Genomic DNA, 140,963 nt, shown 5'->3' on the forward strand with positions numbered 1-140,963 from the left:
GGAAATGTTCAGGTTATTTTTAATATACATACTTTGGATTTTGGGAGAAAAAAACTATCAATTTGGATTTCTTTGAATTGAGTTTCAAATTATGCGAAGTACTCAAGCGGAAGATTTTATCGAGGTCCCAGTTAATATCATTTTGAGCTTCGATTAGGTTCTGTCTAGGAAAGCTCAATATGAGCTAAGTATCATCCGCATATGACTGAACATCACACCAGGTTATATATTTTTATATATCTGCTGTATACATTATAAAAAACAGGGGACCCAGAATACTTCTCTGGGGTACACCTGCTATCAAGTTAACATAATCCGAATATCCTCCACCTGATTCAATTTTCTGCTATCTGTTATGAAGGTAAGAACCGATAATAGACAGTGAAAAGTCGAAAAAGCCATAATATCTAAATTTCGCAAGTGCAGCTGCCGTATTGAATCATGACCGGTGAGGAGACCCTCCCTCAAGATGTGCAGTAGATATGTGGAAATCTGTTTACAGTCTGTTAGATTATTCGAGCCGTAAACATACACATTCAGGACCGTATTCAGCTTGTGATGGAGTTTAAAAGTAAATCGCATAAACATATTTTGAAAAGTCAAACTCCTGAAAATACGATACGATTTCTCCCACCAGCCATGACTCAGTTCGGTAGCTCTAGTAGATTATTAGTATCATACCCTTTTGAAAAATCAAAAAGTGTCAAAACGCTGCTCTGATTTTTATCCCAGTTATTCATTAGTTCGTCAACAACGTTTACCAAAGAGTCATATGTACTCAAATTTTTCTGAACACCTAATTGACAAGAAGGTGTTACAGCATAATGGTCTAGAATCAAGAAGTTTCACTAATATAACTTTCACCATAAGAACAAGATATCTTATGAATGCAATTGTTTCTTTTTTCTTCTGTGTTGTTGGATTTTGTATGTGTGGATATAAATCTAACTATATTTTTTATTTTGAGTTTTTTTTTTTGGTCTCCTGAAGTGAATGATTGAGACATATTCTTCGAAACCAATCAATCGTACTTTTGGTCGCAATCCCCATAGCTTATTCCGTAGATCGTAGATTACTCCATTTTCATCTCCATGTCTTTCAGGATGCCCTACTTGATAAACCGTATAATTCGAACAGCATGGTTTTTCTCGTAATCCGTAAAACATATCGAATTGATAGTTCTTTTGTTGTATTTAATGTCAAATGTGAATGTATTGTTGAGAATAGACACACAGTTCTCTACTTTAGTCCTATTCGTCAGTCTGTGGAAAATCTATGACAAATGATTCAACTCTTTCCTTCGCTTCCTTTCCAAATCTTCTCATGTGTTCTCATTATTCGTAAAGGTGGACAATGGGTTTTCCATTGCCATACACTCGTGATGTTTGTATGAACACTTGTAGAAAAGAAAGCAATTCTGTTTAGTGCATATTCATTTATGCGGGCCATCACACGGCTATTTTTCTTGAAGATCTCTCAAACATTCAATTGGTTTTTTCGATATTCCATGTAGGGAAATGTATAGCTGAGATAAATGTTCACATCGACCAGCCTGACTTGTGATATAATCAATTGTCTCAACAATAGGCCCTTCTTTCCATTTCAGATCATAGGGATAACATATATCAGTCATAGGAAATAGAACCACTAGGGTAATAAATATTCTAGTACTAGTCTCAGGGCTAGTACTAGGGTGCCACCAAGATTTAGTCAAAGTCTCGGTAGATAATAACATTATCCTGAGGGGAGTTGAAGGGTACGAGAGGAGTAAAGAATTTTAAGATCCAGTGACACCTACGGCCTGATGACTTCGACAATTGCGTAACTAGCTAAACGTCACGACGAAGAAATATCTGGCGACGACCATGAAAAATCTACGCTTAACAGTAGGATTTCGGACTGGCCACTGTCAACTAAGGAAACACCTCCGTAATATGCAGGATGTGATAACAGGAAGATGAAACTATCAGGTATTTCCTATGCGAGTGTCCTGAGTTATCGTCAATAAGAGAGTGTGTATTCGGCGAGTCTTGGCCTACACCTGCCGATATAAAGGAGATGTCTCCTAGTGACCCGTCAACCTTCCTGGAAACGACAAGCTGGACGATGACCTAGGAGGTCATCGTCCCTTCCTACTCTACAGATACAGATATTCATTGTAACTCTCCTAACTAAATCTAGAATTATTCGGCCTTCTCGATTTTTCCGTATTGTTTCTTAGAAAGAAATGGTAGATAATTTTTAGATCTCCATTTCTCATGGTCTCATCCTTGTTTAATGAAAATATTTGAATCAATATTTTTATTGAAGAACCTCATTTGCCAGGATGTGTAAACTTTGTATAATAATTTTCATATCGAATCATAGTAGATAATAATATATGATTATTGAATCCTCCAATTGAAATGTTCATCTTCATCTATGTAATGAAAATAAAATATCATCTCGATGGTCTTCGTTACATAAACCAGGTAAACTGTCTTATATACGTAGACAGTACCACTAGTTGAAACAAATGGATATATAATGACTTTCATTCTGATAACTAAATGATACCTTGACGTTCTTATAATTATGTGATAAAAACCCTCACACGTTCTGTAATAATTCCCTTCTTCTTCTTCCCCATCCTTTATGGTACACATAACCCCAGGCATGCTTTGACAATATTTGTGTTTCATCTTTTGAGAGGTAAGTTATGTCCTCATTTTTGTAAAATTTTAACCCTGGTATATCCGCAATGGTCTCCGTTTTATCGTACTGCGTAGGAAACCTTAGGAAAATCCTAGGAAATGAGAATATGGTGACATTTTCCTTTCCCAGTGACTCGGTCGGGACGCCCTCTGACATACTACAGATAATTTGGTATCGTCCTTCATTGGTCCCAAAATTGTCATCGGGCCAAGTGCGAGTTATTGTCTCGGTTATAGTCTTTTTGGACTCCTTTCTTATTCAGTTGTCCCATTATGAAAATAAAATTGACCTGTCTTCCTGAATTTTTCATACTATTTTCCAAAAGAAAGATATCAAAGCTAGAAAGTATTCAGATTTTCATACCATAGAATCATTTGTATTTTTGTTCAAATGCAAAATTCGGTCATCAACTTCCACATCGAATAAAATTAGTTGATGATATACGATTAGTGAATTCTTCCAATCGATGTATAATTAAACGTTCATCTTCCCCTACCCTTGTAGACCGCTTTGAACTGCATGTAAAAAAGATAAAATGCCATCTCGATAGTCTCAGTTCCCATAATCCAGGCAAAAATTCCTACATGCATTAACACTCTCGGCAGACAGTATCGCTATTCTCTCACGATTCTCACATAGAGATTGTTTTATAGCCTTCTGAATATTTTCATTCATGTTGAAGGCCAACGTAGAAATGCCTTTCTTCATTCTTCATTTATCTATACGAGCATCGATAGATTGCTTATATCGAGGTCTCTGATGGTATACGATGCTCTGAATGCACAGGTAATGTGGAAATTGTTTCATTAACTTTTTCACGATATCTTAGCATAATTATGAAATTAAATATAGAGATCACTTTTTCCTACAGTCACTTTTATTTATTTACTGGTTGAAACCGCAAACTTTGTACCGCTTTAGATAATAATAAAAATTCTTGTGTTATTAGCTGAGTTATAATAACTTTTTCAATTGCGTTTGTGAAGCACGCAGTCGGGCCATACAGACACGTCCAGTGTTGCCAGGTAAGTTTCATGCAGTAGATTTTACTTCAGAAAACAGTAGATTGGTACAGAAAACAGTTGAAAATATATTTTACAGATACACTACATGTATGGTTATTTCCACTATTCACAGTCATTTAATAATCACTATAGATAATACTCCGAGTCATCAGTACATTCCAACTCTCTAACAGTAGAACAATAGTTTGCAAGCCAAAACAGGTGATCTTCTGATGAACAGTAGACCTGGCAATACTGAACACGGCGCTTCTCTCGTGAGATTCCATCTTCATCTGCAGTGGATTGATTCGCGATATCCGCATTACGAATTCGTTATAAATGAATTGGTAGGATGAAGTAAGATGTTATGAGTTTATTTATTCATTCATCCAACGGACAGTACCCAATAGGCAGTAGTTCAGAAGCGAGTCTACAGAGGAGATGGATGTCAAGTGTACGACTCCAACGGACCTCCCTGTAAATTTAGTTCAGGAGCGAGAGCTGCGGCGTACGCAGAATCTGTCTCAGTTGGGGGAACTAACCCCCCATGAGCAGGTTAGCAAACTTTTTCTGCTCAAGTGGAGTTTCACCAAAACCAGAGGCAAAAAAGCCCTGCACGGCTGAATCTAAGGCATCGTCAGGTGTTGCTGACGTGCAAAAACCCTCATATGGAAAAGTTGTCGTGGGTATCAAGGTGGGAATCTTGCAACTTGACTATCCGACTACCTCATTAATAGAGCATATACTTTGTGCCTGCCCCGCTGAAGACTGATTCAGGTCTTTAGAATTCGGCAGAGCCGTACTTTTACCATCTGACCTGAAAGACCACTCACCATACAAACTAATCGACTTCGTTAAGAAGCTGGGTTTGTTTGGCTGAGTGAGAATAGGTGTGAGCCACAATAAACCCTTGCGAGTTGCGGTGGGGGGTCAAATAGACCCACTCACTTTGGACCTGACCTAACCCAATATGCAAACATGTCATTACAAAGGTGTATATAAATACTCATGGTTGTATTTTCCACACGAGATTTGTTATAACATCAGCGCTATTGAAAACTGCTATATATAACGTTAGTTGGTTTATAGATGCAAACAGACAATTTTTATTATATATATTAGTAGGTATACGACCTCATCTGCATTGCAGCAGTTGAAAAATTTCACGAAGTTGAAAAGGTATATTTTAATTTTCATTTGATTCAATATGAAACTTTTTCAACTTTTGTTCCAGTTTTCTGGCAAATATACTTTATGATACAGTAAATGGATAATTTCGAAAATTATTAGGAAACCAATGCCTGCAAAATATATTAAACATTACAAACTTTGTCATTCCAAATATAGTATACCTACCAAGACTGGCGTAGTCAAATTGAACGTAAAATTTTCGTTGCTAACACTATAGTTTGGATAATAATAGAAAATACAACAAAAACAGTTTGAAACTCAATCTTTCTGAATCTTCAGAAATAAATAGATTGGAGAATCTAAGAAATTTACTGAATGAACAAATAGAATCAAATAACTCCCCGCTACTAAATATATTTTCAAATGTGGAAACTGGAAATTGACTGGTACATAATCTTAGGTAATTTCATTCATTACGGGTATTTTCGAATTTGGTTGTACACTTCCTCTTCTTTTATGTTAATTGAAGCATTGAATAATTATATACATTTTAGTTGGTAAAGACACGTCTGAAGAAACTATTGTGTAGCAAAACACGTGTTACGTTTTTGTGAAACTGTCTCGTAAAAATCTCACAATAAACAGTTTCTTGAAAACGTTGTGGATTTTTATCAAATTTTCCAACCCTAACAATCTTTGCATGAAGCTATTACTGAAAATTAAATAATAAATACATCAGAAAAGTTCAAAACCAAAATAACGGAAACAATAGAGTTGCCCCCAAAATCTCCAGATCTCATGCCACTAGATTGCTTGTTGTGATCTGGGTAGAAAACCAAAAATCTTTCTCCAATTTGTCATATCTCAGACTGGTTTAAAAGTTTTATGGATAGAAATCCTCAACTTTCTCTACATACACCAGAAGCTACATCTTTGAGTAGAGTAACATCGTTCAACAGAACCAACGTTAAATATTTTTTCGACAAACAGCAAGGCTCACTCCAAAGTTATGTTATTTTTCCACAAAAAAATCTTTGAAGATGAGGATATAGATTTTTGGGAAAGAAACTTTTTGGCTTTCTACTACTCCATCTTGATACAAAAAAAGGATGAGGGAATCTTCCAAAGAAAGGAAGAAAATAATCAATTTGAAAATAAGTAAGTCTATACATGGATGTGTAGATCATGCAAAGAAGTAACTTTCAGACATAAACTGAAAGAAAGTTCTCCTGAAACAGCTACTTTCATATAAACATTGAATTACACGAAAGAAAAAAAAATTCTTTCGAAACAAATACTTCTATATTAACACTGAATTATACAGAAGATACTTTTCTCCATTCAGTTTGTATTTCAAACATTCGTTGTGGAATAAAAATCATATATCATTCACATGAGTTCTACTTTAAATGAATGGTAACAAATTGCACTTACATGGAACAGTGTCATCCTCACTGGTATACATCGATGTTTCGCCTTAAGACACTTGCCCCAAGGCTTTTCAGTACCAAATTGGATATAACATTATAGAAAATACACACAATTCATTCATGAATTACGATTTTTAATGTCACGGAATAAGCTTGTTCCGTGACATTGCCTTGGGGCAAGTGTCTTAAGTCGAAACATCGATGTATACCAGTGAGGATGGCACTGTTCCATGTAAGTACAATTTGTTACCATTCATTTCAAGTAGAACTCATGTGAATGATATCTGATTTTTATTCCACAACGAATGTTTGAAATATAAACTGAGTGGAGAAAAGTATCTTCTGTATAATTCAGTGTTCATCTAAAAGTAATTGTTTCGAAAGAATTTTTTTCTTTCGTATAATTCAATGTTTATATGAAAGTAGTTATTTTAGGAGCAATTTCTTTCAGTTTGTGTCTGAAAGTTACTTCTTTGCATGATCTACACATCTATGTATAGAGTTACTCATTTTTAAATTCATTACTACCTTCCTTTCTTTGGAAGATTCCCTCATTCTTTTTTTTGTATCAAGGTGGAGTAGTAGAAAATCAAAAACTTTCTTTCCCAAAAATAATCTCTACCATAACATCGTGCCCAAAAATGTACCTAACAACTAGCTCCAAATTGGGGGTAAGTTGTTACAGTCACCTTTTTTTGTTAAACTGTCCATTGTAAGAAAATTTAATTATTTTAGTAACTTTTCAATCATATTTCAATAACTGAATAGACACATCAACAATCAATAAAAGCAATCAAATATATAAATTATTTGATAGCTTTTGTCATACTGACAATTTTCTGAAAATTGAAAAAATGTGGCCCCCGCTCCTGGCAAATCTTTCATTCTCTACACCATTCATTTCAACCGTGACTGTTGATTTCCATCAACAACATATTCAGTGTGAAAATATAAAGAAAAATTAATTATTTGTGAAATCAATTTTCCATGCTGTATGTATCTGAATTAAATTATTTTTTTTGTTTTTCTTTGTTTGAAGGTTCCTCAAACCTAATATACGCCAAGAATACATAATATTGATGGAATTTGTCATTGCAAACTTTAGCACACTTTGAGAAAGGCAATGTTTTCAGTCAGCTACAAAAAGAGATAAGAAAGGAACAGAGGTTACTGTCCATAGTTTTGAACATGTTTACCTGAATGATAATCTCACCTACAATTCAATAACAAAATAATACAATTGTGACTACCTGCCAGCCTCTTGTCTTTACTGTTTACAAGTTGTATAAATAAGTTATTTCCACTGAATCCCATTCTATTTTATGGCTCTGTCCTTTGACCCATTGTTACCTTTTTGTTATAAGAGGATAATCTAGCTATCCTTAGATATTGATTTAAGTTTGGAATTCACTCAAATGCCCTGTATAAGAAATATTTCAAAGTGTTTGAAATTCTGAGGATATCTTTATGCTACTTCCACCAAACGAATCCTTCTTCGCAAGCAGAGCGTTCAAGAGATCCTTACGAATGGCTCCTGTAATTAAAAATTTCTTTTTTGAATGAGCACGGAATGCCATCTCCGTTCCCAAACCCAAAAAAAACTCAAAATCCAAAGGAAATACAAAGCATACTTCATACCGTTCTCATATTTTCCGTGCACATTTTTACTGGGCAATGGCGGGCAATTCAATCAAGTAGGCCTGACCTTGGGCGTTTCCTGCTGTCCTCATTGGCCGCGGTGATCACTGGAGGAGGCGCCAGGATCCACGTGCACAGGACCACACGTGCAGGTAAGTCAGTATCTCAAAGGACTCTGCGGTGGGTGGTCAGGACGAATGACTCCTCCTCAAGTAATTACTCGGTGAAAATCGGCCGAACTCGACTCCGATTTCCACCCCCTACTCAAACCCTTGGAGAAAAGCAAATACTAAACAGTGAGTCTCAGGTGATATTGTTTATTTTTTGTGACTGTGTCGTGGCACTACGCGTAGCGGGTGGACACTACAAATTATGGAAGTGACTGTGATTATTGTGATGTTACTTTCCGTAGTTTTGGCGACCAATGCCGGGGATGTAACTGCGAGGAGCAAAAACAGAGGGAAGGGATCGATGTGGTGGTACGTCATTGTTTAAATACTGCTAATTATATACCATACTTTGTGTCAACCTGTCGGGATCTTCAAGAAAAAAACGTACTCTTGAACTTCCATCTTCTCTTTTTATCATCAATCTTTTTTATATCTCAAACCTTCTTGCACAAATAATCATTCTGAATATACAAGAAGAGATAGGAAATAGAATCACTCTGAATGTGAAAAAAATCGGGGATATCAGCAAATATCCATAAAATATTTTACTCAAACACAATAATATCTGACAAGTCGTGCAGAAAAAATCTTCTCAGAAATCCTGTCTATATTTATTATATTTTTGTTCAAACTTTTATTTTCACAACATTCATTTTATTCAGCTTTCATCTGATTTGTTTCAATAATTTACTTCATCACCAAAATTCTAACAGATTTTTTTATTGAATTCAAATTTGGACTTTTTTCTTCAAAAATACTTTTTTTTTTACTAAAAAAAGAATATTGAAGGAACTGATTCAATTCTATAAAAAAAATAGAATACTTCGACTGTAACGTCATATACTTGTTCTGTTTATATCTATCGAAATTTTCTTCAATTAAGAAAGTTGTTCATTCTGAATAAAATTTTTTCAATATCACCATTAAAAATATTGACCAACTCTATCACAGTGAGCTGCGTAAAACTAATGAGAGAAATACATCTAAAACTCATACTCATTATCTATTAAAGTGTTGATATTTTTCCCGTACTTGTTTTTACTGATTGCGTTTATTTACATGAAATAATTGTCACCCAGACACTTATTCAATTTCAACATTACATATGTCTCTTTATATCTGTTAGATGATGTAGTTTTATTTATTCAGGTACTATTATAGGAACTGAAACAACTAGACATTTTCTAATAGGTGTTGTTAACCTATTGACTATTTCCAGTTATCTGTTTGATATGTTTAATTTTTGATACTAATTAAATGTTTGTTGTGTAAGCCCTCGTTTGGAATTTTATATTGACAAATGCGATAACCAAAGAAAAAATTCTGATTTTGGTAAATCTGTCTCACGAAATTTTCTATGTTTGAGAAAATTCGATGTTATTTTCAATCATTTCGTGAAATATCGAATATTTTTGTATGAAAATTTTAATATTCAATTATTAATTGATAAATACTTTTAAAAATACTGTCAAAAAACTTGAAACTTTGTTAACATAAAATGACTTGAAGTAGATTTATCAGCTTGGAATACTGACTGAAAAGTTTCATTTACAAGAGATTGATTCAGAAACAAAGAAACAAAAATTTCCTCCTAAAAACCACCTAATTGAATCATCAAGATTCATATATTGGTTATTTCATGAGGGTTTCCTTATGTTTCAAATTGTTTATAACAAAATTGTCATTGAACTGAAGGATATTTTCATTATTACTGGTCTCGTCCTAATTCATTCAGACTCTTTCACTACTCAGATACGTCTCACTCTTGATGATATCACTACATATTATCAAACATAGTTCCCAGCCGTCGTCTGTTTATATATTCAAATACGATAAACTCCAAATCCACCGAAACGAACGATTAAATCTACCATCGAAACCGCTGCCTTATTTCTTTGAGACATAAAACAATCATCTACTACATTTTTTTCTTTCACAAGTGTACATATTCCTATCCTTTAGGGATAACTTATTGAAGGTATCCACTTGAATGTCTACACCATATGATTTGAATCATTATCTGAATCTGAGGAGTTATCACAAAATGAATGCTATCGTGCGACAAAATGATTTCAAGCGGCCTCACAAACCGATGCGACACGTGAAAAGTAAAATTACACGGTTGGTGTAGATAGGTACTTAGATACCTGTATTAACTATTTTTCGGGTTTGTTGTTGTGAACATATTCAAGTCTGAGACAATTTTATAATTGGTTACTATTATTACGGCAGTCATATATGTTCCGCTACACATCAAAGTCTGGTCAGATCGCTAGTTTGTAATAAAACGCGCATATAAGACTGGATTCACCATCAACACTCTTTTGAATCAATAATTTTGAATACCACACGAGTGACGCTTGAACCAAAAAAATGAATTCTTAAATATCTAATCCACTTTGATCTTCCCGATTCCTAGTTTCACTAAATGAAGAATTGAACTAATGATCTTCCAGTTCGTATTTGCATATTTTATCCTATTAACTCCATTATTTATATTGATGGACTTAAAAGTGCGTAGTACGGATAAAATGATTCCTTCAATGGTTTCAGTCATTCAAACTTCCAAGAACGAATAGTTATCAACCAATTACGTTTTGCAGGTAGTTTGAAACAAGTTGACCGTTGTGAAGTCTGAAATAAAACACCATCATGTCATACTTTTAGTCACGACGGAAATACGTTTTTCATGGAAAAATCATACTACCAAACTGTCAACATTTTTTCCATTCATTTATTTTGGTTTTTAGTAGTCTAGGCTATAAAATATTGTTAAATATCCTCATTGGAGAAAGAACTTATGAATATTCACGACATGGTAATAAGACAGTTGTTTATATGGACTCTGAAAGAAATTTTATTACTTTTCCCAATAGTTAAATGATTTTATTGTTGGTTCTGCATTCCAAATATTTCGGCTCGAAACGAGTTTTTTACTGCAAGTACAGACTCATTGTCGATATTCATTTCCAAAATATGGTGACACTATCAGCAGGTTATTTCGATGAAATTTTTAATGGCATATTACTCAACTCCAATTTGCTTTCCACTGGGAAAATATTTTTATACAGGTTAGTGTTGATCATTTTCAAATGCAAATCCATATCGATGAAGAATAAATGTATGAGACAGATTATAGATTATAATGGAACAAAAAGTCTTGAAGCCTCTCAGTACTATAACGTTTCGTACACAACTGATCTATTAAAGTACCGATTGATGTCACTTGATTTCTGACACGGATCAGATGATACGCAGTGAACACCCATTGTCTCAAAGTATGGATCGATTCTGCATTCACATCAGCGGTTGATTCAATTAGTAGTAATAACTTTTCACACTAAACAACTGTTTGGGTCTTGGCTACTACTTGGAAAAATGTTAGTCATATATCTTGAAGGAACTTTACAGAATAAAACTTTACATTCTCAAAGCAAGTGTTTCCGTCACCAATTTCAGTTTTTCCTGTCCAACATCAGAATGTGTTCGGCTCTCTTGGGCGATTGACTAATCCATCTTTCAGATTGTTATTGAACTGGATCTTTGAAAGTCCAGATGTAAGTTCCAGTCATCAGACTTCATTCTATTGTGACCTGGCACCCACATGGATGTTACTCGATTTCATTTGAGAACAGTTTGACTCTCTGTAGAACTACATCTGTCCTACAAAAATACCATCAAATTATCTGAATGAAAAAAGAGCTTAGTCGTTTTCTACAATCTGTAGTATGTGAATATCATATATGATATGCTAACTCAAGCAAACTCAAAAAACACTAATCAATACAGTTTATTGTATGATTTTCACTATGGAAGGGTTTTACAAAATCCGCGACACGTGTTTCGCTTAACAATAACTTCCTCAAGCAAGCAAGTTTATGCTTGAGGAAGCTATTGTATAGCGAAACACGTGTCGCGGTTTTTGTAAAACCCTTTCATAGTGAAAATCATACAATAAACTGTATTGATTAGTTTTTTAATATAGATTTTCATCAAGTATCGGCCAGTTCTATTCAATCAATTTCAAAAAATGATTTTATAAGTCAAAAAATCACTATATTCGATTTTATATAGTCAAATCAACCTTTTGGTTGCTGATTGATTAGGAAATATAATATCTCAATACTTTTCCAGTCGTATTCTAATGAAATCCTTCACCAAAATTTATTTGGCTTACTCTCAGCAAATATTACTGGGATTTTATTCTATCACCAAACTGTTATTTTTAACACCTCGACACGTGATTCGATCACCAAGTGATCATCTTCAAGAGGAATATTAATCTTCCTCAAGATTAATCTTCCTCTTGAATATATTTTTCGATATCTTTTTCTTGGTATATTGAAGGAAATAAAATAATATTATAAAATTAATTCGAAACAAAAGTAGAAGTGATTTTGTTTTTAGAAAGGCATTTTGAAGATTGCCATTTCTGTTTTTTGTTGGAAATATCAAGAAGTGTGGAATTATTGATTGAGTTAGATTCTAGACGCTTGACGGGGATTCAGTTTATGCTATCAAAGAATCAGCAATAAGCAGTACTTTCAACATAAGAATGATATTAGTAAACTAGAGCGCCCATGTTGGAAAAACTGTATTATTAATAATGATTCAATAATATAAGAATCATATCAATAATATGAGAATATTCTGGATATTCGCGAAATGAAGATCTTCGTTCTCATGTCTAGCCATCCTTTCTCAGGTATTTTTATGACTACAGCACTACAGAAAAATCCTTGAGGCGCTCTTAGTGCGGTGCCTATGCGAAAGTTGCGATACAAGTTGGATTTGAATCGCTGAAGTTTAAATTCATGTGGAAAAAGTTCTCAGGAAATTTATTCGACACACAAGCAGTTCTCCAAATGAATGAGTTCTTAAACAGTGGAGTTCGAGATGTACTGAGTTGAACCTCAAAACGACAAGCAGCTACAGTCCGTCATGTATTTCTGATATGTACCGCTTTTGTTGGAATAAAATGTGTCACTTGAACATTTGAACACTTCCCTTAAAAGTATCTGTAAAAGAGAGACAAGTTTCTAACTTTTTTTCGATGTTTCCACTGCTTCGCAGTCATATGACTTTTAATTTTCCGGAAAATAATACATTCATCTTCTCCCATTTGAACAAACTCAAGTCCACTCAATTTTTCTCAAGTACTCAGTTTGCATAAATCTTTTCTTCATTTTATTTTGGACAAAAATAACTTGCAACCTCTGATGCAGAAAATCAGTGATGAAAATGAACCCTATAAAATACAAATATAACAGAACACTGAGTCAGATGCTACAAATGCAATACGCATATATACAGGCGGCTCAAAAACCAAAAGAGGCTTAGGATGTGGAGTGTAGGTACTCCAGATCACTAAGCCTAAGGATTGAGAGGAGAATTGGAAAAAATACCAGCGTGGTCCAAACAGAACTGGCTGGTATCTCAAACGCTACAAAAGAAATAACCAGGAAAAGAATTTCTGGCAAAAACATAACAATTTGCACTGACAGCAGATAAGCCCTATTAGCCTTGAACAGATAACTTGTTACCTCAGGGCTAGTACTAGAGTGCCACCAAGATTTAGCCAAAGCCTCGGTAGATAATAACATTATACTGAGGTGGATTAAAGGGTACGACAGGAGTGAAGATAATCGCATTGCCGACTCTTTAGCCAAAGAAGCGGCTGGAATAAGAATTTTAGGACCCAGTAGCACCTTCAGCCTGATGACTTCGACAATTGCGTAACTAGTCAACTATCACACCTATGCTCAATCTCTAAAGAGATGGGATGAAATCAAAGAACGCGACCATGGAAAGCTGGCGCCGAAGAAATATCTGGAGATGACCAGGAAAAATCTACGCTTAATAGTAGGATTTCTGACTGGCCACTGTCAACTAAGGAAACACCTCCACAATAGAAAGCTAGTAGACACACCTCAATGCAGGATGTGTGAACAGGAAGATAAAACTATCAGGCATGTCCTATGCGAATGTCCGGAGTTATCGTTAATGAGAAAGTGTGTGTTCGGCGAGTCTCCTCTCACACCTGCCGATATAAACGAGATATCTCCCAGAAACCTGTCCACCTTTCTGGAAAGGATAGGATAGACGATGACCTAGAGGAACAACTCCTTGGGAGGATGTACAATGGATCACATGTGGCCTGAGTGCTTTGGGCCTACACTCCCTACTCTACAGAAATGGCTTGTCTCCGGTGCTTCTCTCTCCCTTTGCTGCATTAGCTGGAGCTGAGAACTCTTCTGTATGATCGTATGTTTGTGTCTTCTGAATGGATGTCGTCTAGTGCAAGTGAGTATAGCTTTGTGAAAGTTCTGAGCCATTCCCTGCTCTGTTGAATCAATTTCGCAGTTCTTTCGTCAAAATAATCCTTCATGAATGTTCTCTGGTAAACTTTTTCAGTACTTGAAACTACTTCCAGTTTTTCACAACATTATCGTTGTCAATTTATGGCTTATTAAGGCCTTGAGTGCAGTAGGGCTGATGTCTCTGAAAATATTGGTCCACTCATTTCGTTGAGGCAACAAAAATTAGGTGAACATTTACCAAATGGTGTAATTAGGCGAATTCGAGTACCCTCCCAGTTCTATTGGTTCTCAATTCCGTTCTGCAGTGAATCTTCATCAATTTAGCCAAATTCGTAAAAAACAATCCTCAACGCATCTCTCTATCAAGGACCAATCAAGTTGTTTCCGAAAATAATCCCCAAATCATCGTTCGCAGCCCAATTATTCGGAAACATCTCGAAATCAATCTTTCGAGACGCGACCCGAGCAAGAGATGATATCTGTGAAGTCTCGAATCGTCGCACGTATCTGGTTGACCAAATTTTCTGAAATATTTCATTAAAAGTTCGGTCACATCGCCACAGACTGACAGGAAAGATTTAGAGGAGTGAGTCCATGCCCATGTAAAGGCTGCCTTGGCGCGTATTCATCAAAAGTTGTCAGCTGCAGTCGCGTTTGATGGACGGGATACTTATCGGAGATCATCGGCATTGAAATTCATTAAATTTTTGGGTATGGACCGTTTTTCTCGCATACCGAGACGAGATTGTTCTCCAAACTGCGACAATGTTATTTGAGCCAACAGTTTTGTTCGTCACAATTGTAACGAACAAAACTGTTATATTTTCATTCATTTGTGTGTTATCACTTTCACTCATTCATTTGATTCAAAATTGTTATCATTCTATGTTTGTCATAATCTGTGTTGATGTTAACTATTTATAATTTTAATGTACTACATCCGATTCAGAAGGGCGCGCCAGCATTATCAACCAATGATCGCTATCCACACCGTGCGATAAGTGACCATTGGGTCCGAAAAACATGTGCCCTAAGCAAGCGCAGTGAGCCATGAATAACAGCTGCTTGCATATGTCTGACTAAGATTTCTGCTCAAGTGCGGCAAGCCGGTATGTTCTTGAGAGTATCAGAGAGAGCATCATTTCACCACGGACTCCAATAATCAAAGTAACCGTCTTAACAGACTGGTCTGGATAGAGTTTGTGGAGTGCGAGGGGAAAATCTCGATATTTTATCCGTTTTTCCTTCTCTTTTCGGACGATATTCGTCTCGCCAGAAGCTGAAAGCTCTACAACAAATATCTCTATCCAGTGATGGTCAAGAAGAACTACATTATTGTTATAATCATTGGTATTGTTCGTCAATATAGTTTCATTCTTTCCCATTGAAAAAAAAATAGTCTGTACTGAAATATCCTTTCTGATCTTCTCCTTCACCATTGATAAATGTATGAACTGTGCGGGAAAATTTAGGAAACAAGAAGAGAAAATGATATTAATGAAACTCTTCAAGAAGTCTCCAAATTCTATTCAATAAAACCAATCAACACGTTACCTATAATGAAAGAATACTGTCAATAAATCTAACTCGGTGAACTTTCTTTCACTATCAGCTGAATCAAGCTCAAATTCTCCCAGTTGCATTTCAAAATTAATATCATTACTTTCATATGCTGATTGTTTTTCATTCTTTCACAGATTTGAGACGTTTTAAAAGAAGCGTCCAACTTCATAAATTGATCATTCTGCAACTCATTGCATATACATTTGAAACTGATTTTTATTCAAAGTATATAGAGAATCGTCTTATCAGTGGATATAACAGATTTTATAATATAACCTCTCGTACAATGATCAGAAGAAGTAAGTTGAAAAGATTGTAATTTGTTGTATTTTTCAATGTGAACCTTCTTTTACTCACATCAGTTCAATATTCCGTTGGAGATTAAAGATAAAACTATCATGACGATACCTATTACTACTTATAAATACCTTTCAGAAGTTGAAAGGTAATCAGTTCTCTCACCCTTTCAGCACCGCACATTATGAAAAGTAAAATGTAAATTTACAGTAATATAATCGTTCCGTCAGTACGGAACATAGTAAAATATCATGTGGATTGTGAATGTATGTAATATCTCAACAATTTTGCGTCAATATATAAATAGCAATTGCTGCAATATCTGAATACTGAATTCTACAGTTTGTCTACAACTCTATATTCATCTCCCTTCAAACTGATCTTTAATTTTACATGATTCTTTAGATATTGGTTTTAGGGTTACATTCAATGACAATGAAGAAAATTTTATTCTTACATAACATATTGTAATTTTATAGGACCTCTTCTCATCTCTTTGTGAAATAACAGTGACCTGAGGGGTTATTCTTCATTTTTATGACTTGTATTGTGATGGTGAGAAATCTTCTTGTAATTGTTTGTGAAACAACGGTGCCTCGGAGGGCATCGTTGTAAAATTACAGCTTTTGTGGAAATATAGCCTGTTCTGTAATTCTGTGAAATTACAGCTTGTTCTGTAATTCTACAAAAACTTTAAATTAGCTGGAAATGTTTGTATCTAATATCGTCTGAATTTTTTTTATTTACAGGGAATCACAAGAAATACATACATAATTGAATCACCTATTATAGTAATAGTGAGTAAATCTGTGTAAACTATTTGAAGTTTTTTGTGATTTCACCATGAATTTTTAAGTGCTCACAATTTTTGAACTTTATAGGTTCACTTTCAGTTCTTATCCATTTCTTTTCTCATCAACTTCACTAAATACTTTCAAGTGAGGACTGGAATCATAACGGTATTCTCAATGTTGAAAATATAGGTGAAGAATTTTGAATTTTTAGTCACTACAATATTATCACCTAATGTGCCGTTGGAAGAAAGTAAAAAAAAATCTGTTGGCATTAAATACTTATAATCTTTTATCCAAAAAACTCAAAATTACCACAATGAGTCTGATATCTGATAATAAAATTTTATACAATCTGGAGCGAATAAAAAATGAAAAATCAATTCCAATGTGAACTCAACAAGACTAAACGAACTAAACAAGACTGAATAAACTTAACGAAGAAAAACAGTTCCATCTCATAAAAAAAATACGAAAATTGATTAAGTTCAGTATGTATTAGTTTAATCGATGTCATAACATCTTACATACTACCACTCAAACAACCTGAGCTGAATAAATCACAATTCTCAACACACGTTAATTACTCTCGAACAGGATGAGTAGCATTTTTTTCAGATATAAATCACATATCACTCGAATTGAATTACTTGAGAAAATAATAATAATTCAGTGAGTTAACATCCAATAATAAACTCGTAGAATGCTTCAATCTGAATGTTATTGGTATATTTTGAGAAATCAAGAAAAAACTCAACGATTACCATTGTAACTATCATGAGAATTATATAAACTTAATTCGCTTGCATTATCCTGATGCATTGAATATGTATATGCAGCGTAATCGGAAAAATATTTCCACGAAGAAAACAATGACAAATCACTGTATTCAATGCAAAATGCAGTTGAAGTATCGTTTTCTATAAAATATAGCTATCCAAACAAATTCCAATTTGACAATCTTCTATCACGCAAGAATGCGGAATGGGTTACTTGCCTATTCGCCTATTGAATTCATTGCGCATAAATGAATATTATAACAGCTTTTAGCATGTATTCCAACAATTAGTACTGCAAACAGACTCATTGTATGTAATCCTGTTGAAATTTCACTTTGTTGTGGAGGCTATTTATTGAAGTGAGAAAATAACGGTTGAAATTACGTTTATGTATGAATGTATGCATACGGAGAATAATAAGCATTCAACAGCGAATGGCTATGTATTGAAAAAGTCAATTTAGATTCAGATTGTTTTGTTTTCTTGTGATCCGGAGTATTTATATACGTTGAACGTGAAAGGAAATCTAAGGTTTGTGGAAATGTGTGAGAAATGTGTCGGAGTGTATTGAAAAATGCGTCACTAGAAAGTGTCACTAGAACCCGAAAATGTTTGTGCTGAAATGTTCAGACAAGAAATTAAGTGTCGAAAACTAATTAGAATTTATTGATACGAAAAGGCAGACACTAATTTTTATTGGAAGCTATATAACTGTGGAGGAACCAGACATCATCAATTTGTTGGCTTCAACTTGGATACCAAAAGTCTGCTCCTTAGAAACTGTTATTGTATACACACCTGGTCTTCTGGAGAACACTACTCGAGACCAATTCGCCAGATTAAAGACTCAAACACCTTGGAACATCGATATTATACAGATAGTTCCATAGTAATTATTCGACTAATCAATCGATATACTCGTATGTCAAAAGTATGCAGTGAAATATAACTGCCCATTGCTTTGGGGTTCAACTTGGTACACCTAGAACTACAGTTTTTGGGAACTCTTCCAGTTGGAGAACGGTATCAATCTGGAATAATTTCAGAAATGTTTTTCCAAACGATTTGAAAACAACGGTAGTCGCTAGTCATACATGCATCATTCTCAAAGGGTTTGAATATTTCATTGTTGCTTGTGGAAATTCATAGAAAAACAACTCATCAAATGGCGGAGCTTCCAAGATGATAAAAAAATGTATATAGAAGCTGATACAAGTAACGAACATGTTCTTGATGAAGATACCAAATTATGTTTGAGTATAGAAGAACTCAAAGTCATATGCGATATTTTGTGGTTGGTGGAATATTACCTTCATAGATTTTATTGGATAATGCTTTTGGATGACTGCAAAAACGAATTGTGAGTGGAAGTACTTTGCAAAGTTTTTATTCAACTTGATATGTCATTGTTGATATCAAACCTTCATGAAAAATTGAAGCTAGTGCTGGAGTGAGAAAGTATTATTTCTCAACATGAAACGTCATTATTTTCATCATCGTGGTGTAACTGTGAGCATGGAAATCGCCCAGTTCTCTTGGACCATGGAACTACTCCTACTATGTGGACTAATACTGTTTAAATTGTTGACATTTTAACCATAGTGCTGTTGTTTAAATAAGAGCCAACGGCATTATGATGAAAATGTCGCCATTTTGAACAAAATAGCAACACTGGAAGAAAGAAGCAAAAATTACTTTAAATAATTTGTGAGATATAAAACTGTTTTCTCATTTCGTATTATTGGGTATCATTTTGCGATTTCATGTATAATTATTTGTGTTTTCATTTACAATCAATCATTTGTGTTTTTGAAGAAAATTATTCAATTTGGAATTTCTTCTTTGCTTTCATATACAAGAGGTATAGGTAATCTTTAGGAGAGATAAAATTACAGAAACACACATGTATTTGATTTCCAGTTGTGACTATTTTGAAGTAAAATTATGTAGTTTATCTTGAGTTTTCAAAGGGCTAACACATAAGAAAAGAATGGTGGTGAATTCATAAGTTCGTACTTCCATTGTCTAGAGTAAGTGTTGAGAGATTTTTGATTTACTGAAAAGTGAATAAAATGAAAATGAATGGACTGTATTGAAAACATTAAAGATTATCGAATGGAAAATTCGTAAGAGTTAGCTGAAATAGAAAAAAAAATTAGAACAAATGTATAAGTAATGAATATAAAAAATCAAAAATTGTACCGATGAGAATTTCTAGGGCAAATAGATCATTATGGCCTGAAATGAAAAATGGATTGACAATGAGTGTCAAATGGCAAATATATACAATCAACATAATTGAAATATGAATAAAAAGGAATAATTAAGATGGAAAATGGAAAAAAGGAACTAAATGTCACTCGAAAACAATTGTGGATACTAACAATCGATACATCGTGAAGTAGCTGGTTTTTATTTTTACCTTTTTTTTTACTTTGCATTATTTGTATTGATTATTTCATTTAATTTTCATTTTATTCCAGTTGCTTGGATCATATTCATTGCTTACCTATTTTTGCTCTACATTTTCTGTTTCAACTGTTTCGAATATTTTTGGTCCGAAAATTTCTGAAATTTTCAATAATTTTAACATTTCACTCATTTGATCTTCCATAAATTTGAAGTACATTAACAACTTTTTTGGACAATGAACGTTAAAACTCATTCAGTGAAACTCATTTCGAAAACTTCCCCACGATAAAGTCAACAAATAGTTTTTTCTAAAAAGAATATTGGTGAAAGATCCGAATAATCTTTTTATTTCTTGAATAAAATGATTCACTTTCTAATAACATTTCCAGACCTGAGCTCTACGGGGTTCATTTAAAATCTATCAATATATACAGCATGCCAACTAATTTTTTAACAACCGTCATACAATAGGAAATTGGGGTGAGTTATCTAGAACACGTTGAATAAATGTGTTTTCAGTCACATCATTTGTCTATGGGGTCTGCTTCATTTTTCAGCTGTCTATACCGTTCAGATATGCTACACAAAAAGGGTTGTTAGAGATTTGGGGATGACAGAAGGTTATATTGCTAGTCTAAATATATGTGATATATCGTCATTTCATTATAATCACTGTCAGTCACAGAAGTTCCTATGTAAGTTAATGTTGTTTAATGGATATCATGAACTTTTCCATTCATTGAAATTTTCAATGTTGCATCAACTCGGGAGATTTTTTCAATTTACAAAAACAATCGTTCAAAGGCAGTGAAACCTCTTAAAATAATTGTCATCCAGTAAAAAATTCCACTCTAAAATGTTTTAAATACGACCCTGAACTTGAAAAAATCAGGTAAATATTCGATTTCGGGGATAATAAATAGGTACATAGAACGAAATTACTTTCAACAATGATAATAATATTATATATATCCATATATAACATGGACCAGGTCTACCCAAATTCACGATGCGATAACGTCAGTTATAGGACACTGTCGTATTTGGGTGAAACCACCATTAATATTGCTCGTTTTCTGAAGAAAAAATGCGTAAACGTAACTTACAGAACGAATAAAAGTCCAAGTAAATTCATTGAGAACAATAAAGACAAAACTTCGTTGTCGGATAGACCAGAAGTATATAAGCTGACTTGTAGCTCTTGCCCGAAACTGTATATTGGTCAAACAGGGAGAACATTTTGCCAAAGAATTGAAGCACATAGAAGAAGTTTTGTAAGTAGAAAGACGAATTTCACATTTGCAAACCATTTTTCAGCATAAAGACATGAGTTCAATGATGATTACGACGTGTTACATCTAGAAGAGAAAAGTTTGAAACTCAATCTTCTAGAATGTTTATAAATCAATAGATTCAAGAATTCGGGTAATTTACTGAATAATCAATTAGAATTGAATAACTACCCGCTACTGAATAGTTTTTCAAATGTGCAAACTGGGACATAAGCTCAGGTAATTTAATTCATCACAGACACAGGTAAAACCCAGGCACTTGAAATTTGAGTACTTTGTAGACAAAATATATGAATACGACAAGTTACTGACTAATTGGACTCACCAGTAGTTTATATCACGCAGTAACTTTTCGGTGTGAACATTTCGGTTTGCCCTTTGACTATACTTCAGCAGATTCTCTATTGATTTATCTTTTTTTTTAGATTTTGGAAGGTTAAAAACCCCAAAAAAATAGTATAAGACTTATTGTTCCATAAGTCACTTCTAGTACTTCTTTGAGCAGGCGTCAGCAAAAACAACTGAATATATAGTATTATTTGTAGTTGTTTTATAATCTTTGAACAGTTGCGGTTAACCATAATCGATCGAGAAAATGAGTGGTCTGAGGTTAATACCAAACTCGTCTTCTGCCGAGAATAATTCAAGTAACCACATAAACTCGAAGAATCGTTGTATTAGTCCACGGTAGTGGCTTATTTTTTGTCGGCCCTGGGTGACATACCTTTGGCGGAGGAATTTTGAGATAAGGGGTTAACGTATGGCCAAGACAGCGACTATAGATAACAAAGAATTGTGATCGCCGTTCTCACGCTCTCGACTACTTATTCCTGGTTCGTCATTTTTGGAATTGTGCTTTTTGCAATTAAGATTTAGATAGTGTTAAACCTCTACATTCCATACCATAAAGGTTTCAATTCCGCTCCTCCCGTTTATTCATAGCTTTTTGTTGTTGAAGACAGGATATCGGGAAAATCTTTTTGGTCATTCCTTCCTATACCTACAGGGTGATCAACGGTATAGTGACATTTCTCCAGAATATGAGAGGTGACTTTGGGCTGGTTTGAAAAAGAATATCATAAAAGAGGTTGAATTTGAAAATGAGCCACACAGGAAACATTAGTTTGATTTCTAACGGAGTGTTGACAACGAGATGCTTGTGACTTTCTTCGCGAGATGGAGCTGTTACTAGTCAACAGAGTTTCCGTCAGATGAATATTTCACTTATGTACCCGCTTCAAGAGTCCCGGGCGCACTGCTATATTTATGGGATCTGTCCTGCACTGATGAGGGGTATTACTCCGAAACCGGTCTTGAGGAGATCACTCGATTGATTTCAACTGGATCAACAAAAATCATATGAAAACATTTCCTTTATGGTACCAGATACAATTCAATGCTCATCGGTGTATCAGCCGGGAAAGTAGTTGTTTACCGGCAGGCATTTGCCATATCCTACCAAGTAGTCATTTGCGAGAGATGGATATTTCGGATCCAATTCGAAAAAATGTGGTTTTTTAGTATGTGTTTATCCCCATCTTCGTCATGTATCTGGAAGTACTTAGATATTGGTAAAATATTGGTAAAAAACTTCTGAATATATATAAAAAGAAGCAGCTAGGTCATACCTTGTATGATCCCAACTATGAATCTGGTGTTCATTCATAACATAAATTATATCAATCATACAACTAATATACGGATCATGCCCAAAATTGTATATAGGAAGAATGTCTAGAAATATCAAAACAAGAATTTGAGAACACAAAAAAAATTTTGAAAGAAACAAAACCATGAATACCATGAATACCACCATTTAGAGGGCAATTACAATTTCGATATGAACTATGACATATTATTTTTATGAAAAAATAAATTAAGAAATGTAAATTATCCACTCTTAAATAACCACTTATCCTTATTAGAATCTACCTTTTTCTACAAATTCATCGAAATTGATAAATTATTGTATTGTAACTACTTTCATTGAAATATACATATTAGTTATTAGTGAATAATTGATCGTCCATTTTCAGGTTTTTTATTATCTTTCACAATCTGAAAGAGCTGAAAGCTGAAAGAGCGAACTTTTCAGTTCACCCCTGTGTAATACAGAAATTAGAAGTTTTTTTCCTCAAAAATAAAGTTTTGTTCACCAGTAACTTGTATTCAATAAAGTTTACTATAAAAAAGATATACAGATGCCTTACGTTTCGTAGGCTAAAACCTGCCTCCGTCTTCAGATTTGAAAAAAAAACATTCGAGAAACATGGAAAGGCAAGAGCTGCTGAGCTTGATATTTCTTAGACCTTTGCCCGTGTGTGGCATGTGGTATGAGGGTTTGCTGGCCAAACTTCGATGATATGGTTTGTCGGATCATTTTTGTCTTTGGCTCTCCAGCTTCCTGAAGCAGGAGGTTGCATATCTTAATGAGGATCTAGAGGTGATTTCTAATTGGGAAAGTGAACAGGTTCAATTTAAGGCCACAAAAACCCAAGCATCGGTTTTATCCAAAAAGATAAATGTCTCCATACCGGATATGATAATGTCAGGATAGATAATTCTCTTTTCTGCTTTGATAGGTTTCTTGGGGGTTAAAATGAATACCACTGAGTCGTGTCAGAATCATGTAGTTGGAATTGCAAAAGCTGCTTCTCAAAAGTTTGGGATACTGTTTCGAACCAGAAAACTGTACACACCTCAGCGACTTTTGATGCTTTATAAAGCTCAGATCAGACCTTCTTTGGGGTATTGTTTTCATGTATGGAGCTCCGCCCCGAAACATACCCTGAAGCTGCAGGATTACATCCAGAAAAGAGCCATCCGCCTGATTGGAGACGCGAACATCACTTGCAATCTTGATAGTCTGGAACATCGAAGAAAGGTTGGGGATTTTTCTTTCTTCTATAGATATTTTCACGTGAAGTATTCAAATGACTTGACATATTTGATCCTACCAGCAGCAGTACATATCAGAAATTCGCGACGGGCTGTGGCTGCTCATCGTTTCGAGGTTCAACTTAGTACACCTCGAACTTCACTGTTTGAAAACTCTTTCATTTGGAGAACTACTTTATGATGAATAAACTTCATGAGAACGTTTTTGCAAATGAATTCAATCTCAACCAATTCGAATCCAATGTGAATCGGTACTTTCGCACAGACACCGCTCTTAGAGCGTCTTCAATTTTTTTCTCAGGTTTTCCTTTGGCGGATCTCCTCTTATTTCCTAATTGAATCCTGTCATTTTTCTGAATAGTCCAAGGTACCAGTTGAACTGATGAAGATACTGTGTAGTGAAAAAACAGGTTCTGAAAAAATTTCATATCGAGAATATTGTTCAATTATTATTACGGACAGTACAGAATATTACTGGAGTTTTTTCCCAACACCAAATCGTTATTTTTAACACCTCGACACGTGTTTCGATCACCAAGTGATCATCTTCAAAGAGGAAGATGATCTAGTAATATTCATTACTACACCAAAGGTTCCAAACAGTGCATCATAAATGGAAAGTACACTTGATATTCGTTTGGAGTGGAATAAAAGTGGTAATAAGGGCTGTAAATTCATAAATATAGGTGAACAAAAGGCTTAATTTTATGAACATGTGAGTTCATATCGTTTGTTCTATTTGATACAAACCAACCAATCACAAATATTTGGGAGCCAATTATAAATGTCAGATGATTCATATATATTTCTGTTTGTTGAAATGTTTCAATACAATAAATCATTTAGGAATTTCTCAGAATCTTCCATCCGATCACCAAAACTAAACAAAACGATTACATGAAGTTCCAATGATTTTCATGTCTGCTATAGATATAAAAAAGTTACTTGACACATTCGTTTTTTTCTTTGTTTGAATGAAGATAAAACTGTTTGAAACTCCCTGGCATGCATGGGTGAGAACTATCTGCAAATAGGAGGTTCCAGTTGTTTGACTTTGACAAACAAATGAAACAAACTCAAATAAGAATTTATCTTAAAAATCAATAAAGATTGTTCAAGCATTACGACACACAGACTTAGTGGTGCGAATGTATTTGAAAGCCACTAGGGATTTGGATTGAAGCATTTCTACTACAAGGTGGAATAAATAAAGACCATTTCCTATCAGATAAAATCCTTTTCATATTGTTGGTTACTATTGAATAATTCGAAGCGAGATCTGAATTTAAAAGTCCGTTTTATCGAAAAATTGATTCTTTTTTAACACACTTTTATTAGCTTCACCTTTATGTATGTATGTTTGTATGTTCGTTTGTAACTCTCTTTGCTTGATCTAATAGCGAGCAGATGGCGCTGTTCCTTGATATATCGACAATAATGCTTTATCTATTCGCTGACAGATGACCTCCTTGATATACTTCGATGATAGATAATCCTCATCCGTTTTCACTTGGTTCTTATTTCTTGTAGGGGCATTGCGAAAGCTGGGGAACCCAACAATATATCGCCTATGTCTCCTGGTGTTCTGTACATGGACAACTCTGTCCATAGCACGCTTCGACGAAAGCAGAAGAGGCTTGCTCGAGAGAATCCTGGACTTCTAGCCGCCATTGCTAAAGGTGCAAATATGGCAATACACGAGTGTCAGTACCAGTTCAAAAACTACAGGTGGAACTGCTCTACCAGAAACTTCTTGAGGGGGAAGAATCTGTTTGGGAAGATTGTTGAAAAAGGTGAGTGCAATTTGTATTCAACAAATATGAAATATATGTAAAGTATAGTAGTTGAATACGTAATCTTGTCAAACAAAGTAGGTAATTACAGATTTCAGTGTACAATATACTATGTGGCGATAAACACATTGGTGAGCTCATCAGTGATGATGAAGATATGGTCAATGATCACATAGGAAGTAATCTTTCAAAAGGAAAAATCGTTTACGGAAAATCAGTTGAATAATATAAGAAAATTTCACATACATTCATTCTTAGTCATTCCAGAAATAATTATATCTAACTGACACCACCATATGTGACATATTCCTTGCCTTCAACAGATTGCCAAATATTTGTAGAAGATTTCATTTGATTTGTTTTATTTGTAATTTCATTATGATTTTCAACGAAAATTCTTTAGGGAATCTTTGAAATTCCAATGAAACTTCGTCTACGAACTCAATACAAGTATATGGAGGGTAGAGGTTAGAAGATCCGTTTATTATTCAAATATTGATGTGCCTTTTCCCCTCAAGGATATGATACATATCGCGACTATTTTCATTAACGGGGGAGTGGAGAGTCCATTTTGTACACATTTGTTCGTTAATGTTTTATGTAAATGTCTGCCGTCCGAAGTACGTGCATTACAATCCTATATAAATATTTTGTTTGCTGTGATACAATCAATATCGTACACGAGCTTTCGAATAGTTTCAGGGATTTAAGGTGTAACTTCAAATGAGACACCCTGAAATCCACAGGAAGGATAATGAAAGATTGGCAAATTGCTCAAGATAGCAAACCTATAATCCAATCACCAAGCTAGAAAGCAAATTATCAATGTGACTCTTGAAACAATGTTTGGATGTTATCCAAGTTTGTCCAATGTGTGAGTTGAGTAACACCATTCATACTTACAGATAAACAGAAATAACCTAAACTGAAATTTTTTTTCAATGTATAATACTTTGACCGAAAGGAAACGTATCATTCAAAAAATATCTCTAGACTTCGACTGATTTCATTTATTTAGAATAAATTATCCAGCCAATCAACTCCACACCGAACCGAAAGTGACACCTTCTTTTGTATCGAAAGCGGTCGCTACCTACCAGTATCTCCGAAAACCAGAAACCGATGACTGATCATTGATTAAAGACTCAAATTACCGATCAATTGGGACTAATAGCCTTAGCTTATAGATTACAGATCAGGTAAAAATAACAAATAGCTCCTTTAGTTCAGTAGATCTTTCGATAACAGAGTACCCGAAATATCACTTTACTTTTTTTTATTTCGCCCGATTCCCATATACCTGAATTTGTTTCCTCTAAATCGACTCGATTTTGATTCTGTCGTAGAAATTATTTTAATGAGTCTCTGACAAATTGATTTCTCCGACAGACCAGATTCTGTTATTAATAGGCCATTAACAAAATTAGAATAGCGTGTTTTCCACTACATATTTAAGCCTTTATGGATGGATTGATATTTATTTGAATCGAATTCAGATCTTTCATCCAGTTAACGAATGGTAAAAAACACGATGTGGAGTGCGTGAATAACTAACCAAAGTTTCTGCTCTGAAACTTCTTCACGGAGGTTATAGAAAGAATGATCAAAAAGTCCTGATGTTTAGGAAATGAGAAACGGGACAGGGATCCCAAATGAAAATAGAAACATTTTTTTACAACTACCCTTTCGAAGACTTTCAAAGGATTCTAATCCGTCAGGATATATGAATGAATATGCCAATTTATCTTTAGTCAGAAGCAGCGAATGCACTTATAGTCCCTTTTGTACACACTGCGAAATGGTGGCGACTGAGAAAATAATTCCACGAATGATATGAAACACTATTATAGCTCAATCATTCTGCTTTCACTATTCATTCATTTCTGTCATACACTATGGAATCCAACAGAGGTTGGGAAATGAGTTGTACTTCACCAAACGATATCTGTATCTGTAGAGTAGAGAGGGTGAGTGTAAGTCCATAGCCCTTAGGCCACATGCGACCCATTGAACATCCTCCAGAGGAGTTGTCCTCCTAGGTTTTCGTCCTGTCCTTTCCAGAAAGGTGGACAGGTCAGTAGGAGACAGACCAGATGTAGGCCAAGACTCGCCGAACACACACTCTCTTATTGACGATAACTCCGGACACTCGCATAGGACCTGCCTGACAGTTTCATCTTCCTGTTGACACACCCTGCATAGAGGTGCGTCCATTAGCCCCATATTGAGGAGGTGTTTCCCCAGTGAGACAGTGACCAGTCAGAAATCCTACTGTTGAGCGTAGATTTTTCCTGGTCATCGCCAGATATTTCTTCGGCGCCAGCTTCCCAGGGTCGCCCAGGGTGATCCTTGCAAGGTTGCATCCTTTGATTCCATTCCATCTCTTTAAGGATTGAGCATGGGTGTAACTCTGGTTAGTTCCGCAATTGTCGAAGTCATGAGGCCGTAGATGCCACTGGGTCCTGAAATTCTTAGTTCAGCCGCTTCCTTGGCTGAAGAGTCGGCAAGGCGATTACCTTTACTCCTGCCGTGTCCTTCAATCCACATCAGGCTAATGCTATTATCTACTGAGGCTTTGGCTAAATCTTGTTGACACTCTAGTACTAGCTCTGAGGTTACACATTGTCTGTTGAAGGCTAATAGAGCTTGTCTGCTCTCAGTGCAGATTGTTATGTTTCTGCCAGAAATTCCTTTCCTGGTATTCCTTTTGTGGCGATTGAGATACCAGGAGTGCAAAATAATTTACTGCAAAGGAAACTGTATCAATACTGTGGGATGGTGTTTAATCATCTATACTCTGTCAGTACTTGACATTTTAAAAATTTCAAACTCACAAATGCCGTATATGTACACACCACAGGTGTTAAAACGTAACTGACCACTTCGACACTGTAACAAAGAATTTCCGCCGATTGCAGTCAAATCTGATCGGCCATCGTAAGGAGGCTTGTTTATTCCACCCAATAGATGCAAATGTGCGTGAAGTTCATATTTGGATCACGCATCCATCATTGTTTGTGTTACTCTTTTTGTAGGATGGATATAATTTAGAGAAATCCTTCTGCTGAGGGAGACAAGCAGTCATTCCTGAAACCTCTTTCAGTACTGGTGGTGGAAACAACTTCTCAGCCCTAACGACCAGAGAGGAGAAAAAATTAATCACTTTTCATGGATGTGTATAGAGAATCTACATTGTACATTCATTATTTTGTATCTCTCTTGTATTCGAATATTTCGGTTGAATTAAATAGAACGTCAATTCAAATGACATAGAAAATCAATAGTTACTGAACGTCGGCAGTTTCTTTATACGGCATGAGCGGCATGATATAATTACAAAGTTCAATCTTCACTTTTATGTGAGAGGTTCCATCAACTAGTAAAATTATCAGACCCGGTACATTATTTTTCCATTTAGCTGGGAAAAGTTTGCGATATAAGTGAATATTCACCAATTTTCTGGGTTGAGTTGATATTCGAATATTTTCTTGTAATCTGAACGTAAAAGTTGTGCAACATTCCAAACTATCTTTTGAACAGATGGGAACCCAACTAGTTTCCAAAGAATCAACTATACCGACGAAACAATATATTCCATCTGGAGGGTAATCATATGTCATATCATATGTAATCATAGTCTAATGACATGTTATTTTCCCAGAGCATGGGAATACGCTAATATTATTCCTTTTCCTAAAAATCAGGACCCGATAGAATACGGTGATTTAAGATCTATTAGTATTTTGCCTACCTTCTCTAAAATTATCGAAAGAATAATGGAATCGCAAATTAGAATGTTTATGTCTGAAAACAATATTTTACCCATCAAACAATCTGGATTCAGAAGAGGGTATAGCTGTACAACTGCTCTTACTGATGTAGTTGACAACTTAATTGAGGCTATTAACAAAAGTAAAATGAGTGCGCTCATTCTTTTCGACTATTCAAAAGCCTTCGACTTGATAAATCATGATATGTTGTTATCAATGCTACATTATTTCAGATTCAGTATTTCAGCTCATGCTCTTATGAGATCGTACTTAAGTGATAGACTACAAGTTGTTAAACTTAATAACGAGCTTTCTACACCGCTGGAAGTTATATCAGGTGTTCCTCAAGGAAGTATTTTAGGACCCCTACTGTTCACTGTTTATACCTCAACCTTCGTTGACGTACTCAAATTTTGTAAATTTCATCTCTATACGAACGGACTTGGTAGCTGCCACGGAGTCTATCAATCACGATTTGATTTCCTTGCACAAGGTATCTGTTGATCATGGACTGAAAATCAATCCTAACAAGTCGATGGCTCTACTTCTTGGAAATGAAAATACTTCAGATTTTTTGTCTAATAACGTTATATTCAAAATTGGAGACAAAAAAAACCTATTGAAACTTCTTGTTAAAATTTGGGACTCATAGTTGATACAACACTTCGCTTCAAAGAACACGTTACTAATAAATTGAGAATCGCATACGCTTCTCTAAAGCTAATTTTTCCTCAAAAACACTTTTTATCAAAAGACCTCAAAAAAAAGTTATGTGACACCTTGGTTCTTTCTCATTTTAATTATTGCGATGTTGTTTACAGTCCTTGCCTTAATCAAGTCGAAATTCGTCGTATACAGAAAGTACAGAACTCATGTGTTCGTCTAATTTGTGGTATTACAAAAGTCAGTCGTATATCAATTACTTGATGGGCTCAAATGGCTAAATATGCACAACAGGAGACGTCATCATATAGCTTGCCAGTTTCATAATATATTTAAATCAAAGACTCCACCTTATCTACATGAAAAACTCTCTTATAGAACGGACATCCATAATTTGTATATTCGTAAATAAACCATTCTTACTATACCATCACACCGTAAAGAAATATACAAACAGCTCTTTTCCTACAATATGGCAGTCTGCATAAATAATTTGCATAAACTGGATGGATCATACCTACAACTATCGCCGTTGGTATTCAAATCCAAATTCAAAAACTACCTACTAAGTATTCAGTGAAGTTCTCAAAAATTGCTCTGCTCTCTCTCTCTAACCCTTACCTTCTTATGCTTTCCTTTCCTCTCCTTCTCTTCATTTACTTATCTTTACTCATTTAGTTTCGTTAATGTATCAACAGTAAAACTGTAAATATCTCTTTGGCATTGGTGGAAGAACAGAAAAGGTTTTCAACTGTTATCTTAACCAATAAGGCCAGCCATCAGAATATCATTCAATAGCACCACCACTACTGTATATTCTTCTGTTTTTTCTTTGATGGGTAATGAATGTATTATTATTATTATTATTATATACCTTTCAACCACATAACTAAAACGCATTTTCGTGTTTTCAACCCATATACGATAAATAACTGTGACGAACGAAATAACAAAGGAGAATGGAAAATGGAACATGGATTAGTCCAAAATGTCGATACAAATTTGATGAGATACTTAGGCAGAATGAGTTTCCTGGTAATTGGGAGTGCAGAAAATAATTTTCAAAACAGTTAATTGTTTTTCTATACTTGAACCTCTTTCCTGTTATGATCTGAATTTCACAATGCAGAGCCGAAAAAGTTCGGAAATTATCACCCACCCCCGCCCTGAGCAATTTCATCTGAAGCCATCCATCAAACTATGATGATACCCTCCAACAACATTCACTCAACAACATACTCGTGATTTCAATTTATCTCAGCTAATGCATAAGTGAATATTTGTTTGACAATGCGCATTCGTTAGACCTGCGGAATACAAAGAATAATTGGGTCCACTTCTAATTTACATGCCCACTAAACAGCATAACAAAGAATAGAGTTGTTCAACTGGCTAACATCTGGACATGCATGTCTCTTTTACTTGCACGACCCTTTGACAAATGACAAATATATTAACAGGATGAAAAAACAGTCCATTCACATTATTACCTCGTATATTGGGGTACTTATCACATCAAAGGGTTCGGATTTGTATACGAGAACGGGATAGTGGCGACTTGATAGAAAGAATAATGGTTAGGATATACGAATAGCATATACATTTTATTGGATACAATTTTGAATATAAACTATTTCACAAAACTGTAGAGTTCATATCTATCACTAGTAGGATTATGCAAAGCTTATCCACCAGACCCAAATGGACGGAAAGGAAGATAAGAACTGTGTCAACATTTTAAGAGAAGTTCGTTACTGGATTTTTGATTATAAGGTTACTATTTTTTGTAAATTTAAGACCGCTGTCGTGATTATAAGTTCAATTGTCAATAAGCAAGTTACAGAATGATTTGTTTTCTAGGAACTTGCCGCTTGTATCTCCATATGTGGAATATATAAATGACAAACTACTCTGTTATCTAGAAAAATAGATGAAAACCAAGTCAGTTCATTTTTATAGACCAGACCCATTGGCGAATACTTATAAGAAATACTTCTATATCTGTACCAACGTTGTACCAACGGTGTTTAGTTTTTTGCGTAATTCTTATATTTTTGGATGTGCTGAATTTGGGAATGACTTCCATTTTATCATTAAACGTTACGTTGCCTGACAATGTAGGTATCTATATATCTATATCTATATAGGTATTATCATCTCACAATTAAAGATAAAATACTAAAAATGAATGTATATTTATAATTGCGTAACAAAATTATTTCTTTCATCTGAAATTCATTCAGTAATGAGCACTATACACATTCCTTTCTCCCAGTCCTCGATAGAAATACTTAACAGATTGTATCTGGTCTGGATTCCTGGCCATACTGGCCTGGAAGGAAATGAGGCTGATGTATTCCTTGCAATGGAGGATGCTGCAAGCAGCTTCATTGGACCAGAACCTGTCAATGGCATCGCTTTAGGCTTTGTCGAACATACATTGAACACCTGGATGGAAAGAAGATTCATGGACTTCTGGCAGAATCTTCCAGAATTGGCTCACTACAAGGCGTTTATTCGCCCCTTGACGCTTGTTACCAAAGAGTTGTTGGACTATAGGACTATAGGTCTAACAGGCCTTCTCACAGGTCACTGTCATTTGAATCATCATGTGCAGAATCTAGGACTGTTGGAAGACAGTGTGTATCGCCTCTGTTTGGAAAATGGTGGAACAGCAGAGCAAATACTATGTATCTGCCCCGCTGGGGACCAAATCAGGTTTTCAGAGTTTGGCAGAACTGAACTCTTTCCATCTGACCTGAAAGACCACTCACTATACAACTAATCGGCTTCGCTAAATAGCTGGGTTTATTTGGCCGAGTGTTAATATGTGTGAGCCACAATGAACCCTTGCGGGTTGCAGTGGGGGGTGAAATAGACCCACTCACTTTTGACCTAACCTAACCAAGTGAGACTCATTTTGGTACATTTCCGTTTTGTAGGAAGCAGCTGAAAGGTTTCTCTGAGGCATCCAACAGTAGTCTGTCATCACTGACACGTTTACCTTGCTCTTCACTTGCTCTTGCTCATTCACCTTGCTCTTCGCTCACATATCATAAATTTCCTGGAAAGTAGTCGAGGTGAGAAAGAAGAAAATGCACTTAAAAGACTCATTAGGCAATCTTGAGTTCGAAATGGTTTCAACATTCATTTGACGATTTGTTTGGGAAATTCACCCTTCTTTTTGAGGATCTGTTATAGTTGTGATGAATTGTGGATCAGTCATAAGCCGTCTAATTTCTGGTCCAACGAAAACAAAAACCTTCCTTCAACTCTGCCTCTGAGAGGCCAGCTTCATGTGAAGCGGTGGTAGAAGAACTTCATGACGAGGCACCAAAGTTTAATGCAGAAAGTTTCATTCGCCAACGGTAGGCTACCTCGGAGGCCAACACTTTTTGGTCCAGTGATTTGCTCGGTCTCTACTATCCCACAGACACAAAAAGCAAGGGACTTTGGTAAACACAGATTTTCATCTGAGCAACCTGGCCAAGATTTTTAAATCACCCCACCCTTATTAACCATGGTCCTCATTCTTCAACTTGCAAAGAATCAATTTCACGTTCTCGTAGGCGGTTTCTATGCCTCCAGAAATGGAGGCATAGAAACCGCCAGTTCGGAAAACAATGGAGAAAAATTAATTATATCTATATCTTCAATAATATAATGACTGGTGGATATCTTGAAGTTTTGAACAGATAACTAATTTCTCAACAATGTAAACACTGGATTAGAAATCTAAAGCAAATGGAACTTCAAACGTTCAAGCCAGTCTCTATATACCTACACAGTAGGTTTAATGGACTGACGCCTATCAGAAAACAACTACTCCCCTGGCTAATACCACGAAGGGCGTTGGATTATATCAGACAGGCGTCAGTGCAGGAATTTTCACAGAAAATGTCCTGCATATGCAATTGGCAATACAACTGAAAGAGTCGACCTTCAATTATGGAACGGGCACACTTGCAGACCGGTTTCGGGCTTATTAGCCACTCATCAGTGCAAGATAGTGACCATCATCGACCTAAAGTCAATGATATTCCACAATTGAAAATCGGAATTCTTTCAGAGTATTTCATTCCTCTTCCAAAGTTGGAGCGAACATCAAAAATGTCACTCCATCTAGTGGACGAGGTACTAACCAACTGCACATCCGTAATTTGCCCGATTCCTCTAAATAAGGAATAAAAACTTCCTTATTAGTCAATGGGCTATGCTTGAAGACTGGCAGTAAACAAATCTAAAGCAAATGGAACTTCAAACGTTCAAGCCAGTCTCTATATACCTACACAGTAGGTTTAATGGACTGACGCCTATCAGAAAACAACTACTCCCCTGGCTAATACCACGAAGGGCGTTGGATTATATCAGACAGGCGTCAGTGCAGGAATCTTCACAGAAAATGTCCTGCATATGCAATTGGACATTTTCTGTCCAACGCCCTTCGTGGTATTATCCAGGGGAGTAGTTGTTTTCTGATAGGCGTCAGTCCATTAAACCTACTGGGTAGGTATATAGAGACTGGCTTGAACGTTTGAAGTTCCATTTGCTTTAGATTTGTTTACTGCCAGTCTTCAAGCATAGCCCATTGACTAATAAGAAACTGGATTAGAAATCAAAATGGTATATTTTGTTCAGTCCTCAAAGTTAAAGTAATGAACACAAGTGCAATAACCAACTCTCGAAAAAAAAATCAGCTAAAGATTTCTCTGAACCCAACTCTTCCCTGAAAACAGCGTAATGTTTCATTTATGTCTTCCGGCCAAATATCCAATCAACGGAATAAAGGCTCATATATCGTAAATAAGCAACATACGACATAAAGAAACAATCGAATCGCTTTTATCAACTGCATAAAAACCTTGAAGAATAAAAGATTGAAACAACCGCCTGAAAAAATTACAAATTGAAATGAAGATGGCAATAATATTTAATGATTTATTGTTGTATTGGCAGCGTGATCGGTATTAAAAAATGGATATATGATCAATAGTTGGCATACTTCAACGTGAGACATCGAATGTTGTTTTTCAACATGGCAATAAACAACGAGAATCATAGTAGAGCTGTCATATGCGAGTTAGGAGTCATTATAGGTTTATTATTGCCTTCAGTGAACGATATATGATATGGAGCGTGTGTACAAGCATGCAGTTGGGTTTCTTTGGGTTTTCTTTCGCGTGAGTTTTATTGACTCTTCACGAGTCGCTGAGAGGAATATCGAAGTGCAGTTATGACTAGAAAAAGGTTTTTTCAATACTTTCAACAATCATATAGTTTTGAAATAGATACATTTCTCGTAGTGAAAATTTACATAACATTCAGTAAGGAAGGAATTTGAGAATTTTCTGTACGAGAACGCGAAAGAGTTGAGATACTCTTTGGGAGTTGAATACTATTTGCGAATGACCTGTGAACTTCAATTATTTGAAATTATTCGACAATAATAATGACGGAGCTGCTTGTAACTCGGACTACGAAGTCGTATGTTGCATTGAATTTTCGAAAATTTTATATTAACGTGTATTCTATTCATTTGAATTACCAACAATGAATTCAACCCCAAGTACTTTCAGCATATGGAATTTTTTTTTATCAATTTGTGAAACGTAAGTAACTTTTTGAGTAAGTCATCGGGATTGATTTCGTCACAATACAATATTATGACTGTAATATTACACTGACATTGACAGGTGAAAATTCAATTGAAATTGGTATCATTGGCATATATTATGAAATTAGCTGAATTTCAAAACTTCACAACTCACTTGCATACGGAATAAATAATACTGGTCCTAAAATAGATCATTGTGGAACACCTTCACCAATTTGTATATTCATAAAAGTAATTGTATATTTCTACATTTTCTTCTTGAAAAATAGTCACTTATAGGTTCTTCTTTTTTTATATTTTTCCAAAAAAAAAATAAACGGTGCTCCTGATAGATTGTAAGCCTTCATATATTAATTCAGTTTCTGCAGTAACTTCGTATGATCAATGGAGTCGAATGCTGTGCTCAGGTCATTCGCTGTGTTCCAATGACAAGTCTTTTGATACAAAAAAATCATCAATTGCTTACATGATTGATCTAGTACTACGAAAACCCTATTGATCTTCGGACAAGATTTCTTGTACAAAAAAACCATTAATTGCTTACATGATCGATGTAGTACTACATAAACCCTATTGGTCATTGGAGACTATATTTTTCTCAAGAAGAATCGGATGGTCCTTTGCTGTGTTCAAATGACAATCTTTTTTATAGAATAAAACCATTAATTGGTGACACGATTGATGTAGTACTATAGAAAACCTATTGATCATCGGAGAATCTTTCTTTCTCTAGAAGAATTTGAAGATCATTCGCTGTGTTCCAATGATAAGCTTTTTTATACAATAAAACCATCAGCTGCTTACACGATTGATCTAGTACTACAAAAACCCTATTGATCATCAGAGAGTATATTTTTCTCAAGAAGAATTAGAGGGTCATTCGCTGTGTTCCAATGACAAGATTTCTTGTACAAAAAAAAACATTAATTGCTTACAAGATTAATGTAGTACTGCAGAAACCCTATTGACCATCGGAGAATCTATTTTTTTCAAGGAAGAATTAGAGGGTCATTCGCTGTGTTCCAATGTCAAGATTTCTTGTACAAAAAAACCATTAGTTGCTTACACGATTGATGTAGTTCTACAGAAACCCTATTGATCATCGGAGAGTATATTTTTCTCAAGAATAATTAGAAGGTAATTTGCTGTGTTCCAATGTCAAACTTTTTTATACGAATAAAACCATTAATTGTCTACATGATTGATCGAGTACTACAGTAACCCTATTGATCATCGAAGAGTATATTTTTCCCAAGAAGAATTAGAAGCCCAACAGTATTTGACGAATTCTCATATCGAGAAGAGTACTGTTAGAGTAGGTTTTTATCACCTAAATTTATATAGAATTTTCTACTTCAGAATATAACATTTCTTTTTCAAAAGGACAGATTGGTCAAATCAGTAACTAGTTTCACGGAATTTATTTTATGTAAAAAGGATCCGTATTATTAGCTCCTGGTTTGAATGTTTATTTTTCATGAGGTCAACACTTTGAATTCAATAAATACATAGAAACACTATATTTTGTTTGGGATAGTTTTTGAAAGTATTATTTACAATTACAGGTTTATTAATTATTTTTGAAGAATCAAAAAGCTTTTAGTTTCACCTGACAACACGCCAAATACTCATAGTCCGATTACACTGGATTTCTTCTATAACTTCTCCTGTCCTGAGACCAGAATCCTATCGGCACCTTTAACTCTACCAGTGATACTTTCAACAAAGGTATTGAAATACATCCACGGATGAGGATGAAAAATGCCCAGTTAATAAGGCATTTACAACTGACACTCGATGGTTCGCGTGGGCCTGAACTCTACGGGTGTCCCGCAGTGTATTATTCAGGGTGGCAGGTAGATGTTAGCATACAAAATACATCTTCATTCTCATGATTTAGTGGTCTGCTTGAATCTTATATTGCTATTCGAAGTAATTAAGTGAATACTTGGAGTTCATTCAGTATTTTATTAACCTGAAGTTTTTTATTTATTGGAATGGAAAGTTGTTTTGAAGAGGTTGGTATATTCGTTAGCGAAAATTCTTGAGCAACTTCAGCTTGATGGGTAGAACTGAAACCTCTGATATCAAATACAACTAATGAACACGTTTTCCACACCCGACGCACGTTTCACTACCAAGTTGGCATCATCAAGGCATGACTAAAACTGAAATTTACGACTGAGTTATTACTAAGCTACGCCTAAGCTACTTACGACTTACGACTAAGCTACGACTGAGTCACGACTTAGTCCTCGTAATAGTTATTGTGTTGTTTTGTTATACTCTTATTCATGTTAACGCCTAACGATAAATGCTAATTTAATTTTTTTTATGTCTACTTGTATTTCTTTCATCGAATATACCTTCTTCTACAATTTTGAACCTTCACAAAGTTGATCTGAAGTCAGTTGTCATATACTGATCTCAAAAGTTTCTCGAACATTTCTCATTCTTGTAGTCATTGAGCATATTGAGCGACACTGGTCCACGAAACCGAATATTTGAAGTATGTTTTCTGAAACTCGTTATTTTTATTAGGTTAGTTTGACCAACATCCATTTTTCGCAATCTTCACACTTCATTTTATAAATCTCACTGACAATTCTAGTGTGAGAACCGTGTTCTCTTCAGAGTCACTTTCGGATTGTCTACTGGCTGTAAACTTCTTCAACAAGGTGATAATGATATTATTATTCGAAACTAAAACGTTGTTTGAGAAGTAGTTGCAAATTATATTTCAATTTGAAAAAAGTTTTTATAAATCAGAATTCAGGTACAATGATTCAAAATTGAGACAGTTTGACTTCACGATTTCAAACTTGTACATGAAAGGGTTATAGTATATATGAAGTCAATCCGGACAGTTAAATCAAAAACTAATATACTGGGTATGATTATGTACTAGTTAATACCATATAAAACCTCCCACATGATTATATTATAAAATTATACCACGCCGCCCATGACATACAAAGAAATTGCTGACGTTTGGTAACTATTTAGGTGTTTTGCCATTCGAATTGACTTCATATATACTATTTTCATACTTTATATACGATATAAAATTTCACTCGTCTAATTCAATGTTACTATGGAAGTAGTTGTTTAGGAAGGGCTTTTTCTTCCAGCTTGTTTCTCAAAGTAACTTGTATGCCTGAACTACATATCATTGTAACTGCTTCCTTCACAAGTTTCCTAAATGTTTTGTTCGAAGATAGAGAGTGAAATCTTTTACTTCCATCGATTCAATTCGACAGATCTAGCCCTACTTGGTGCTCCGTGGTTGCTGCCAGATTTTTCAGGAGAACAACAATTGACTCTTTCAAATTCTTCATGGGTCTTTCATATAGACGGCTTTTTTCTAAACATATTGCTGTAAATCAAGAATCAAGGGAATTTGAAAATTGATGCATAAGGATTCCGTTAATATCCTTTTCCAATTTATCCCTTTGAACATTTCTGTTTATCGTGGAGACTCAGACTTCTTCCATTTGTAAGTGAATGCACTTGTTTGGACAAATTTAGTTGTTTTTGGTGATACAAAAAGAGGAAGAGAAAAAAAGGTTTTGGTATGGAACAAAGATGACCCCCAGCTAAATTATCTTCAGTCACGAAGTAGTTCATTATGAAATAACAATCAATGAAACTTCCCAGTGACAACTGATTCTTTATCAGTCGCGTCGATATTAATTGAAAATTATTAGGACTTGGGTTCGAAGTGCCTATTATACACTTAGTTAGGAAAATAATGATCAGATCCGGCTAAATCACTGGCTCTATTGACCGCGTTCATCAAATGGAAGTGCCAGAGGACATTTGCTTCATATATTCCTCTCCGGGCAACGCAACAGAATCGAGTTGAGTATGCAATACTTAATGGTATTGAAAACAGTTATACCGTATTCCGACATCCATCATTGGTCACCATAACTGTACCGTCTGTGTGGTCTCATAGAAGTACAGAGACTCTTCAACTAGTACCGAGCGAGTACAGCACCGATTCTCACGCTCACGCCCACGCCATCCGACCATTCATCACTCAACTGAATAAATGATCCGCATTTCGAACCTGAACCCAATTAATTTTGTAATAATTGTTATCGAAAGATATGAATTATCTACAAGTTTATTAATACGGGATCAAGATCCCGTATAGTGATATACAACAGTGTTTATAACAATACGCAAGCATGTAGCTCGAAGAGCAATACATCATCGTTCTCCGCGGGAAGTCTGGTGATGACGTAATTACCCGGTCTGCCCACAGGGGGCGCATATCATGGGACTGACAATAATTCATAATGTTTGTTGGGATCACACAAAGAGATGTTCAAAAATGTTCAGCGTTTTAACACGTTTGTGAGTAAAAAAACAGATATTAATGGCGTTATTAGGAGTTGTTTTTTGTCGTTATTGCGGTCGGTAATTATGGAACATAAATACTAATTTATTCCGACAAACAACCATAATGTGAATGAATTAGTGAATTTTGGGTGGAATTTTGTTTGGCAATAATATTTGTAGACTCAGAGAACATGTTTTTATTTTTATTCAACACTTTGACTCTGACGGGATACATTTTTTCAAATATTTCGTGAGTAATTTCTTGTAATCAAGTGGAAGTTTAAATATTTCATTACCTTTGTGAGCTGTAAATTAGCAAAACTCTTTTTGTATGACGTATTCCACAATTCTGACTAAGAGGACCAGAAATGACTGTCAGCTTTCGAAATTTTGGGTGTTTTGGGCGTTGGGGTGTCTTTCCTATGCGACAGGTTAGTGAAGGGAAGAGAAGGGAGTCTTCAATTCTCCTGCATTTCCTCAAATTTCATAGGGTTAGTAGTAAGAAACTTTTATCCTTTAGAGTGATTACTTCGAATTATATGAATTGAAAAATGTCAATCTATTTGCAGCAATATTCCAAAAGACCCGAATCTGCGCTTTATCGATCATCAGAGGTTGTTAGCAAAAAAATAAAATATAGATTTGGTAATGCTAGTTAGATGAAGTCGTATGGTACCACAGACATTGAGCAGATGCATGTATAGTCGAAGTAACCGATATAGTAATCTTAAAGGTGTCGACGAAGTCAAAGGTCAAAAAACCAATACAAAGGAATTATGCCGCAACGAATTAGTCCACGTGGACTGAAGATTTGGCGGTTCGTATTGGATAATTTTTACTAACCGAGTTTTGTGATTGGCTGAAGAGTCATAAAATTAAATTTGAAGTCATGTTACGGTGACCAACAGAATGTAGCGATGAGTACCGCGTTGTGTGTGTCATTAAAGGGGAACTGCTGGAAGGTAGGGGGTACTATATCTTTTACTTGAACTATACCTGGTGAACATAGTTTTTTATACGTCAAAGAATCGTATTTTTTTCTAAATGATGCACAGTATCATAACAGAACTTGTTGTTTTGGAGCGACAGGACCAAATTTTCAATTACGTTAACGTAAAATAACCTGAATAATATTCACTTCTTCGAAACACCATTGATGTGGTGGACAGTATCATGAAGACGAATCCAAAATACAGTTCTTTCGGGGTGATATGTTTTGATATCCGGCGTTGTATCATCGATATGACTCATGTCATATCGATGACTTGGGAAGTACATACAAAATGTGGAAGAATTTTTTAATATAGGAAAGACGGTCATATTGAAGTAGGTGAAGAATGATCAATGAAAGGTAACAATATTTGGAAAACTACTGTTGTCTTAAACACATCTAACGTTAAATAATTATACCACAATGACTTTAATTATTCACTGAGGATACACTACAAAAACACACTTTTGTCTATTTTTATAGTGTATCCTCAGTGAACATGAATTTCCACAAAATAAACAAGTCGTCAATCGAAGAAGTGAACTTCAATTATTTACTCATTGCAACAAATAGCATGATATATGATGACGATTAGATTGAGGTTATTAATGAAAATTACAATTGAAAGATAAAAGATAAAAAATAAGAAATTCTAACTCTACATACGGATATTATGACTGTATATGATATTGGAACTTCATAAGAACATATAGGTGAAATGAAGTTAGTGAAACATATGTTTACAATAGGTTTAGTAATGTATGTAAACAGCTTTTTTAAATTATGAACGTACAAAATTCTGAACAGTACTGGTGGTATACTCTGGCAACAATCTACCAACCTGTGTGAAGAACGTCATTATGAAACTGACTTGATAATATAATTCATATTAACGGAAAAACAGATTTTAAACAAATATGAATCTGAATTTGATCACTCTGGTGACTGAAGTTTTTGAGATATTCTAACCTTGAAGTGTAATATCACAGTCTGCATAAGAATTCAGCTACCAATTTTCATGTCAATAATCCTTAAACCCACAACTAGGTGCTCATGAATCTTAAATCTCCCAAACGAACAAACAAATCTCCAAGACATAACTCTCCACCTCACCAATTCACGAACCTCAAACATACAAAACTTGAAACTCACAATACTCTAAACTAACACCATCGAAAAATTGAAAATCCGAAAAACTTCAACAGAAAATGCCTCAACGCATTATCTCCAAACCTACAAGCATCAACATAAAATTTGCACCACGCTTTCTAAACACACACATCAGAAACTCGAACTCACAGTTACAATCAGGTGTTGAGAGTTTTATGAGAAATTAGGATAAATATAAAGGTACACCGTGTTGTAGAAATCCCAACACTTCACTTTCATATACTTGTGATGCACTGTTTAGATCCTTTGGTGTAGTAATGAATATTTCTGGAGTTTTTTCCCAACACGTCTATCAGAAATAACTACTCCACTGGCTAATACTACGAAAGGCGTCGGACTATATTTGACAGGCGTCAGTGCAGAAAATTTCCTGCATATTATGCAATTGGCAAAACAATCGAAATAGTCCACTTTCAATTCTGGAACCGTCAAACTTGCAGACCGGTTTCGGGCTCCTTAGCCACTCGTCAGTGCAAGATAGTGACCATCATCAACTTAAAATCAATGATATTCCATAAATAAAATCGAAATTCCTTCAGAGTATTTCATTCATCGTCGTAAGTTGGAGCGAACATCGAAAATGTCACTCCGTCTAGTGGACGAAGTACTAACCGAAATTTGCCCGATTCCTCTGAATGAGGAAGAAAAACTTTCTTATTAGTCAGTGGGCTATGCTTGAAGACAGGCAGTAAACAAATCTAAAGAAATGAACTTTAAATGTTCAAGCCCGTCTCGGATTTACCTACACAGTAGGTTGAATGGAATGACGCCTATCAGAAAACATCTACTCCACTGATAGGCGTCAGTCCATTCAACCTACTGTGTAGGTATATTCGAGACGGGCTTGAATATTTGAAGTTCATTTCTTTAGATTTGTTTACTGCCTGTCTTCAAGCATAGCCCACTGACTAATAAGAAAACTGATTTTAACCTTCTTCATAATTCAAATATGAGTTGAAATGTTTATATAAGAAGTCGGATGAGTGTTTCCGTATAGCATTTGGAGAGATCTTCGATGTTGGTTGAAAAATGAGTTCAAAATGTGTATTTTTATTGACTTGCTTTCATTCCTATATGAATGGATATTTTCAAGAGATCAACTTCATGTAAAGGAAGACAACGATATCTAATGTATGATATCGGTTCTTTTCGTTCGATGTGAATGTAGAAGCAATAATTTTCAGGTAATATCTCATTGTTCTGTGGTTGAAAAAGTCACCAACAAGATGGATAATCGTTCAAAGTAATCACTACCGACTTGAGTCCTTCCAAATTCGATTCTCACAGGTGTTGTAACTCCTTCAGAATGACGTTTACTGGAATTGCCAGAACTGTTTGCACGTCGATAGCAATGCAATAAACTCGCCATCATCGAAAAGACCGTGACCGATTGGCATTGTTCACTAGGTAGAAGTCGAGCTTCTGTATATGAATACAGGGTAATAAATCTATTATGACGAATGAGAGAAACTATTATTGCGCTGCAATATTTTCAGAATCCGCCTAATAAAACTATTCAGTACGCACAAAGCGTAAAGCAGTTACTAAATTATTGTTCGTCATTAGGAAAGGTGCAAATCAACGCATATTATTGGACAATATGCGAGACTGATTGTGATTTGTGATTCTCAGACATTTGAATAATGTTGTAATGAGTGCTCATTGTCATTTATCATCATTTGAGAACGATGAAATTGTAATTTTAGGCTTGCAAGCTGTTCTTTCTGAAAGTGTAAGAGTAACGGATACTTCGAAAGTTTTTCTTTGGTGCAGTTTCATCAATATAGTTTTGGCATACTTTCTTTCAGCTTTATTCAAAATATTCCAAATCAAAATAGAATATCTTACATTCTAGACAGCTTCTGTATAGAGAGCTGTGAGTATGTAATCAATAAGAGGTACATTTTTACTATTGAAACACTATGATATTCGAAAACTCTGTTTTTGGGGTCATGGCGACAAAACTTCTGCTATTGCTTCACTTGAAAATGTTGCCTTTCAAACTTCGTTTTCTGCTTCTATTTAAACACCTGAGAAATGCGCATCTGGCAATAATTTGCACCGTATATTCGTAGATTGAAAATTCGACGAATTTTCTACATAAGTTGATATCATTTGGCACTCACATTGCCATTGCCAAACAAACTTCAATGTCAAATGACATCTGCCATCTATAAGATTGAAGGAAACCTCAATTCTCATCAAGATATTCGAGTGTTAGGTCTTTTGTCGATCCTGTAGATGGCGTTCATAATCATTTCCTTTTGTACTGATGAGACCTTGATGGTGTTGGATCACAATATCATCTGTTCATATTTATTTCAAACCCAATATGGGGAACTGAAAAGGAGTGGAATAGTTTTATAGGAGATTTTCACATCATAATCTAGTAACGATTTCAGCCAGACGGAATTTAGTGCGAAAGAATTTGAACGATATTTGCCGGAGCCACAATATCTTTTCATGTAAAATGTCCTTTTGAAAATAATCTTGAAATTTTTGTTAGTTCTTTTCACTTCTACAGTTGATGTTTGTATTTCAATTTTCCTGAATTCTCAATAGCAAATACACTCATTTCATATAGAATTATCACATAATATTATTTACTCTAATATTCGTGATGCAGTGCTCGTCCGCACTTTTCACGTTCCACCGCCCGAATAGACGAATTGAGCGTGCTTAATCCACCATACTTCACAGACCTCTCGCCAACAGACTGCCATATTTTAAAGCACGGCCTTCGTCGACTCCAGCGACTCCCGAGTACCCAATTCTTATGTTTTCGAAATTAATCCACTTGTGTTACGTTGGAAAAAGCGCACTGATTAAAATGGCGCTTATTTAGATTAAATTGAATGAATAATATTCACTGAGATATTACAGTTTGAAGTAGACTCATTGAAACGAACAAAGCTTGTGAAACAACCTGATACGAATAATAATCAGTAGAAATTAAAGTCAGATTTTCGATTGGTATCAGATATTATAATTTTTGGATTGGTTAGAGATTGCAAGTTCTCGAAGAATTTTCCTTAGATTTTATCGATACCAGGTCAGATCGTCTTGAGGACGTAGGCATTCATAGTTCGTCAATAGCGAAAGTATGCAAATCATTCTGTGTTCATCAATTCAAACAAACGACTCACAGTAATATAATTAAGGATAATCTGACTATCATTTCCGTCGAATCAGAGTTCGGAGCTTCTTTCAGTGAATCATTATTTATGTACCTGTTGTAAACATAAAGGTTATAATTTTCGGTAATTATTTCACTATAATTACTGATTTTACACCTATTACATCGGTAATTATAGGTTGTGGTTTTCAACAGAGAACCGGTCAAAAACACAAGGCTGTTAGTTTTTGATTATAATACATAAGTTTTTCGATTCAGCACCTGAATACCACTAATATGAACGTCATAGGCGTACCAGAATATTTCAATTCACGTCCATAGCAACGACTTCTTGTTGTTGAATTAAAATCGAATAACTTCGTCCAAAATTATCAAAAATTTAAATAGTAGGCATTGGTATGATTTTCGTCCTCGCTGTCAATGCCCATAGCATTGGTTTTGTCTGCCACGGTAGCAGACGAACGCTTGGAACTAGCCCGGATTTTATTTTCTTTGATCATTATAAAAAAATAATAGGCCAATTTCCCGGCGCATCCGCCAAAAATATTATCTAAAACTTGAGTCAGCCATATTTTTGGTATATTGAAGAACTAACTGCTTTTCAAATAATGCGTTATTGCACGTTATTGCAGCGTCATATTCAGCTAAGGTAGTTGCTGCTTCTTCGTTGCATAATTGATTCTTAAAAGTCTGACTTCATTTTTACAAATAACATGTCGATGAAAATAATTGAAAGTATCCCACGTGTCTCCTATTATCACATTCCATACTTGAATATGAGCAATCAATCTTGATTTCAGTAGGCGTGTTCAGTAATGATCGCATCGTCAAATCTGGAAATTAGAAATTTTCCCCGGAAAAAATTGTTTACTGCTTCATTGTTAAAGCACATTCATGGAAATTGGTTTGAATCATATATAATTGATACTAATACTAATTTGAATGATCTATTTCAGTAATCAATATGTGAATCACATATTGCGTGATATATAGAATTATAAAAATACTATTTTCATCGATTATTCAATTTTCCCGACTGTTGTCTGTGGCAACAATAAAACTTATGGAAATTACGACAAATAACTCTATCTACTATATATACAACGTTATATTATGAAATAATGAGTGGCACTTTTTCGGATTTGACGCATTCAACAATCAAAAGTTTTCAGAAAACCCATAAAAGCATGAAAAATCACTGAGTGAAATTTTTTTGTGAAATTGAGATGAAATGTGGGGATTCATTCAGAATATGACGACTAGAAAGATTGTTGCCCCAAAAAAATCGGAACACTGGAACACTTAGGTAAAAAATATATGTCTGTATGAAATTTTTTTTCCGTTAACCAACTATCGCACTCCTACAAATTTGACAACCTTCAGAAGTTGTGCAAGCCAAGAACTAACGAGGTCTTACCTTTTAACGTGTGATTCCTATAACACGTGTTGGACGATAGCAAGTAAAAATCGAGCGTTCAGCCTGCGGCTTGAACCATCGACTCACACATCGGCCGATTGACTGAGTGAACAAAGCACCCACGTCGAACCGCCCGACTACCTACTGACCGAAATTATGACAAATATTATTATATATGTATTTCAAAGCGGAAATAGGTGTTTTTCCAAGAAATATTTAATAGAAAAAAACAATAACGTCATTCCAAATTACTCTAAGTGAATGATCATTATCACACCAATGAATGGAAAATTATGAAAATTTTCATATTTGACAGTTTTAAAATCCATAATGTTATCAGTATGTTATGGTGATGCCAACAGTGATTACATAGTAGGTACACTTTTTTTTCAAATAATTGTAGTTTGGATTTTACCAATTTACAACACCTCTTCTGAAATTGAATCTGTTACAATTCCAAACCATTTCAATAATGAAAAAGATTTTCCATTCTGAAAAATTTCAAGTGGTTGATTTTTTTCAACCAATGTTTCCTGAATACATTTGATGCGTTATTAAACCTGATATGTATACTATCAACATACAAAAACGTAATATTCACACATAAACCTTTTTTGTCGCCTTCCACTAACTGAATCTAAAATATCTGCGACGTCACGAAAATTTCTGAAAATAATTCAAGGTTACCGTTGATGAATATTTACTTGTAATAAAGGTATTACAAGTAAATATTCAATACAGTTTCATCAGTATTCAATTTTTATCAGAAATTTAATAAATGAACTCCAGATTTCACTGAATCAACGGTAACCTAACTCATATCAAACATGAATAACAAAACAAGGAATGAACTAATGAAAAAAATATGTTGAACGGTTTTATTGAAAAAAAAAGATAACAATGATGTTGATAATTATCTGATCAATACCGTATATTGCTGAGGAGGGAGCTTCTAATTCAGCTTCTCATTCTGTTCAGTTCTTTCAGTGCCTCATTATTACAAGGTTATATGTAATCCGCCATTTTGTAACTGCACCTTTTTTAAAGTGTGCTGCTATTCTACTAATCAAACCCTGTCATTTGATACCTATATTGAGGTAGTTGTGAAAAAATATATAATCCGCCATTTTGTTGCTGCGGTCATCTTGGATTTACAATGATACAGTATTTATTAAATTTCATTGTCGTCAAAACTTAATGTGTGTACCAAAAATCAGATCAATTCCTCTACAGAAAGGGGGTCAAACTTCAACTCCTAAATTTAACCCAAACAAACATACAGAGCAAGCTAAATATTCAAAATTTCTCTCTAAATACAAAATCACAACAGCTGTCAGAAGTAATAATAATTTGGGTAGAACTCTGTTTATGCTAAATCCAAACGAGATGAAAAATTGACGTATATATAGAATAGAGTGTGGCGAATGCTCTGCAGTATATACAAACCAAACCGGTAAAATTTTGACGTTAGTCTCCGTGAACACGTTTGTTTGGACAACAAATCTACAATGCATGAACATCTTCAAGAATCAAAACACAAAATGAGTAAATATAACCTCAAAGTCCTACACATATTTAATAAAGGAAAAAATGAATTTGTTGGAAGCCATGGAAATCAACAAATCAATTGAAAACCAGAAATATATATCCCTAAACGAGCAACTTGATTTATGTAGGTCTTCACTCTTTAATTTGTAAGTTTAACAACCCCTATAATATTCAGTGTTGAATTTTAAAGTTGGCACCGTGATTCGTTCAACTACCTGTCCTATCTCACCTAAAAACTCCCAATACTACCGAGTTTTTCAAATTTCAAATTTTAGTTTTATACTTGATAATATTGTCAAACCCGAACCGGTCCTATGAATAAAATTGACTAGTGGTAATTAGACAAAAGTGTTTTTATTAATTTCATTAAACTAAATAAAACCGTTCAAAAACTCTTATTTGTCGTACCGCGGTTGATAATCGCAGAACAATCTTCTTTTAGTTCCTCCAGGTGGTTCATAAACTACTACAATCTGTAATTCGTCTCGCAAGCAAGTTGATTAGAAGTATACCGGAAAGACTAGGTAGTAATTTATCCCCAGGGAGCCATCCTTTAATACCCGAATGATCGCCGTGTCATGAATGAAACTATATTCACTACGACTTGAACCTAATAATGGGCTACGCCATGCATCATTCTTCGGTTACAATAGCGGAGGCGTGATCCATTTATGTTCCTTTTGGTATTTGTAATGCGTTTTGTTCGACATGTTAAGCTTTGGTACTTTTGATGTATGGTTTACCTTTGATGGATTTTTTTCTGAAACTGACATCCAATACACAAGTGGTCTCATTCGTGAAATTTTGCAAGAGAGAAAGCTGTACTTGAACTAAACTACGGCGGTCATCCGGTTGGAAAAAATGTTGATTTGAAAATCGAATCGACTTTAGAAAGAAATTATCCCCAAAGTAATAAATGATACTTTTATAATACATGAAATTAACTATCAATAACAGGTACGAAACAAATATAAGAGTCCATTTCTTTCGATTTCAAATGATGACTCCTGTAAATTCTACCAAATAATATGGAATGGATATTTTAAGTCAATGGAATCCAAAAAATTAATCAATAAATAATATACAGTGTGTAAAAGCCAAATGGGATAAATTCATTATTTCGGTTACGGTAAATATTCTAACAAAATCCCGAAACATGTGAAATTTGAATTATAAACTGATATACTTCAACGAAAAAATGCTACCCCCACCTTCAACCCCCGTCGAATGATAGGTACAAGCCCCAATTTTTTAAGTTTTCAAGTTTATTGCAGCAATCAAGATAAAATAAATGAAAATTATATGGTTACCGAAATTCTATAAAATACACTCAAAACGTATTGCAATATATCAATCAATCAAAATATGCTTTATTATCAAAGAATAACATCTTGTTGACAAAGCCTGTATAAATAAAATAAATTAAATTATATGAATAACATTTAATTATTTACTTAGTATACATAGTATATGTAGTCACTACTTTATAAAATTGAATTGTTAAAAAGCAATCAGTCACTCATTTAAAATTCAAAATATAACAAACACTAGTATTTATTATTAGTCTATTATATCCGCATAATATTCTTCCAAACTATAATAGGTTCTATCGGAAAGAACTCTTTTTACAGCTTTTCTGAAGCCAGTGTTGGACTGTATATTTTTTATATAATTTGGAAGGTGGTTGTACATCTTGCAGCCGTTATATATAATGGAGTCCTTAACTAGAGTGGAATATGGTAAAGTTAGTATGATATGGTCACTTTGGCGGGTGGCATATCTACTATCTGTAATGAAATTTTGTTTATGTTTATAAATGAGACACACTGTTTCATGTATAAATATACACACTGCCGTGAGAAGGGTATCTTGCTTGAAGTGAACTCTACACGAATCGCGAAATTTTAATTTACAGAGGTATCTCAGGTCTCTTTTTTGTAAAACAAAAACACTTTGAAGAACATTTCCACTGCACACTCCCCAGAATGGGATACCATATCGCAAATGTGACTCTATCAAGGAGTAGTATACTGACTTTGCGATTGTGTAACCTAGTTCGTTTGCAGCAATTTTTACAGCGTAACAACCAGAGGACAATTTTTCATTCAGGTTTTTGACATACCCAAAACATATTTCATGTTGAGGTAACGATAATAAGAAAGTAAGCAAAAACAATAGGAATGTTATTTTTGGATGGTATCCTTTAAAAAGTTGTAAATGATTTCCGTAGCAACATTAGTTTGAAATGCCTTGTTAACTTGTTGACAATAAGTTGACAAGGTTGACAACAGGAAGATCAAACAGTTTGATATTCCTCTTGAAGATGATTACTTGGTGATCGAAACACGTGTCGAGGTTTTGAAATAACGGTTTGGTGTTGTGAAAAAACTTAGTAATATCCATTACTGCATCAAAGGTTCCAAACAGTGCATCACAAGTGTACCTTATAGGCCTTCATTTGCTGAAACAGGCCTCCTAAGTTACCGACGTGGGAATTTTCAGACATTGACAAAAATATATAGACTTTCCCAAAGACAGCAAACGTTTTTAATTTTCAACACTCTTTTCGAAGCGACTTTCAACAACTGGCATCATTGAGAGATAAACTACGCGATCTCTGAGACTAGGCTGAATTCAGTCCTGTTCATCTCCTGATAATGCCAACTTGGTTGGTGAAACGTACGTTAAGAGGAGAGTTATAGTTTTGATGTGTTGTGGCAGTACTTATTATGGACCATATATAATATTTCAAAAAAATGTTTCTCAATAACTTGTCTGAGAGCGATTTCCGTATTGGACTCTCAGTTGTATGCGAAATGAAAACTCTGGCTCCAATAGAAAGAGTTGATGTATTGCAGTCATGAATTATTTTTGTATGGTTTCTCAAATTAACAGTAAGAAGATCAAATCAAACAATGATAACATATTACAATCAAATGATAACTATCTTCGAAAATATTCAGCTTTGTACCTACTTTAAAACTATGATTCGTGTTATTCTGAAAGTTCAGGATTCCGTGAGGTTTTTAAAATCATATACATGTTACCAAATAATACCAGCTAAAAATTCTCTCAGAAACTACAAAGAATGGAATTACATAGAAAGAAGTCAATCTGATATGTCTGGACATGCCAAATAACATTTAGGTATGAGTGCCAGTGCCATTGACTTAAAAAAGTATAATTTGCTCTAGAAATTCAAATGCTTTCTTCATCGGATCAAAAGTAATGAATGTTTTAAACAGACGTTGGGGTTCTTCAAATTGGATTCAAGCTGTTCTGATAATGCAGTTGTCTTATTCATCCTTCGATTTGTTTATGTTTAATCATTTTATGCTCTGTGAGTTCTCATCTCAGTTGGTGGTTTTTATTTCATACTGTTATTCCAATCTTTATTGAAATCTGTTAGTGACAAACATAGGCGTACTAGCTTTCGGCACAACAATGGAAATATTCTCAAAGTTTAGTATTTCGACACCTTCGCTTTTCGTGATCGGAAAACAACCACTAATTATTGAATGACACATCATATTGTATGGAATATTAGTGAGGAGTTCAAATTCAAAATGTATGCAGTGGAATTAATTTGCAACTTTTCTAAAACTGAGTAACATAAAGTTAATTAGATATTATTACATGATCAAAAATGATTTCAATAACTACAATATTTCTTTGTTACATTTCTATCACCAGTGCGGTAAATGTTCAACTGTTTTGGATGAAAATGTGAATTTTGTCAAGTGAACACACATGTCTTCATATGTTTTCTGAGGTTTCTAATGCTTTTTTGCTATCATAGTGAGAACCCGCAAGTTTGTCAAAGTTCCTCCCAACCATCATTTCCCTTATTTATTTTCGATTACTTCCTTTGTATCAGAAATGAACTAAAAAAACTCAATCCAGTGGATAATATGCGTAAGAAGTACATGGCCTTCACCCCTTCGATTGTGACTATCTCGATAAATGAATTATTGCATCATCTTTAATCATACAGCTATTGCCCCTCCAGAAACGACAACCCTCGGAAGTCATAACATGTGCCAGCTGAGAATTAACAAGGTCTTACCTTCTAACATGCGATTCCTAGTACGACCAAATAACACATTCCTTTTCCTCAAAAGCGGTAGTATATTATTACTCAACCGGAGTATGATACTGGTCATTGATGGTTTTATTACATGACTAATGAATATTTCATCATTAGCTTCCTAAAAAACGAACGCCATGATCTTTTCAGCAAATGAAACTGTCCTGGTTTCCTTCAGAGCCAAGTCTTTTCACTATTTGAACTGAAGTGCTGAGTTCGTAATCCATCCATATTTGATCTGTAACAGTGTAACTCACTTGATTCATGAATCTCTAATCGCTGTTTTTACAGTAATAAAATTCATGTTATTTTAATTTTTATTCGACAGAAAAAAAATGCAATGTCTGCTGTCTGAAACTCGCACAGTAGATTATCATTATCCAGTATTTTTTTCGAGTTGTGTTTGATGTTTACTATGTGGCGCGTTCTGCTCGATTAGGGTTTTTCGTGAATATTTTATTGTTCTGAATGATGAAGCATACTTTTCTAGATTTTCTTCGTTATCAATCGAATACAAATACTTCAAATGGAAGTATCGTTTCACCTGAAAAATAGTATGTTTGGTGTTTCAAAAACAAGAGTTCTGCATTTTATACCGACTTGGTATCGCAAGAAAGAGTCTTCTAGAATACGTTCTTTCACCAGTATTAAATTATTGCTATTCAACATCAGAAACTTCTCAATCCACTTTGGTTGATGTTTCTTCTTAATTTTCTTCATCCTAGTTATTGACATCTTCTCAAAGAGGTCAAAGAAATGTGCTTTTGAGAGCATAACGGTTACATTACTTCCTTTTGAAAGTTTTGACAGTTCAAATTAGATTCTCAATAATATGAATTTCCAGTATTTCATACTACTTGGTTATTTGATAAGCTACTGGAACCGATTTCGAGGTATTCCTGCCAACGGCCCCTTGGCATGTATTTTTATCTGGAAGATTTTGAGATTTGGGTCCAACTCCCTCAATCTGGATCCACCAGTATTTCATGATAATAAGCTCGCCCTAATTGTGCAAGTGCGGTACTAGTATCATATAAATTAGCATATGGCAAAGAGGAAAGATGCACTAGTTTCGAAAATTTCATGTTAATATATTTGCTGAATGATTGGATTATAAAGAAATGAAAAGAAATGTATCGATTAGAGCTAAGGTATTTACGAAGTATAGTGAAAAACTAGCTCAAGAAGTCTTTCCACTCTTTTGCCTGGCAACCAGTTTTACTTCTTCCAAAAATATCTTTTCACTCCCTACAAATTGAACCTTGTTGAATAAACTGTTCTTGGTTCCACCTTTTAACAAATATTTTTTTTTTCAGGTTGTCGAGAGACAGCTTTTATATACGCCATCACCTCAGCTGCAGTAACCCACGCGATAGCAAGAGCTTGTAGCGAAGGGTCAATAGACACTTGCAACTGCGAGACGCATTACAAGGGCAGGCCGCAAGTTTTTGCCAACGGAAACACTGCGGCGGCAGTTTCCAACGTTCGGGACTTTGAATGGGGCGGTTGTTCAGACAACATTGGCTTCGGTTTCGATGTGAGCAGGGAGTTCGTGGATACAGGAGAGAGAGGAAAGAACCTCAGGGAGAAGATTAATCTGCATAACAACGAAGCTGGGAGATGGGTGAGTAACAAAATGAGGCATATTCTTTGCAAGATTATACTTGTAAGAATGAAGTTAAGGCAAAAAAAATATGTCGACATTTTTCAAAGGTTTCATGGAGGTGGTTTATGAGATTAAAAAGGATCTGATAATAGATTATACGGTATTCGAGGCTATGAAAGTTTTGAAACCTATTTCTTCTCACCGTTCTTGGCACTCATGGACCTCCACTCACTGGAGTGAAAAATACATATAATTAATCAAATGAGGGATATGCGTTTGAATAAAAATTCAGAAAGGAGTGTATGCAACTCATCAGTTGAACTTTCTGTATACACCAGAAATAATTGAATGTACAAACATTGTATACATTTGTTTAAAATGTATGTATTCGGAATATTTCTGAACATAACATACACAATACACTGCATGTTGAGAATTCAAATGGGTATGAAATTTTTCCAGTTCATTAGCTCTCCATGAGAGCTAGCCTTGTTTGATCAAAATTGATTGAGCATAATACCATGTTCTCATCTCCTTTCAAAAGTATATGGGCTGTTTCAGTATTCGTCTCTATTCGTTGGACTCAGTCATGAACATTTTGGAAGTTGTCCCAAGTTATCATGATTGCACCGTCACTAATCAAAATATGTTCTGTTTATTTTTTTTATATTCCTGTTTTTATATTATTCCAGTGTTCAGGTTTCCTTATTCTCAATAATATTGCAGTCTGACCGATATACACCTGACCATAAGTATACATAACACTGTAAAAATCTCATGTATTCGATCACCCTTGAAGCTCACTTTCCATCAAAAATTGATCCATTCAAAGAATGATATAGTGACGATTATCAAAAAAAGGTTTGTGATGAAAACTGCGTTCCTTGGCCCTACCTTGAACAGAAATGCCCTGAATATTTATCTTCCATGGTTGAGAGCTAGACAGAAAAGGGGATCTGAACTATCGATGACTTTGTCGTAGCAACTTTGTTTTCGTCGACAGTTCTGATGACAAGATATATCAGAGTTTGTGCCGATACTTACCGCGAAGAGATTACTTCTTGCGAGTCTATGCGGCACTCAAATGATGTAGGATTGTTTCATCTATGGGCTGCACATACCCTCCGTAATGCCTGTATTGTCTATTTTTGGAATGGTCCATTGTCTATCCCCAATTTTATTATTATTATATCATGAATAACTGAATAGCTTCCAGTAGTTACTCAAATGAGAGCAAGATGACTGCGCCCCCGTACGAAACTTCTGATCACTATGGACAGGGGGAGTCTGGCCAAATGCCCTCGGCTGAGAAGCACGGCCATATATATTAAAGAAGAAGAAGCTAACCTCTGGGTGTCGGTTTTTCATCTTTCCCTAACACGCTAAAAGACGTATAACGTCAATAATTACTGATAATTTCCCACTTTCATTGATAATATAAGAAATCAGAGATATCAGGTCTCGTAGCAGAGCTACAATTTTTATACGAAATATTCCCTGAATTAATAGAAATGAGACCTATTTAGTTTCCCAGCCACAAGCTCGGGGCTTCGAGCCAATCATAAATTAGTATAATTACTCTGGTATAAACCACTTAAGTAATGAAATACTCGAGCGTGAAAAGATTTACAGAACGGTTACGCTCGCGGAGAAAAATTTATATCCGGATAAGTGAACGTCGTTGAAAAATATGTAAATCGGACTTAATTTCGCATGAAACGTTTAATTCGAACTGTGGACGCTTTCGAACTGATTATTTCTCGTTACGTATTACGGCTCAATCGGGAGCGATTGCTTCATTACCTTCTAATTTGTTTGTATGAATAACGATCCTCGAGATAATTGGGATCAGCACGTCATTGATGTCTTTATTTTGCGTGAAATTGCGCATCGGGAGAACTGTGAGGAAATACTTCAATTGAAATGAAAGGCTGGCATTGGAAATAACGAAACGTAACGTAGAGTATTTCAGACATAACCTAATATAAGTGATAATTATTCATGTTAGTTCATTTTCAATTACATTTCATAAAAATGTATAGATTCAAAAGATTTCGGGAAGTTTCGAATCCAGTATTTTACAAGATGTTTCTTATAGTTATTTTAGACATGATAGTCATAGTCTCTGTCTTAATGTCAGTCTCAAGACAAAGTTTGATGTGTGTATATCTAAAAAAATATTTGTTAAAGGTTTTTTAAATATGATTTTTATTTTATATACAAAAAATTCAGCTGTATGAGTTGATTTTTCATTTTTCTTCAATATAGGACTCAGCGCGGTCTATTTTAAAATCTCTAATGTCGACAGCACGTCGACATTAGAGAGTTTTCTCTGAAGTTTCTCTGAAGTCGTGCCTTTTCGAATTATTATTTTTTGTATAAATCGAAATAGGACATTACCATTCGTTTCTGAACCTTTATAAAGTAGCTCAATAGTATATAATATATTATATTTTGTGTATGCCAGATCTAAGTTAGAGTATGACTCTGTGTTATGGAATCTAGTTCACGACTACAAAAGAATATCAATTGAGAGCATTCAGAGGAAGGAACATATTGTTAACACGATTTGATATGACATCTTTGGAAAATAGGAGAGTTATCCTTGGTATAAAATTCCTGCATAAATTACTCAACAACAATATTGACAGTACGGTTCTTTTACCCGAGATCAATTTCTTATTACCAAGAAGTAAAGGTGAACACAATCTGAAATTCTATTGCGAAGCATCACGCACTAATGTTATGCTACGATCACCATTAAATTTTATGTGTAGTAGTTTCAATAAAATCTGTAAACACTGCGATATTCATTTCGACTCTCCGAACGCCTTGGTATCATGTATTCACAATTACTCTTAATAATACTATGAATAACATTTGTGTCAACATGATTTGTAACTTTTTGTGTTATATACTCAATTTTTCATTCCTCTTTTGAAACTATACTTATATGAATCACACGTTACCGTATTGGGAATCACACGATAAAAGGTAAGACCTCGTTAGTCCTTAGCTCGCACAACTTTCTCAACTTCTGAGAGTTGTCGTTCGTATGGGGGTGACAGCTGAATAACGGAAAAACATATTTTAAAACAGAAGATTTTTTCATGAATATTTTATATATACTTTGTTTCAGCATTTACTTTTATACATTTCCATGTGATGCTTTCACACTGTTCAACAAGTGAAATGAATATTATTATATTATATATTATTATTATCATTATTATTCCTATAATTTCAATATTTATTTCATATATACTCTGTAATAATGGCATTTCCTGTAGCTGAGTACTCCTGTTGGAAACAAATCGCTTTTTTTTTAAATCAGCTGTTGCCCCCTTTCGAACGACAACTCTCAGAAGTCGAAACTTGTGCAAGCTGAGGGTTACAGAGGTCTTACATTTCAACGTGCGATTCCTAGCACGTCGAAAAGTACAATTAAATAATAATTCTTTCATGAATAGTTTGTGTTTGAGAGTAATTCACTTCAATATTGAGAGTCAAAATAGTTATTGGTAGATATTACTGATAGAAAGCGTGGAATTTCTAACGTGCTCAATTCTCATACGCTTTTCATTCGACTCATTCAGTTGAACCATTTTCTCAACATTGATGTGTATTGATTCCTACAAACTACTTGTTCGAAAATCGGTATTTCATGAAGTTACCTCACACATAGCAAAATAAAAGAATTTTGCATCATATATGATCAGTTTTCAGTAGCCTTCTTTTTTATTGTAAAAAAACGAACATTTAACTGGTGCCTGTTTCAAAGAGGATGTATCTGAAAAAAATATTATTAAAATGAGGAGTTTCATGTAGATTGTGTTTAGATTTATTTCGCAACAGTGTTGCAAATCGGAGTCATTCAATGCAGGTGATATTTTTTAAAATAACTTCATACTATACTTTGGGAAATAATCTACATGGAAATGTTTTGAAAAAAAATTAAATTTTACAGTCAACGTGAATCACATGACATTTTTGAGTGATTTTTCTTGTAAATCGAAGTATAGATTGATGCTTAAGTCAAATATCAAATGAAATGTTCATTGAAAGAAATCCAATAATATGCGGACTTTAACTACCGGTCACACTGTATCTAGAAAAATCATGTTGAATAGCATAAAATGTTCTTGATGCATGTTACGTTTCACAAAAATATATGTATTTTCACTTCAGCATCCTGTAGATGGAAAGATACGATTTTCAGGACTTCCAATATAGGTATTTGTATAATATGTAAAAGTATCGACCAGTTATTAAAAAACCACCCTGTACATGACCAGAGTAATTTTCATAACAAAATACTTATTTGCCTTCCATGATTCTCGACTTTAATTGGCATTCCTCATATAAGGGAGCAATTACATCTCTTATCTTCAGAAAACGAGTCATTGAAGACGAATCTTAAGTGCATTTCCACAATTCAGTGTGGAATTGGTATATGTCTCGGGAACAAATCGGCTGGTGCAATCATTTCTCAAAGTGACAGCCTCCGCTTCACGTACCAATATTTATGTTGGCAGTCATGATTGCACGAATTCTGGCCGATATATAGTTTCTTTGAAGTCGATACCACTAATGAGAGAATATATTTTGTTCTATTTATCTTCTTCAATTAATTTTGCCGATAGTGGAGTATTTGTAGGGTGAAATACACCAGACTAACTTTAGCTTTATTGACGCGGATATGACTTGGGAGTCTGATAAAAGGTAACTTATTTTTAAGTGCCTCCGATATAGGCACTTCTCATAATTTGTTATGATATGTTCGTTGGGTACCGAGTGGTTCAAATAAATATTTTTGAAACGGAAAATTACCTACATTGTTCATTTGTAACTACTTGCTCATGCTCTGTGGCGTGTTGATATCCGATTTGACTTTCTATTTTGTTGAAGTATGATATTGAAAGAGTTGCATACAACATGGATGCCTGAAGAACACTGGCATTGGCAACAAAGATATCCGAAAGTGAAACGTCGGTGGCTACATACAAAGGAAGTTTTTCTATGTAGAAGAACGACGAACAAAGACATACGGATAATTCGAAAATGAAAGAGTTTTAGATCTGACGACCCCAAATAATTCATGATGGATTGTTGAGTATAGTTCTAAAGGACTAGCAAATATTTTATCGTGAATGGCATGAGTAAGGTAACTGCTCATTGATCAATGCATATGCCTCGCGAATTTGCTCATTATTGATATCTGGTGATTCAAACAAGTTGGTATTGTGAACATTGAAATTGCCAAATATGCCTACTTGTAGATGTTTTGGCACTGGCACAATTGGTTTGGAAGACTGCTCTATATTCGGTAATTGTTGAAAGTCGATAGACTTAAGCTATGAAACTACTTTGTGTTTTCTTGAATCATATAACTTTTGGTAATTTTGTGTTTCCTTCTGTTTGCAATTCAGATGGGAATCCCAATTCACGTGAATGGAAATCGTGGCCTGTTTATCAAAGAGATTTATTTTTGCACTGATTTTGGTTTTGGAAGTGGTAGAATGGGAAATATATTTGTTTCGTAGATGTTTGAACTCATTATCGATACTTGAGTTGTCTTTGCAGAAATCGATTCGAAAGTTGCTAGTAGTTGCGTTCACAACTGCAGTTTAATCTGCAGTAAGAATGACATAATTGTAAATACCAGAAAAATGCACCATATTCTGGAAATATTGCAGTTTGCGAGATGGTTCATTTTTCTGGAACTGTATTCTTGCTGCCCTCATGAACACTGATGTTTAATATTTTCTTAGAATATCCAATCTATAAGAAATGAGCAGATGAAAATGAAAGTGAGTAGAAGAATAACACAGAATGAGAATCAATATAAAACATTTCAGAGTATAATAGTTTATTGAAACTGAATGAAAGAAAACAATTATGAAGAATCGATAATAACTTACTTCAAGTTGAGTAGCTTATAGTGTAAGTTGTTGAAGAGGTTTGAAGATGTCGATTTCATTACCAATTCGTTGACGGATTAAATTGTCAAATTATGTTCCTGCTTTGATCGTTATCCATGATGATCAATGTTTTCTCGAATTCTCCGATCTATACATTCATTATTAACACGTATTTGAGATGCAATTGACAAAAAACTCCAACGTTATGCATTCCAAAGCACTGTTTCTCATAGTATATTATTGAAAAAATTATACGCATACGGTATCAGAGAAAAGGTTCATGATCTTCTCAAGGAGTTACCTAACAGATCTACAACAAGCGGTGGGTGTAAATAACTGCATAAATGAAATCAGAACCGTCACAATTGGCGTACCACAAGGCACGGTGTTAGGCCCGTGATTGTTTACGTTATACCTGAATAGCCTATTACTTCTGAAGCCAGAAGATACAACAATTATCTATACTGCAGATAATTGGGAAGATTTACAGCATAAGGCAGAGACTGATATTTAGATAATTACAAAATGGCTTCAATACAACAAACTCGCACTGAACATTGATGAAAGTAACTGCATGACATTCACTTCATGTAACCATAATTTGCCTCAACTAGGACATATAAAAATTGATGAAAATATTCAAATAGCAGAAACCGAGTCCATTAAGTATCTTGGCATAACTATGGACAGACATTTATGGTGGGACCTTCATGCTAATTCTATGACAAAAACTTTAGAGGACTGATTGGTAGACTCAGGTATTAAGCGAACTTTGTGGATATTCGTCACTCAATAAGAGTTTATTTTGCAGTAATTCAGTCTCACTTATCTTATGGTATCTTTGGTTGGGAGGTATTCTTGACTGTCACCTAGAAAAAGTTATTATTTTACAAAAATGGGTTTTGAGAATCATCCAGAATAAGAAAATCACCTGTGATGAAATTTTTTCATTGAGCAAAATACTCGACATAAGATAGTTATACTGCCAAAGAATAATTCTCAGTATTCACCGATTATTAATTGAGCTCAAACCTATAGAACATAATCACGCCACTCGGGGTAAAAGCGAAATGGTAGCAAAAATATTGGACAGAGAAGTGTATTGTATCTAGGCCACAAATTATATAACAACTTACCTCCACAATTGAAATTGAAGTAATGGAAATTCATTTAAACATAATTTGACCAAATGGATTCTCAAAACAAATAGGATAATCTTTAGTGACCTAGTGAACAATACAATGTAATTAGTAGTAAAAAACTTATCATTTTCCGATTTTGACACATGTACCGATTGTGAAAATAATACACCTATTATGACTAACTTCCCGAGTGTGAAAACATCAGCATGGCTGACCTATAATTATTAATTTCCAGATTGTGAAAGAGAACAGTATATATTGTAATTACCAAGTAGATTTTCTCTCACGTAGAAGCAATCGCTTGCTTCTGTGAGTACCTATGTTTACACCATGGTATTTATGTAAAGTTCGAATGCTTTTTCTTTAATTTATTGTTGTTGAATGAACATTATTTTCCTTATTATTATAATTTTTCCCATCCGAACATTACGTAATAACGGATTGTGATATAATCAACATACTCTCAATGAATTCATTATAATGTTTTTTTTGTAAGAAATTCAAAGAACATACTAAATTAATATCCAACATGTTCTATCTTTATAAAATTCAGAAAATGAAATAGATATAATCATAGAGATATTTTTAATCTACTAGACATCTACTTCTGGAAAAATCAATCAGATGGCATTATTCCGGACTGCAAAATTCGCAACAGAGATAATCAAAATATGTTTTCCAAAATGTCATATCTTGATGAACAGAAACAGTCGAAAGTCAAAACTAGTGCAATTCGAAAATCAACAGGTTCTCACTTTGTCATTCCAAATGAGAATTATTATGATTTTTGATTTTTCAAAAACCTTATTTTGAATTAATCTACTTTTGGTAAACCCTGGTAGCTCAAAAACATTCAAACACAATGAAAGAATGTAGATGTTCCTACTGGCAAGATTGTAATTTATGCAATATTAAAACATTCTGATGATGACTGGTGTGAGAAAAAGGTTTGATTTATGCGAAAACGGCCGATTACTACCGGGTGGTCTCATTGAGTTGTATATTAAAATGCATATTAACTTGTTAGTGACCGCGGGGACTGCACGTTACTATTAAAGTGACATTCGCTCAGGGCGTTGATACAAAAAAACGTTTTTCGAGAGTTTATCAACATCGTTGAATGGGGAATTCCTGAGATGATGTTTGTTGTTGACTTCATTTGTTTCTTGAGAGTCGTTTTATTTTATGAAAACAAGATATTTTACGAAAACGAAACCAATTTTGATAATGGCAAAGTGAAACTGCCTGATAGTGGTAATTTATAAACAAAATTAGCATTTGGAAAGATAACTCCGTCAAAGTTTTGAACTACGACCCCTGAAACCCCCTCTCTCTCTACAGATAAAAACTCCACAGCCATTAACCTTCGTTCATGAACAAACCCAATATTTTGTATTGATGATGATAGTATACTCTTGTCGTTTATTTCGTTTTGGATGGAATTGGTCTATTTTCCATTTATGAATTGATGTCTTTAATTTAGCTTCATTCCTCAGCTCATGAAAATCATGAAATTATACATAACATCTCAATACAATTCATTTTTCTGATGATATAGAGCCATAATGTGAATAACTGTCCTTTTATAAATTCTTGAGATGATGTCTTCAATATGTGCCTACAATAACATAATTCCAGATCAGTAATGGCTTTCATTCTGAAATATTTGTTTATCTTCTGTTTGTTATAACACAGAAATTAAATATTCTCTTCCTAAGGTTTTCAATTCATCAGCATAAATATAGATTTTTATTGATTACATAATATGTAATAGGACAAGAAAAATTATTTGATATGGCACACATTTATGATGTTCAATGTTGTATCAAATATTTCAATCAAGAAATAAATGTATATATGATGACCCATAACAAACGTCAACAAAAAGACGATCATTTATAAATCATGTCTGCGATTATTTCATTATGAGCGTAATTATTTGGATATTTGGAACTGGTTTGATCTATACATGTTCATTCTATGAATATATTTTGAAAATACAATATTTGTCGAAAGAAATAAAAAAACTATTTTCCTTTCACAATTCCGAATAATTACTTGATTCTGATTCACATGAAAGACTCCACATCAAACCATTATGGCCACTTCGATCAACATCACTTACTGAAATTCCCATACAACCGAGTGTAGAATGGGGAGCAACGACATCTGGTATTTAACTTGCAAAACACGCTTTAAATAGCTGACATTTAAGGTAAAAGCGGGGAAGAAGCCAAGCGACACAGCCTTTATCTGAAAGTAATTTCTGTGATTTCACGTACGACCAAGAAACACATGTTTATGCTGGTATGCTGGCACATTAGCCCGTGTAACACGGTATCTCTCTGCAGGGAGTCTATTGCACATCTAAGAGACATCTGCGCCCTATTGGGTGCCAGGTTAAATCGTATCGCACCGCCTTTACAGCGTACACACACCGAATTTTAATTTGATGACTCTAATGCTCGTATACCGGAAAAATTAGTTACCGAGACATCAAGAACGTTTTGGTCGTTTTGCTACAGCGATATTTATTACTTTTGCGACTATATTCAATAAGAGGGAACGGAGTAGTATGCATAATATAGTGGTTGAATGAAGGTGGATGTGAGATGACAGTAGTTTCATAGAATTATCAGTCTATCTGGATTATTTGCTCTATGCTGGTAGGGGGGTACTATTTATATTTCCGGAATGGCAAATAATAACAAACGTTTTTTTAATGAAAATGGCTTTATTGTTTTTCGAAATATTTCGTTGTTGATCAATATACTTTTTGAATTCGTTCAAACCATTTGTCGAAGAAGATTTTTCATTTCTCTTGAGACACCTCCATAATATGGTTTTTGATATCGCTCCAACTGCTTTTTTGGCGCTCGTAAGTCGTTAACCACCCTTGATATTCGGGAACAAGAAGTAATTGGGTGCCAAATCACGACTGCACGGAAGATGAATCATACATACGTACAAAATGTTTGTTCAAGCTTTATTCAAGCTTTTAGTTAAAATTAAAAAATATTTGTGATAGTGTATTCTATGTGAGGCCCTGCTATAGGCTTATGCCTCTTCAGGGTTAGTGAATTGTGTATGTGTGTGTTGTCTTGTGTGATGACGTCTTATGTTATGTTGTCATGTGTTCCTCTTGTTTGTTTCTCTTGTTTTTCCGTTGTTCCGTTGGAGTGGTCCGGGTCAGTTGCAGTGATAATTGGAATATGGGTCCAGGTTGTGAGGCCGGGGGTAAATGGCATCCGATTTCAGCTCCTTCCAGGACGTAGCTGTTCGCTATCCGATTCCCAGTGGGTATTCCTCTGGGATATCTTGGATCTGCTCCGGGGGATATTCCATTGCTCCCAGGAGTCTTGCTGGGTCAAACGGGAGCTTCTTCCTAGGTGTCTTAGATGAATAATTATTTCGAGGTTTTGACCACTCAAAAATTCACCTGTTTGACGAGATGTGACAGAGCTCGCACTGTCATGATGGAGAATGATTTGTCTTCGGCAGTTAGTTTTACAAATTTCTCCGAAGACTTCTGAGAAACAAATGGTCGTGAGCTACTGGTAATTGACCGTTCTACGTTGCTCAAGCGGAGCAGTGACCATATGACCCATTCGATCGAAGAAACAGGCGACCATTTGCTTCGCTGTGCTTCTTTCACGAACAACTTTTGTTGAATATAGCTTGTCCTGGAATATCCACACTGTCATAGGCATATATCCATAATTCGTTACCTGTCACTATTATACACGTCTTTTGAAGCACCACGGTGAAACTTTTTAATAATTTCCTTACACCTTTTGACGCGAGCCTTTTTGAGCGATTGATGAATTATGGGATATCCAACGAAAACAAATTCCATGTAAAATCGAATGTATAGATGTGGAGCTAATGTGCAAGAATGCCTCTATCCCACCATATGTCACATGACGATCTTGCATTATCAGTTCATACTGCATCAATGTTTCGTAGCACAACAACCGATTTTGAATGACCTTCACGGAATTCGTCGACAACCGAAATACGATCACGATTAAATTCACTATACCAGCGATATACTGTGGTTTTTGATGGTGCTTCATCGCTTTACAAAGATCTGAGTTCAACGAAAACCTTTTCTTGAAATTTACATTTTTTTGGTGAATTAATTTTCTCAACTCATTGTAAAAAAAAACAAATAGCACTTGTACATCGAAAAGATGTTATCGGAACATAAATAGTTTCTCATTATTGTGGTCATTATGAAAAGCAAGCCTCTTAATTATTTTAAGACTTTCTTACATCCCTGTGATGATGAATACTTTGTTTTCTGAGTTTGGACTGTAATTCCTGGTTCGGTTGAAATTTATTGTCCTTCCTCGGTACTGCCTTCAACGCACGATGACCATTTTGATCATCACTCAAGTATTTGTATTCAAGCTGCAACTCATCTAGTAGAGCTTTGATTCAGCTAAATGAAACTATTCCTTCAGAATATTTGTCAATGTCATGTGAAAGCAAAATTCTACAGTTCTTTCGTGATTTAAAGACCTCGCGTGATTTGAAGGCCCTTATTCTAGAGAATCATGCAATAGTATCTTATTGAAGGAGATGAAACAGAAGATAAACTCACTTTCTATGTGTCAAGTCTATGAGCAGTTTATATTCAATCACAATGTGAAGAAAAACAAATTATGAAGATGGTTCTTCAACAATTTGAGGCAAATTCTCATTCACTTCGGTGAGGGCCATCCCTCATGAAACCTTGAATTCAGAATTCATCTATTCACATTTTAATTCAATTTATTAAACTAAAATCAATTATTTTTTTGCCTACGGGCTCTCTGAACAATTTGCACACTTAGATATAAATACCATCGTTATTGAACTATACAAAATTATAATTCGAAAACATCAATTCAACAACATCAGCACCAACACTGCAAATATTTCAACGGTTTACTTCGTTTCTTCTGTTGTTATCACTGCCTGGATGAAAGCACTTCATGGGCATTCCTTGTCAAATGAGCAAACTGATAGCAACGCGTCGTTCGTCATTTCTTCTAGCATGGTTCTTACTAGTAGTTACTAGGAATCCAGTAGATAAACATACCTTTCATCAATTTCAGGGTCGCAATTATCCATTTGCTTCATTTGCAGCAAAATTATTGTATATATCCGATAGCCATTCAACTTCAAAAACCTTCAAAGGAGTTATGTGAGATGAGAAAATACAGTAAAATGACTTCTTACGATGTCAGAATGGTACATAAACAATTCATATATATTCAGCCTAAAGAGTTTTTGGAATCGGTTATTGTATAGTATTTGATCTTTTCTAGACTACGATGTCTTCAAGTTCAGTAAGATAAGAATAGTTCTCATAACAGTTTCCAAGAAACCTGATCTAGATAAACAGTTCTTCTGGTACACCAAAGCTTCCATGAAACCTACAGTGTGGGCTGATTATTTGAATGGGATGAAGCTATTGTAATGGGATCCATGACTGATCATCAAACTCTCAAATTATTTTCAGGACAAAAATGTAACTAATTTCGCCGATTTCTTTGCTTGCATGTCGTACCAAATTTGTATTTGGTACATGTTTAGTTTCAGTTAATATTTATATTCATCTGAGCCAATTACTTGTTTCTAATGAAACCTCTTTCCTTGTTTCAGCATGTTCAGTCTCAGATGAGGAAAGAATGCAAATGCCACGGCATGTCAGGATCTTGCACAGTCAAAACCTGCTGGATGCGGCTTCCATCTTTCAGAGTTGTAGGTGACCTACTGAAAGATAGATACGACGGAGCCTCACACATAACTGGAGCTAACGGAGGGCATGGTAGAAGCAACAACAAACCCCACAGCAACAGACTTCCCAAGCATCCGAAAATGAACTCGATAATGTCCAATAGTATTCACTCCAAAAGAGAAAACAAGAGGAAGCAATATAAGTATGGTTTCCAACTCAAGCCATTCAATCCCGAGCATAAGCCACCGAGTGTTAACGATTTGGTATACAACGAGATGTCTCCAGGATTTTGCGAAAGAAATCCAGAGTTGGGAATCCAGGGCACTCATGGAAGACATTGCAACGATACTTCTATGGGGATGGATGGTTGTGATTTATTGTGTTGTGGTAGGGGTTACCGCCCCCAGGAGATAACTGTGGTGGAGAGGTGTAACTGTACTTTCCATTGGTGCTGTGAGGTGAAATGTGACGTGTGTAGAACGAAAAAAATTATTAATACTTGTGTTTGAATTGTGGGAATATCCTTGAGCCAGATAATTTTACATTGCAACAAAATATTGGTCATAGAGCATTTTGAGACACTTTTATAGCCTTCAAGAAGGCCATCAGATAAGTGCAAGCATACTTTGTCGCGAGAAAAGCAAATGTCTGAGTTTTCTTTACTGTTATAACTATTTTTTTTTTGCTTCCTAGAGGTGATGATAACCTAACTGTTATTATTTCAAGGTAGACATGTATGGATAACCTAAAAATATGTGATGGAATTGGTCGCTACTTGAAACCTGAGATATTTACTTGAAGGATAAAGAACACTAACCAACTCATTTTAACCATAACCAGAATTTTCCTTGAACTCTGGCTGAAGGATAATTATATACTCATTTATAGTATATGTCGTACTCAATTTTCTGTGTGAAATAGTGCCAAAAGTATTACTAATGAATTTTCAATCAGTATTATAGATATTATGTGAAAAACTGTTGTAAAGACTGATTTTAAATTCGGAATATGTAGTTACTAAATTTTTGTAAATATCTAGTGAATATGTGCTCTCTTCCATTTTTGAGGAAACTCAGCTAATCAGTGATAAATAATACAGAATTATATTCTCATTAAGTCACCGTCTGAAAAAAGCAACTTTCGATAGGAACATTTTTTTTGAAAAATCATTTATATACCCTAATTGTGTTGTTGTTCACTTTCATGATTCATAACTCCTCTGTGACGGTTTGTCGAATTTATTTATTCAGTTTGTATATAAAAATCAGCGTAGTATCTCAACATGTAATATATATCTTATTTATTATAGTATTTAATATCGATTTATTAATTTATTGCCGAATTGTATATTATTACCATTGTAAATAGATGAAAATTCTGTATATACAATATCTTTTTCATTTTTCATAGTTCCCTTATACACGACTCGAACACAAGTCGAGGTAATTGTGAAATGTGTAATAAATAACTGATAATAGATATTGGACATTTTATTTTCTGACTAACGAAAAGCTCCGGCTTTGCACTGGTAGCAAAGCATACCTACAAGGCATACGTTTTTTGTAATAATAGTGTTACAGCTCGTGACTAATAATGAAGGCCTTTGATGAAATCCTCTAACAAAAAGTATGTTCCCCACTGTGAACATAGATAAGTACCTATTTACCTAAAGGAAACCTTCGAAGTGACTCATTATGTAAAGAAACATTAAATACTCAAGTGGAAATAGTAAAATGTCTTTTGAACTTACACATATGTTATCTGACATTCTTGTAGACCTTTGAAAGAAGAACAACATGTACTGCATCATTTTGTTATATCCCTGAGGGATTAGGCAACGTTTTTGAAGAAACTTGGACAATACCTACCATCATATTTCAACCAATCCATACCAAACATTAATGAATTTTCCACATTAACTTCTTCTTGAATCACTCTATTTATTGAGGTGAAGGTAAACAGGTTCAATTCAATGCCACGAAAACCCAGGCATCGGTTTTCTCCAAAAAGATAAATGTCTCCGAATCGGATATAATAATATCAGGTCAGACAATTCCGCTTTCTGCTTCGATGAGTTTCTTGGGGGGGTTGAAATGGACACCAATATATCTTGACACAATCATGTCGCTGGAATTGCAAATGCTGCTTCTCTACAGTTTGGAACACTGTTCCGAACCAGAAAACTGTATACACCTCAACAACTTTTGATGCTTTATAAAGCTCAGATCAGACCTTATTTGGAGTATTGTTCCCATGTATGGAGCTCCGCCCCTAAACATACTCTGAAGCTGCTGGATGCCATTCAGAAAAAAAAATTCCGCCTGATTGGCGACACGAACATCACTTGCAACCTTGATAGTCTGAAACATCGAAGAAAGGTTGGAGATTTACCTCTCCATTATAGATACTTTCACGGGAGTTGTTCAGAAATACGCGATGGACTCTGGCTGCTCATCATTTTGAGGTTCAACTCAGTACACTTCGAACTTCACTGTTAGGATCTTTTTCATTTGGAGAACTGCGTTTATGTAGAATGAACTTCCTGAGAACGTGTTTCCATGTGAATTTAATCTTCAGCGATTCAAATCCAACGTGAATCACTACTTTGCATCCCTCTCAGAGCGCCTCAATTGGTTTTCTGTAGTGCTTGTGTTTTGTCCTTGAAAAAAAGTTCTGTTCTATAATATGTATTGGAGACCTTTCCTAGATTATCTAGTGTGTAACTGGTTGTTCAGAGTTTTCATTAAAGAAATAAAAAAATATGACACAGAAAATGGCTTGAATTTGCCCAGATGATATTGTTCTGATTCATATAGCTCCAATTTCAATGAAGGAATCACATATCAACTCATATTGAATATTGAAACACCGCAAGGTAGTATGTTTGGACCGTCATTGTTGGTGATGTACGCTAACGATATCTGCCCACTAAATGCCTGTAATATATAGTTCATAGGAAATTATTATAGTCAATTGACGGGCTAAACCTCTCCAATATAATATATTTCAAAAACAAAATGTTTGTTTCAGTTCAATGAATAAATACCAAGTTGGTCGAAAGAGGAAACTCTAGAAGTACATACATCAAAATGATCTAGGGGACAAGAAATAAGAGTCGTTCAATTGTCAGAGAAAAACATTTCCAGCTGTGGTATTGATATTGATTGCCAGGCATTTCTCATTACATTCATCATATCGGCTTGTTTTGATTCTCAAGAAACATTATTGGTTTTTGGTTTATCGGTTTTTGCTATGAGTTTAACCAAAATTTGCTGTTATTATGCTCTGAATAGGTACGGTCAATATATGAAAAACATCTTGATTGCGAGCTATACGTATAGATACAGAGTGATATGAACATTTTAATTTGGGAGTTTTTTTCCAATTTTTCACTTGTGCACAACAATCGGTTTTTCTACTTATGATGACTAAATGTTACATCACGTTGCTGTTATAACATTTTAATTTTTGATGTATGTACTTAACAAACAGCTCCCAACTCTTTCAAATGTGTGAGATGAGGTTTGAAGAAGTCCATCCTGTTGATTTGAGCAACGAGAAAAAATCAGTATGGGGATTTTTCAAAATACTCAATCCTGATATCAAGTCTCAATGTTTCAGGTGTGACCATTCTAATCTAAGTGAGCTTTGTCAAAAAATCAGATATTATATATAATACATTCGACATACCGTCTGCCTATCCATCGATTTGAAAATATACGCCTACTGATACTGATTTTATCGAATATTGATTTGGTTCCTTGCTGAAACCACATTATATCAGCTGAAAATTATTGGATGAAGATATGAGTTTGTCAAAATTGATACGACCTTTATTTGAAGCCGTGCTAAATAATTAATACCATTCAAATTGTCATCCATGAAAACATTACCAATTTTCAACAATTCATGTGCAAACTATAATCTCTTCATAACAAGTATGTTGAAAAATTTCCCTTCATCTGACTAAAGCGGCAATTTTGATGTAATACAATAACCTTGAATTGAATAGGTGCATCTGGTTACGAACAAACAGTATTGTTTACAGCTCACGCGTTTTATTTAAAGTCACATTCAAAGTTCTTGCTGGTGTTTAATGTCTTGCATAATGAAAAACAACGGTGAGGAATTATGCAAAGAGGCCCAAAAAAAGCTTCAATTGAATTGTTACAAAAAAAATCGGCTCAGCAGTACGACATCGCAAATTGTAATTTTCTTAGCTGGTGTAGACTCAAAAACGTCGAAGGAAATTTCATCGAAACCGTCTTCTCACCCTGTCTGGAAGATAAATCAAAAATAGCGTTCTCAAAGTGAAAAATGAAAGTTATAGGCCCACAAAATCGAAAACTCTTACGTTTGAACAAGTCCAGATGATAAAAGTTGCTACTTTCTTCGGAATATATGAAGCCTGCTGGCGTGAAGAGCTGTGCCATTCATTAATAGAAGACGTTGAATCATTAGATAATTTGATTGCTCAAATTCCAAATATAAAAATAAAAATAGGTCGTTTTTTTGCATTATTGGAAAAACATTGACCATTTTAATAAATACATTGCATTTCGCCCTTCTGCTATCAATCATCAACGGTTTTGTTCTGAAATACTCAAATTATGAATGCAGTGCCAACCCAGTTAGTAAAACACGTTTGGGAAAATGCCCTCTACCATTGCTGAGTTTCTGAACCTCCCGGAACCAAAGAAATATACAGATCACTGTTTCAGAAGGTCTTCTGCTTCTTTGATAGCAGGATCAGGAGCGAATATAACGGATATAAAGAAGTACAGAAGATGGAAATCTACAACAGTAGCTGAGGGTTACATCGATCAAACTTTTTCTTATGAAAAGGATATTGCTCACAGAGAAATCCCAACAGCGTTACAGAATTATCCTCTTCACTTCAAGTATTAAATGTTAATGTCCTCTCAAGCATTAACATTTAATTCCAATAAACCAATAAAATAAAAATGTCAATAACCAATAAAAATGACAGTTTTACGGAAACGGTAATTTCGTCATACCTTCTTTATTTATCAATATTCCCACTTTGAATTTTATTCAAAACAGTTGAATTAACTTATCGGGATATCCCTAAGGCCCAGCGGTTTTTCTTCAACCTCCTGCATCTCCCTTTTTAGTCTAAGCAGTCACAGGAAGCTAGATCCGGTAAGGAGGGGTGAACAATTGGTGTAATGCCGTTTTTCGTCAAAAACTTTTTCACGGAAAGAACGTTGTGAGCTGTCAAGTTATCATCATTGTTATCATCATGACGTAACCAGTCACCTGGCTTTTTTTTCAGATATTGTCCCTCAATTTTTTAAAATCTCCAAGTAAAACCTCTGGTTAACTGGTTGCGTAAACTTCTGAAATCGGAGAAACAAATGGCCATTATTTTGATGTTTGACTTCCCTTGCCAAATAAATAAGGCAAGTTATACAGTGGAACCAAAAGGTTTATGAAGACCCGGATTAGCAAGCACAAAACAGGGAGCTGGGAATAATGTAAAAATCTGGAATGGAGCAGCATGTCTGGAGCAACCAAAATAACATCAACAGGTCCCAACCTGATGAGAAGAAGCATTTAGCCATGCCAGCACGGAGATGAGAAACTTTCAATTGAGAGGGGAGAAAAAAATGTTTTCCTAAATGATCTATAAATTACATCAAGTCGCCATAGATGAGTCAGTCATCTTCTGAGGATGACTGTCTCTACCAAACACTAAAATGTGAAGAATAACGATTCGAAATCTACCAGTATTTCAGAGGAATGGAAGTCTGATTCTCTGGTATGGAAACCAAATATAGTCTATGATTTACTTTACGGAATTTGCAAAAAATGGCAGTTGAACTAGCAATACGACTAACAATAAACTTATCTGAATCGTAAGATAGTTTCTTTATGTTTTATAGAAGTAAGCCGTTTATAAGAAATATATTCACATGACTGATTTCAACAAAGAAACTGGCAACAAGATGTAAATATAATAATTTCCATTCATAAATATTTTGACCGTATTTTAGTCAAATTTATGTAAACCGGTACAGAAATGATGAACCTGTTCTACTACAAAAGGACATGCAACTTGTTGTCATACATATCAAATGTATACCTGTCAATCAATCCCAGTTCCCGTAGTACATTCTCGTTTGATTGACCAACCGGTAAATTTAAAACACAAAAAGTCTTTATATATTTGTTTTACTAATTTTTGGTCTTTTTATCGTTTTAATTGAAATGCGATTTTGTTTTTGTCACCGAGTTTTCGATATTATAAAACTTACGATCTGGCCATGTTGCGCATGAATAACGCAGCAGAAATTTTTTAATGGATAGGTCAGAATCGGTCAGATTCTCTTGTGGTTCCAGTGGGACAATATTAATGTGAAATTGTGCTGATTTGATAAGGGTTTTGAGTTGTTCAGGGCTCTGGCGATGCATTTACTGATCTCATCTGAACAAGGGAATATAGTCAGTATTCATAGATAATCAATAGTAATACTGGGGTGCCTCAGGGCTCCATGTTGGAGCCTTGGATTTTTTTAAAAGATGAATTCCATTCCTCCATAACAGATTTTCGTGTTTGTTTTGCGGATAATAGTTACTTCTTCCATTCAGTGCCAAAAAATATTTCTTGATGACTCCAATAGCGTAGTTGCGCTAGTTTGATTGACATTCTCTGTAATTTGGAAGGGAAACATACAACAAATAAGTTGAACATAAATTAAAATAAACATTCCACAAATTATCCAACAGAAGCATATACATATGCAAATTCATTTAAAAAAAAAACTGTTTTTCCATTCACCAGTTGTAACCCTCCTATGATCAACAACTCTCAAAAGTCGAAACATTTACGAGCTAAGACTAACGAGATCTCACCTTTTGAGGTGTGACACTGTGTGAGCATAGCAGTGACTATTCTATAAATGAATACTAACAATAAATAATAATTCCTATTTGTTACCATGAAAATTCCATATTCAAGCAGTTTATTTTCAATTATCATGTAATATGCATTCGTGTATATGTGTTTGTTTTCATATATATTTTTAAAGAAGAATCGTTCATTCGAGAATTTTTTCTCATATACTGGGACTTGCTGCAAATGTGTTATATACATAATGAATATATACGAGTTTAATTGAATTGAATTAGGATGAAGTGGTTCAAAATGATGAAGTCTACGAGACTTCCGAGACTGGTTGAAATCATTTAAAACACTTTCATAGTATGGAACTATGGAAATATTGGCGAAAAAAGTCTACAATCAAATACCATTTTCTGTGATGATGCTGAAGAGGACTGACAGGTGAGAAATATCTGAATACTGAAAAGCAACACATACTGGTAATCTGCGTATTACGAATCCGAGCACCAACAATAAACCAAGAGAGGCATTGTCAAGACCCTAATTTATCATACATTCAGGCTCTGTAACACAAGAATAAGTCTTGACAAAGAACCAGGCCACATCAGTAGAGATCTTCAGCAGAATATTCACTTCCAGAAAATGGTGGAACAGACTTTGACTGGAAGACAACAAAACTTCACAAGGAGTGTAATCCTTTTCTTACGACATAGAATTGTTGGAGAGGTACAACAACATCACACCAACAACATCACCAACATCACCAACCATTGGAAGTCCGCATTGGCGAGCACAAAAATATACCCAGCGAGGAAAAAATCAGCAAATCGGGAATAGCAGAGTGTGTATGTACTTACCAACATAATAGCATTCACAGTAACACTGGTTCGAGAGAAAGTTCAAGAAAGCTGCCTATATGTGACACAAAACCCATTTAGGCAGAGCAGTGTGGAGATTAGGCATGAAAGCAGTCTGCGTTGTACTAAATCGACAACCGAGAGGAGGAATGTGAGGAACGTGAACTTTGAACGTGATATTAGCAATATCAGATATTCCAGAAATGGACCCAATCACCACTAATGTCTTAATGTTACGTTTTTCGTATAACCGATAATTTCAAAACGTTTCAAACTAAATTCACTTAGATTCCCGAAAAACATTTTATTAATTTCGTTTCATTTGTTCTTCCATATATTTCAATTTTGTTGACCTTATTTTAGGCTTGTAACATACACCAAGAAATATTTTCAACCGCTCACAAGCCTCATTTATGGTTTTCGTTACAGTTCGGACGAAGTCACTCGGAGGATGAACATTGTTAGGCCAAACATATAAAACTCTCCGTCATTGAATTGAAAATGAACCCGAACAATAATCTGCGAGATGATTAATTACTTTCATGTAACAGCAATAACATTTCATGGATGTTTAACACTTTCATAGTGAATGAATGAAAATTATTGACAAGAAACAGGCTCAAGTTTATGTCGATTTCAATTTGTATTGTAACGAAAATTGTATCATATTTACGTTACAATATGCTCCTCGAAGTCACATTTGACTATCTTCAGAAATATACATTTATGAACATTTATGTCCATGAATGATCTAATTTGCCGTCTACATATATCAAAATCACAACAGCAGTTTTACTTGATGATGCTTAGCGAATTTGATGTGACTGAATGAGAAACGTTCACAAGGGATACGCTCAAATTTATGTCGATTTCAATTCATATTGTAACGGAAATTGCATCATCTTCACAGTACAATATTTACAATATGCTCGAAGTCACATTTGACTATCTTCAAAAATATCCGTTCATGACTTCGATTAGAAAAAACATTGTTTTTTAAAAAATTCAATTTGCTGTCTCCAGATATCAAAAGCTGACGACAGCAGTTATATTTTGGTGAATGTTTGTGAGTTTGATGTGGCTGAATGAGGAACATTCACAAGGAACATGCTCAAATTTATGACGATTTCGATTATTATTGTAACGAAAATTGTATTATATTCACGTTACAATATGCTCGAAGTCACTTTTGATTATCTTTGAAAATGTCTGTTCATGACTTCAATTGGCAAAAAAATAGTTTTTTGAAAAATTCAATTTGCTGTCTCTAGATATCAATAGCTAACAACAGCAGTTATATTTTGATGATTGTTTGAAAGTTCAATGTGGCTGAATGAGAAACGTTCACAGGGAATACGCTCCAATGTATGTCGATTACAATTTATATTGTAACGTAAATTGTATCATCTTCACGTTACAATATGCTCGAAGTCACTTTTGACCATCTTCAAAAATATCCGTTCATGACTTCAATTGACAGAAAAATAGTTTTTTGAAAGATTCAATTTGCTCTCTCTCTAGATATCAAAAGCTGACAACAGAAGTTATATTTTGATGAATGTTTGGGAGTTTGATGTGACTGAATGAGGAACGTTCACAAGGAACATGCTCAAATTTATGACGATTTCATTTATTATTGTAACGAAAATATATTATCTTTACATTACATTGTGCTCCAAGTCATATTAAACCATATTCAAAAATATTCATTCATAATTTCAATTAGTAGAAAAATACTTTCCTGAAAGATTTAATTTGGTGTCTCCAGATATCAACAGCTGACAACAGGAAAGTGATGCAGATTGTTATAAGTATAAAAGATGGAAGAGTTTGAATGGATATCATTGTGAAAAGGCTTTTGAAGCGTATTATATTCTTCGAGTATCAACAATAATAGACCTTAAAAACAAACTCATCTCATCCTCCACGAGTGGTCCTTTCACAACCAAAGACCACCTATTGGGCTCCTAAAAAATCAATCAAGACGTGAGCGCCCTAATGGGCAAATAATGCTCGAATTTATTTTATTGTCAATCTGTTCTGGTTTTTAATTTTTCTTGTGGGTCCATTAAGGTGTGGTCTCTTGAGTGATTGTTCATTTTACGCTTTTTTGCTAGTAATCGTTCTACATTTCAGATTTAATTTACCGTGTCGTTGCATTTTATTCATGGAAGTGAGCGCTGCCTCTGTTACATCGGTTGCCATGTCAGAAACATCTTCATCTTCAGCATGTCTTAAAGATACGTTGTAACGATTAAAACGCGACCTTTCGAAAGATATTTCAGGATTAATATGTAGCCTTGGATGTTATGTGGTTCAACACAGTTCTTGTAATTTGTTCATTATATAAATGAATTTATTAAAGGAATGGTTGGGGAAGTTGAATCAGGTGAAGCAGTCAGATGCAGAAATATTGTGAAACCTTTTTTCTTTTCGAGCTATCGAGGCTTTTATTGTCTCTTTATCGGGAACTCTACAATTAATAACCTCTGGTAGTAGTCCATTATATCTCAAAGTGGAGTGCAGTAGATTTGCGAGGAATGAAAACTCGAAGTCGTCTCCACAATTTATTATCACCATCATATGTTGGAACGGTAAAACCATCAATCAGTACCTGTTTCGAACCTATATAGGTTCATCATCAGCTAATTATTCACAATTCTACAATAAAATAAAAACAACATTAGAACATTAGGTAAAACAATGAAGTATAAAATACTTACATGGAGAAGAAGATATTTTATAATGGAGAAAAGAAAATTGTCATATGTTAACAAAGAAACAAATGGTCACAATGACATGTTAATAATATTAAAAAACTATTTTTTGAGATAATTGAAAACTGAGAAATTTATGGTTGCATATTTCTCAGTGATTGAACTATAGGTGGCTTGAAAAGCCTTTATACCCACTTATTAATATAAAAATCATCAAACGGTACATGAAAACGACTTATGAAGAAAATATCCGAAAGGAATGAATGAGAATCAACTGTCAACAATATATAAATTGATAGAAGGTGAGATGACATGGAACAATGACTAGAGATCAGCCAACAGAACGGAACAGGAGAAAGAAACCAGCATACATAACGACTCTTGTTCTGAGCAAACAGATCCCATACAATTTATACTTGCCATCTTGTAACAAAGATAAGGGTTTGTGGAAGATTAAGAAAGGAGAATTTTAATTGGAATTAAGAATATTAAAAAACTTTTGGTGATCAAACTGTACTTGTTCATTGAGAAATATGACATTGGGGTTATTAGTAGCAGAGTTGATTAAAAAAAATTGAAGTAAATTAAGTGAAGTGCCTTTTCGGCGAACATGTAAAATATCTTAATCATAATCAATATCATAACTATGGTTGCACTTGGAAATGTGGTTAGAGAAATAACTTTTTGTAATATATTCATCAAAGTGTCGGTTTCTGAAATGTGTGAACATAATAATGGTTTCCCTATCTATCTAATCAATGAAATCTATTACAAACATAAAACTAAATTTCTTAATCGTAGTTCAACTTTTAACAACACTTCTAATGAATATTGTTCTAGTCTCTATTTAGGTAAAGTTCCACATGATATTTCAAATTTTCTCAAACGGTACTGTGATGATAATAATTTTTTCATTTTATACTATGAATCTTATTTCCAAATTTTAGTCAGTACTGAAGATAAAATACCAATCTACCATAAATCAGGCGTTTACAGGACTTCGTGTTCTGTGTTTGCTGCTAGTCATTGTTCCATGTCATATCTCTTTATATATTTCTGACAGTTGAGTCCTTTCGGATATTTTATTTTTAAGTCGTTTGATTATTTTTATATCAATGAGTGAGTATAAAATATTTTCTTCTCCATGTAAGTATATTATACTTCATTGTATTAACTATTGTTATGTTGTTCTTCTTTCATTGTAGAATTTTAAGTAATTAGCTGATGATGAACCTTTATAGGTTGGAAACATGTACTGATTGATGGTTTTACCGTTCTACCATCTGATGGTGATATTAAATTGTGGAGACGACTTTGAGTTATTATTTTTTGTAAATCTACAAATATTAATTCAAATAAAAGAATTTTGTTAAAAACATGGTATTATTTACGAAAGTGAGGTTGAAATGGAGCTAGCAAAAATGTAACATAGAGGATTCTCATATATGTATGTCAAGAATAAAATTAGACAAAAACATATGTCCACATATAAAAATTGTACGATAACATATTTCTTAAAAAGGTAGTTTAATACGGACCACTAGGTTTTTAATATGAACCATGGGTGCATAATATGGACTTGAGCAGTAAATAATCGTAGTTAATAATATTTTATATTATTATTATTATTCTTTTATAGGAATAGATTACCGTCGTAAATCAGTCTCGATCAACAAAAAATAGAATAGTACTTACATACTAAACAACATTATATTATTAGACTCATATAGCAAAATATCCATACTAATATTATGGTACTTAAAGTTACGGTAAATAAAAATTATAAAAAAGCTAATCACTGCAAAATTCACCTAAGAAGTGGACACTATCGACACCAGCACATTCTTCATGTGCCCATTGCTCACAAGAAGAACATTGTACCCACTGTTCTCCTTGAGTATCATCGGAGAAAAGACTGTCACAATATAAACATTTTGCATTATGTTGTTGACTTCGATCAGGGCTTTCATCTGTAAGATCGTTGACTGAATAGTTACTGTCTTCGGATATAAATGATGCTCTATTAACCTTGTTTGGTATTTTTATTTGCTTAGTCTTTTTGCTTTCTGTTGCTTTTTGGTCTTTTCTTTGGTGTAGACTTCTTCTGCTTCTGACCCTCAACACTCCCCTTCTTTTTTCTTGCTTCTACCTTCTTTTCATCTAGCTCCTCTAGCTAGCTCCGAGGTGATGATAAAAGTTGCAAATGATTGGCCCTTGCTAAATCAATCAGTTCAATATTACGGGTATGGCTTGCATGACCATCCAGGCGAAGTAGCAGAGGGTTTAGCGTACTGCAAAAAATGTTAAAACCACTTTGTGAAAAGATCAGTCTGAATCCAGCCTGATGGATGGCAGGCGTGAATTACATCAGGTGGAGCCCCTCTCATTGAAAGAGGATGGTCACGTTTGCGAGGGAAAATCATCATCGGCGTAACAAATGTGCCACTGGCATTCATTCACATCACACAAGTGACTGTTGATCCTCTCTCAGCTGAAGTTGTCGCAACTATTTGTCGTTTTCCCTTTTTGGCCAATATTTCTGGCATCTTTGACGGAACGACTGTAATTCCGGTTTCATCTACATTGTAGATATTATTTGCCAAATAGTTGTGTTTTTCCATTGCTTCTTCTAGTAATTTGAAAAATTCGTCAACATTTTCTTTATTGAAGCCTTTCAATCTTGCAATAGAAGTACCCGTGGGACGACGAAACGAAAGTTCAGGATGGCGTTTTAAAAATAATCGTAGCCATGTTTTGCCAGCTAACTAGTTTTCTTTGGAAAACTTATGGGTCAAGTTATTTTTTTCCGCTAATTGATAAGCTAACAACTTAATATCACGTCGAGTTAGTCCAAATCCTGATTCTTCCATGTGAAGCACATAATCAGCCAAGTCAGTCTCTAGTTCAGGAGGAAGTGTCGCTTTTCTTCCGAGTTTTATATTTATAAGTTCCTTCAAAGGCATGTTACTCTTTTGTGATAACCGTACAAGTGTAGTTTTCGGCACTCCAAAGGTTTTCGATGCTTTCAAGAATCCCACTTTTCTCTCCTGAATAGCTAATATAGCCTGTGCCATGGAATCTTTGTTCCCTTGCTGCCTGTTTGGTTTTGACGCCATATCCTAAAACAAAAACGATAAATTTACAATATGGACTACTTGACCATAATATGGACCACTAGTCCATATTTAAAACATCGCGATAGGTTCATATTAAAAATTGTGGCACTTTGAGGTTGAACATTTTTTAGATTTTTCTACAACAATCTACAATAATTAAGTATATGAGCAATTATTATTAACATCATAATGTTAGATGTAGGGAAGTGCAAGCACTGGTTGTGACGACTTCTCTTCCTTGCGAGGCTCCTGCTGTCTTTTAGCCAGTCTTTTCTACCATCGCTTTGGAGTAGCCATTCCGTTGAAGATCATTTTTGATGATGTCTAGTTCCTTCTCGAGACCTTCTTCCGTATTACAGAGCCCAAAAGCACGGTCTAGAAGGAACTAGACATCATCAAAAATGATCTTCAACGGAATGGCTACTCCAAAGCGATGGTAGAAAAGACTGGCTAAAAGACAGCAGCAGCCTCACGAAAACCAGACCACCAAACGTGGACTGCGATTCCAAGAATTGCATTTACCGGATACCTTGTGAATGCGGAAAATCCTATATTGGTGAAACTAAGAGGCCATTGAATGTTCGCGTTGCCAAGCACAAGAATCACACACAGGAAGGGAAAACCAGCAAATCAGGAATAGCAGACCATGTTTGGACCCATCAACACAACATCGAGTGGTCCCAAGCTGAGATCTTGCACAGAGAGGAACATTAGTTTAGGAGAAAATTCAAGGAAGCCGCATACTTGTTGTCCAACTACGTATTTAGCCAGGCCAGCGTAGAAATACGCAACATATGGAAACCCATCATCAAGCGAAAAATGGCCAACTCCCGCCAAAACGGTCATCTCCCATGGAACCAGTGAAGCGGAAAAATGGAAAGCAGGGATAGGTGAAAGTATTTGAACGACCTATAAATAGACATCTCTCGGAGGAATCAGTCCAGTCATCACCCGAAGACGATTGTAGATACTAACAATCGAAACTTCGTGAACTAACGTGACTTGGAATCTCTACCCTTTCTATTTTTCATTTTCTTTTTTCATTCCTTTATTTTTATTTTGTTTTTACTTTTTTTATTTATTCAATTGTTATATTTCAACTTGTAGTTTATTTCACTATTATTTCATTTCAGGTTTATTTTGCTTAATATAATTGTTATTTTCAGCTATTCATTTTTAATTATTCTTTTTTAGTTGTTTCAGGGATTTCAAATCATTTTATTGAGTGGACAATGGATGTCCGAACTAGTGAAATAGTTTCACTGTGATTGTAGTGACATCTAGCAAAATGTAGTCGTGGTCCATATTACCTGACTAGTCCATATTTAGAGAATCTACTCTATGTCTATTTTCAAATTTTGTAAAATCTCTAACTATATCAATATTCATCACCGAGGAAAAACTAGATTGAAACCGTTACAGAGCATACCAAACATTACCTATCCAAAGACATAAATTCCATCAAGCCTATTATATCCTTTTGAAGTCCGAAGATATTTCAAAATCTTGAAACACCAAATCATTTCTCAGCCGCTTCAGTTACAAATTTTTTCAATGAAGAAATTTGTCCTTGACCAGTCAGGCTATGATGAACATCATCTCTCTTCGGGAGAGATATTAGTAAAATACTTCCATTATTTCTGGGAGTCACTTCTCGAAAAAAATTATCGAAATTCTGAAAATATAGCCCGCCTGGTGATGTATAACGCTACTCGAGAAGAATGTCGCGACTGAGAGCGTGGGAACCTCCAATACTGTCACTAAAAATATTCCTGCTGCTGTTCAGGAACCATCGAATTCCATCGGACTGCTTGTCACTTGCCAGCGCGGTCTCAACCACATTCGACTCGACCGTATCTTCTTATCAATTATTTCTCGTAAATTGATTACGGTTAATCTTTCATTTCAAATAGTGTTTCTTTTCTATATATACAGGGAGAGTGGTATATGAACTCAACATTCTGAGGGGTGTTCTATTTATAAAAATTATGAAACGAAGTTTCCCCACCGCGCAGCGTCTGTGTGTCTGAATGTCTGTCTGTCTGGACACGGTAAACTCAAAAACTACAGAACGGATTTTCATACAATTTTTTTATATATTTGTTTTACTAATTTTTGATTTTTTTATAGTTTTCATTGAAATGCAATTTTGATTATGTTACCGAGTTTTTGATTTTATAAAACCAACGATTTGGTTATGTTGAGCATGAATAACACAGCAGAATTTATTTAATGGATAAGTCGGAATCGGTCAGATTTTTTTGTGCTTTCAGTGGGACAATATTAATATGAAATTGTGCGGATTTGATAGGGATTTTGAGATGATCAGGGTTCTGGCAATACATTTTTTGATATTATCTGAGCAATGGAATATAGTCAGTATTCATAGGTAATCAATTGTATTTCTGGGGTCCCTCAGGGCCCCATGTTGAAGACATGATTTTTTTAAAGGATGAATTTCATTCCTCATCAAGAGATCTTCATGTTTGATGTGCGGATGATACTTCTTCCATTCAGTACCAAAAAATATTTCTTGATGACTTCGATACAATACAACAAATAAGTTGAACATAAATAACGATGAGATTGGAATCTTTGGTGTGGAAGTTGAATAACTTTTTTCGAGATCAATTGCCCTTACACCAAACTGATAATTTTGCACTCGACGCGCGTTTCGCCAACAAAGTTAGCATCATCAGGGGAAGAAAATAGATACCTAGTCTAGTCTGGTTAATCCTCATATACTAAAATTTGTTACCTGAGGTTGTATACCTGAAGTCCAATATGGAATTTCTCGGTAATTAACTACCTGCAAGTTCTTAGTAATTATTCTCTTCCTAACAGAAGATTAAAAAGCGGGCTAAACGGGATGGGTCCCTTATCGCCATTCATGCCGTTCTTACATTTTGCTATTTCTAGACTCTCACATGCATCGAGTAGCCTGACGTCATGCACTTGCTTAATCAGTTTCAGCATGTTGGGCGACATTGGATTTTTCTATCCTTCCGTATTTCATGTGTGCACAATGCTCCTTGAAGCGGGTTTTAATCGCTCGTCGGCTCTGGCCAATGTATTTGCTATTGCAATCTTGACAAATGATTTCGTAAATCCCCGACCTTTCTGTGTTTTCTAGTCTATCTTTTGGATTTCCAAGAAGCTGTTGCAATTTATAAGAAGTTTAATATGCAACTTTCATATTTACCTTATCGAATATCTGTTGAAGCCCTCTCGTGTATTGGGGTTCATATGGGATTACTATAAACTTGCTATTACTCTCCTCTTTTTGAAAAGTCGAAGATTACGAAGTGCTTTCCTACACTTGCATTTTCTAATTATCCTGTCAACTATATCTGGGTTGAAACCGTTTGCTTCAGCTACATACCGAATCACTCTCTTTTCATTGTCGTACTTATGTTTCTTTAAAGGAAAAGTTATTAACCTGTGTACCAGAAAATGCAGTGCCGCTATTTTGTGTTGTGGACAATGATTCGAGTCATTGGGAATGTATCTGAAAGTGCCCATGTCTTTCCTGTGAATGTCAAATTATATTTCGTTTTGTTCGTTCCTTATGACCAATACATCTTTCGTTCTTTTTCTACTTCATATGTGAATTTTATACTCTTACACCTGTTTTTTAGTGCTGAAAGGACATTCTCAATTCTGGTTATCCTTGTATCCACTACAGCGAATATGTCATCGACATACCTGATCCAGACCCTAGGGAAGTAACTGAGTTCTTTCCCAGCTTCCGTCTCAAACCTACCCATGAATAGGTTCGCTATAAATGGAGAAAATGGGTTACCCATAGCCGTTCCTTCAAGCTGTTCATAATATGACCCATTATATTGAAAACAATTTTGATCCATGCAAAGTTTGGTGAGTTAAATGTATTCTTCAACAGCTTCAGTGAGTGAGTGTTGAAAACTCACAAGAATTCATAAAGAAAATTAAAGAGATTAAATTAGGAGAAGGCCAATTATTGGTATCGTTCGATGTGAGTTCCTTATTTCCAAGCTTCCCAATATCACAAGCTCTTCTGAAATCGAACAACTTAGCAAATGAAGCTGTTGATGAATACTTTCAACTCAACCTCTTTCTTAAAGAAACCGAATGTAACAATTTCTTCTGCCTGATCAGTATCTTCCAGAGTTATAACTTCTTTGAAATTTTAATTTAAATGTAGATTCTCATGATATTTACCAGACTTGCATCAGCAGCAAATGTTTGTAGTGTACTATCATTAGCAACGCAGAATATTGGATTTATGGTCCTCACCAATAAGTAAGTCATTTATATATAAGAACTAGAGACTCTAGAAAACATCACCATTCATGATCTGATAGGACAAATAGACGACTACATCTCTTGTGGATAAACGACGTTGTGGAAGCTGAAAAACCATGAACAGAAGCGACAGGCACAGTCAAAGGACTTCGGAACATCTTGTGTTAAGAGGCCAAGACCATCTGTGTTTCTGAATTGCAGAGTTGCAAGGATTAGTTTCATATGTGGAAATATCGCTTAGTGATTTTTGATATTATATTTCTGATCTGTTGTTTTTTGAAAAAAAAATCTACTTTTTTGAATATTTGTTACACTAGAGCGGTCGTTCAACAAGAAGGAAATAACCTGTTTTTGCAAATCATGTTAGATCACCAGCAAACTTGCACTGGTTACTTTCTGATTACTTCCACTTCAATTTGAAATCACTTTTAGACCCTCCTTAAGATATGCAACATCCTGCTGCCGGTGAAGATGTGCCTCCGTAGCCGATGTCTTGGAAAACGAATGGAATGACGAGGCAGGTGTGCTTTCGTCAGCATAGTTAGGGTTAGGTTAGACCCAAAGCTCGACATCCATATCCTCTGTAGACTCAGCGTCAGAAAGAATTTTTTAAGTTTACTCTGTCCATAAAAGTCCCACGAGTAGCTAGGGAAAGAAGGTCAATCATGGCAGAGCTCCGCATTACCGTGACAAGGCGATGCTACGATGAGAGGGCGCCCGGTATCGCGAAGGTTCCGTAGTGACAGCTGATAGGCTCAGTGTCATTCATCCTCTCGGCACGGATACATACACCTTAATTAATCCGTTGTTGGGATACCACTCAGTTAGGAAATAACAGAACCACAAGTGATTCTGTTATTCCCGTATCCAGCGGGGCTACGTAGAAGCAGGCATTCGATGGCCGGTTTGCTCAACTCCCATATCCCAAGCCAATGCACTCACCAAAAACAGCATGAACAGTGGTTCAGACAGTGAAAGATGAACAAGGACAACCAACTTGCCCGTCGGCAAAGTAATATATCGGATTCTTGTTTTTTTCCAAAAGTCGTTGATAATAAAAGAGTGTTCGAAACAATATGAATCCCTGGGGAACACCAGCGTTGAAGGTGAAAGTATTCGAGAGATATTCATCAACAGCCATTTGCAGAAAACATTCTTTCAGGAAGCTGAAAAGACATTTACAAAAATGATCCGATAAGCCATAGCATTAAAATTTGACCAGCAAACCCTCATGCCACACACGATCAAAGGCCTTAGAAATATCAAGCGAGAAGAAATATCATTCAAAGATTCCAATGGAGATTTTACGGTGAACAAGTGAATTTCGGGATTAGTCATTGAAAAATATCTAGAATACTATACTTCTCCGATCAAATTAGACTAAAAATAAGAGTGGAGGTTCATAAATTCACAACAAGCTGCAAATGCGTGTAATTGTTCTAAACATAGTTAAAAATGAGATTTTAAAATTCCGAATGATTGCGATGTCTGGAAAAAACTTATTCGAGGTCAAAAGTCAAAAATCTCGACAAAAATTGGTTGTAAAAGTTGTGAAAGTTTCCTACAGGTCAATATTGAAATTAACAATACTAATACGACATACCTCATTGACGGTGGATACTTACTACATCGTGTTGTGTGGGATAATGAAGAAACATTTAGCATTATTTCAGATAAATACGTTCAGTATTTACGTAGACATTTTGGTGCCAAAATTACGGTCATATTTGATGGCTATGATGATTGCATATTGAAGCTGCAGAACAACGTCGTCGAACTTTAGCAACATCTTCATCTTCCGATATTCTATTTGATGAACTCATAACAGTAACTACCAGTCAACAAAAAATTCTTGCAAATACTCACAACAAATCTCGGTTGATTTCAATGTTGAAGGATAAGTTCATTGGCGAAAATATATTGGTTAAACAGGCTAATATCGATGCCGACGTACTGATCATTGAAACAGCTATAGAGCAATTCAATTTGGCAAATACAACTATTGTCGTTGGTGAAGATGTAGACTTACACGTACTTCTTACTGCTTGAACTCCACCTGAAAAAACTATTTTCTTTCTAAAGCCAGGAAAAGCTCTAAGTCAAACCGAAATATATTCGTCAAAAAGTTTATCTACTTTTGCAAAGAGTCAAAATCATGTACTATTTCTACACGCAATAACTGGCTGAGATACGACGTCTGCATTTTACAGAAGGGGTGGGGCAACAATCTTTAAAATGTTTGAAAACAAGATTTAGTTCAATGTGCTGAAGTTTTCAAAAAAAGTAATTCGACTCAATAAGAACTTATCACCAACGGGATTCAGTTTCTTCTTTCTATGTACGAAGCTCCGAAAAAAACCACCTGCTTAGATAAGTATCGATATGCATATTTCGTACAAAACACTAAAAATAAGAAACAGGTGCAATTAGCTGATCTTCCTCTATCCTCAGTTGCTGCTCATCATCATCTTTTCCGGGTATATTACCAAGTTCAAGTGTGGCTTGGTTATCAGCTAGACCCAAAAGACTGGGGTTGGAAGTTGGTCGACAATGCTTTAGAACCTATTCAGACTTTACTCCCACCTGCGCCGGAAACACTGCTGAACACAATTTCTTGCAACTGTAAAAAGGGATGCAGCGCTAAATGTGGTTGTAAAAAAGTTGGACTGTTGTGTTCTCTGGCATTTACATATTGTCAAGGCCAGTCATGTTCTAATGCTGAATCACCAATAGTGGAGGATTCATTTGATACTAACGAGGAAACATGCGATACATCACTCTTGACACAGTTTACCTGCACCCAGGATGAACATCAAGAATAAGAAGAAGATCAAGAAGAAGAAGAAGACCAAGAAGAAGAACGACAAGAAGAAGTATTTGAAGGTTATGACTCAGATGAATATATTTTTACATTGTTTTAATTCCAATCGCATTAATTATAATTTCCAACCCTTCCTAATACATTTTAATATGCAAGTTTTCAATTTGACAGAATCACAACAGATATGTGTAATAGGCCTACTGGGGAAACCACGTTGAAAAAAACGCGCTAAGTACACTACCTCATAGGTGGCGTGGAAACGTGTGCATATAATGACGATTACAACTTTTACAACTGTTTGACTCGTCGTATCTCAGAAACGGTGGCTCTAAGAAAAAAAAGTATCGATACATTTTACATAGAGAATTTTATGATCTACAATTTTGATCTGAAGTTATTTCATGATAAAACCTACCGTTTTCCTGAAAATTGCGAAAAACAATTTTTTTTCGAGATTTTTGACCTTTGACCTCGAATACATTTTTTTCCAGGCATCGCAATCATTCGGAGTTTGAAAATCTTATTTTAAATATGTTTTGAACAATTACACGCGTTTGCAGCTTGTTGTAAATTTATGTACCTTCCAATGTCTAGATTGACCGGATTAATACCTCCATTTCGGCCATTAAACATTGTTGTCCAATTTATAATCTGAGAGAAAATATTGTTCATTCCAAAAGTCTCAGCTTTGGGACCTTGTTCATTACTGATATTTGAAAATTCAAATCAGTTGATATTGTGAATATTGAAATCCATTTCGTAATTTTTTTGAGTCCAGGGAATTTCACCAAGTATGTCTTGTGTCTCAATCCAGACCGTAAAAAATACGAAAAGTTTCAGAAAGACTCGTTATTACATCTGTGGTTAACGTAGAACATGTCCAAACATTCAAGGAGCATCTCATTGCATCAAAATGTGAATGTATGAAGACTCAGTAGTTGATAACCAATATTGAAGTTATATTGATGGAATAAGTTGTGACCTTTTATATTCACATTGAAACCTCAGGGAGGATCAATCACACGATGTAAGTATTTTACTTAACATAGCATTCAATCATTGAATTATTGATTGGAAATAATAATTATATCATTGACTACACGGTGGATGAAGAATGTATGGGAATAGGAAATGTCCAAACGAACTAAATATGATCGCAGACAAAATCTTAATACCTTCCATTTTTCTCTCGACCATATATCACTTCATTTCAACGCCGGTTAATTCGCTCACAAACGAAAACAACACGAACATATTCACGTCTCAACCTCGAGAGAACAGAATCAAAATAACACTTAACATTTTTATGATACTTCTAATTCGTTTCAAGAATATTAATTCCTCGGTAAGCAGCGAGATGCTGAGAGCATCAGCGATTCTTCTTGTGCGATAAGAGACGCGCACAAGTTTCTCATGAACCAAAGTGAACCGTTTTACAGCTCACCTACTCTTGAAGCTGATGTTCCGATGCATATCGCTAAATGTGTCACTCTCACCGACGCAATATTTTTCACTTTATTGCCTACGTTTTTGTTTCTTTTATGTACATGAAATCTTGACGGTTTTTTGTTTACTCTCGGTGGTCGATGTGTGTGAGGTTGGTAATTACGATTAGTCTAGTTCACATGTACTTTTTTTTGTAACATTTTCCAGCCCTGTCCAAAAATTACGACCAAGGTGTCATTCGATTCGTATTTTTGCCTAGAAAGTTTGAGGTAAGGTCCGAAAACGCGCCGATTAAAATTACAAAAGTTATAAACAAAGTGAAAAAAAATTAGGCTTTAGTTTTTTCTTAATATCTAGGAAAATTTTCAAAATTTTTGAAATTTGAAAAAAGATTTGAAAAGATCAATGAATTTGCGTAAAAAAAGTCCCGACTCTCGAAACTGTATCTCGAATATTTATAATTTTTACAGAGCCCTGAAAATAGAGCCAAAAGCGCGCGCCTTTCGTCACTGACATAAAAACAAAAAAAATTATTTAAACATATTAAATGTAAATATTGAGGAATGAAAAAATTCATGTAATGTTGGGATGTAAGGTTCGCAGTCAAAAAATTTTTATCTCAATTTTAACGTTAATTATAAATTTGTTAATTAATAACTTTTTCTGAATTGAAAGTTAATATAAAAATCTCTATAATTATTATTAAACTGAAATCCTGGCATTTTTTCCTTTGGTTAAGTTATCCTTGATAGGCAAAAAAATAGATTACCGTTGCCAAAATAAAAAATTGTTATTTTTTATTTTTTTATTGACAATTGAAAATTATGATTTTATAAAAAATACATTACATAATTTTTTTTCCAAATTTTTTATTGTTTCAATGTCTCATGGCTAAAAACTAATTATTAACATTTTTTTTTAAATTTTTTACAGCTATTGTTAATAAATTTATTATAAACAAGTACATTGTTTATAAGCAATTCAAAAATTTTATTTTGCATTATGTTAATTGAAAAAAATCATGATTTTAAGAAAAAAAATGGTTTCTTAAAAAAATTCTTTGTTGCTAAAAAATGTGTTTGTTAAGTAACAATCGTTTTTTGCAACTAAATATTAAAATTAGGAAACCGTTTTTTTTTTTCAAATCATAAATTCTATTGTTCTTTGAGGTTTTGAAAAAACTTTTTTTTCTTTTTTTATTTGTTCATTAAAAAAAATGGTTATAAACAAATTTTTTTTTCGATACTTCGTTCTGTAATAAAAGTAACTATTTGTTTTTTTTTAATTTTATTATATTTTTTATAAAATCCTTATGATTTATTGTTACATGACACGAAGTTTATGTTGAAAAGACTCAATATTTTTTAATAAATAACGATCAATAATGAAATAAATAATAGGACTACAACTTTAGTAAAAGGCTTAAATTGTTAATAAATTCATAATGAACAAAAAAGACTCGAAACATATTTATCATAACTGCAATAGTTTGAAAGTTATTATAATTATAAAAGCGAAGGAGCGAATGAAAAAGACAAGTATCAAGGTATCACAATATTGAAAGTTTTATAAAAAATAGGGGTTTAGTTTATTAGTTATAGGGATTTTTATATTTACTTTCAATTCAGAAAAAGTTATTAATTAACAAATTTATAATTAACGTTAAAATTGGGATAAACATTTTTTGACTGCGGATTATTGTTTATTGATGTATCCCAACATCACATGAATTTTTTCATTCCTTAATATTTACATTTAATATGTTCAAATATTTTTTTTTGTTTTTATGTCAGAGTGACGAAAGGCGCGCGGAAGCCAGACTACCCGCTTTCGGCTCTATTTTCAAGGCTCTGTAAAAATTATAAATAATCGAGATACAGTTTCGGGAGTCGTGACTTTTTTTACGCAAATTCATTGATCTTTTCAAATCTTTTTTCAAATTTCCAAAATTTTGAAAATTTTCTGAGATATTAAGAAAAAACTAAAGCCCCATTTTTTTTTCACTTAATTGTTTATAACTTTTGTAATTTTTAACGGCGCGTTTTCGGACCTTTCCTTAAACTTCGTAGGCAAAAATACGAATGGAATGACACCTTGGTCGTAATTTTTGGACAGGGCTGAAAAATGTCACCAAAAAGAGCTAAATCGAGTACATGTGAACCAGACTAGATATAACTAGCGTAAAGTAGTGTACATCTGATATTGATTTTAAGGTTTTGTTAATAAACTATAGGTCAACAAAACAGAGGCGCATAAAAGTTTGCGAAATTGACATAATCGTAACTATTGACTATTGACCAATTGATATATTGACAAATATTGCTATTTGTAGTAAGTACTATTAGCACCAACCAACTAATAGTACTCAATTCAGTGAAGTCTTGAGAGGACAAACGAAAAGAAATGAGGTTTGTTTGATACAGTATAGTTCAACAAAACTGCGGCATACAAAACAAACTAAAAATAACAAAATCAATGCCATTACCAATTTTGAGGTTAGATTAGAACACTGTTGCTTGAGTTATCTAAGGCACATAATTTCAAAATTAGGATGAAACACTTTAGGTCAACAATGCTGAGGCACATAGAAGTTTGCAAAATGCTTAGTTTTAAAACTTTCAAGATACTTCTTATATGCAGTGTCATCCCCAAAGTAAGCACCAGCAGTGCAGTAGTGACATGAGTAAAGTACTCTCATTTTGGAAAATCTCGGGAAATGTTATTTACAAAAGTTGTTCAGCATTGAAAAATACATCTAGATTTGAAGTCATGGCCATTCAAGAGACGTTTCAATTTTTTTTACCTTTTTTTTTTAAATGATGACTACGGAAAAAAAAATTTGCTAAAACGATAAATAGACAGCATCCTGTATACGACGTTTTATTTTAACCACGGTCAATTTTTTTGAAGAATAAAATAATATTCAAAGTTTTTGGTGCGAAAATCACTCAAAATTATACAGTATTGTAACAAGAACCTACTATTCAATGATATCAAATCACAAAACATCGAAATAAAATAGGTATTTTGGAAAAAAATCGTTGATTTTCTGAAGATTATTTTGGAGAATTATTTTGGACAAGAAAATTTCCAGAAAATCAACGAGTTTGTTTGAAATACCTATTTTATTTTGATGTTTTGTGACTCTGAAAATTATTTTATTCTTCAAAAAAATTGACCGTGGTTAACACCATATTTGTTCAATTCGTAATATTTGAGGCTTCTAAAATAAACCGTATTATACAGGATGTTGTCTATTTATCGTTTTAGCAAATTTTTTTTCGTAATGCTCATTAAAAAAATTGGGAAAAATAAAACATCACTTAGATGGCTATGAATTCAAATATGTATATATTTTTCAATGCTAAGCATTAAAAAATACATACATATTTTTTAATTTTTCAAAATAAGAGTACTCTTGACTCAAAATAAAATATTTGAAAGCTCCCCGTATACTACGTGTGTTTAACTGTATTTCGTTAGTGCATGTTTAGTTTTAGGAGATGCACAAACTTTCATCAACAATAACATTTTGTCGAAAAACCCTCAATAAAAAAGTTTCCCATATGGTGCATACTTTGGGGATGACACTGTATATACGAGTATATACGATCACAGTTGGCGATTCTTGCATCAAATACATATGATTTTCGGTTAATCCTTCAAAAGACACGTGTACAAATTTCTCAGCTGTCGGACTATCAGTTTGTGGATGGAGCTTTGAGTGAAGCTTTTGTTAATTTAAAAAAAAAATTATAAAAAAGAATTTCTCGTGTCAATAGAGCATTGCTTTTGGCGTTGTATTAAATAATAATATTATTTTTATGCTCGTTTCGGAGTGAAAGTAAGTGGTCCTCAGTTTATTTTGGTCTTGGAAAACACGAGAGTGTATTCAGATGAACAGGCAACAATGAATTATTAATCTCATATCATCACACATCACGTACTAGATGGATTGAAAAGTCCGTGGGCTAACACACAGATGGAGGTACTAATATTGAATCTTTATAATTATCAGTTAACGTTAACCTTCAAAAGACAAGTGTACAAATTTCACAGCTGTCGGACTATCAGTTTGTGAGATAGAAGATTTTAAGTGAAGCAACTTTTTCAATTTGAAAAAAATGAAGGAAAGCACTGCTTTCTGGCAAAAAATACAGTTGCTGAACATTATTCGGACTTTTTACCAGGAAAATCAACTGTTGTATATCTAAAGGAGATGAAATGAGCACCAAGAATGATGAATGAAGTCCACCAAATAATTTCGTAAACGTTGACAATTGACAATTATATCTCATACACACTTTGTTCTACCTTAAGATGGGAAGCGGTTAATGAAAGTCCCTATTTATGGAAGAAAATAATACTATTTGAGTGCTAAGCCCTGAGCGTTATTCCAGTAAAGGAATCGATGAAAGATTCTTCATTTATTCATTATTCAAACAGGCCTGCGAGGCCTTATTACATAAAAAAATATGAATTAACATTGATACATCTGTATGGCTTACAGTCTAATATCTAATACATGCTTAATTGAAGTTTATTATGTACTGTATAAATCATTTTTCAAAAGCGCTCAATAACACTCTTCTATCTATATTTATCAATTAGTTGAATGCATTTGCTAGTCGCAACGTGATTATAAGCGGTGACCTAATACGTATTAATATATTGTTACGGTTTTCCCAGTGGGTTCACCAAAAATTGACTACACTGAATAATAAAATTCAACTCTATTTCACTTTAAATACAACAAACACTTCAACTAAACTTCAACTATTATTTGAATGTCTATCGCCTTACTAAATCACTTCGCCTACCGCACTTGACTGTGTCGATGTGCTCGCAGCTAGCGTTTAAATATCGTAATCGAATGCCGTAGAAATTTCGCCGAAGGTCTGTCGAAGTCGGTAACATTATTCTCGCTGCTTCTTGAGTGGTGGGAAATCATCGTACATTCGCGCGCTCTTAGCTACGTCACCATTGGTTTAGTGCTACCATTGGCGGCCGGCGTTATTTTCTTTCGGGCAGGATTTTCAACAATATTTAGGTTTCTTCTATCGTCCAGAGGCAATATTCTAAATTCATTTATCAATTGTGTTGTTCTAAGTATTCTGTAGTCAGGATAGATACAATAATTTTTGTAGTACAAAAATCTCAAGAATATCTTTTGAATATTTCGAAAAGTGTAGTTTGATATTCTCCTGACCAATAAGGAAAAGAAAAGAAATACAAATTCTCAATGATCATTTCAATGTTATTTTTATTTAACAACAACCTTCAGTCATCTTTGAAATTATAATAGATTCCGCAGAGGGGAAATAAACTTTCAATACTACGTTCCATCCTTTTTCAATAATAACAAATTCAAACCACAAAAATAAATATCGAAAAATGAAAGTTCCACCATCCACTCAGTTAATTGTTTCCAAATAACCTTTCTCTTCAAAATTGTGTCTTGAAAACAATGAAATCTCCAACCGAGCTATCTGCGTCTACGAAGATCGTAAATGCCATCCATTAAAATATAATCCCATTAAATAAAGCTCTTATAAAGCCAGATAAGTATACACTACAAAACAGTTTAGTGAGATTACCGTCCGAATGAAGTCATCCGTGGTTATGAATATCAAGAAGCATCACAAACGAATTACTGTTGTGGGTCCGGTTTTGGGTAGAATGTAATTTGAGAAATTTGAAGAGTGCCGCTGCGAAACACTGTTGCCAGTGCTACGCTGAATTCACTAAAAGTAAGAAATGAGCAACTATACTTTCTGAAATCAGAAAGCCGTTTGCTCAAACTATTACTCAACCAATTACCCAAACTATCACCCGAACCATCAAAACTATTACTATTATGTTAATGAACTGACACCTATCAGAAAACAACTTCTCCCTTGGCTGTTGGATTATATCGGACAAGTGTCAGTGCAGGAGTCTTCACTCAAGTTATTCCTGCATATGCTGCACACTTGCAGACCAGTTTCGGCCTGTTTGGCCAAACGTCAGTGCAAGGCAGTGTCCATCATCCACATAAAATCGATGATTTCCGATAATTGATAAACGAATTCCTTCAGAGTATCATTCCTCGAACTAGGCTGACGTGAACAACAAACAACAGGTTCGTCATCGCCCCATCTGCCTGTGAACGAGGTAACCAAACGTATATCCGAAATTTGCCCGATTCCTCGTATAAGTACAGTTTGTAGTGCACTAGATTCTCAGAAATGACTGTGATATATTTGTTTCAATCTGTCTCTTGCAGTGGTGTACGCAAATTATACTAATATAATTATATGATAAAATATACAGAATCACAACCTGAACACAATGCATTTTAACGAATAATAGTTATGAGAATTTAGTGGCTACTGTTATATGAAATTTCAGTATAGTACTATTCAAATCAATGAAGAGTTTTTAGAGAAGAAACCAAGAAACAATGCTTGGCAAGAATGATGAAACTTTTTGAAATTGCAATAGTATAAATTTTCTTCAGAATCCTGGTTTACAAAAAACGTGAGTTTCATAAAGTTTTCTGATACTTCTTGCTGATGAAGTATAAGCTGGCTGATGGAAAAACATAAAATAGAGAAAAAGTTATGGAGGAGTAGTTGGGTTGATATCAATAAATGGGTGTCATTAAAAAATATCAAGAATGAAATAGCAAACAACAATAAGATGGCCGACTGTGATTTGTTGATGTGAGAAACAAAGAGGAATAACTGTTTGAAAATATGAAGTAACTGAATGATAATGACACCAACTGGAACTGACAATAGATGGAACTGAAACCTTGAAAGGAATAACTCAATCACAATTAACTACTGTGAATAGTAATAAATGAACATTCAACTAAAAAAATATCAGGTGATATTATAAAAAGTCGTTTGTTCTGAGAATCACGAATGCTTCCATAGGAAAAACTATATCAATATTAGATGGTAATACTTGGAAGATCATGTAAGAATGTGTAGCCAATGATTATTTGTTTTTGGAATAACCTTATGGAAATGAGTAATCCAAATATTGCAGTCAAATACAGTACGGTTTGAAAATATCTGTTACACTTCAGAAAGCAACCATGATATCAAAGTTGCCAAGAAAAAATTGAAAACTGTTTTTACAGTTTTTACTTTTCATTTGAAAGCCGTCTGGCTCAAACATTTCTCGCAGGTCTCTGGAAAGCAGCATCGGCTTATTGCGTCACTTGTCTCATCGTCAGGACACATATACAAATGATATTGTTCCTTGTATAAGTGTTTGAGTATTTTGTTGGAAATTTGTCATATTTTTCCGGACCTAATTCTCACTCACACTCAGTAACTATCTATGCCTTTTCATTGCATTTACTCCAGCTTGAGGTTTTCGTTATAAGTCCTATTTTGTTCAAGTGTTTTCCCGGGTGTGTTTACAGATATATTTTCTAGTACTCCCATTTATTATTGATCTATAGCACAGAAAGCCAATATGATTTTCCCATTTGAGTGAGTCATCAATAATTATACCTAATAATCTTACATGCTTCTGTGTGGTTACTCTATTATCTGAGTTTTGTCCTTATTCAATTGTTGGAAGTAAACCAGTTCACAGACTTCTCTTCAATTTCCTTGGTCGTTTCGAGTAGTTTACTCATGTCGGAGTTACAGTGAATCATTATTTTATCATCTGCAAAACAGATGACTGTGCTAGGTGATAGGCTTTGAAAAATATCATTTACATATATAACAAAAAGGATAGGTCCAAATATTGACCCCTGAGGTATACCATGGGTCTCCTCAGTTAATCCCCCGTTTGTGCAGACGGCTTGTTTCCTTCTGGTTGAGTATGAATTAAATAATAAGTTCAAGACTGTACTTCAAGTTTACTGATGAGGATATTGTGGTTGACATAGTCGAAGGCTTTACTCAAATTCCACAATGTTAGCGAGGTGAGTTCACCACTCTCCACATGTTCGTTTTGTATTACCTTCCCCGTTGCGTCTATTGTAGATCTATTCTTGATGAAGCCAAATTAATGGCCACAAAAAAGATTGTATTTGTTTAAATAATTGAAGAGATGCTCTTCAATTGGGATCACCTTTTTTAAACATATGCACTACTTTACTTATTACGGGAAAAATACCTTCCGTGAAGGAGCGATTCATTAATAGTGTTAAAGGTTCAACAAGAAAGTCAATTGTTTAATTGATGATTTAACTATTCAAGTGAAATGTGTCAAAGCTAGTGGTGTTCTCGAGTTTTCAAATCGCAAGTGTTACTTCTTCATGGTCAACTGGATATATAAATACCCAATTATTCTTGTTCTCGGATTTTCTATAAGTTTTTCCTCAAATATAAGATGAATGTATAGTTATAACAACATCGCAATCTTCCTAATGTTCAATTAAACATGAAAAAAGAGAATCAATTCAATTCGAAATCATTTTACTACGTCCGACGAGAAAAATATGTTCATATATAAATTCGATTTTTTCTAATTCCACTTCATTTCAAAACTTTTGATTTGGTCAGCTTAAATGAAGTATCCGTGAAGGTTAACTCTCACAATGGGAATAGATTTAACGTTCAGGTTCTTGGTTCTCAGGAATATTTGAGATTCTGGTACATATAAGCTCTATATTTGGCAACAGCGCACGACAATATCAGTTTCGGTGGATTAGCTAATGTCTGATTGATATATTCATTACGAGGCGCAGTGATGAGTTAATTAGAAGCTATCGCTTATCATTAACTGCAATTAGTTAGCTGTCAACCGAACATCATATCAGGGTTAACCACATTGGGAGAATAATGATTGCTGGATTCAATTTAATTAACGCCATTTTTTTAGGGATACCGGTTCCAGGTCCAGTTCTGTTTGGTCTCGGGATTAAATAAATGTTACCATTATTACGCCCATCAGCCGTCATTATCGCAGAGAGATATTTTTCACGGTAACTATTGCAATTATGATTTCTGCACTTGCTGACCGGTTTATCTTCATCAGACCGCTAGAGAAAACCAGTGCTCAAAAGCATTCACTAGACCTCATCCATTTTTCGTGGTTGAAAAACCACCCTTTATATTTGAATAATGCTTTTGCAACTATTTTTGAATACGACAATTTCATAAAGTGATAGAAACGATAAAAATTCAAAGATATATCAACATGATACAGAAGTATATGTCTGAATTTGGTGACGTCAGAAGTCTCTATGATTTGGTCGGGGGTGTAGACGTTTCACTAAATCTAAATAATTGTTCACTTGTGAATATAGTAAAATTCAGATCAAATCTGAAGAGGCAACAACTTGCTAACACTGGATTTAGTAATTTTTTCCTGGAGTGGCACAGTTGTATTGAATAATAATATTATTAATATGCTTGTTTCGAAGTGAAATCAAGTGGTCTTCAGTCTATCTTGCTCTGGGAAAACAAGAGAGTCAATTCAGATGAAAACTGAACAGGCAATAATGAAATAAAAACTTTGTGGGCTAACACACAGATGGATCTGATAGAATTGAATCTATATGATGATTAGTTAATCCTAACTTTCATAAGACAAGTGTACAAATTTTGCAGCTGTTGCACTTTCTTCGAAATATGCTGAAAATATATCTTCCATAGATATCTCCGTTTCACTATCACTGTCGTCATTTAAATCAATAATGAATTCATCTCCATCATTAATGTGGAAATGTCCAATCTCCATATAGTCTTTTTCAACTCATATTACTTTTTTAATCCTTTTCTATAGTCTTCTTCGATAATATTAGATACTTCTTCTTCAATTAACTCTATTACCTTCTCATCAAATTTTGGAAAATAATTATTACTCCTGATACTTCATTTCAATTTTTCCGAAATCAACTCGATGGGATTGAAACCACAAAAATAGGGGGAAAGTCTCAGTATGGTGTGTCCATACTTTTCAGCAATACTCACAAGGGTATACACTTTTTCGAATGTTTTACTCTGTGAATAGTTGTTTTTTTGGTATAGTAGGTAATATTCAAAATACAAATTTTTATCCATTGAAACACTTTGTATTTCATCTTTCCTTTAATTTTTATTCGGTACTTTGATCATCTGTTGCGAATGATAGGAAGCATTGTCAAGAACTATTACACTATTCGCATCCAAATTCAGGATAAATGTGTTTTCAAACCATTCCTCGAAAATATTAGCTTCCATGGTCTTTTCCACATAACTTCAAAGAATTCGGAACCCAATGCATAATGATTAGTTGCAATCCTTTGTTTGCATGCATGTTAGCCGTACACATTCTCGAACCATCAGAGTCATTATTATATTTGGTTCGGAGACATTTATCTTCTTGGAGAAAATCGATGCCTGGGTTTTTTGTGGCATGAATTGCACCTGGTTACTCCCACCCCAATTCAAAATCACTTCTAGATCCTCATTGAGATATGCAACCTCCTGCTACCGGTGAAGATGTACCTCCATAGCCGATGTCGTGAAATCCAAATGGAATGACGAGACAAGTGTGCTGTCGTCAGCAAAGCAATATATTAGATTCTTGGTTTTTTCCAGTAAGTCGTTAATGTACAATAAAAAGAGGGTTGTGATATTGCAAACAGTTGAGCTGTGTAAGAGGAATGTGATAGGTAGAAAAAACTCATTTTATTTAGTTCATATTCTCACGTGTGACTAAGAACCAGATATTTGAAAGAAATACTACGTCAATAAATAACAATCTCTGTTCTGGGAAATTACAAATTTCGTCGACCTGTGCCATAAAGTCTCATTTTCTACAAAGAGTAGCCACTTCACATCGTCCGAAAGTGCATAAATCAAATGAATATGCCGACCTCTTGGTGTTAATTTAATGAACGATTGTTGAAACATACAAGAAAAGAATATGAATGACTGTAAATTATTCATGCCGAATGATTTCGGTGTTGTTATTAGTGGGGAGCGATACAAAAACGACAGTAGGCTATGTTATTGGTTGGTCAAAATCTCATAATGCCCCGAGTAGTTATTTCAAGGGGCCCGAATCCGTGGACAAAAGAACAATACTAATATTGTGGCAGTGGCGTCGGTCTATATTTTTTTAGGAGTAGAAGTCTACTAGTACTGCGTTTCACAAAATGAATCAATTATTGTTTATATTTTTGTAACTTTCTCTCAGTGAATTATTTGTTCCATTTCAATAATTCATTTCTCAATATTATCCACTCATTATGACTGAATTTTGAACTAACGCAAGTGTACTAATAAAAATTAAATAAGAACGATTTGATTTCTCATATTTGACTATCAGAAAAGAGTAAGGGTCTGCAGAATTTGAATATGAGTGGTAAACTTCCTGGGCAGAAGATCCAACACTCAAATCTCAAATGGGTTCGAGAATCAAGGTATACTTCATCAATTTCTTTTGTCAACGGTTCCAACATGTTTTTATTTCATCATTCCGTGTCAGAAACAGATTTGTTTGGTTAGGTTATATCCAAAGTGAGTAGATTTTTTTACCCCTTCACTTGTGGTCTGAAGAATTTGTTGTGGCTCACACCTATTTGAATTCCACGAAATAAATCAAACTTGACGAACTGAAGTGCTTATATGTTAGTGATCTTCCGGGCCACATGCAGAAGGCACGAGTTAAAATCTGCGAAATCTATTACGGTACGCAGCGAGGACCGAATATGCATATATCAGGTCTAGGACGATTGAGACGAGTGTATGTTATATAAACTTATAAATACAAACTTATAAACTTTTCAAAAATGATACACGATCCTCACTGTTCCCGGTTTATTTCAAGACTGTCTATTATTCACTTATTAGTTATACAACTCGATATCGACGATGCTGGTGAATCACATAGCGAGTCATTGCAGTTGCCTTTGTTCCCTTGAACAGTCGTATCGCCAGTAAATTTCCTCCAGATTTAACAGTCGGCCACGCTACACTTGTCCGCGTCCTCGCGATCCAATCACCTGAGAAATAACAATAATTTAGTAATAAGTGGTGGCACGAATGCACATTTAAATCAACATAGGTGGTCTGCTCTGGATACTCGCTTAGCTGAAAGTAAACCCCACATGACTAGTAAAACACAAGGAGTTGATGCATCAACACAAGTGAAGGAAACAAATAATAACAACAACAACAGCATGTAACATATCCGTCAGACATGCTCACCCAGGAGGAGTCCCAGTTAGCATACGTTGTTAACTAGGTCCCCTCACTCTCCGTAAATAAGCGCTTATTCGTTGTCAGATTCTCCTCGTCAGAATCTGAACTGACTTGTACATTGAAGGCCTTCATCTTATCAAGTGAAACAACCCCGTGATATTTTCTCTGCGATCGAGAAGATCCGTCAGGGTCTTTCACTACGTATCGATCGTGGTCCAATGCTTCAACAACAACGTAGGGCCCACTATATTTGGGAAGTAATTTCTTACTTCTTCCACTATTATTTGTTCGTATCGTTCGGATCAGCACTCGATCTCCAATTTTAAAGTTCCTACCAGCTGAACGACGCGCGTCGAATTTTGACTTTTGGCATTGTTGCCCCTTATCAATTCGAGCTTTTGCGTTTGCTCTGGTTTCGTCTAAGTTACAATCTCCTTGGGGTTCTAGAGCTATTTCGTTGTCTAGAACCGCGTTTTTTATTCCTCGCGGATTATAACCGAAGAATAATTCATATGGCATCTTGCCCGTCGCTGAATTCTTCGTTGAATTCAGTCCCCATTTTATTTTTGAGACGTTCATATCCCATCTTTCCTCATCTTCCGTTGATGTGGAAAGTGAAGATAGAATCGTTCTATTATATCGTTCCACCTGACCATTTGCTCTGGGAGTTGCGGTAGCATTCAGGACGTGTTTGATATTGAGTTCTCGGCAGTACTTTTCAAATGCCTTGCTTGTGAAACAGCTTCCTCTGTCGCTTATTATCCTTCTTGGTACTCCAAAGTTCTCTACTATACTTTTCAAAAACGATATGAGTGGTTGAGTCTTGGTGGATGGCACAGCCTTCATGAACACGAATTTTGTAAAGGAGTCCACTATCACAACGAGATATTGATTCCCTCTCTTCGACTTTACAAAAGGGCCTAAGTGGTCGACGTGTAACGTATCGAATGGTACTGCCACTTTTTCAATAGGATGCAGGTATCCGGGCTGTCTTCCCCCAGGTTCCTTGTTGTATATGCATGGTAAACAGGCGTCTGTGAATTTCTTGACATACCTTCTCATTCCAGGAAACCAATATAACTGGGATATCGCTGATAGGGTCTTTTCGAACAATAAGTGTCCCACTCCGTCATGTAAATGCAATACAACTTGCCGTCTCGCAGCTCTTGGTACAACCCACTTCTTGCCATCGGGTAACTTTCTATACAACCGACTTTTTTCGATACAATAGTCTTTGTGAATTTGTTGTTCCTCGTAGTCTGCGGGCAGCTTGTTCAACACTTCAATTAAATATTTGCATCTGTCGTCCATCATCTGTGCATGTAATACCCAGTCTCCGTTGGTAATATTTACTTCATTCACGATAACACCGAAATTTTGATAATGAATTTGACCTATTGGATTCCTACTCAGTGCATCGGCATGTGACATTCTTGATCTGGGACGATATTCTATCTCAAATGTGTACTCTTGTATCGCCAGCCACCATCTTCCAATTCTAGGTACAAGATCTCTTTTACAGAATGTCGTTCTTACGGCGTTGCAATCTGTAACTATTTTGAACGTAATCCCTATCAAATAGATGCGGAAATTTTTCAGAACGCTAACAACGGCAATGGTTTCCAGTTCATATGAGTGATACCGTTGTTCCTCCTTGCTTGTCTGCCTAGAATAGTACATGACTGGTCGCAGTTTCCCATCGTGTTCTTGTAGAAGGATCCCTCCGAGCCCCCATTTCGATGCGTCCGTATGGACTTCCGTCCTTAGCTTTGGGTCGTAAATAGCCAGTAATGGTCTGGTGATGAGTTTTTCCTTGAGGGTCTCGAACGCTCTAATTTGATCTGATCCCCAAGAGAATACTACGTCTTTTTTTGTTAACATGGTTAACGGTCTGGCTATACTTGCGAAGTTTTGGATATATTTTCTGAAGTATCCTGCCAAACCTAAAAATTGTCTTACCGTTTTGATGTCCGTGGGACATGGATACTTCTCCACAGCTTCGATTTTTCTTCTTCCAGGTTGAACGCCCATTTGACAAATTTCGTGTCCAAGGTATTCAACTTTTTCTAGGAAAAATTGGCACTTAGCGAGTCTCAATGTTAATCTTGCGGATTTCAGGGCATCGAATATCTTCTCCAGACTGAGGAGGCCCGATTCAAAATCGTTGGAAGGAATCAGTATATCGTCCATGTAAACGATAAGATTGCCGTAGCGTAGATTTCCTAAAACCTTATTGACGGTACGTTGAAATACTGCTGGAGCATTGCACAAGCCGAAGGGGACCCTGAGGTACTCATAATGGCCATCAGGTGTTATGAAAGCAGTTTTTTCCACTGATGACTCTTCTATAGCTATCTGATGATAGCCGGATGCTAAATCCAAGCTAGTGAAGAACTTACACCCCTTGAGTTTTTCTAGGAAATCATCTGTGTGTGGGAGAGGGAACCTATCTTTGACGGTTTTCGAATTAAGTGCTCTGTAATCCACACACATTCGATGTTCACCATTTTTCTTTTTAACAAGCAATATAGGGCTAGAATATGGTGACTGCGATTCGCGAATTATTTCGCTTTCCAACAAATCTTCTCTACGTCCACTATCTTCTTTACCTGTTCACGCTCCGAATGCGAAAGCCGGTATGGACGATAGACCACTGGCTTGTTGTCGGTGAGGTGTATGGACATTTTGAGTAGATCCGTTTTTCCTAATTCCCCAGTATGTTGGGCAAAGCAACATCTGAACCTATTTATTAAATCAAGCAATCGTTTTGCCTGCTCTGACGTGAGATTTTCATTATAAATCAAATCGGTTTGTCTAAATAGTTTTTGGTCATTTATCACCACTGAATTATTATTAATTGCAAAACAGGATTTATCTTCGAAACACTGTACACTTCGTACTGAAATATGTTTCGTACTCACCTCAATTTCTCGTTGAGAGATGTTCGTGAGGGACACAAAGCCATCTTCGCCTTGTGTGTACATTCTCCTATATAATGCTCTCGATTTGGCACTGATCGTAGGCCACCGGGAACGTAGACTTCTCCATTCACGGCATTTCGTGACGTAACAGCGATCATTGCAGTAGTCTTAGGTGGGACGACGACGGTTTCCTTGGCCCATAATGGTATTTTCCTCGGGGCTGACTGAAGCACCTCGTTTATGTCGTCGCTCGAAGAGAGTATTCGCACTTTTCCCTCTGCCACTATCATTACAACATGTGGCAAGCTTAGGAAAGGTTGACCCACCACAACAGACACCTCTTGAGCTGCATTTGGTACTACAAAAGCTTTTACGTTAGCCTCTGCATTGTCTAATTGTATGGTGAACTCTGTCTCCCCTAAAACAGAAACTTTTGATGCACCGTACCCTGTTATCGTTACAGAGCTGGCATTAATCTTTAGTTTTAGTTCGCGCGCTTGTTCCTCTCTAATCAGCATAGCACCACAACCAGTGTCGACGTAAGCCTTGGACGGCATCCCGTTTATTCTGCAGTCGAAGAAGTATTCGTCGTTGTGACATTGTTTCTTGAACTCCGCGATCTGTATTTTGAAATGTCGCCTGCAATCCTTCTCTAAGTGACCCAATCGCTTGCATTTGGAACACTCCAGTTTAGGTTTAGGACAATTGTTCGAGAAGTGCCCAGGTTGTTTGCAATTGTAACACCGCTGTTCTTTCGTGTTACTCCTGAACTTCTTGAACGGGCTTCTAGCTTTTCGTCGGTCATCTGAGTGGAGTCGCTTCCTAGACGGTACGGGATTTGAGGTAGGGTGAGGAGAGTATGAAGAATCAGCCTCTTGGTTAAGAGACGAAAGAAATTCTGCGTAGAGAGCATCAGGTGTTTCATAGCGTTCAGCTCTCGCTCCAACTTGGATTGTTGGATTGTTAATTCCATCAATAAGACACGAAACTGCATGTTTTGGTTTGATTTCGCAAGCGTTAATCAGATCCATCTTATCGAAATAGTACTCTTCCCATCCTTCCGAAGGCAACTTCCGTCGGTTGAGGAGTTTCCTAAGAGACGTCGCCGCATCTTGGTGCTCTGGAAACGATTTCAGAAGTAGAGTTTTCCATTCATTCCAGCTCAACTCGTACGAGCTCAAGTTGTCGTACCATTTTCGAGCTAATCCACTTAGGCGGCTCTGCATGTGGAATATTTTCGTGTGCTCGTTCCAACAATTCACTCTTCCCAATTGTTCTATCTTCTCGATCCACTTGGTACAACTCAGGTTAGGATTTCCTGGTTTGAATTCTGGGATACACTCTGGTTTGACAAAAACCTTACTGGTGCTCGGTCTTGACGAAACTTCATATTCGATGAGCCTTTCTACCAGTGATTCTAACCGTTGCACATTATCGTGAGGGAGTGGTGGCGTAGAGCTTCTAATAGTGGAGCGAACAGTCGAATCTACAACGTGTACTGCAGATCGTACACGCGAGTCACTGCGTTGTAGACGACGGTTTCCATTATGTTTGCGGCCATCGTCATCGCTAGAACTTTCGCTTGAACTCCGAGAACCAGATCTTGATCGACCCATTTCTTCAAACCCAGTAACGTCAATACTAGATATCAACGCAGAAAAAGACTATGACTAATTTATACCTTAATTAGTCTGCAATGATTAATATACCTGATATGTGAGCAATTAATTTAATCCAAAAAATCAACACTCAGTCTATACGTTGACTGAAAACCCTTCGTAGAACCACTAAACACTAATCAATATATTGTAAATCTAATATGTGAACTAATGATTAAACTCGGAAAAATAACACTCAGTCTATACATTGACTGAAAACTTTCCCACTAATAACGAGTAAATAATATAGTTAATAACAACGATACCTAACGCTATGATTATCGCTACCACCAAGAACTGCAAATATATACACGTTCGGCTAATTGTTACGTTAATTAGACCTTAAGATTTTGGCAACAATCATCGTAGACGAGCCTTAGTTAGTTTAGTTTTGTACTCACAGTTCCACACACTCAGGTGACTAATTTATACGTTAATTAGACCTTTAGAGTTTGGCAACAATCATCGTAGACGAGCCTAAATTAGTTCAAGTAGTGTACTTACAGTTCCACACACTCTGGTGAACAAAAATAACACAACCGTATGACTAATTTGTACGTTAATTAGTAGCACAAAATCACTGATGAACCACGAACACTATGCACTCGGTAGAAGAGAGTTCTATCCCACCGCTGCTCTATAAACTTATAAATACAAACTTATAAACTTTTCAAAAATGATACACGATCCTCACTGTTCCCGGTTTATTTCAAGACTGTCTATTATTCACTTATTAGTTATACAACTCGATATCGACGATGCTGGTGAATCACATAGCGAGTCATTGCAGTTGCCTTTGTTCCCTTGAACAGTCGTATCGCCAGTAAATTTCCTCCAGATTTAACAGTTAAGTATGTTAACAAACAAATGTTGGAGTACATCAGCAATGCACTACGTTGATAAGCAAGCCTATTTATATGTTACTATTTGTTTCTTTAATTCCATTGTACGTCTCACATACCAAATTGATAATGCTTGCACATACATTCATTATGCAGGTAACTTGCCTCAACGGATGCAAATTAATCTCAACTGACAAAACAAGAGACACTCTATTCACACATTTTACTCAGGTTAAATTATATATTTAGGGCTGATGACATAGTAAACTGGAATTTAAAATTTCAGTAAAACATGATATTGAAAGGAAAAACTGGAACTGACGTGAACTGAGTTTGATGATGTTAGATGGTGAAATACTGAAAAAGGTGTCGCGGTATATTTCTGTATTGTATTGAATATTTGTATTGAAAACTCTACATGGTTTGAAAAATAAAAATTATACTCAACATTCGTTATTTTCACAATCGAACAAAAAAAAAAAGGAAAAAAGGAATCAGAGTAAGATTTCCTCTTTTGCACTTCAGAAAAAAATACCGCGCTCGAATCTGTTCAGCATCGTTGTTGCACCGCCTATGCCAATTCTTCGCGAGTAGTTTCAACTTTTGTGCACAGATGTTCAATCGATGATTCCATCTGTAACTGAAGTCTGCGTTCTTGGTTATTGGTGACGGGAACTGTTTTCTTTCCACAACTGTCGAAAACAATACACCTACATCATTCAAAATCAACTTATATTGCTACAACAATATACAAGAAAATATTCTATTGAATATTGAGTAATTTATGAGTACCACATTACAATTTACAGTAAAATCAACTAGCTTCAATTAATGAAAAGTATCCCAGACATGTCGACCAATCAACAAAAAGCAAATTTAGGAAGAATGTTAAAAACCTTGCCAAATCAAACAAAATTTATTGGAAATGAAAAAATGTCTGAAGACATTTCAGAGCCTTCAACAATATCAACATAGAGGAGAGATGAGTTGGATTGCATCCTACCAAAATGGTATTTCATTACTAATGCTAAGATCCGTTTTCGTAATATGGAAACCTACCTATCTCATTAAGAACCAATCACACTCTGAATAATATTTGGAAAAAAATTTACTCTCGGATCGTCTGATATCATCATACAGTTCCAGCCTATCGTCAAGAAAAACCCTAAAATATTGTCAAGGAAATCACCGGGAAAATTCGTGTTCGGTTGGTCTTGTGATATACACTCTCCAGAACAACTAAAGGGTCACTATTTTGTAATGATCGTGAACAAGAACGAGTTTTATGATAAATATAACGATATGATTTTTGGTATTGGACAACTTTGATACAAAACAACAGGGGTTGTTTATGTCACTTGGCTTTGGATAAGACTAGATAATTCTCATCTTTTTGTGAACAAACCGAAACAGGAATGGAAAATGTACTGACAAGGAGCAGTTTACTCATTTTCTGTTTGGTGCCTCCTGTTCACGTACAGGCAGGTTTTAGAAAGTTTCTTTCTGACAATAATATCACTAGGGCTGTGAATTGAATTGCAGTTGGTGTTTCCCAACGTTAGGTGGGTCAAAGGTTAGGCGTGAGTCAATCAGTTTTTTCAATACTTTGGAACCGCTACCAACAACTATAGAAGACAAGTATTTATGTCTAAGTGCCCCCAGATGCAGATTTTCAGCAGCCAGGGAGTAACAAAATCAGATAAGTCGAGCAACGGAGTCCCAAATTTCTGACCAGACTGTGCAAAATCGACTTCGGGATAGTGAATTGAGATATAAACGACCATTCCAGGTATCTCGGCTCGAAGCACGTCACAAAAGAATGAAAAATCCAGTTCACTTGGACTCACAGACGTAAGCAGCTAAGGCATTGACGTAAAGTACTATTCTTGATGGGTCTAAATTTACCCTTTTCGGTAATGATGGTCGGGCCAGAGTATGCACAAGGAGGAATGAACGTTTTATTCCCTACTACCCATCTCAAATGGTCCCATTTGGAGGTGAATCAACGATGGTGTGGAGTGGAATAACATTCAATGATTATACAGACTTTATAGTCATCCGCAACAACTCCTTGACTGCCCAAAGGTACGTTAATGAAGTGTTAGATGTCCAGGTACGTCACAGAGCAGAAGCAGATATTGTGCGTCACTACCTCCAAGCCCACAATATCACTACTTTGGGGAGATCCGCTGGGGTGACCTGAATCCCATCAAACAAATCTTGAATCAACTGAAAAGAAGCATCCGTCGCAGTCAAAACCAACTCACTGCTTTGCGTGGGCTTGAAATCATCCTTCGAGAAACGGGGGAGCTTTTGCCTCCAGAAACCTCAGGAGGCTCATAAGAACCATGCCCTGGCAAATCCAAGATGTGACTTCTATACGAAGAGAAAGTACAAGATACTGAACCATGAAATGAAATGGAATCGGCACTGGAGGCCCTGACCGAGAAGCCAATGTGGCCTTACTGACGGGGTCGCCTGACTCCTGGTCAGTGGCAGAAATGAGTAGGGTGAGGGGAACTAAAACTCCCCAAAAGTATTTGCAAAACATGCCGCCGTGAACCAGCCTACCCAAGCTAAGGTGTAAGGAATCGTGATATTGTCTTCGTTTATGAACTATTCAATTACTGTGAATCAGAATCACATCATTCATGGAGAAATCACTCAGAAATTATGAAAATCACAGACATTTGTTTCTGGCTCATTAGCTGTATTAGTACGATATAGTCAATGTGCAAAGTTAGGCAACACTTGGTTGCAGAAAAAACATAAATGCACGAAGTGATCAACAGAAGCCAGCTGCACTTTGTGGTTTTGATCAGGTCACCATGAGTTAGAGATATCACAAAAGTTATCACGAGGCAGCTCCAGCTATTTGTGTGATATTCGGGCCCACTATACGATAAAGATGATAATTTAGCGACTGGATTTGATATAATTGAAAGTCGGGAAAATTTATGCACTCAAAAATTATGCAAACCGCATACAGGTGTTGACCGCGTACACGTGTTGACCGCATACACGTGTTGATACCTGTTTCCAGCTCATTAGCTGTCATCAGAACGTTAGGTATCACTAAAGTCACAATGCCGATGTCATAAATTTATAATAGAAACAAGTCGCCCTTCCGTATGCATATCGATAAAGCTTTTCAAGCAATATTTCGGAATTTACATATTCAAAAACTTTTGTGAGCTAGTTAAATTGCTGTGATCACATTATCATCATTAATAACTGAATGGATTTTATGTAAAAAAATCCTTTAAAGAAGGTGAGAGTAAATGGCGTGTTGATGAAAACAACCAATTCAAGTAGCATTTCATTGTTCACACAAACACAACACGTGTTTCACTACAAAAAAGCTTCCTCAGGCATGTTCTCATAACAACTAATTAATTTATTGAAGAAAAAACATTTCATTGTGGGATTTTCACTATACAGTTTTACAAAATCGCAACACGTGTTTCGTAATACGTGTAAGGCGTAACACGTATCGCGTTTTTTCGTGTTGCATTTTACAAAAATATAACACATGTTTCTTGACTCACAGAAAACAGTTTGTTAGTATATCTCTTACTAAATCTGCATATCAAAATTTCTCTATGGGCTCTGTTTCAAGGCCAATTTTATTTTTATTTCACATGGATGACATGGATAATATCGAATCTTCTGCCATCTTTATTAGATATGCAGATGACACCAGTATAAGTGTACAACTACGGTTGGTAACCTCATTTCAAGATGTGATCAGAAGTCTCTCTATTTCAATAGTAATAAGACAAATATAATTCGATTCCACAAAGCTGGTTCAAACTGGAAAGAACATTGCACCAACTTGATCTCAAAATTGAACTCTTTATGTTTTATGTTCCGAAATCTTAAGAACATTTTGTTACGTGAACAATTATTCGTATTCTATCATGCACAAGTAACCTCCCGATTACGATATGGCATATGTTTCTGGGGTGTTTCCACTCGAGCACCAGACGTATTTATTGCACAAAAACGCATTTCAAAAATCATTTGCGATACCCCAAGCAAAGCATCCTGTAGACCAATTTTCAAAGAATCCAAAATTTTAACAATAACAAGTATTTCAATTTGAGAAATGTGTGTATTAGAATTCAACAAATCCATAGTTATAATACGAGGAATTGCGTTGATTTCCACATTCCCTACTGTAGATATGCTGTATCTTCAAAATCTTCTGAATATTCGAGTCTGAGGATTTTTAAAACTGTCTAAAGGAATAGTTAGTTCCACCAATATTTCTATTTGTAAAACTCGCTTGAGAACCTATTTACTCAACAATTCTTATTAGACATTGGATGATTTTTTTCGCTTTTAGATTATAAGTGACTATTCCTATACGTTTTATCATATTTGAGAAAATAATTGTATTATGATAATTATTATTATTATTCCTTCATGAAATTAGTGTGTCATTAATTTTCAAAATTGAAACTAAATATTTGTTCACCAATTCTCCACATATAGTAAGATCCCTGAACCGATCTACGACACCACCAAACAGAGATTCAGAATTAAACGTGAAGATGATATTGCTTTTTTCTTTCTTCACACATACATAATTCAGAATGATTCCTCCATATTCTGAACAGCGAATAAAAAAGTTATGTAGGCATTGGTGTCAAACTAAATAATTTTATTCCGTGAAGTACTCCAAAACTTACATATTCAACGTAACCCAGTATAAAAAGTGGACTAAAAGAATACATTACAAGAGCGAATCCTCGTAACAGTAGCATCTTAAACAAGCTACACATGGATTCGATTATATAAACTCTTCCTTTTTGTGTCCATGATGTGTGATCCTGCTGTTGATTTAAACTGTCATATGAAATTCAGAGTTTGCCGGTTTTTGTGTGTGGCTACCTTGGAAATTATCATCGAAATTACATGGTGTCGAGAAGAGTTGTACAAGAAATGTTATATTTGTTTTCATTCCCGTTCGCACGGTATAAATTTTCCTTTTCCTGTCAAACGAAAAAAATGTATCTTGGTCATGCAATGAATCAAGTGTTTCTTTGGTTTTATGGGTGGCTTTTGTAATAAATAAGTCGCTTTTTACTTTTTTGGTTTTGTTTATGGGCTCATCAATTATTGATACATAAATAAATGCAAGTGGGTTCTACAACTTTCACAATCGACAATTTATTATGCATAGTTAGACTTAGAAATGAACCGTTATAACACAGGGGATAGCAGTTGATCAAATGAAGTTGGTAAACACAATCGATAACTGTAGGACACAAAGAAAATTATACAAATTTTGCAAGATTATGATCGCACTTGCTTGTTATTAACGCGAATTGAAAATTGATAAAAGTGGAACCGCGTTACCATAAACATCTCCCAATAGTGTTTTTTTGGTTTTGCTATTTCTGGTTCGTGGCATTGGGCCATTGATCAATATTTCCGAATTTTATATTCTACATTCAACAATACAACCTAATTAAAAAACGTAAGAATTGAAATGGGTATATTTTTAGGGCAGATTAGTTTTTGTAAAAAAAGTTATTTTATCATACATACAAACTGAATGGAAAGAAGTAATTTTCATACAGGACGTTCTAACGAAAATATGACCACCTTTATGTCAGAAACGGACATATAATTGAAAATTTCAAAGACCACGTCAATTATTATTTCTATAAGGACTTATTCTGATATGCATTTCATTCCCGAAATTTCACATCCCTGCGGTCAACAACTACCCCTCTATTTTTTTCAATGACATGGGGAGTCGAATAATACATCATTTGAAAGGTCTTTCGCCCCTCTATAACCTCTGCAAAGTTTTTCAAAATTGCTTTATTCGTTATTGAGAAATTGAAGGTTGAACAGAAAATTCGCTGTTGCTCATTTTATTGGGGAAATCAACAAAAGTAATACCAATGGCAACACAATCAACGAATGTTGACTTCTATTTAGTTCCATACGATAATACAGTCTATTTTCGATAGCGTTCCTTATATTATTGAAGATGTCCGGAGTCAGAAATCGGCATTCCCGACCAATGCTTACAGTTTCAGCTATTTAGCATATTCATTTTGTTGGTGAGAGGCACCAAAGTGTTTCACGTGTTGACCGATTTTCCGCTACTGAAAAAATAGATCAACGAGTTTCCATAAAACTTCAGTTTACTGCTCAAAATACTTGAAATGTTGACAGTGACATACAGTGATTGTACTCTGAATAATGAAAATGTTTACAAGTGTTACCAGCTTTTCACAGAAGGTGGAGAAGATCTGAATGACGAAGCTCCTCGTGGATACCATAGCATATCAACAACCAATGGAAATGTTGAGAAATATAGAGAAGTTGCTGAGGATGTCGACATATCAGTTGACTCATGCCATGTAATTTTTCTGGAAATTTTGAGCATGAAGTGTGTGGCAGCGAGGTTCGTTTCGAAATTGCTCGGTTTTGACAAAAAAAGCGTCACATGAGCATCGCTCAGGAATTGTTGAATGACGTCGACGGCGATCCAGATTCGTCTAAAGCGATCCAGATTTGTCTGGTGACGAATCATGGGTATATGGTTTTGACATCGAAAATAAAATCCATTAGTACCAATGGAAGAGCCCAGGAGAACAAAGACCAAAATAAGTTCTCCAAATTCGATCAAATGTCAACGTTCTCCTCACTGTTAGCTTCGATTACCGTGGCATAGTGCATTGAGAGTTCTTGCCACGGGTAATAAAGAGTATTGATTATCTTGAATTTATGCGCGTTTGCGAGTATCTGTAGAGTATGGAGGGTGAGTATAGGCCCATACAGCACAGTAGAAGGTCCCCGGATTGAACGAGACAGACGGCAGACGGTGATGTCATCACACCAGCCAGGTTGCTTCTCAGCTCAGAAGGCATACAGACCATCCAGTCAACCAAATTATGACGTGGTGTCCTGTCACCCAGCGGCGAACCAATCAGAGTGTACCAAATTGTCACGTAGCGTCCTCAGACTGTCACGCAACTCGCCATTTAATCAGAGCACACGCTTTTGCATCTCAGAACATTGTGGCGGGAGATTTGAATCTGGAATAAATAATCTGGAATAAATAATTTCCCATTGTACATCCTCTGAGGAGTTATTCAGAGACATTATATCTGCAGGTGTAGGCCAAAGCTCGCCGAACACACACTCTCTTATTGACGATAACTCCGGACACCCCGGACATCCTGCATAGAGGTGTGTCCACTAGCCCCATATTATGGAGGTGTTTCCTTAGTTGACAGTGGCCAGCAAGAAATTTTACTGTTAAGCGTAGATTTTTCCTGGTCATCGCCAGATATTTTTTCGGCGCCAGCTTCCCAGGGTCGCCCAGGGTGATCCTGGCAGGATTGCATCCTTTGATTCCATCCCATCTCTTTATGGATTGAGCATGAGTGTGACATTTGGCTAGTACCGCAATTGTCGAAGTCATCAGGTCGTAGGTGTCACTGGGTCCTGAAATTCTTAGTCCAGCCGCTTCCTTGGCTAAAAATTCGGCAATACGATTACCTTTACTCCTGTAGTGCCCTCAAACCCACCTCAAGATAATGTTATTCCACCGAGACTTTGTGACTTCCGTTATTGTGGAAAAACAATTCATAGCTTTTGCATCACAATGATGCTCTTGCTCACTCGTAATTTCACGTTCGTAATTTTTAGGCAAAAATACATCTCAATCATGCCTCAGCCACCGAATTCATCAGATTTGCCCCCTTGCGACTTTTTCCTGTTTACAAAATTTAAGAGACCTGGGAAAAGGTGGCGTTTTGCGACGATTGAATTGCTGACGGTGCTCAAGGACACACCAAAAAGTGCATATCGGAACTGCTTCGAGGATTGGTAAAAACGCTGGCAGAAGTGGATGGATATAAACTGATGAATGAATGAGCATTCATCGAGAAACATTGAAATTCACGTCATTTCAAGAGCTACACATCTTTGTGAAAAGTTTATTTTGCTTTCATCCTTCTTTCGACAGTTGTCCACAACTTTTTGTATCGAGATGGACAGTTCGAAAGACCAATTTCTATTCCCAATTATTGAGGGAGTTTTACAAGTTCTTCATATATCTCACAAAAATGGGTATTTTCTTCTTGTTGTTGTTCTTACTCCTTGTCTTCCTCCTATTTGGTGTTCCACAGGACACTGTACTGGGATCGCTTTTTCTCATCACTTTCAATAAGGGCCCCTTCAACTCAATAGGCTCTGCATGGGCATTACCATTTACTGATGACACTGTAGTTGGTATGATGCTAAAAACCTGGATGGAAAAGAAAGTCAAAGTAGAAAATGATATAAGAAAGTTAAAAAATAGTTTGATGGAATGTATTTGAAAATCAATGAAAACATCGATCGTCAATGCTCGAAAAATGAAAGAGAATTATAAAATGATTACAATTTGTGGCAATAATTTGCAGCCCCGAATTAAAACATTCATATCAAGACATTAGCTAGAACAGCAGGACATTGAAATCATCACTCTTCAGAATCAACTTGAGAATAAACTAGGAATTTCAGATATGAAAAAAATTTCTTACTCATGCAAATTCATATTCGGTACATAACAGCAGCATTACGTGGTTTTTTCTTCATTGTATCAAATGATAAAATGAAGTATGAAATGTATGAAATCAAAATTATCACTCACTATTACTAATTCAATCATATCTCGCATAGAGTGAGGATTGTCAGTTAATATGAAAAACTTCTTCAATATTCAAAATAACCAATGATTTTATCTCATTATAATTTTCTGTGAACTCCATCATCTGTACAAATAAATCAAAGAAATAGCTGGTAGTTACTGTTGGTTGAAATAAATTGCTGAGTGTTAATTTAATAAATGAAACTATAACTCGCTTATGTCGTTATAATGTATGCAAATGACAACAATTTGCATCTAATTGTGAATATAAGACAGTAATCACTGTATATTCGCATATGCTTTACATACATTGCAACAATCCAAATGCTACTACTTGATCACTCCATGGGGCTCATGACGATGACCTATGATGAGTTTAGCATGAATGCTGGTAGAAAAAACCATTCCTGAATAAAGAATTACTGCATTTTATTTTTAACGCTAGGAAAAATATCGGAATGTAAATTATGTAGTTGATTTTGTTTGGAGTATTGTTCTCATGTATGGAGCTTCGCCCCTAAGCATACCCTGCAGTTTCTGGATTCCATCCAGAAAAAAGCCATCCGTCTGATTGAAGACGCGAACATCACTTGCAACCTTGATGGTGTCAAATATGGAAAATAGTTTGCTTAGAAAAATCTGTTCAAAATAAGTTTTTCCGTTAACCAGCTATCGCTCCCCTATGAACGACAACCCTTAGAAGTCGAAGCTAAGGACTAACGAGGCCTACCTTTTAACTTGTGATTCCTAACACGGGTTGGACGATAGCAAGTGAAATTCGATCGTTCAGCCTGGGGCTTGAACCTCCGACCAACACGGCGGTCGATTTGAATAATTAAACAAAGCACCCACGTTGAACGGACCGGCTACCGTCCGACCAAGCAAATACATAAATTAAAAGATATTTCAACCTCGACATAAATATTCTAAAATAAAAACATTCAGTATTCACAATTCCATCTTTTAATATTCCAAGTTCCTAGACATCAAAATTGATACGATTATAGGACATTGAAATGTAAAACAATCTCCGAATACACAAAGTTGCACGGATGCGTATCAAGCATGTTACCTCAGTACGGTGACCGGAGCAAAGTTGTAACCTCAGCATATGAATCTTTATAAATATTGAGGGAGGTCAAGATCATCAACAGAAAGTATTGAAAAATTCTTTCAGTATTCATTGATCACTCTTCAGAAACGGTTCCAGAACATTTTTAGAATGCAGCAAACCCCCTTTTCATCGATCCTGTTGAGAAGTTTTTGGTGATTCTTTGTATTTTTTTTAACTATTTAATGCTAGTTCATTCCTAAGCGTATTGCCTTCATGTGAAATAAACTTCCTGAGAACTTTTTCCAGCGATTCAAATCCAATGTGAATCACTATTTCCGCACAGGCAATGCTCTTAGAGTGACTCAAGGATTTTCCTGTAGCGCTTTGGCTTTGTCCTTGGAAAATAAATAAGTGGGCGGGACCAACTTGATCCAATTTGTTTTGAGATTACGGTGAAGATAAACTGTTGTGATGCCAAAATTTGTAACAATGCATTGTTTTCTATTCAATTCAATTATGTGTCCACGTATAAACGTGGACACACATATTCATTTTGTGAAGATTCATCACCTGGTTGACCAATCTGATGGTTATTTTTCATTTCAAATGAATCACCCTATAAATTATTCTTCCAATAGTCACTTTTTTCACCTCCAAAATAAGATAAAAATTACATTATCGCTATTTTAGTTTTCGTTAGCGACAAGACAATAACAGTTGAAACTGAAAACTGGAAAAGGAGATTAATTAAAGAAATAATGAAAACAATCAAATCTTCAGTTGGAAGAGCTATTGTTTTTCATCATTTTCTCCACTGTCACTCGACTGAGGAATGTGCAATGTATGAAAATGATGGTGTATTGTATAATATATTAGTGAAATAAAACTTCAAAGTTGAAATTTTAATGATTTTTGGGATATAGCAATTGATGTACACAGGAAAGTTGGGACGTTCCGATGATGAATATTCGTCCCAGGTACAATATTGAGGAAAACAAAGCAATTGATATAGGTTCAAGTGTGAAAAAATATATATATACCAGGTGTCCGAAAATTGTAATATCTCCAAAGTCAATGAAGATAGAGAAACGAACTTTTACCAATTATATATGTACAAAGAAATCTACTCCTCTACGCATTTTACGCCCCTCATTGGGGCCGGCAACAGGGCACTGCACCCCAAATTTTCGAATAGAACCCTACATTGATATGTGGCTCATTTTGAAGGATTTGGGAAAACACATATTTCTGGCATGAACTAGAGGTTTATAAGATAACTCGTTCCCGAATGAAAGCGATTTCAATTATTCCAACAAAAAATAATTATTTTCTTTTGTCACGTTTCGTGAATTTTACTTTCACCCAATTTTTTTGTTATCTTGGTTTGAGCTTTTTGTTGACACTGGCTCCAAAAAGGCATTAGTGAATTTTGTGGTTCTATTTCTTTCAATATGGTTTATTCAAATGGAGACAATGTTGAAAAAATTTCATTTAATGGACAAGCTAATCGAAATTATCATGAGGCCATAAGATTGTGTAATGATTTTTCTCCAGATATACCAGTTTCTCCAAGTGATGTGAGAAGTGTCACGCAAAAGTTTTTAGAATAGAAGTCTGATCGCACGTCCATTAAACCGAGAAATTCACAATTTGAATTTTGGCTACCATTGCTGTTCAACCTAAGCAGTCAGGGCGCATTGACCAAAGCAGCACCACTATAGTTACAGGCAAATCGACAGTGCATGCAATTTTGAAACAGCATGAATATTATTATTTCAAAATCCATTTTGTACCAGAACTGAAGATGACCTGAATCAAAGACTGCAGTTTTGTGAAACCGCGGTACATTCAATTGCTTAAAAACCTAACTACCTCTATCGGATATGTTTCAGTCACGAAGCAAGTAAATAAACACAATTGCTGATACTAAAGTGATCTCAATCCTCTATGGATTGAAGAAGCCCATACACAAAGTGAGAAATCAAATCTATGGACATACATGATAGGTTATACCAGCAGGAAAACAACTACGTCCTTGCTGAAACTAAGATGAGTTTAATGATAGTGCCACCTCGATTACAATAGGTTGCCTTTTATTTTTCGAGATTTGGCAACTCTAGTGTTGCAATCTGGCAACTGACAGCTCTATCTTAAAGTTGAACATATTTGAGCTTATACGTATTCAGAACATTTTGACATAAGCACGCTATTTGTGTTGTTTACAGAAACTTAATAGATTAATTTCGACCCAAAAATGGAATTGAATCGTGATCATTTTCGTGCGATTATTTTTCACAACTTAAGCGTGGATTAACTCAGCAACAGTGGATGGATGAACTTAATTCAATTTTTGGCGATGAAGCTCCATAAAGGACCAGTGTTTATTGATGGTGAATTCAATCGTGGTCATAGTTGATTCCAAGACGAAGTTCGTGAAGGTCATCCAAAATCAGTTGTTGTTCCGAAAACCATTGATGCTGTGCGCTAACTGATATTGCAAGATCGTCATGTGACCTATTGTGAAATTGAGACAACCTTAGGCATTAGTGGGACCAGCATACATTCAATATCGCATAGACATTTGACTGTCAAAAAATTTTGTTCGCGTTGGATCCCACACAATTTGTCAATCGCTCAAAAAAAGGCTCGTGTCGATTGGTCGAAGGAAATGCTAAAAAAATAAGATCGCGATTCTTTGAAGCAGGTCTATAATATAGTGACAGGTGATGAATCGTGGATTTACGCGTATGAGACCGAAAGTAAACAGCAGTCGACTATATGAGTGTTTCAAGAAGAGCCATATCCAACAAAAGTTCTTCGCGCACGAAGCACTTCCAAGCAAATGGTCGCCTGTTGTCCCAAGCGTACCACCAGAACAACGCAGAACAGTCAATTCTGAGTGGTACACAACCATTTGTTTGCCAGTTGTCTTCCAAGAAATTAGGAAAACCAACCGCTGAAGACGGATCGCTCTTCACCAGGACAATGTGAGCTCTCACACATCGGCTCAAACAATTGCATTTTCGAGCACCCAAAACATCGATTTTATGAGTCATCCGCCGTATAGTTCTGACTTGGCACCGAATTACTTCTTTTTATTCCTGCACGTCAAAAACAAACTGGGAGGTCAACGTTTTTCGACACCTGAAGAAGCGGTTGTTGCATTCAGAATGCATGTTTTGTAGATACCTCAATCAGAGTGGCAAAAGTGCTTCGACAATTGGTTAAAACACACGCAAAAGTGTATAGATCTTCATGGGGAATATTTTCATGATTTTGGATGATTAATATTCGTTTTTGTTCTCCAATCCCGAAATATAAAAGGCAACCCTTATACCAAATTTCGTAACAATTTCTGATTTATATATTTCATTCAAACCAGTCGTTCAATCAACATTCGCAAGCCTTTGATTCGATTATAACTTCTTCAACTACCTATCTATAACTCCTTTCCGTCAAGTGAAAAATAAATACATACATTTATTTTCCATCACCTTCTTCATATTGAATTTAATTGGTTCATATTCTTTTGATGAAGTCAATATATTAGAAGATAGTGAAAAACTCACTCTTTAAGTTATCATACAGAACCTGGGAACTGTTTTCATTCTAAATGAGTAACGACCAATTAAACCAGTTTATGGCAACCTGGTACTAATTTGTAAAACAAGACAAGAGTTAATGTGCTTTTAAGAGAGTCAGTAGTGATCATTAAATATTCAAGATTGTTCGGTTTAAAATCTTCCAGTATTCGATTAGAATGGAAATATCTTTTCGATGATCAGTGTTATCGTATTAACTGAATACGATAACTGAATAAAAAAACATAAAAGAGGTATTTTGGAAGTTACTAGGATATTTGCTTAATCTGAATTTGAGGTGTTTGAATGAGTCATTTTGTTAATATAGGTGATGACAAGTTTGAATTTCAATGGCATTGAAAAGAAACTTGCTGTAGTGGTTACTTTATAGGTCCTTCAACATCAGTCTTTCTGGACAAATAATGGAAGATTATTTATCGATGACTAATGATTTCTATCGATGAAAATAATGAAATTGAAGACAAGTTTTGTAAGTATTTTATTATGCTTGGTAAAATGCAACTATTTGAATTTCGTACACTATTTGAAAATATTTGCTCCTTTGTATGTTCTATTCTACACTTTACTCTTACTGAACCTAATTCTAGATATGTTAAAAAATCTGTAGAAATCTGTTTTTCCGTTAACCAGCTGTCGCATTCCTATGAACGAAAACCCTCAGAAGTCAAAATTTGTGCGAGCTAGGGATCAACGAGGTATTACCTTTTAACGTGTGGTTCCTAACACTAACCTTTTTCTTCCTTTTTGTTCTTGATATTTGGTATTTCAAACATCACAATATTTGTGATGGAGAGTGAGAGAAACATGTTTATTCATTTGTGGATTGACAATATGAGTTACATAGGTATAATGATATAAAGGAGGGCTTGTTATAGGCCTATGCCTATTCAGGGTTGGGTTCCTTGAGAGATCGGGTTTTTGTTGGGCCGGGGGAAAGGGGGGTAGTATGCCTGAGACTTAAGGGTGTTCCAGGCCATGCGCTGTCCTCTATCTGATCTTCTAGGATGTCCTAGATTTACTCTGTCCGGTCTTCCACTGCTCCCAGGAGTCTGGCTGGGGAGAATGGTAGCTTCTTCCTTGGTATCCCTCTGGGGCCTCCACATAGCGTCCAAAGGTTGGTGAATGGAGTGTTCCCATCTGAAACCATGTTGGTGAGGGGGGATGATGACGTTGTAGTTTATAAATTGTGTGGTTTGTTTCATGTAGATGATTTTCCATTTGGTAATACATGCTCCTGGAACTCATGTTGAAATTCCTGCCTGTTTGGCCTGCATGAGCTGTTGGACAGTCACCACATTTCAGTCTATATATGCCCAATTCTTTACACTCATCCCCTTTGAGTTTTGCATTGTATAACATGTTTCCTAAAGAATGTTTATTTGTAAATGATGTAATTATGTTGAGTTATGAAAAATTTGTTCAAATTCCGAATAGCTTATTTTCTAGTTTCCTCAGGTTTTTCCTGATTTAGATTCGTTCTTGATCCATTTTTGGTTCGTAACAACTTATGAATTCAGAAATTAGACAAACGTTATTTTCTTTATTCCATATTCCAAATGAATTCCTTCAAAAAAATAGGTCATCCATCGAACAACCCACAGAACGACTTGCTGGGAATTTCCATGAATATTTCTCCACACCACTAATGGTGAGCTGTGCATCCCATGAAAAACAATATTCGTCATTATTTTTTCATTAAAGTCTCGACTCCTCTGCCATTTATAATTTTCTTTCCATACTTAAAATCTTTTGCAAATCTTTAAAGCCTCACAAATATCCTGGTAACTTCGAAGGGTATTTCTGTCACCTCACAAAAAACAAAATTTGGCAGGATCGTTTTACCTAATTTTGTGTTTACTTTGTTGATTTGCCATATTATCATATATTTTACTGAAAATCTTTGGCAGAGCTCATAACTGACGTCTTGCAAATTGCCAGTAATTTCCAAGAATAATTCTGCCAACCGCCTAGAGTGAAACATTCATCTGGTGACAAACAAAATTTGGCAGTATTTATTACTCAGCTTTTCTTCTACTTCGGTTGTTCGCAATTCCATTTTATTGGACTAAAATTCTTTGGCAGAGCTGGTAATCAACGCCTTGCAAATTGCCGGCTCTTCGCTGAGTACCCTTAATGTGAAAGTGACCTCAGTAGTGAACCAATTCTATGAATGGTGTACAAGAAACCATCTTGTGGTGAACCTACAAAAAACTATGTTCATTAAATTCAACAGTGCACACAGTAATAAACCAAACCTTGTCAATATGAATATAAACAACAATCAACATGAATTATCAAGCTCAACAAAATTCTTAGGCATACATCTCGATAATAACATAACGTGGATCGAACAAATAGATAATACATGTAACAAACTCAAAAAAAGCTGCTTTGCCTTCCTAACACTAAAAAAATCTCTGCATGAATCATCTCTCCTGAAAGTATATTACTCCGTAGTCTACTCGATCTTATCATTCAACATAATCAGTTGGGGCCTTGCAACTGAATGGACTAGAGTCTTTTGACTCATGCCGAGAAATATTTAAACAGAAGGGTATATTGACATTTCTCTGCATATACATTCTAAATATATTACTGTATATACATACTAATAAAGATTGCTATGCTAGAAATGGTGATAGACACAGGTATGAAACAAGAAACAAAGATAACCTTCGCATCGAAAAATTTAACCACACATATTATACAAAATCACCACAACATAATGGACCTACACTATATAATTATATATCAAATAATGTAAAAGAATTATCGCACCCTCTCTTCAAGAAAAAAATTTAAAAATGCTGACAATGAATGCTTTCTACAGTCTTGAAGAATTTGGGAACTTTTGCAAAAGTACCTAATTTATGTTAATATTTTTATGTAAGTATGCCCCTGTATGAATATTGTATTTTCAAAATAATTTATTGAATTTATATTTTTTTAAAAATTGATTTGCATAACATTAATAATGCGCTACTGAGTGTAATATGACTTGCCATATCCAAGCACAACTTGGATGCTTAATAATGCTTAATAAAGAATCTGAATCTGAATTTCCAAGGCCATTTCTGCCAACCGCCTGGAGTGAGTTAATCATCTGGCAACAAACAAAATTTGGCAGTATTCATTCCTTAGTTTTTCTTTAACTTCGGTGGTTCGCTATTCCATTTTTTGAACTGGAATTCTTTGGCAAAACTGGTAATCAACGCCTTGCTGTTGGGAGTTTCCAAGAATATTTCTGCCAACCGCACAGAGTGAGTTAATCATCTGGCGACAAACCTAATTTGGCAGTATTTATTCCTTACTTTTTCTTTTACTTCGTTGGTTCGCTATTCCATTTTTTGGACTGAAATTTTTTGGCAGAGCTGGTAATCAACGTCTTACCACTGGGAATTTCCAAGGATATTTCTGCCAACCGCCTGGAGTGAGTTAATCATCTGGCGACATACAAAATTTGGCAGTATTTATTCCTTACCTTTGTTTTTACTTCCATAGTTCACTATTCCATTTTTTTTTTGGCTGAATATCTTCGGCAGAGCTGGTAGTTAAGGCCTTGCTGCTGGGAATTTCCAAGGATATTTCTGCCAACCGCCTAGAGTGAGTTAATCATCTGGCGATAAACAGAATTTGGCAGTATTCATTCCTTATTTTTTCTTTTACTTCGGTAGTTCGCTATTCCATTTTTTGGACTGAAATTCTTTGGCAGAGCTGGTAGTCATTGCCTTGCTGCTGGGAATTTCCAAGGATAATTCGTCAACCGCCTAGAGTGAGTTAATCATCTGGCGACAAACAAAATTTGACAGTATTTATTACGTACTTTTGTTTTTACTTCCATAGTTCGCTATTAATTTTTTTTTGCTAAAAAGCTTTGGCAGAGCTGGTAATCAACGCCTTGCAACTTGCCAGGAATTTCCAAGGATATTTCTGCCAACCGCCTAGAGAGAGTTGATCATCTGGCGACAAACAAAATTTGGTATTTTTACTTCGGTAGTTCGCTATTCCATTTTTTTGGACTGAAAATCTTTGGCAGAGCTGGTAATCAACGCCTTGTAAATTGCCGGGAATTTCCAAGGATATTTCTCCCAAGGGTGAGCCATCTTTCCTGTGAATAAAAATCTGTTCGAGAACAGGTACGGAGTCTCTTTCGGCGAGACAGACGGAAAAGATGATCGTCGGCGAGGTGCGAGAGATAGAGACGTTGGGTGTTCGGGCAAGCAATTAGAACGCCTTTTGCAATGGCCTAATGATGGGTCACGCTCAGAGCTGCTCCGGGCATCACGCGTATCGGACCACCCAGACGAGATAACCTCATCACCCTGCCCCTGTATACACGCAGCGTACACTGGCCTTCTTCATTATGTTATTATACAGATATCATTGATGGGCAACCACCTGGTGATCGGTGCTGACTTGCAGATGGCTGATCGTGTCATTCGCTTTTTATTCGGGTGTATGACTGACGGCCGATACGAATACTTTGTGGATAGAGGAACGTTATTCGAAACAAAAGATGTCCGGGTATGTGGCGATTCATAGATGGAAGTTGAGGAGGGGTACAGGGGTTACGAGAGGAGCTTCGATGAAAATTTTGTTGAAACCCATTTCAAAAAGTGTTTCCATATATTATGAATTTCCATAAACTACTGGTTCTTCTGAGTCTGATATTAATCACGACAAGAGTAAGTGAAAGTGTAACTTTTTGATTCTTTGAATATTTCGATGTTCAGTTTTCAAAATGAATAAATGAGAAGTGGAAGATCATAACAAGTTTGTCGGCCATATAAGAAAACCTGAAAACACTTCCAAACTGAATTTGAATTCAAACAAAGAAACTCCGTCTTCCTTCTTGGTTTTCTTTCTTCTCTATTGTCTTCGAGGGCGAATCACCGATTTCAGCGGTCATACAATTTTCGATACAATTTTTATAGTACGATTTATCTTCAACCTCAAAATAGGTTACAACGACTTGAAATCTCAGAACATAAACTACGTTGTAAAAGGACTTTCGAATAAAAAATTCTATGAATTGAGAAATATTCTGGAGAACAAAAATTTGATCACCAGTATTTACCAGAATCTGTAATAAGATATTGTATTGCTGCCTGGAGTGGTACTTTTAAAAATTCTCTAAATATCATTCAAATATCTCAAAATACAATCGTAAAAATATTATTCAAAATAACCTAAACTGTACTCTACCGAATGTCTATATAAGGAAATGCAGTTAATGAAAACGAGAGAACTCTATATCCACCAATGTTTATCTGGGTTTTCACTTTAATCAACAAACAAAGAAAAACAAACAAAATTCGTTACTAAATTCATCCATAAACATACCAACATTTGATTAAAATCACACACAGAGATGTATTTTCTATCATGGTCCAAAATTATTCAATCTTCTGCCAGTTAGCATAAGAAACCATTCCAATCTCAATACATTCAAAAAATCAATCAAAACATTCATGTTCAATACCGAACTTCTCGATTTATTCGGCTAAACACAAACGGTGTTCAGCAAGCCCTTCATCATTCCCAATATTCATCAATTCTATAAATTATTTCGTCGAAATGTATGTATATAGATATAGATAATGACATATTATCGAATATCCTGGGTGGTAGATGGAAAGCGCAACACAAGTACTTTAGTTACCTAGATGCATCATTAGTGGCGCTATGCTGAACCACGAATACATTGTGAGATTCTACTGTCGTTATCGGTCAGGCCTGATTGAAAAACGGCAATGGCATCTACCCTTGCTGAGTAGCCATTCATGGAATCGACAGAAAACTTATTTTATTGATGAGACCTAGGGCAAATCAAAACCACGCTTTCTGATGAATCACAAATTCTTTGTTTTTGAACTCTTGCCCTGATCGCCAAATCTCAGTTGGTTGTCAATGTCAAAGCTTGCCTTTGATGGATTGCCTTGAAGAGCCTAAAGAGCCTTGAGGAGCATCAAGGCAGCCCATATCTTTCATACGCGTAGATTAAAACTTTTGTCAATACGATAACAGGCGTCTCAGTAAAGAGGAATATCATCACCTTCACTGACTCAGGTTTAGAAAACAGTCATGCAATGCATGCGTGATTCAGCCTATCACTACTAAAAAGGAATATGGTAAATCGAAACAGTGCTCTCTGGTATTGGATCAATATTGCTATGTTTTTGGGATCAGGTTGCAACTAGTTACCTTGCAGTGAAAGCGAAAGGACGAGGACTCATCAACGAGGGCTCATTAACATAATATCAAATGGGCTCAAGCTGAGATAATCCACAAAGAGGAACACTGGTTTAGGAGAAAATTCAAGGAAGCCGCGTATATGTTGTCCAACAACGCATTTAGTCAAGCTAGCGTAGAGATACGTAACATATGGAAACCTTTTATCAAGCGAAAAACGACCAACTCCCGCCAAACGGTCATCTTCCGCTAAAACCAATGAAGCGGAAAGAGGGGATAGGTGATGGTGAAGGCACTCGAATGACCTATAAATAGTTAGATCTCGGAAGAATAAGTCCAGTTATCACCCGAAGATGATTGTGGATACTAACAATCGAAACGTCGTGACGTAACTTGGTTTGGAATCTTTTGATTTTTATTTTCCATTTTTGTTAATAATATTTTTTAATTATCAGCTTTTATTAATATTTCAATTTTCATTTCCTGGTTGTAGCTTGTATGCTATTTCCTTGTAATTTGAGTTTTTTGTTTTAATAAAATTGTTATTTTCGGTTAACCTTTTTATTTTTTTCAGGGATTTCAAATCAATTGATATTATATTAGACAATGGAAGTCCGAACTGATGAAATACAGGACGAATCTCATTCGGCTTTGCGATGAATCAGTTCGGGAAGCCACCTCGCTCATCTTTGATATCCGTACAACATATGATATTCGTAGCGAACAGGGATCCTGGAATAAGAGGGAAGTTGGTGACAAACCAGTTTGTTACTACAAGGCATACAATTATTGCATCAAAAATCAATTAATGTTAACTTTGATGAATCAGTTGTATTATAACTGATTGAGTATTTTGTCTATCCTATAGATGGCGTCTTGGTAAGAGGAGTTAACATCGCTTTCACTTACTCAGGCTTGCACTTTGAGAGCAGTAGAGTCCAGCAAAACATTCGTTGTTCAGTCTAGCGCCACTGATGAGACCTAGGTCGGGTCATAATAAACAACCCTATCTGGTGTTGGATCACTAATGTTTTCTTTATTGGTTTCAATCTCGACTAGCTTCCATGCAGTGAAAGCTCTTATAGAAGAAGACAAATTTCGCTCGATAGTCGGATCCAAAGTTTGGCTTTGCTATTGATTTCCTTGAGGAGCCTCTTATATCTCTGAATGTGAGAATCGAGTCTATTGTCGATGGAGTTTTTTTGAGGGAACATGTCATCGCCTCAATGATTTTCTATTATTTGATCCGTATGTAATCGAACATGTCCAAGTTTCATCACAATCGGGAGCTAGAGTAATTAATTACAAAACCAGTTTTCAGGTACCGACTATAGTGGCATGAATTGGTTTTTTCACAAAACATAACTGAGATTATATTCATTACTCACTCGTATATTACTTCATCTGAGAATGTTGAAACTGAAGCGTTGGTGTTGTTCCAAACTCATTGGTTCCAACTGAGTGGTTTTTTCACCTCATGACTTTGGATAACCCTGTTTGGATTCCAAAAAAACTTATATTTTCAGTGCAATAAAAAATACTCACAAATCTTCAAACCGCAAAATATTGATGAATCCTGAATCAACCACACCCTAAATCCACGAATCTTATATTCTCAACAATCTTACTCCAAATTTTTCAACTAAACAATCTCACAACCCCTTACCTACAAACCCTTCACCAAAAAAGTCGATATCATTTTTTCTGAGTTACTCCTGCTCATCATTTCCGAACCCCCAAACCGTAACCTACAATTTTCGATCCTATAATTTCTAACTGTAACTCACAACTTCCATTCCCCTACTCATATTCTCAGCATAAAATCTTTAATTCTTGAAACCACAATTCGAAAATCCTCATAGTTCCTCAACTCAGTTATGCAAACTCGCAAGTTTGAATTCAGTGATGCAACAAACCTAAATCCTTTCATTACTAAAGTCTCGAGCACACAGAATACAAAGAGGAAGGTTGGACAAGATGAACCCAATTAGAAAGAATATTACTGGAGTTTTATCCCAACACCAAATCATTATTTCAACACCTCGACACGTGATTCGATCACCAAGTGATCATCTTCAAGAGGAATATTAAACTGAATATACATACAATGTTATCCTTATTTCAACCATATATATTTTTGCTAGGTACCTGTGTCTTATTTGCCTTACATTAATTTTACAATGGTGCCTTATCTACTACTCTTTTCAACCTAAGCTTATAATATCAGCTACAATGCCCCTCTAGAAACCGGTACTGACTGGTTTTCAACCAAATTGAGATTAGACGTTTTAGAGACGACAAATCAAATATCAAAGTAAATGGGCAGAGCTTCTCATCAATAATTTGGGACAATATGTTGAGCTACTTACCTGAAATGAAAAATCTATCTATAAATTTCTTGGTTCCATATATTATACAGAAAATGTGATGAGGTACTCCACGCCGTTCTCAAGGAGAGAAAGATTATGAGTTATATAGTATTTATTTAGTTTTTGGCTATGCGGTTCATAGTTTTGTATGATAGTACTATCAACTTTAGTTTGAGGTATATGACGAAATGTTACCAATATATCGTGTGGACGTCACAAACTTTGTGAAACTGACAATAGTTTTCACACACAGATAAGGAAATAGCTAACTATTCAAAAGATTTAGGGGTTTTGAGATTTGTATGTTTGGAAATGTCATTCTGGAGTAATATGAATCAACGGAAGAAACGAAAAATCCAATATATTGCTTTGCTGACGACAGCACACTTATCTCGTCATTACATTTGGATTCCAGGACATTGGCTACGGATGCAGCTCTTCACCGGCATCAGGAGGTTGCATACCTTAATGAGTATCTAGAAGTGATTTCAAATTGGGGTGAAACTAACCAAGTCTAATTCAATGCCACAAACATCCAGGCATCGGTTTTCTACAAGAAGATAAATGTCTTCGAACCGGAAATGTCCGGTCAGACAGTTTCGCTTTCTGCATCGATAAGTTTTTTGGGAGTTAAAATGGACACCAATATGTCTTGGAACAGTCTGGAATTGCTGGAATTGCAAAGGCTGCTTCTCATAACCTTGGAATACTGTTCCGAACCAGAAAACTGTACACACCTCAGCAACTTTTGATACTTTATAAAGCTCAGATCAGATCTATTTTGGAGTATTGCTCTTATGTATGGAGCTCCGCCCCCAGACATACCCTGATGCTGCTGGATTTGATCCAGAAAGGAGCCACCCGCCTGATTGGAGACGAGAACATCACTTGCAACCTTGATAGTCTGGAACATCGAAGAAAGGTTGGATATTTATCTCTCTTCTATAGATACTTCAACAGGAAGTGTTCAAGTGACTTGGCTCATTCGATTCCACCAAGAGCGGTACATATCAGAAATACGCGACGGACTGTGGCTCCTCATCGTTATGAGGTTCAACTCAGTTCACTGTTTGAAAACTCTTCTATTTGTAGAACGGCGTTTATGTGGAATAAACTTCCTGAGAACGTTTTTCCAAATGGATTAAATCTCCAGCAATTCAAATCCAATATGAATCAATACTTTCGCACGGGCACCACTTCAAGAGCGCCTTAAGGATTTTTCTGTAGTGCTTGTGTTTTGTCTTTGAAAAAATGTTTAAAAAAATTGTGGCTTCACATTTCCTCCCCAAAAACTAATCGTTTCTAAAGCTCTACTCCATCTATTTTAGACTCTAAAAGTTATGAGAGTGGAATTTGAGCTCTACTGGAAGATTTCTAATATGAAGTATTCTATATGAATATGTATGGTTTGTAGGTTTGAGAGTTGAGTTGGTGATTTATGAATTTGAGGTTTCGCTAATATTCCATTTATTTAAGCAACATATTCGATCAATTATGAAATTTGGATTCAACGATGCCTTGAACTCTTAAACTCATAGGTTGTCTCATCTGATTCGCCACACAAAGCATGGATGGAAAGGATTCCAGAAAAATGAAATAATTTTGAAGAGCAAGATAAGCTTTTCTTGATGTTCTGAATAGGTTTGTAGAATTGAATCACTTCGTGACGTAACACAATTTCAAATATATCGACAAACCATTAATTATACTTCTTTATATTGAACTTGAGCCCCCACAACAAAAGTTTATGATTTGGAATTCGTTTGAAATTGTGCATGGTTGCTACTGAAGGCTTATGATCATCATCAAAATAAGCTACAGGACCGAAGGAAATAATTTAGATAAAAAGTCTGAATAATAACTCCATTTCATCGATATAAGTACCGATTTATCAAAACGCTTCTGTACTATTTTTGAGGTTCGATCAAGTCAAAACAAGAAAAAACTAGTTCATCATCGACCCAATAATGCAGCGAAAGAGTCCATTAAGAAACACACATTCCAACCACTCGTACTGAATTCAAATGAAACCTTCCATTATTTTCAATCAATTAGTAATAAATAATTGGATAAGAACAGGTATGCGCGATCTCAACACAGGTAATCAAAGTGATACAAAGTCCCTCGATTATGTTCGAATTAGCTGATCAAAACCATTGGAATCTCTACCTGCGCCTAATTAGAAGACGATTAGTCATTATATTGGCGAATTTGGGTATCTTTCAATGTGACTCAGATAACAGTACTAATTCAGTGGTTTGTGTGGAACTAATTTCTACCTATTATATATGCATTACTAGTAAACACACAAGGATACGAGGGGATTCGGAATGATATAATTATACCCACTCAGGAATTGGAAAATTTGAAGTTATGTTTCAAATATAAGGTGTCTACATGATTGATTCATTACATAAAGAGTATTTTTTATAGTGATACAGAACATCAAGCTGGCAACACTTTTTTAACTGGCGGCCATTTTGTTAGCTGACAAGTAATTTATGTGTAGTTTGTTTTGGCATTTCAACATGAAGAGACTGACGCCTGAACAACGCTTCCACATGCAATGCTTCCATTGTGCAAATTCATTTTGAAAATCATGATTCTGTTCGAAATACTTATCGTCATAATCGTCCTTCAGAGCATTTAATTCTATTAACTATGGAACGTTTTCATACCATGTTTACACTAAATGATAATACGCATCCACAGATACTAGCACAGTGCGTACAGAAGATATAATAATAATAATAATAAAGAGTTTATTCACCATAATGATCGCAACAAAAATATCATAAAATAGGGTTGAACAAACAAAGGCATCACAAAAGAAACATTTTATAAAAAGATGTTTCTTGTGCGTGATATCGCCTAGTATAACATGAATAAATGAATGAATAAATATACAATACATAGATAAATACACGAATATCGTAAAAAGATGAATAAATACACAATACATGAATAAATACACAACACATAAATAAATACACAATAGATAAATAAATCCACAATATATAGATAAATAAACGAATAGAATGAATAATTAACTTGACAATATATATACATATACACACAAATATATACATATATTCACATATATGCACATATGCACATACATACGTATATACATACATCCACATACACATATATATACACACACACACACACACATTTGACAATGAACAATATAATATATAATTAACCGGGAGTCGATTATGATGATTTTGATACAAAAAGTAGAAGGCATGATTTAGGTAAATTCAGACCGACTGTGAGCATTATTTATCTAACAATTCAGTTATCACATTTCTCGGGTTGCTATTTATGAAGCATTTCAGTCGTTTTTTGAACATATTAGTGCTCTTCAGAGATTGAATCTCTTCCGGAATGTGATTATAGCATTTTGGTGCAAGGTAAGAAAACGATCTTTGTGTTGTTGTTTTAGTCATAGAAGGAAGTTTGTAATAGTTTTTAATTCGTGTGTTATAGTTATGAGCAGGGAGTTGGTTGGAGTATTTTGAAGTATGATATTTAATACTTGTGATGAAGAAGTATAACTGCCTCAGGTCTAAGATCTGTGATTCAGAATAAAGTTTGTCTGAAGGATATCTGAGGTTTTTAGAGTATATCAGCCTTATGAATCTCCTCTGTATCACTTCTAATTGGTTTATGTGCGTCCTCAAAGCTCCACCCCATGCTAGAATCCCGTAGCGTAGATGGCTTTCTGCTAATGCATGGTATAACATTCTCATCAGGCCCACAGGTATGTTTTCTTTGAGTTTTCTGAATTTGAATAGAATGGTTCTTAGTTTCTTTAATACGTATGCTAGGTGAAGATCCCATTTTAAGCGATAGTCAATGATGATTCCCAAGTATTTAATTTTTTCACAGGTAGTATGACAAATTTTTCAGTGGCGCTTTCTATTTTCAATTCTTGGAAATCGGGAAGTCCAGGTGAGCTGCAGCTAGAAGGTAAGTTATAAGTCTTGTCTGTGTTGATTGTAAGTAGTTTGTGCTCGAACCATTTTTTTATAATTTCGAAATCGTGTTCAGTTCCAAGTTTCAGATTCTCCCACTTATCAGATTTATAAAATATAGCTGTGTCGTCAGCAAATCCAATTATATCCCCGGAGCATCTCAATGAGAACAATCCATTGATATATATATTAAATAGTATAGGCCCTAGGACTGTACCTTGCGGTACATTGCTGCTGTAGAACGTACCCTAGAGGAAAACCCGAATCAGTCCATTCCCCATGGTGCACAGGAATTGGAGATGCGTCCATCAACTTTATGGAAGATTTTGCGAAAAGATCTTGGTTTGCGTGCTCACAAAATCCCACTCGTACAAGAATTGAAGCCACACGATCACCTAGCGAAGCGTAGATTCGGCGAATGTGCCCAAAACAAGATTGCTATCGATCTCTATTTTCATAACCGAATTTTGTTTAGCGATGAAGCTCACTTTCGTTTGAATGGATACGTCAATAAACAAAACTGCCGTATCTGAAGTTATAATAATCCTCAAGTGTATATTGAAATACCTTCACATCCAGAAAACCTGACTGTTTGGTGTGCTTTATGAGCTGGTGGAATCATTGGTTCGTGCTTCTTCAAAAACGACTGTGGTCAGAACGTTACAGTCAATGGTGACCGCTATAGAGCTATGAATACTCACGTTTTCGTTCTTCAATTGAACAACCATGATGTGCAGGAGCTATACTTTCAACAAGACGGCGCAACATATCACACAGCTGTTTAATCTGTTCAAATCTGTTTTTTCGTTAACCAGCTGTCACCCCTTTACGAACAAAAACTCTCAAAAGTCGAAACTTGTACAAACTAAGAACTGACGAGGTCTTACTTTTTAACGTGTGATTCCTAAAACGTTTGACTCATTGAAGGAAACGTTTGGTAACCGCATAGTTTCATGTTTCATGTTTCGAACAAATGGAATTACTTCTCATAAATCATCTCTTAAAGAAAAATCAATTACAAAAAATATATATTCGAAAGATTTTAAAAACTACTCCGAAGGATCTGATTAAAATACCTACTATGTTACAATAAGGCCCGATATAGACGATCAGAAATATTTTCTGAAGTAATTGTAAAAAACTATTTTGGACCTTATATCCCACCTGAACGGTTTCAAAATCATACTGTTTTCAAACTTTACCGTATTAAAAAAATAAAAACAGTCTCTATTTCTCTTTTTTTTTTTCGTCAGCCTCATACATTCTTTGTGAATCCACGTTTTGTACTGTTCACACTGTCAAATGTCAAAACTTAGTCGTTCTCAGAAGCACAGCAAAATCAGTTTCCTTCTTCTGATACTGAATAACGTCTAATTCGTTTCTAAGCGCTACCCAAGTAAATGAGGTTTCCCGTTTCTGAGTGACCATCGTGGTATATTATGACGATCTACATCAGCGCGTTGTGTTGATTGGATTACTTCTACAGCTGTTACGTAGACTTTTCTACAACTATCAAGCTCAGGGGGTATATTGCGCCATATATGGGTATTCCATTTAGCGCTTCCTATCTTTAAATTGAAAAAGAAACTGTTTAAAATATGTTTTTCGTTAACCAGCTGTCGCACCCCTACGAAAGACAACCCTCAGAAGTCTAAACTTGTGCAAGCTAAGGATTAACGAGGTTTTACCTTTCAGCGTGTGATTCCTAACACGGAATAAAACAAAGGGTGAGTGGGATATCGACATTTCTATTCGTCTGAAAGACCTATTTATGTCATCTGTGTTGAATGTAACATCGTTCAAAAGTATGCCACGACTTCTCTAGGTAGAGCGTATCCGAAAAGTACAATTTTCCCTGACTCTGGCGCATTGATCAGGTCAAATTCGACTGATGATATGGGATATGTTGGCTTTGAGGACCATTGTGGTTTGTGGCTCATTCGCATACACCAGCGACTTGATAAACCCCCACAAGAAAAAGTCAAACGGAGTCAAATCGCTCGAACTTGGTGACCAGATCACATCACCTCCACGTGATAATATTATGACCTCTAAGCGATCATGCAGAATGTTTAATTTGGCATGAGCTGTGTGACACTTAGGGTCGTACTGTTGAATCCATATAATTCTGGTATCCAGTTTATCAAAGTTGGTAATCATTGACCTATACCGTTGACATTAATGGCCTGGCCAACATCATTCTTAAAGAAATATGGAGCGATGACGCCGACAGCCCAAAATCCACACCAAACTGTAACCTCTTCGGAATGTATTGGACGCTCTTGGATCTCATGTGGATTGGTATCGTTTCCAATTCAGCAATTTTGTTTTCACGTAGTCAGTCATCCAGAAATGGGTCTCATCGATGAAGATGATGTTTTAATGAAAATTAGGGTCAGTTGCCAGTTGCTCCAGGGCCCATTCAGCGAACATCCGTCGTCACTGCGCAAAATTTGAAGCGACGCGAAATCAACTACCTTGGATTCAAATTTATCCACCACATCGTGAATAGTCTTATCGATAGGATGAATATGGTGATCGTAAAATGGACGTAGCGCGCGGTACGTTGCCCGAACAGAACAGAAGTGAACTGAATAAATGACAAGTAATTTAACAGATGTAGTTTCAACAACATGGCTGTTGTCAATTGTCGACATTCGGAAGTACCTGTTGGAAGACCCATTATATTGATGATTCGTCCCCGCAGGTCTTTTAATGAATCAGGTAGAGTGCGATACTTTTCGTTTCTATGATAGTCCACAAAAAATCTGAAGAACTCAAGCAAAAACTAAGCAAAAAACCATTATCCAAAAATAAACGTTAATACTACAATATAGGCCGTCTTAAGAGAAAAAGGATCCCTGAGTAAGAAGTGAGTTGGTGGCAAACCAGTTTGTGTATAAGATGAAAAAAATTGTTCGGTTTTTATTGAGTTCTTCATTTTTTACGACCGGTTTTAGTTTAAAGAGCGATTGTCAAGCAAACTCAAGTTTACTTGAGTAACTTGAGTTTACAAGAAAATGATTTAACAAACCGAAACGTGTCATAACAAATAAAAAACATGGTAGAAATCAGACAAAAATTATATTTATTATATATTCAATATGAATTTTTATAAAGTAAAAAGGTCATCGATCGAAAGAGTTGTGGCCTTTTGGGTTGACTTGAGGGGTTTGCTTCACTCACTCAATCGACCGTTGTGTGAATTGGTGGTTGGAACCGTAAGCAGGACGATCGATTTTTACTTTCTATCGTACAACCCGTGTTAGAACTCACACGTTGAAAGATGATACCTCGTTAGTCTTTAGCTCGCATAGGTTTCATTATCGTTTCGTTTTAACAGATTCAACAGTTGAACCAGTGTGTCATTACAAGGCATACAATTATGGCATGGAGATAACCATCAGAAATCAAAATCAAACAATGATAACTTTGACAAGTACTTGAAAAATATTTGTTAATTTACCAGAACAGAAGTTTGAACTGTATAGTTTGAACTACAAGTCATCACAAACACAGATGAGTGCTAGGAGCTTCCTGAGAAATCCATAAATTCAGGTGATCAATTATGTAATGTCCTCTTCTCCATATTTCAGTTAGAGTCTATCAGTCTGGTTCACATGTACTCGATTTAGCTCTTTTTGGTGACATTTTTCAGCCCTGTCGAAAAATCACGACCAAGGTGTCATTCGATTCGTATTTTCGCCTAGAAAGAGCCAAAAGCGGTTTTCGTCACTCTGACATAAAAACAAAAAAAATTAATTTTAATTAATTAATATATTAAATGTAAATATTAAGGAATGAAAAAATTCATATAATGTTGGGTTACATCAATAAAAAAAAAATGCATCCCAATTTCAACGTTAAGTATAAATTTGTTAATTAATAACTTTTTCTGAATTGAAATTTAATATAAAAATCCTTATAATTATTAAACTGAAGCTCTGGCATTTTTTTCCTTTGGTGAAGTTATCCTTAATAGGCAAAAAATAGATTACTGTTGCCAAAATAAAAAAATTGTTATTTTCTATTTTGTTATTAACAATTGACAATTATTACAATTTTTTTTTATTGTTTCAATATCTCATGGTTAAAAACTAATCAATAATATCTTTTTTCTATTTTTTACAGCTATTGTTAATAAATTTATTACAAACAAATACATTGTTTATGAGCAATTCGAAATTTTTTTTGCATTATGTTAATTGAAAAAAATCATGATTTTTAGAAGAAAATGGTTTCTCAAAAAATGTCTTTGTTGCTAAAAAATGCGTTTTTTGCAACTAAATAATAAAATTAAAGAACCGTTCTTTTCAAATCATAAATTCTCTTATTCTTTAAGGTTTTGGAAAAACTTTTTTTATTCTTTTTTTAATTATTTATTTAAAAAAATTTTTGTTATAAACAATTTTTTTTTTCAATACTTTGTTCTATAATGAAAGTAACTATGTGTTTTTTTATTTATTCTATTTTTTATAAAACTTTCAATATTGTGATACCTTGATACTTGTCTTCTTCATTCGCTCCTTCGCTTTTATAATTATAATAACTTTTAAACTATTGCAGTTATGAGAAATATGCTTCAAGTCTTTTTTGTTCATTATGAATTTATTAACAATTTAAGCCTTTTACTAAAGTTGTAGTCCTAGCATTTATTCAATTATTGATCGTTATTTATTAAAAAAAGAAAAATATCAATGATCCAACAACTACTAAAAGTGCAAGTAATAAAATCCTTATGATTTATTGTTACATGACACGAAGTTTATGTTGAGAAGACTATAAATAACGATCAATAATTAAATAAATAATAGGACTACAACTTTAGTAAAAGGCTTGAATTGTTAATAAATTCATAATGAACAAAAACGATTTGAAGCATATTTATCATAACTGCAATATAAATATAAAAGCGAAGGAGCGAAGAAAAAGAAATGTTATATTTAATGATTTTGAGTCCCATTATTATATTCTCTTAATTCTCATTATGTATTCTATCCATTCTTAGATATAATGCATATATGATTATTCTCAATACTGTAGTCCATTTTCTATTCCCAATTATTTTTTGTCTTGTTTCTCCTTCTGTGGTGATGTTAGGTCTTATAATCGCTTTCATTATTTCCTTTTGTATTTATCCCAAAATGTATTTCTCTGTTATGTTTAGCACTGTTTTTTTCATCGATACGTGGTGACCGGCCATAAATTATTTCGCATATTTTTATTTGACCTCCTCTTGCTTAGTTTGATGTTTTTGAAAGCTTCCATATTTATTTCGGTGGCTTGGAAAATCATCATTATTATTATAATTTCCTTATCAAAATGAACTGGTTTAGAACTCAAAATTATTTTGTATTAAAAAACCAGATTCAAGATCGCTGAATTTATTGAGTCCCTCGTGTTGTCTATGAAGTTCAATGAGTTACTGATTTGTGAGAAAAACTTTGTGTAATGTGGTTGAGAATGTTCACTTTTACTGTCTTCGGACTTGAATATAAATCATAAAACAGTTTTGTGATCAGAAATTCAGAAAATGTTACTGTTACACCACGAGATTCCTTACTTCAAAGTATCCATTTGGGGATCCCAAGACTATAAATCTGATTTTTTTTGTTAATAGCTCGACGTTATGTGAAATACACAATAGTCGTAACAAAAAGGCGTGTTCATTAGAACATTTCGCGAATTCTAGCAATTAAAAGATTTCAAAGGCATATTAGAAATGTTATTCTCGCTGAACATACCTTTTACAGCAATCGTTTAACATTACATCCGTAGAATTTCAGGAATACCTTTCGTGAAATACCAGAACTACTGTGTGTAACTAGAAATCTCTTGCCAAATCGTAAATTATTCGAGATGTCTACGAGACTTGGGATTTCCAACGATATTAGGAATTCAATTTAACAACCAAAGTTTGAAATGTTGAAGTACTTCACTGAAATTCCATCAGTTCTCAGAGAAGCATTGAAATCTAATACCGAACACTGGAATTATAAAGCACAAATAGTACGAAGGGTTGATTTCAGCCATCAATTTGATGGCATTTGTATCAACATTGTGCAAGTAGGAGCTTATATGACCTTCAAGATTGGTATTCCATGATCTCCAGAGATGACTTGAACTTTCCCATTTGACGAGTCAGATTCCTAGGTAGTATATTCCTCTCTGACCCTAATTGAAAAGTTCACGCAGTTTTTAAAACTATTCTCATGATCCGTGTTTGGTTTTTATGGAATGAGAATGAATTTTTTTTAAAGTGGATGATGCACAAAGACACTTTTTTAATTTATCAACTATACTTGGAGGGTACTCATTATTTTCAGTTTGGAACCAACTCTGTGGTAAGTTATGTAACTATTATCTTGCTTTCATTTCAAATCAGCTAATTCACAGAATGATCTCCATATTCTAATGTTATTCGTAGAAACAGTTGTTAACCTGAAAGCAATTTTGTTCCAAACAAACTAGTGTGAGCTTGATGTAATCTTCAATTGAATCACTACATAGCTCATTAATTTCTAGAACGTGCCACAAGTCCTTTTTTTATGGAGACGCTTGAAAATAACTAAAATACTTAAAAAACAGAGAAACTGAAAATCGAATCGCCTCCTCTTGAAGTAACGCATGGGCTGAAAAATCGCGGGATCAAGAAATGTTTTTGTGTTTAAAATTGGCTTCATCATTAACCTTATCCCCATCAAGAGCCACACAATCATTTCAGCGCCGCTTTAACATGTCAGTACCACTTCTGTAAAACGATTTATCGTTTGCCTCAAAAAGGCCTCTGTTTCAGGAAAAACCTCTTTAGTCGAGCGGAATTTTTTACCGTTGAGCATTTTTTTGAGATCTGCGAACAACCAGTAGTCACTAAAAGCCAAGTCTGATGAATACGGTATATGAGGGAGCAATTTGTAGACCATTTCATGCAATTTTTGCCATCAATTTTATGGATTCGTGACACTGTGCATTTGTCTTGGTGAAGCAGAACTTTCTTTTTCAGTTTCTTTTTTTTTGCTGTTTGATTCGACCGGTACTTGATGAAGATCCATAGCGAATCGTGAGTTGTAGTTTATGAAAAAAACCCTCTTCTTCTTCAAATTTCGGCCTTCTAACGCTCCCGCAATATCCCACATCCCAAAATACTGAGGCCACAAACTTTCTAGCCGATTGTTGTGCTTTCAGGAATTTTGGACGAAATTCACCAGTTGCTCTCTTTCGGCCAAACACTGCTCAGAATAATCAAGACATTATTGTTTTTGGTCAACAGTGAGCTCGCGTGGCATCCACTTTCAACACAGCTTTCTTATAGTCAAATGCTCATGCAATATGATTTTTGGTGATACTGCCTTATTTGTACGTCCACTGCGTTCTGCATCATCAATTTCTCTACGATCACGTTTGGAGTCAGGAAAACAATGTTTAATTGTTGTTTATGATGGAGCGGAGTCCTCATAACACTTTTCAAACCATTGCTTCGCTTTAACGGTATTTTTTCCCATCAAGAAGCAGTGTAAAATTAAAATACGAAATTGTTTTTGATCCATTGTTTTGAAATTGACAAAGACGTCACTCTTAGCACAATAATTCACAAACGTATGAGTAGAGTATCATCACAGCGTTCTTTCGAAAATTTTTTTTTGTACCTTGGGAGCTGTCTGACTTGTCTATATAGTCCATGTCTCCAGAAAACACTGCAGCCTTTTGGGCTTATTGGGTTTATTCTCCCATCGTCTCATGACACCCATTCCATCAGTCTCGTTCCCTGTACTAGTTTGTATAGGTTGGAAGTTCGTCACATTCTTCTGGGACGTCCATATAGTGCCTGCCTCCTATGATTCAGTACCTCACATTCGCATAAGATGTCTAGAGCTGTTTCTATCCCTTCGTTGTGTAATCTTCACCTAAGGTCTCCGTTGTACAGCCCCATTTTATTCAGGTGTCCTCTAAGCGGACAATGACCGGTTAGTAACTCTGTAATTATCCTGAGCCGATCCCTACTATATTGAAGTAGTTCTTCGGTTCTTTTCTTGGTATTCGTTGCCAGGTACTTTTGTCCAATACTCTGTGTACTTCTTATTG

At 35.2% G+C, this 140,963-nt stretch overlaps 2 protein-coding genes across 2 annotated transcripts; one reads left to right on the forward strand and one right to left on the reverse strand.

The window, feature by feature from the left end:
• Window positions 1-8,078: 8,078 nt before the first annotated feature.
• wg (Wnt family member 1 wingless) lies at window positions 8,079-68,824 on the forward strand. The gene is made up of 4 exons (XM_023166871.2): window positions 8,079-8,376; window positions 25,950-26,212; window positions 54,272-54,579; window positions 67,277-68,824. The coding sequence occupies exons 1-4, from the start codon at window positions 8,270-8,272 to the stop codon at window positions 67,859-67,861; spliced, it is 1,263 nt and encodes a 420-aa protein (XP_023022639.2). The 5' UTR covers window positions 8,079-8,269; the 3' UTR covers window positions 67,862-68,824.
• Window positions 68,825-101,154: 32,330 nt separating this feature from the next.
• On the reverse strand, window positions 101,155-107,022 carry LOC141479960 (uncharacterized). Its single transcript, XM_074169525.1, has 2 exons — window positions 104,523-107,022; window positions 101,155-101,402 (listed from the first exon to the last, which is right to left on the reverse strand). The coding sequence occupies exons 1-2, from the start codon at window positions 106,136-106,138 to the stop codon at window positions 101,399-101,401; spliced, it is 1,620 nt and encodes a 539-aa protein (XP_074025626.1). The 5' UTR covers window positions 106,139-107,022; the 3' UTR covers window positions 101,155-101,398.
• Between the last annotated feature and the right edge of the window lie 33,941 nt (window positions 107,023-140,963).

The sequence above is a fragment of the Leptinotarsa decemlineata genome, unplaced genomic scaffold (assembly GCF_025532065.1).
Source record: "Leptinotarsa decemlineata unplaced genomic scaffold, Ldec_3_MD MMD2_P_RNA_scaffold_5, whole genome shotgun sequence".
NCBI lineage: Eukaryota > Metazoa > Arthropoda > Insecta > Coleoptera > Chrysomelidae > Leptinotarsa > Leptinotarsa decemlineata.

Excerpts from the sequence above, each read along its gene's own strand:
- wg (XM_023166871.2), top strand. The coding sequence starts at position 8,270 with ATGGAAGTGACTGTGATTATTGTGATGTTACTTTCCGTAGTTTTGGCG. Across the intron at positions 26,213-54,271 it reads TGGGAAGATTGTTGAAAAAG|GTTGTCGAGAGACAGCTTTT; the intron begins GTGAGTGCAATT and ends TTTTTTTTTCAG. Across the intron at positions 54,580-67,276 it reads ACAACGAAGCTGGGAGATGG|CATGTTCAGTCTCAGATGAG; the intron begins GTGAGTAACAAA and ends TCCTTGTTTCAG.
- LOC141479960 (XM_074169525.1), bottom strand. The coding sequence starts at position 106,138 with ATGGGTCGATCAAGATCTGGTTCTCGGAGTTCAAGCGAAAGTTCTAGC.